The sequence below is a fragment of the Pelodiscus sinensis genome, chromosome 18 (assembly GCF_052426305.1).
Source record: "Pelodiscus sinensis isolate ZL-2025 chromosome 18, ASM5242630v1, whole genome shotgun sequence".
Taxonomy (NCBI): domain Eukaryota; kingdom Metazoa; phylum Chordata; order Testudines; family Trionychidae; genus Pelodiscus; species Pelodiscus sinensis.
The window spans coordinates 9,716,758-9,821,796 of NC_143069.1; the positions used below are offsets into that span (position 1 = coordinate 9,716,758).

At 44.5% G+C, this 105,039-nt stretch overlaps 1 protein-coding gene and 2 long non-coding RNA genes across 10 annotated transcripts; all 3 read left to right on the top strand.

Moving 5' to 3' along the window:
• Window positions 1-6,213: 6,213 nt before the first annotated feature.
• Window positions 6,214-57,170, top strand: LOC149523219 (butyrophilin subfamily 1 member A1-like). 4 transcript variants are annotated; one of them, XM_089769991.1, is made up of 13 exons: window positions 6,214-6,351; window positions 20,075-20,178; window positions 22,167-22,514; window positions 24,585-24,686; window positions 34,535-34,555; window positions 47,072-47,092; window positions 48,441-48,461; window positions 48,801-48,821; window positions 49,609-49,635; window positions 50,563-50,583; window positions 53,973-53,999; window positions 54,567-54,587; window positions 54,927-57,170. In XM_089769991.1, the coding sequence occupies exons 2-13, from the start codon at window positions 20,112-20,114 to the stop codon at window positions 54,995-54,997; spliced, it is 768 nt and encodes a 255-aa protein (XP_089626117.1). In that variant the 5' UTR covers window positions 6,214-6,351; window positions 20,075-20,111; the 3' UTR covers window positions 54,998-57,170. The 4 variants fall into 4 exon arrangements, with proteins under 4 accessions (XP_089626117.1, XP_089626118.1, XP_089626119.1 ...); XM_089769992.1 differs by lacking the exon at window positions 54,567-54,587; XM_089769993.1 differs by lacking the exons at window positions 50,563-50,583; window positions 53,973-53,999; window positions 54,567-54,587 and adding an exon at window positions 52,813-52,833.
• A 2,946-nt stretch (window positions 57,171-60,116) lies between these two features.
• Window positions 60,117-69,831, top strand: LOC149523220 (uncharacterized). Of its 4 annotated transcripts, XR_016347120.1 has the most exons (7): window positions 60,117-60,705; window positions 61,037-61,057; window positions 63,601-63,627; window positions 64,195-64,567; window positions 67,111-67,137; window positions 67,705-67,725; window positions 68,065-69,454. It is a non-coding gene; the product is annotated as an uncharacterized LOC149523220 (long non-coding RNA). The 4 variants fall into 4 exon arrangements; XR_016347121.1 differs by lacking the exons at window positions 67,705-67,725; window positions 68,065-69,454 and adding an exon at window positions 69,469-69,831; XR_016347123.1 differs by lacking the exon at window positions 67,705-67,725.
• A 20-nt stretch (window positions 69,832-69,851) lies between these two features.
• LOC149523221 (uncharacterized) lies at window positions 69,852-83,592 on the top strand. Of its 2 annotated transcripts, XR_016347124.1 has the most exons (9): window positions 69,852-70,655; window positions 72,987-73,359; window positions 74,147-74,173; window positions 76,505-76,877; window positions 77,665-77,691; window positions 80,023-80,395; window positions 81,183-81,209; window positions 81,777-81,797; window positions 82,137-83,592. It is a non-coding gene; the product is annotated as an uncharacterized LOC149523221 (long non-coding RNA). The 2 variants fall into 2 exon arrangements; XR_016347125.1 differs by lacking the exon at window positions 81,777-81,797 and having other exon boundaries at window positions 83,541-83,560.
• Window positions 83,593-105,039: the final 21,447 nt, after the last annotated feature.

Below are 105,039 nucleotides of genomic sequence, written 5' to 3' on the forward strand. Positions count from 1 at the left end.
AAAACAAAGACACATTTTTCAAGTTCAATTCAAGCTTTTTGTCCACCATTCTCCTTGAAAATTGTTTTAAGAATTTCACTCATCACTCCAGTCAGTTTATATCTATGGTATGTCTACACTACAGGGCTTTTGCACAAAAACCCTTGGAGCATCCACACCTCAAGCCCATTTTTGCACGAGAATATCTACAGTCAATCGACAAAACAGAGAGTTTTTTGCAGTGTAGGTATACCTCCTTCTATGAGACATAACTCAGGGTATGTCTACACTACAGAGTTAGTTCGAACTAACTTAGTTCGAATTAGTTAATTCGAACTAAGCTAATTCGAACTAACGCGTCTAGAACTAAAAACTAGTTCGAATTAGCGTTTTGCTAATTCGAACTAGCATGTCCACATTAAGTGGACCCTGAACAGGGCTTAAGGATGGCCGGAAGCAGTGCCGGCAGGGCATCAGAGGAGGACTTAGAGCGTGGAGATGCTGTCTCAGGCTAGCCGAGGGCTGCACTTAACGGGACCCAACCCCCACCCTGGACAGACAGTTCTCAGGGGTGCCCCGCTTACAAAGCAGTCCTGGCTTGGAGTGCCCTGAGTGCCCACACTGGGCACATCACACCACTCGGCCATCAGCCCGGCTGCACTTGCCGCAGGCTGCCATCTGGGGAGAGGGGGCAATCGGGGGGCTGCAGGAGAGCTTCCACCCCCAGAAGCCCGCAGAGCCAGCCCAGTCCTCCCCATCGGGGGCTCGTGCCCCATTCCTCCCTCACCTCCTTCCACTTACCCTTCCCTAGCCCCTTTTCTTATTGATGTACAAAATAAAGATAACGTTTCTTCCAACATTGACTCTGTCTTTATTGAACAAAACTGGGGGAGACTGGGAAAAGGAGGTGGGATAGGGGAAGAGAAAGGCTGGGAGAGGGGAGGGCAACTAACATGATCAGGGGTTGGGAACAGGTCCCAGATGAAGAGAGGCTACAGAGACTGGGACTGTTCAGCTTAGAAAAGAGGAGATGGAGCGGGGACAGGATAGAGGTCTCTAAAAGCAGGGGTTGGGTGGAGAGGGTGCATACAGAAAAGTTCTTCCTGAGTTCCCATAAGAAGGACTAGAGGACACCAAAGGAAAGGAATGGGTAGCAGGCTTCAAACTAGTAACAGAAAGTTGTTGTTCCCAAAGCAAATAGTTAACCTGTGGAACTCCTTGCTGCAGGAGGCTGTGAAGGCTACAGCTAGAACAGAGTTTAAAGGGAAGTGAGATCAAGTCATTAAGGTTGGGTCCATGGAGTAGTCTTAGCCAGGGGGTAGGAGTGGTGTCCCTGCCCAAAGTTTGTGGAAGGCTGGAGAGGGATGGCACGAGACAAATGGCTTGGTCACTGTCTTCGGTCCATCCCCTCCACGGTCCCTAGGGTTGGCCGCTGTCGGCAGACAGGCTACTGGGCTAGATGGACCTTTGCTCTGACCCAGGACGGTCATTGTAAGCTCAGGGCTCAGGATTGGGGGTCTCAGTGGACCCCCTTGATTTTCATGCACACCTGCTCCTGGGTGGCCAGGCTGGCAGCTCTCCTGCCCTAGACGGCCACTTTCCTGTGCCTAGTGCGGAGATCGTGGACGAGGTCCACGATGTCCTCACTAGCCCAGGAAGGTGCCCGCCTCTTGCGGTCCAGGGCAAGCTCCCGGGAGCCGCCAGCCTGGTCCCAGGAAGAGGGGGTGGGCTGGGGGACATCGGGTGGGTGGCTCTGTGCCGTGCCAGGTGCAGGGTCTGCTGGCTGGGTGCTGGCAGGCTTGCACCTGGCACGGGCACCGTAGCCAGCCTGTGCCCCTTTAAGGGGTCCAGGGCCGGGAGGGAGGGCAATAGAGTTTCCCTGGCGTTGGCCAGAGTGGCCACCAGGGAATGCTGGGGAAGACTAGCCTCCCACTAGTTCGAATTAAGGGGCTACACATCCCTTAATTCGAACTAGTAAGTTCGAACTAGGCTTAGTCCTCGTACAATGAGGTTTACCTAGTTTGAACTAAGCGCTCCGCTAGTTTGAATTAAGTTCGAACTAGCAGAGCGCTAGTGTAGCGCCTATCAAAGTTAATTCGAACTAACATCTGTTAGTTCGAATTAACTTTGTAGTGTAGACATACCCAAAGTTCTCAGTTGTGGAAGGATTCGGGTGGCTGCAGGCGTGCTCAGCTGCCAAAGTTTTAGGAATCCAAGCACTTTAATATTAAAAAGTTAGATGCCTAGTGAATTTATGTGCCTGCTGAGTAGACATCAACTTAGCAAGGGCTTTGTGGATTCCAGTCTCATCTACATGTTGGGCTTATCAGACATTCTCCTGGTGAATGCCACCCAAATAATCCAGAACCACTTCCAGTTTTGTGTGAATTTCAGACAAGCATGGAGGGAGCTGAGTGGAGAGGAAAGGAACCTTGGACCAAGAAGGGAGAAGCAAGTGTAGTGCAGCAAATAACTCTCATGTTTCTGAAATATTTCAATACAACAACAACATGCCAAAGTAGGAGCTCCAATGCCCCTCTAAGAATTGAATGCTCATTCTGTAAACATCATCTTAGACCAGGCTGGCCAGACATGATATCAGTGCTTTTGAACATCCAATCTCTTTTTGCATATGACATCGTTTTTGAAGAAAACACAGCCCATCCCAGCCTCTCCATATCTTGGGATTGGAAGAGTTTGAAACATGAAGCCCAACCTTAAAGATTTTCATCAAATCCAGAGAGGTTCGATTCGATTGTCTGTGCTGGGCTCTGAAAGATTCTCCTCTGGAAAGCTGTACTGGTAGGTGGACATTGGGAGAAGCACTAACTGGGACCTGGAAGTGACCAGAATATCCATAAAAAGAAAAATAAAACTTTCTTTCTCCCCTAGAGAGGGATTCTGGGTTATGGGAGCAATTACTCTGAAAAAACAGATCCACAAACCCCAGTACTGGTGCGGGAAAAGCCCAAGAAAATTGGAGTTTATCTTAGTTTCCTAGAGGAGCAGGTGACTTTATTCAGCGTAGCCAATGTTCACATTTAACGACTGTTTGTTCTCAGGAGAGGTTTATCCCTTCTTCAGAAACTCCCACAAAAGAACAACAATGAGAATTAGTTCAGAAATGTAAAATTAAAGTATTTGTTGACCAAACTCAGATGAAGTACCATGATGCGTCATGGCACCAGATACTCAACTTTATTAATACAATATTTTGCTGCTAAAAGAAAGGTAATCTGGAAAAAATAGCATAGTTTGGGAAATTATAATTACATGTATTGGTGATTCTGCAGGCATAGCTCCCGATATGAAGAATGAATTGTACTGGGCTCTGTAACACTGAGCACTCCAAAATGTTAATGAGGACATGATTTTGTTTTTCACTGCTAACCAATAGCTTTATCTGGATAGCAGCTCAGGGTAAGCAAATAACAGCCTGTCTCTTAGTAGTATATCTGTGTGAACTTGCATAACCAGTCTTTGACTCTGGTATAAATACATGATGAGGATGAACAAAATCTTGAGATAATTCGACCAATTGCACGGCTGACTTCAGTCTGAGCTGATAATGAATTGACTTCTCCTTTCTGTATTATGCTGTGTTAATCTTCAGTTACTATTTTTGATTAATGAAAGTTGCTTGAGCCTAGTTATTTGAATAACAATTTATATTAAACCTCTAGCAATTGCTAGTCATGTATTTTTCTATGGGCAGTGTGTATAATAGGCAAGGGAGGGCAATTCTGCACACAGGTGTCACAGACATGCTGTCAAGTGAGGGGGCTGTGGTGGCCCCACCTCTTCTGCTCCCTGCCTTCCATGCTATCAGATGTTTTTTCTTTATTATGGTTCACACAGGTTCCGGGACAGCTGAGAAGGCTTTCCTGGCCCCCCTGCATTTGCCATAGACATGCCAATGAACCCAGGAAGCTGACTAGCACACAGCCTCCCCAGCCACCCCAGAACCTGCATGGAACATAATTTCAGTCACCTGTGCTTTCCCAGCCGCTGCAGTTTTCTTCAGCACTCAGCAGTGTCTTCAAGATGCTACCAGCTCTCGATCCCAGCCTACTGTTCTTTTGCTGTGCTAAGTTTTCCAGTTCTGTATCCTTCTCAAGTTTCCCTCCTCCCTTCTTGGTTCCCTCCCTCAGTTCTGGGCCACACACCCCATCCAGTCCTCTCTACCTACTCTTTGGCCGCTGGACTTCCTCCTGGCCTTCCCGCTGCTCTGTTGTCCCCAGCCCAGCCAGAGAGTCCCCTTTCTTTGCTTAGCGTCACTTCCTCTCCACTTGCTCTCTGGTTTCTTCCTCTCTCCACCCTTGTCCACCTAACCCAAATGCTGCTCGCTGGTCCTTTTCTTCTTGCCCTCTGACTGCACTCTTGCTGCAGCTGCATATCCTTTTCTATCTCCCTACTCAGCCTCCCATTCCCAGCTTGCTGAGTGGGTTTCCTCCTCACCCTCATCCTCCTCTCCACACACCTGCTCCCCAGGTTCCCTCTCCTGCCTTGTTCCTGCTCATATTTGGCTTCCCATTACTCTGCCACTCACTCATTTTAGCCTACCTCTCCCCATTTATTCCTCCCTCCCCACTCATGAGATGAGTTTTCCCACACTCCACAGCTATGTCTCGACTACATCCCTCTGTCGACAGAGAGATGCAAATCAAGCACACTGAAATTTCTAATGAATCAGGGATTTAAATATCCTGCACTTCATTAGCATAAACATGGCCACCGCTTTTTTTCGAAATGCAGTTTTTTTGAAGAAAAAAAAAAGGCAGTCTAGATGTGGATCCATCAAAAATAAACCCTTTTTTGGCAAATCCTGTATTCCTCCAAAATGAGGTTTACAGGATCTGTCAAAAAAGGGTTTATTTTCATAAGATCCGCATCTAGACTGCTGGGGTTTTTTTCAAAAAAACTCTGTTTAAAAAAAAAAAGTGGCGGCCATGTTTATGCTAATGAAGCATGGGATATTTAAATCACAGCTTCATTAGCAATTTCGATGTGCCTAATCTACATCTCTCTGTCGACAATCAGGCACCCTGGGATATTGCCCGGTCAGTCCGTAGCTTGGGCTGGCTCTGATCAGAGGCAACAGCACGGGGTGGCAGATAGCCAATCTGTACAGGGAGCGGGTTTTCAAACTGGATCCCCTAGCAGACTGGCTTCCACCTGCCACCCCACACTGCTGTTTCTGTATCTGAAGCAGCAGTGCAGGATGGCAAGGGTCTCCTGAGGAATGGGGGCGGGAATGCACTGGCTGCCAGCCCCACCCTCGGGGACAATCAAATAGTCATGTAACTGCTAAGATCTCATGTAGTTACATAACTATTCAATTGCATGCTATTTAACATCCCTATCAGATTATGGAATTTTCCAGACCATGGGTGTTCATGTATGTGTAACCCCCACACCTAGTGTGGTTCACCGTACCATATAGTGGCACTTAGACCACTTACAGTGAGAGATAAAAGCAAGGGAGCTGAGAACAAGTGGGCTTTATAGCTCAAGCTGTAGCAGCCCATACATTAAGCTCTAGAGGTCCTCGTTCAAATCTGCCTTGTGGTGGTTCTGTATGCTTTTTGTTTTGAAGGTGAAATTAAAAACATTTTACAAAATACTGATTTTTTATTTCCCATGTAACATAGACCACAATACCTACTGGGTCTGGGAGGGAAGGGAGGGTGCAGGAGTGCTCTGGAGGCAGGGGGCAAGGTCTGGGAGGGAAAGGGTGTGTGTGAAAGGGATGGAGGTGCAAGGTCTAGGCATGAGGAGGATGGGGGAGGGGCACTTACTGGGCCTGCACTGTGGGGAGCACAAGTGGCTCCGTGGTGTCCGCCACTTCCAAGCACCACCTCCCGCCCCTGCAGTAGTGGCAGGGAAAAAGCCTCCAGACAAGTGCTTTGCTGAACTCCTGTTCCCTAAGCTAGGGGGGTGGGAGAGTGCTCAGCACTGCTTCCTCCTAGTGATCACAGACACCTGGATTAGGGAGCTTCAAGTGTATTTCTGTGCCTCTGTATAGCCTCCCGTATCAGGGTTGTTTCACCATGGTTGGTGAAATGCGTATCTGTTACAGACACAAAATACATTCTCCTATTTGAGCATAGTCCTGCCTTTAGAGTCATGGGTGATCTTTCCTGGAAAAGACACATAAATGTCAATAGGACAACAGTGAGGTTTAATATTTAACATGTGGCTTCTGCTTTCACTTTCCCTGGTCAGAGTTCAGCCCTTTTATTCAGTAATATTCAAAGTGTGTGATTCAGGCACATTGGCATATCCCATTCTAATCCCTTGCTTTTTATGTACCCTGGGACTGAGGAACAGAGAACCTTCTGGAATCTGGTGCAGTTTGATTCATTGAAAAAGGTAGGGGCCTCTGCTTTATTTCTATTCCCTCTCCTTGTGCTAGTGGGTGCGGCTCCATTAGCTTCAGGGGAGTGCTATCTATTTACACCTGCAGGAACAATGTCCTATCATGTATTTATCTATTGCAAATTTTAAATTCAAAAGTAGTGTTTGGGAAGCACATTAAGAAGAACGGTGACTGGAACCTATATCTGAGTTCATAGTAGGAAGAATGAAAGATCAATTATAATTCTTGGGACAAATGTGTTACCTCCTTATTGAAAAATTCCATTTGTATTTGGTTTATTGAACAGGCTGAGGTTTGACTGACAGGTAGAGCAGGAGGATACAGTATAGGTTGCAGGGGGTTCTACAGTCCACCACTGCTGAGTATCTATTTGATTTTGGGCAAGTCACGTGTTAACGGCTTTGGATTTTAGTGTCACCAGAAACAAAATAATGAAAAAATGTATATATTGTACAAGGTGCTGGAAATACTTATTTTGGATTGTGCTCTACTAAATTAATTGTTGTGGATATTTATTTTGTTTGCTTGTTTGATTATTTGTTTGTTTGTTTATATGTTGGTCTTTGATTGTCTCTAAAAGAATAAATTGTAATAACAGCTAGAAGTCAAATTTTGAAAGAAACCCTCCTTTCTAACAATCTCTTGACTAGCTAAAGATGAAAGAAGGTATTTCAGGATACTGCTTTCATATAAGAAACATGATATAGAGGCCCATTATAATGTGAATGCCAGAGTCTGCCTTTATTTAAAACCATGCACACTGACTTTGCGCAATTATCAGGGGAACATGGCCTTGTGCTTTTTATTTCTTCATGATCAGATTTCCTCTTCAAATTTAGCAGAGGAAACACCGTCATACTAATGTTGTTAGGTTGTTATGAGACAGTAGGAGAGGAAAATGAAATCATTAGTAAGTATTTTGCCTTTTTTTAAAATAATAGACCTTATGAAATACATTGGAGAAAATTAACACCCATAGATCAGATGTTACCGAAACTAAACTATCTGACACAAACTCAAATGTTCTGTCTGCTCTTCCATTCTAAATGTTTGAGTTGCAGAGCAGAAGGAATGTCATGGCAGTATTCAGAAATTAATAAGATCAGACTTGGGGATAAAATACAGCCTATATTGCTATGGAGAAAGATGCAAATGGTTAGTGCATTATAGTCATTCATGGATAACCAGAAGCACAAAACATCCCTTAGGCCACATCTCCGTTTGCTGGAAGATGGTTGTTGCAGTGGTCCGTCTTCTGGCATTCAATGTAAAGACCTGCTAAATTGAATGCTGAGGGCACCCCTGTTGGCATAGTATTCCTATTCCGCATGAGGCATAAGGGAAGTCAATGGGAGCCTTTCTCCCATCGACTGCCCACTGTGAGGATGGTGCCAAAGGTTGACTTAAGGTATGTAGATAGGTCTGGGTATAAGGTATGGGGTTGAGGTGTGAGTTTTACATAACTGGATTGTGTATCTTAAGCCGACCATCCCCCATAATGTGGACCTGACCTTAGAAGATATGGTGCAATAACCTTCTCAGGGAAATTATTCTGCATTAACTAAAGGGATGAATTTAAAGTGAATTAGTTAAACTGTGTTAAACTCCTGTGTGTGGATGCACTCATTCAGAATTAAAGTAACGTTAATTAAACCACAATCACATAAAAGCCATTTGAATTCTGAACAACAGCACTCACATCTGGATTTAGGCAAAATACAGGACTATGTAGCACTTTAAAGACTAACAAGATGGCTTATTAGATGATGAGCTTTCATGGGCCAGACCCACTTCCTCATCTCGTTAGTCTTTAAAGTGCTACATAGTCCTGTATTTTGCTTCAACTACACCAGACTAACACGGCTACATTTCTATTACTATTCTACATCTGGATTTAATGTGAGTAGACTAATCCACTTTAAAAATGCAATCAGAGTATTTTTCCCTGGATGTCCCCACATCGACAAAGCTTTATGTCTCAGACTTGATCTACTACTCATAAAATGAAGGTTAATAAAGTAACTGTACTTAGGGGCTGTGTCTAGGCTGCACCTCTCTGTCCACAGAGGGATGCAAATCAAGCACGTCAAAATTGCTAATGAAGCAAGGATTTAAAAAGTCAGTCTAGATGCGGATCTGTCGAAAATACAGATCCTGTATTCCTCAAAAAATGAGGTTTACAGGATCTGTCAAAAAAGGCTTTATTTTCAACAGATCCACGTCTAGACTGCTGGTTTTTTTTTTTCAAAAAAGCTCCGTTTCGAAAAAAAGTGGTGGCCATGTTTATGCCAATGAAGTGGGGGATATTTAAATCCCTGCTTCATTAGCAATTTTGACGTGCTTCATTTGCATCCCTCTGTCGACAGAGGGATGTAGTCTAGATGTAGCCAGGGATATAAACGAGAGAGAGAGAGAGAGAGAAGCTTTTGAAATTACACAGAGCTTTTCTTTATGTTTGCAAAGTTTATACAGTGTTAGATATCCTTGCAGTTACATCAGTGGAAGAATGCTTCTTTTTATCCTAGTTACCATGGCTCAGAGAGATGGAGCTGCTACAGTAACAGAAACACTCCCTCTGTCAGTGTAGGCCGCATCTCAGAGATCATCTTCTGTTAGGCTAGGTCTATATTGCAATGTTAAATTGGAAAAAGAAACACAATTTTACTTTCAAAAGAAGCTCTTTCAAAATTTGGTGCAACTACATGGTGCGAAATGTCAAAAGAAAATGTTCTTTCAACACATCCCTTATTCCTCGTAGAACAAGGTTTACAGGTATGGAGAAAGAGCGCCTCTGCTTTTTCGATTTTTTTTTTCAAAAAAGCAGATGTGTTCCTTGGACATGGAATTGCGTTTCTGGGATACCTTCAGTATGCAAAAAAACCAATGCCATCTAGACATAGCCTTAGTGAGAGACAAGTTTTCAAGCTTACAAGGAACTCTTCTTCAGCTCTGGAAAACCTACTCAGTCTGGCTGTGTCTACATTGGCACCCCTTTCCGGAAAAGGGATGCTAATGAGACACTTCGGAATAGCAAAATCTGTGGGGGATTTAAATATCCCCCGCGGCATTTGCATTTATATGGCTGCCGCTTTTTTCCGGCTTGGGGATAAGCCGGAGAAAAGCGCCTGTCTAGACGAGATTCTCCTGAAAATAAGCCCTTTTCCGGAGGATCTCTTATTCCTACTTTCAATAAATCCTCCGGAAAAGGGCTTATTTTCCAGAGAATCGCATCTAGACTGGCGCTTTTCTCCGGCTTATCCCCAAGCCGGAAAAAAGCGGCAGCCATGTAAATGCAAATGCCGCGGGGGATATTTAAATCCCCCGCGGATTTTGCTATTCCGAAGTGTCTCATTAGCATCCCTTTTCCGGAAAGGGGTGCCAATGTAGATACAGTCTCTATATGTAGACTTCAGGATGTTTTTGGAAGAATTTTTTCTGGAAGAGATCTTCTGAAGAAAACTTCTTCCAAAAGAGAGTGTTCACACTGCGAAAGTGCATCGAAAAAGCGATCTGCTTTTTTGACAGATAGCGTTCACACTGAATGTACTCTATCTCACATGTATGCTGTGATTACTATGGGCAGAATGGCCACCAAAGCACCTGTGCTTTTTCCTCTTTCCTCTTCTTGTAAAAGAACTCCCTTTTCCCCATCCATACACGCCTTTTTCCGAAAGAGCTCTTTGGCAAAAAGGTTTCTTCCTCATAGAAAGAGGTTTACCAATGTTGGAAGAAACCCTCTGTTCTTCCTTTTTTTTCCCCAAAAAAGAATGCAGTTTCATTATGGACATAATTGAAGTTTTTTGGAAAAAGCTCTGTAGTGTAGACATACCCTCAGAGGGTATGTCTACACTACAATGTTAGTTCGAACTAACGGACGTTAGTTCGAACTAACATTCATAGGCGCTACACTAGCGCTCCGCTAGTTCGAATTTAAATCGAACTAGCAGAGTGCTTAGTTCGAACTAGGAAAACCTCATTTTACGAGGATTAAGCCTAGTTCGAACTTACTAGTTCGAATTAAGGGGTGTGTAGCCCCTTAATTCGAACTAGTGGGAGGCTAGCCCTCCCCAGGCTTCCCTGGTGGCCACTCTGGCCAACACCAGGGAAACTCTATGCCCCCCTCCCGGCCCCGGACCCCTTAAAGGGGCACGGGCTGGCTACGATGCCCGTGCCAGGTGCAAGCCTGCCAGCACCCAGCCAGCAGACCCTGCACCTGGCACGGCACAGAGCAACCCACCCGATGTCCCCCAGCCCACCCCCTCTTCCCGGGACCAGGCTAGCGGCTCCCGGGAGCTTGCCCGGGACCGCAAGAGGCGGGCACCTTCCTGGGCTAGTGCGGACATCGTGGACCTCGTCCACGATCTCCGCACTAGGCACAGGAAAGTGGCCGTCTAGGGCAGGAGAGCTGCCAGCCTGGCCACCCAGGAGCAGGTGTGTGCATGAAAATCAAAGGGGTCCACTGAGACCCCCGACCCTGAGCCCTGAGCTTACAATGGCCGTCCTGGGTCAGACCAAAGGTCCATCTAGCCCAGTAGCCTGTCTGCCGACAGCGGCCAACCCTAGGGACCGTGGAGGGGATGGACCGAAGACAGTGACCAAGCCATTTGTCTCGTACCATCCCTCTCCAGCCTTCCACACCACTCCTACCCCCTGGCTAAGACTACTCCATGGACCCAACTTCCATGACTTGATCTCACTTCCCTTTAAGCTCTGTTCTAGTTGTAGCCTTCACAGCCTCCTGCAGCAAGGAGTTCCACAGGTTGACTCTTTGCTTTGTGAAGAACAACTTTCTGTTACTAGTTTGAAGCCTGCTACCCATTCCATTCCTTTGGTGTCCTAGTCCTTCTTTATGGGAACTCATGAAGAACTTTTCTGAATGCACCCTCTCCACCCAACCCCTGCTTTTAGAGACCTCTATCCTGTCCCCGCTCCATCTCCTCTTTTCTAAGCTGAACAGTCCCAGTCTCTGTAACCTCTCTTCATCTGGGACCTGTTCCCAACCCCTGATCATGTTAGTTGCCCTCCCCTCTCCCAGCCATTCTCTTCCCCTCTCCCACCTCCTTTTCCCAGTCTCCCCCAGTTTTGTTCAATAAAGACAGAATCAATGTTGGAAGAAACGTTATCTTTATTTTGTACATCAGGAAGGGGGGCTAGGGAAGAGTAAGTGGAAGGAGGTGAGGGAAGAATGGGGTACGAGCCCCCGATGGGGAGGAGTGGGCTGGCTCTGCGGACTTCTGGGGGTGGAAGCTCTCCTGCAGCCCCCCAATTGCCCCCTCTCCCCAGATGGCAGCCTGCGGCAAGTGCAGCCGGGCTGATGGCCGAGTGGTGTGATGTGCCCAGTGTGGGCACTCCGGGCACTCCAAGCCAGGACTGGTTTTCAAGCGGGGCACCCCTGAGAACTGTCTGTCCGGGGTGGGGGTCAGGTCCCTTTATGCGCAGCCCTCAGCTAGCCTGAGACAGCATCTCCACGCTCTAAGTCCTCCTCTGATGCCCTGCCGGCACTGCTTCCAGCCATCCTTAAGCCCTGTTCAGGGTCCACTCAATGTGGACATGCTAGTTTGAATTAGCAAAACGCTAATTCGAACTAGTTTTTAGTTCTAGACGCGTTAGTTCGAATTAGCTTAGTTCGAATTAACTAATTCGAACTAAGTTAGTTCGAACTGACATTGTAGTGTAGACATACCCAGAGTGTCACAACTAAATGCAAGATGGGGTAGATTGTTTACCATAAATAGATAATACAAATAGGGACTCAAATATAATAAACTAGATCAAATAGTGCCTATTAAAAAATATGAGCATCCCTGTCATAAATTACAAATACAGAAAATTACCATGCAGCATATCATAAAACTCCCTTCCAAGAACTCATATTCCCTTCTAAGGCCTCTTTTTGCAGCACTTTGCAGTGAAATGGCCTGAAAGCTTTAACATATTATTTCAAATCTAAACTGCTTCAATTGTAGAAATCTAAGTTTCCATCATATATACAGAGGAGTTAGATAAAAACATAGATTTTTTGGGGAGGTTGAAATATCATATAATTCCTTAGAATTCAGAACAGCAATGTACAAGAACCAAAAACACACAGAAGGAAAGCAGGTTGCTCCCTAAAACAAAGACAATTCACCCCACCTTACCCTGCGCTGGTTGTTTGCACACTGATATGATCCCATGTTTCCTGAGAAAGCCCTTTGAGGCTTGTAAACAAGAGCAGGAACCCCTCTGAGAATTTAAAATCACAAGTGATATTTTTAACACTGTATTCAATAGATCATGAGAACCTCACTGTAGTTTGCTTTCTCTGCTAGGGTTATGTAGCAGAGGCCATTTACCTTAAGCTAAGATTCACTTTTTCAGCAAAGCAGATGCTGATTTTAAAAGATACTTATGTGGGTGCTGAACTGGGCCTGTAACAGTTCTCTCACCTATTCAATATGCCGCTCTGTTGTGTCTGAAAATCAGTCTGCTTATGAGTAAGGCACCAGGCACACTAATATCTCTGCCATGAGCAGTTAACTGTTCTTCTTACCCATTCAGCTTTCTCCATTCAGAATCTCATTGGTGTGTTTCATTCCCATCCTGAGAGAAAAATGAGCATGGACTGAAAAGTATTTGTTGTGAATAATGTCTAGTGCTTTTCCAATTGTTGTTTTCCATATCTGGCAAAGAATTGCATGTTGTTTCCAATGAGATATGAGAGAAAGTTTGCTTTGGTTACGCCTGGCAATCCTGAACACTATCTTTAACACTACTGGATAAGGCTGTGGAATTTCTTGGCTATCTGCACTAGGAGCACATCCACACAGCTCAGAGTCAGTGACAGAGGAATGGTAGAAGGTATGAATATGTGCCACACCTTTTTCACTGTGTGCTTAATGGAACAAAAGTCTATGTTAGAAATGGTAATAAACTAAGCTATACTGAAATTGGAGCTGAGGAGATTGCAGGAAGTGAAGCAATAAACATGCTGGGGATATCAAAGTTCATGAATGGCTGAAAGAGATGATTGATAGGGAGAAGATGGGAGCAATGAGGCAAAATTCTCCCTGGAGTAACTGAACTATCTCTGCCAAACATGGTCAAGTGGGCCTGATATGTGTACTGCATTGGGAAAACAAGGGGTCCAGTGGCACTTGAAAGACTAACAAATGTATTAGAGTATTAGGGCATAAGCTTTTGTAATCTATAACTCACTTAGAATCATGGAATCATTGAATCCTAGGACTGGAAGGGACCTCAGAAGGCCATCAAGTCCAGCTCCCTGCCCAAAGCAGGACCTACCCCAAATCAATCACCCCAGCCAGAGCTTTGTCAAGCCAGGACGTAAAAGCCTCTAGGGACGGAGATTCCACAACCTCCCTGGGGAACCCATCCCAGTGCTTTCCCACCCTCGTAGGCTGTGTCTACATTGGCCCCTATTCCGTAATAGGGATGCAAATGTAGAACTTTGGAATAGGCAAATCCGCGGGGGATTTAAATATCCCCCGCAGCATTTGCATTAACATGGCTGCCGCTTTTTTCCGGCTTGTAGATAAGCCGGAGAAAAGCGCCAGTCTGGACGTGATCCTCCGGAAAATAAGCTCTTTTCCGGAGGATCTCTTATTCCTACTTGCCTATTCCAAAGTGCTACATTAGCATCCCTATTACGGAATAGGGGCCAATGTAGACACAGCCCTAGTGAAATAGTATTTCCTGATATCCAATCTAGACCTCCACCACTGCAACTTGAGACCATTGCTCCTTGTTCTGCCATCTGTCATCACTGAGAACAGCCTCTCTCCATCCTCTTTGGAATCTCCCTTCAGGAAGTTGAAGGCTGCTATCAAATCCCCCCTCACTCATCTCTTCTGAAGACTAAACAAACCCAAATCCCTCGGACTCTCCTCATACGTCATGTGCTCCAGCCCCCTCATCATTTTGGTTGCCCTCCACTGGACCCTCTCCAATGCATCCATATTCTTTCTATAGTGCAGGGCCCAGAACTGGATGCAGTTCTCTAGATGTGGCCTCACCAGTGCTGAATAAAGGGGAATAATAACTTCTCTAGATCTGCTCGAAATGTGCCTGCTAATGTGCCCTAATATGCCATTAGTATTCTTGGCTACAAGAGAACACTGTTGACTCATATCCAGCTTCTCATCCACTGTAATCTCCAGGTCCTTTTCTACCAAATTGCTACTTAACCAGTCTGTCCCAAGCCAGTAACAGTGCTTGAGGTTCTTCTGTCCCAAGTACAGGACTCTGCACTTGTCCTTGTTGAACCTCATCAGATTTCTTTTGGCCCAGTCTTCCTATTTGTCTAGGTCGCTCTGGACCCTATCCATGTCCTCCAACATATCTACTTCTCTCCCAGCTTAGTGTCATCCGCAAACTTGCTGAGGGTGCAATCCATCCCCTCATCCAGGTCATTAATAAAGATGTCGAACCAGCCCTAAAACCGATCCTCGGGGCACTTCGCTTGAAAATAGCCCCAGTCAGACATCAAGCTGTTGATCACTACCTGTTAGGCCTCACAATCTAGCCAGCTTTCTATCCACCTTACAGTCCATTTATCCAATCCATACTTCCTTAACTTGCCAGCAAAAATATTGTGGGAGATGTATCAAAAGCTTTGCTAAAGTCAAGGTATATCACATCCACTGACTTCCCTATGTCCACAGAGCCATTATAGAAGCTGATCAGATTGGTCTGGCATAACTTGCCCTTTGTGAATCCATGTTGACTATTCCTGATCACTTTCCTCTATTCCAAGTGCTTCAAAATGTATCCTTTGAGGATCCCCTCCATGATTTTTTCAGGGACTGAGGCAAGGTGACTGGTCTGTAGTTCCCTGGATTGTCCTTTTTCCCTTTTTTAAAGATGGGAACTGTATTTGCCTTTTTCAGTCATCTGCGACCTCTCCCAATCTCCATGAGTTTTGAAAGATAATGGCCAAAGGCTCTGCAATGACATTTGCCCACTCCCTCATTACTCTCGGGTGCATTAAATCCGGGCCCATGACTTTGTGTATGTTTACCTTGTTTAAAACTGTTCTTTCTCCACCAAGGGCTTCCTACCTCCTTCCCATGCTGCATTGCCTAGTGCAGTAGTCTGGGAGCTGACCTTGTCTGTGAACACAGAGGCAAAAAAAGCATTTAGTACTTCAGATTTCCCACATCTTCTGTCACTAGAATACATCCCTCATCCAGTAAGTGTCCCACACCCTCCCTGATCACCCTCGGATTGTTAACATGCCTGTAGAAACCTTTCTTGTTAACCTTCACATACATAAAAACATAACATAAGAACATAAGAACGGCCGTACTGGATCAGACCAAAGGTCCATCTAGCCCAGTAGCCTGTCTGTCGACAGTGGCCAGCTCCAGGTGCCCCAGAGAGGGTGGACTGAAGACAATGATCAAGCAATTTGTCTCCTGACATCCCTCTCCAGCCTCTGACAAACAGAGGCCAGGGACACCATTTCTATCTCCTGGCTAATAGCCTTTTATGGACCTAACCTCCATGAAATTATCTAGCTTCTCTTTAAACTCTGTTATAGTCCTAACCTTCACAGCCTCCTCTGGCAAGGAGTTCCACAGGTTGACTACACGCTGTGTGAAGAAGAACTTTCTTTTATTAGTTTTAAACCTGCTACCCATTAATTTCATTTCGTGTCCTCTAGTTCTTCTATTATGGGAACTAATAAATAACTTTTCTTTATCTGCCCTCTCCACATCACTCATGATGTTATATACCTCTATCATATCCTCCCTCAGTCTCCTTTTTTCCAAACTGAAAAGTCCCAGTCGCTTTAGCCTTTCTTCATATGGAACCTGTTCCAAACCCCTGATCATTTTAGTTGTCCTTTTCTGAACCCTTTCCAAGTCCAAAATATCTTTTTACCTTGCTATCAGTTGTGCTTTTGCCATCCTGATCACTATCCTGCATGCTCGAGCAATATATTTATACTCCTCCCTGGTCATCTGTCCAAGTTTCCACTTCTTGTAAGCTTCCTTTTTGTGTTTGAGCTCACCAAGGATTTCCCTGGTAAACCAGTCTAGTCACCTACCATATTTGCATTTCTTGCTGCACGCTAGGATGGTTTCTTCCTGTGCCTTCAGTAAGGCTTCCTGAAAATACTGCCAGCTCTCCTGGACTCCTTTCCCCTTCAGATAAGTTTCCCAGGGAATCTTGCCCATCAGTTCTCTGAGGAGTCAAAGTCTACTTTTCTGAAGTCCAGGATGTGTATTTTGCTGCTCTCCTTTCTTCCTTTTGTCAGGATCCTGAAATCTACCATCTCATGATCACTGCTGCCCAGGTTGCCACCCACAACTACTTCTCTCACTAGTTCCTCCCTGTTTGTGAGCTGCAGTTCAAGTTGCACATGGCCCCTGGTTGTTTCCTTAAACATTTGTACCAGGAAGTTATCCCCAACATTCTCCAAAACCTTCCTGGATTGTTTGTGTACTGCTGGATTGTTTTTGTACTGCCTCCCATTAGATGTCAGGGTGATGTAAGGCCCCCATGAGAACCAGGGCCTGCGATCTGGAAGCTTCTCTTAGTTGTCCAAAGAAAGCCTCCTCTACCTCATCCACATGATCCGGTGGCCTATAGCAGACACCAACCACAATATCACCTCTGTTGCTTCTGCCACATCCTTAGGGTATGTCTACGCTGCCACCCTAGTTCAAACTAGGGTGCTAATGTAGGCATTCGAAGTTGCAAATGAAGACCGGGATTTAAATATCCCGGGCTTCATTTGCATCTTGCCGGGTGCCGCCATTTTAAAATCCCTGTTAGTGCGGACTCCGTGCCCGCGGCTACACGTGGCACGGAGTAGGTAGTTCGAATTAGGCTCTCTAATTTGAACTACCGTTACTCCTCGTGGAACGAGGTGCACTGGTAGTTCGAATTAGAGAGCCTAATTTGAACTACCTACTCCATGCCACGTGTAGCCGCGGGCACGGAGTGCGCACTAACAGGGATTTTAAAATGGCGGCACCCGGCAAGATGCAAATGAAGCCCGGGATATTTAAATCCCGGGCTTCATTTGCAACTTCGAATGCCTACATTAGCCAGCCTAGTTCGAACTAGGGTGGCAGTGTAGACATACCCTTAGATACTAAAGAGAAGAAAGAAAAAAATGGATACAGAGATGGGAGTGCGACATCAATGCTAATTAACTCAGAGTGGATGTGGCTCATGTCCAACAGTGATAAAAAGTCTCAGAGGGATTATGTTTTTAGACTGTTACTATAAAAACAATGAAGAATCCTGTGGCACCTTAAGATACCTCTACACAGCAGTGTTATTTCAGAATAACTGAAGTTATTTTGAAATAATGTGGTGTGTGTTTACTCTGCAAGCCATTATTTTGACACTATGTTGATCTGGAAGACTTATTATTTTGACTTCTGCAACCCTCCTTTCATGAGGAGTAAGGGAAGTCAGAGGAAGAGGGCTCTTTCTTCCATTTCCTTCTGTGTAGATAGTGCCAAAAATTGAATAAATCTAATTGAATTCAGCTACGCAATTAATGTAGCGGAAGTTGAGTAGTTTAATTTTACTTTTGCCCGGCAGCGTAGATGTACCAATAGAGACTAATAGATGTATTAGATCATGAAATTTCATGGTTAAAATCTCATCTGATGAAGTGGGATTTATCCACAAAAGCTCAAGACCTAAAAAATATGTTAATCTCTGCGGGTACATCTACACTGTGACACTCTTTCGAAATAAGCTATTCCAGAATAGTTATTTCAAAATAGCTTATTTCAAAATAGCACATCTACATTACAGGGAAGCCTCAAAACTAGTCAGAGGCAGGATTCCCTTATATATATGTGCTATCTCGATTTAGAGCCCCAGGAGACACTGGGGAGGGATAACTTAGAATGGCCCCGGTGAGAGGCTATTTCAAAATAGCAGCAGTGGAGTGTCTACTCATGCCTTTTTTCGAAATAGCTACTTCCGAATAGGAGTCATTCCTCATGGAATAAAGTTTACAGAAGTTGGAATAAGCCATCCATTATTTTGAAATAATGGGATGTCTGTGTAGGCGCTCACATTGTTATTTCGAAATAACACTAATTATCTCAAAATAATGGTGCAGTGTAGACACATCCTATGGGTATGTCTACACTGTGGACTAAAGTCAAATTAAGCTACACAATTTCAGCTACATTAATTTCAGCTACCTGGCGTTAAAATAGCTTAATTTGGCTTTTGATGCTGTCTACAGTGTAGGAAGTCTAAGGGAAAACACTCTTCCTTCAACTTCCCTTGCAGGGTTACTGGCATTGACTGGAGCGCCCCTCTCAGTTTGAAGTAGCTCTCTTAATTCGACCACTACTTTGAAGCCTGGAATTCGACTGCAGCAGCTTCAATCTTCCTCTGTACTATAGGACATAGCTTAAGGTGCCAAAGGACTCCTCAGTGTGCATCTACTCTGCACCATTATTCCCTCCCTCTCCCATGCCTGCCCCTGCTCCTATCCCGCTCCCGCTTATCCCCCTACCCTCCCCAGAACTCCCCACTCCCGAGGTCACTGAGGTCCTCACACATGAGGTGGAGGAAGAATACGAGTCATGCACCACTCCCAGCTCCAGCTCTAAGCCTCTCCTCCCTGCTCCAAGGTTCTCAGCCCCCGTCCAGGGTTTTCAGCCCTCTTCTTCCTCCTCTAGGGTTCTCAGCACCCCTCTCTAGTTCCAGGTTCTCATCCCACCTCCTCCCCAGTTACTTCTACCTCAAATAAATCACAATACAATTCTGTTTTTATAAACCAAACAGGGTTCATGTGTGTGTGTGTGTGTGTCTGCAGGGGAGAGAGGTGGAGGAGGGGGAAGAGAAGGGTTTTTGTAGGAAAGGCAGAGAGGGACAAGGCACGGGTCTTGTTGAATTGGGCTTGTTTAGCATAGAAAAGAGTATTTGAAAGGGTGTCACAGGGAGGAGGGGAAGAATTGTTCTCCTTGGCCTCTGAGGCTAAGACAAGAAGAAATGGGCTTAAACTACAGCAAGGGAGGTTTTGGTTGGACATTAGGAAAAACTTCCTAACTGTCAAGGGAGTTAAACACTGGAATAGATTGCCTTGGGACGTTGTAGAATCTCCATTACTGGAGATATTTAAGAGAAGGTTAGATAGACATCTATCAGGGATGTTCTAGATGGTGCTTGGTCCTGCTGTGAGGGCAGGAGACTGGACTTGATGACCTGTCATGGTCCCTTCCAGTTCTAGTGTTCTATGGAGTAATTACTCTGATTGCTGGGCTTGTTCATGCAGTTTAGATTGAAACTTGTGCTGCTGCAGCTGCACTACTCCAGGAGTCAAGATAGGAGAGCAAAGAGCTCACAGGCAGTAACAACAGCCTGGAAACATTGTGCTTTTCTGGCCCATTGAACCTCAAGGGGAGTCAGTGCTTGGCACAGTCCTGGAGAAGGTCAGGAGTGGTGCCACACTTGGGCAGCAGTGGTGCTGAAATCACCCGGCCTCTCTGGGCACAAAGACTAGGACAGTGAGTGTATCTTTCACCACCATAAAGGTTTGCACATGATTCTAGCCCCCCACTCACCACCACTTGGGTTGGATACAGTGACACCCTCCCACCTTGTTCAGACTTCCCTGCTATGCATTGGAGAAGGAAGGAAAGGAACAGCCTGGTATATTTCAATATGGAACAAGGAGAAATCAGCTGTCTTGTATTTCTGTGTCTGTTCTGATTGCTGTTCTCATTTCAGATCAGCCCTGTGTCTTCCTGCATAAGCTAGCAGAGGCATGGAGCGAAAGTTACTGCTCTACATCTTGCTCTGTGCCATACCAGCAGCAGTGATTCTCTTGTCAGGTAAAAGAATGGTCCATAAAACACTTCCCCGCAGCTCACAACTGGAGAGAGGTGCTAAAACCTTCATGAAACCCCTGCTGTTGTCTGTGTCCAAGTTTTTGTATGTTTGTTTACTAAGATACAAAGAGATGATTCAGGAGACATTGGAGATATGTTCATGCAAGCATCTGAGGGCTCTCAGCTCTTAGGGTATGTCTACACTAGCCCCCTAGTTTGAACTAGGGAGGCTAATGTAGGCATTCGAAGTTGCAAAGGAAGCCCGGGATTTAAATATCCCGGGCTTTATTTGCATCTTCCCATCTGGGCACAATTTTTAAATCCCCTTAGTCCGAATGAACTGCCCGCGGCTACATGCGGCAGTCAAACGTTAACTTGAACTAAATCCTTTAATGTCCTTTTCCAAACAATGAATACTTTCTGCAAAACTATAGGTAGTTTAATTCTATATTTTTTTTTCAACAGACCTCCCCCTTCTTTCAAAAAATTAGTTCAGGATTTTTTTTCTTTCTCTTTTTATTTATTTATTTCCTTTCTCCATTCTGTCTCCTCTTTTCCAGTGAAAAAGGAGAAAATGGAAAGGGGAAACGCAGACATGTCTCCATTCCAAAGCCAAATAAAAATCTTTTATTTTATTTTACCAAAATATTCAGAAAATTTGAATGGTTTTATAAAAAAAAATCTTCATTGCTTGAAACACATCTTACCCATTTTTATATAAGCTTTCATATATAAGCTTTTTTTTAAGATCTCTCAGGCAGGCTCTGCTTAATTATTTAACATGTTTTCTCAGTTACAAAAAGTCTTGTACACTATGGTGTAATATCAAAACTGATCTTCATTCTTCTTTTTTGATTCCTGTCAGCTCAGTGACATTTTTCCACCAATCTCTGTCTTGAATCAGCATCAGGGAGTTCTTAGTATTTAAATTGTTTTGTTCTGTGTCACTGTATCTACTCAATACATTCTAAGTCCTTTTCAGTTTCTAGCTCCGTCCTGTCTGCTTTTCATTACTGTGTATGTTATCCTTTTCAGGTCACTTCCAGACACATAGACACATTATGCCACTTGAATCTTCTGTAATTGGGTTGTTTCTTACCCTACCCATTTTTGTATCACTTTATTTTTCTATTTTATGTGGTTTTGAAACTCTCAGTCTTACCTTCAGCTAGTTCATTCCTGCAATCAATGTTTTTTCCTCCTTTTCTATCATTCCAGCCTGTACAGTGGGATTGGCATGAAAATTGTCTCATATATTTTGTGTTTCTTTGTTACCAAGATATTTCTTCATTACCTTCCAGATGTTGCAGTTTTCCAAATGCAGTAACATCTGGTCTGAGTTGTCTCTTTATGTCTTCGTCACAATTCCCATTTTTGTTTCTACAGCTCCTTCCCCACCTCCCACTTGTTCTAGTTCTTTGTCTCCCATTTTGATCTCTTTCCTTTCTTGTCTTCCCATTGGCATGATTTTTGTCTGCTCTGTGCTGACATTCAGTCTGAATTATCTCCTTTCTTGGTCTCTTATCAATAATTGTAAATCTTCCTTGGTGAAAGCTCGGAGTCAGTATCATCTATAAAAACAAGATTTTTAATAAGAACAAAATAATCTTACATCCTTGTTCTAATGGAACATAAAGATGGCAACGAATGACATATTTACAGGGTATTTCCACTCTTTAATTAATGATGAATAGATTCCTGCTTGGAATTCACCACAGACACCATTGGTTTTATTCTGGACTCATGCTCAGGCAGTCAGAGGACGGATTGTGTCTCAAGTAGCAGTAACTGTGCTAGCTTACATATAGCTAACTAGGTCAAAAAAAGTATTGAAAATACAGCAGCATGAACCCCCTGTGTGAGCTAGGAGTTTGAGTATCCATTCTGTCTTGTGTTCATTTCTCTTTTTAGACAGGCTAGTTAGATTAGAGCTAGCAGCAGTCATTCCTGCAGCTGGAGTGTGGACACTCATGTAGGTTTGCTTCTTTCAGAGAATTTTGAGGTCAGCTCAACCCCAACTGTCACTGCAGTGGTTGGACAGGATGTGATCCTGCCTTGCCAGATCTCCACCAGGAGACAGCCAGAAAATATGGAAGTGCAGTGGAAAAAAATAATCCAGGCAGCTATAGAGACTGTCCATGAATACAGAGCCCAGACAGGCCAGGATGCGCCAGGGCAGAAATACCAAGGCCGAACTGTGCTACTGAAGAATGGATTCGCCTCTGGGAATGTATCATTAAAGCTGAAGAACGTTCAGCCAGCTGATGTAGGAATATACAGCTGCATTGTGAAGTCCAATGAGTGGAGCGCGGATGATACAACTGAGCTTAAACTTGCAGGTTGGTGATTTCATTGGGTGGAGTCAGATTTTGCATGTCTGTGATGCATCTGTGCAATGAGGGGAGGGCACAAGAAGCCTTGTCCCTTTGTGTAGTTGAGGCTGAACTCCTGTCCTCTCCCTCACAGTGCTCTGAGGGTGCTGAGCCAGAGACAGACCCATAGCACTGCCCCACAAACCAACCAGTGGAGTTGTCCAGCTGTGGAAGGGCCTGCAAGCTGTATTAGCACCCTGTGTATGCGCCCCACCTACCCTCACTCAATACTGTGCTGCTGTGCCTAGACTGCATCCCTTTTCCGTAAAAGGGATGCAAATTAGACACATCGCAATTGCAAATGAAGTGGGGATTTAAATCCCCCCACTTCATTTGCATAAACATGGCTGCCACTTTTTTCCAACTCGGAGCTTTGCCGGAAAAAAGCACCAGTCTAGATGGGAATCTTTCGGAAAATAAAGCATTTTCCGAAAGATCCCTTATTCCTTATTTTATCCCCGCTTCATTTGCAATTGCGATGTGTCTAATTTGCATCCCTTTTATGGAAAAGGGATGCAGTCTAGACACAGCCTGCCTGTATGAGGCAATTGAGCTCCAAATACACAATCTATGAAACACTGGGCCTGATTCTTAGGCACACCATGACCTCCTGATGCTCTCTGGTAAAATAAAGTGTGCACTACCCAGAAATGGAGACTGGACAGCTTCTGACCCCAATCTGCTGTGAAGCTGCTGTCAGTTAAATATGTCAGAAATCACTCTATGGAGGTGCAATCCCCAAAGTGCATAAACTTTATGAACCAAGTCAGTCCTATATAAGTCTGATACAGCCTGAGCTGGCCACCTACCCTGGGATGAAAGTTGCCTTTGATGACTGTGCAGTGATTACTCCAAACAGTGGTAGAAACTCGTTTTCCTGATCTTGGCAAGTAAAATCAATTAACAGTGAGTCAAATCTCCTGGTGGTATAAATGGGAGTAATTGTGAATTCAGTAAAGCTGTGCTCATTACACTAATTGAGGGTCTGTCCTGTTTACTCCAAAAGAGCAGGACCAATTTACAATACTGGGAATCTAGTCCACAGGTTTTGTCATTGCCCAAAGTTGTGAATGACCCAAGAATAGATTATGTTGCTGTTACTGAATAGTACTTGAATCTGAAGTGAACCCTGTTGGTTTAAAAAATTAAGATTCAATTCACTGTGAGCAAGGGCACCCGGATCACATCTACAGAAAACATTCAGTATAAGAGCACGAGTGAATGTGGCCGCTCTCCTTCTCAAGGGATAGATTAGGAGCTGCTACAAATCACTGTCAGTGCATACCAAATGCAAGTCTAGTTGGTATTCTGTACTTGTGCACCAGAAGGGGGTGGGGATGGGACACAGGGAGCCATGGCCTGCCCATTTGCAAAGTTGAAGGGTCAGTCCCATTCAGTTTTTGATGAGGGCATATTTTTGGAGTCACAGGACTCTGTCCCTCCTGCCCCCAGACTGCAAGCTTTGGGCAGGAGACTAGTGGCAGAGGCAGGGGCTGCTCTTGTAGCAAGAGATCAGCTCAGCTCCCTCCAACAAAGTGTAGCTCCTGCCGTGGTGCCAAACTCTTCCTGCTTCTGCACCCTGTCATTGGCTTCATCACTGCTCCTTTGCTTCCCCTCAAGACTGTGCCCTCTGGCCAGGCCAGAAGTCAGAAATGAGCCACCACTCAGGAAGTCCAGGTTGCTGTAGGCAAGTGGAGCACAAGGAGCTCCCCACAGTGGCCTGGGTACCTTGGGAAGCTCTTACTGGGACTGGTAAGGGGATGGGGCCTCAGGGTGAAGAATCAGAGTATTCGATGGGGCCATATAGGCGATGGGGCCTAAGGGAAAAAGGTACAAAGGGTTTCCAAAGAGAAGTGGAAACAAAGGAGAAACAGTGTTCTACCCAACATACCTCTACCAAGGTTCCTCTTCTGTGCTGTAAAATTATTCAGGTCATGTGTTTACACATCCCTGGAAACTGAAACCTGACTTGTTGCTAAATATGGGGAAGAAAAGGCCTGGTTCCAGGTTGATGTTTTCCATCTATTCTCTTCAAAGGTGATGTCTGCACTCATGGTTCTCCCTGGCTTGCAGCATTCTGGGTATTATTTGTTTTCGACATTCTTGTGATTGCTACCTATGCATTTTGGCGATATAAAGGTATGTGCATTTCCTCCATAATTAAAGTCTCTCCACAATGTGTGGTGGGCAATAATAACCCTAAATTAAAATGAACTATAACACATTTTCTGGTGTTCAAAAAGACTTTACAGGATTTTAAATGATTGATTTTAATGTTTGTTCATCTCTGATTAACATCTAGTACCAGAAGAAGAAATTTTTTAAAATTGTCTGTTCTAGTATTTTGAATGATCTCTGTGTATTTGGCACGAATGAGACTGCTACTGGAATCCTGTGTCCTCTCCTGGTGAGAATCAGAGACAGTGCAAAGAAGAATCAAAAGAATTCTTAAATTCTTATTTAAACATTGTATTATTAAATTATTAAATATTAATTTGTATTTCTATTGATATATTCATATAAAATTATATTTGTTCATATATATATATATATATATATATATATATATATATAAAAAGATACTAGACAGACAGACAGATATTGTTAGTCTCTTATTTTCCCCTTATTTTGAAATAACAAGTGGAGTATTTCAAAATAACAGGCTGGTTAGTTCAAAATAATAACTTCTGTTTTCTATGAGAAATAACGCTGATTTCAAAGTAGTTATTTCAAAACAGTGATAGACATGCCCTAATGTGCCACATCAGTACTCATTTTTTAGTTACAGACTAACACAGCTACCCTTCTGAGACTATGTCTATGCTAGAGTTTTTCCAGGGAAGTATCCTAGAAAAATTCTGCCATGTCTAAGTAACACATCTGAAAAAATTGTTATGTTCTTCTGAAAAAATTTTCATGAGAGTAGATGCATTTTTTCAGCATCCCTGTAAACCTTTTTTCATTAGAATCATAGAACTACAGAGCTGGAAGAGACCTCAGAAGGTCATCAAGACCAGCTCCCTGCTCTAGGCAGGACAAATCCCGACTAAATCAACCCGGCCAGGGCTTTGTCAAGCCAAGACTTAAACACCTCCAGGGATGGAAACTCCACTACTTCCCTAGGGAACCCATTCCAGTGCTTCACTACCCTCCTAGTGAAATAGTTTTTCCTAATATCCAACCTGGACCTCTCCAACCACAACATGAGTCCATTGCTCCTTGTTCTGCCATCTGTCACTACTGAGAACAGCCTTTCTCCAGCCTCTTTGGAACCTCCCTTCAGGAAGTTGAAGGCTGCTATCAAATCCCCCCTCCCTCTTCACTTCTGCAGACTAAACAGACCCAAATCCCCCACCCTCTCCTCATAGACCATATGCTCCAGCCCCCAAATCATGTTGGTTGCCCATCCTTTTTGTAGTGGGGGGCCCAGAACTGGACACAATACTCCAGATGCGGCCTCACCAAAGCCAAATAAAGGGGAATAATGACATCTCTGGATCTGCTGGCAATGCTCCTCTTAATGCAACCTAATATGCCATTAGCCTTCCTGGCTACAAGGGCACACTGTTGACTCATATCCAGCTTCTCATCCACTGTAACCCCAGGTCCATTTCTGCAGAACTACTACTTAGCTGGTTGGTTCCCAGCCTGTGACAATGCTTGGGATTCTTCCGTCCCAAGTGCAGGACTCTGCACTTGTCCTTGTTGAACCTCATCAGATTTCTTGTGGCCCAATCCTCCAATTTGTCTAAGTCACTCTGGACCCTATCTCTGCCCTCAAGCGTATCTACCTCTCTCCCTAGCTTAGTGTCATCCGCAAACTTGCTGAGGGTGCAATCCATCCCCTCATCCAGGTCATTAATAAAGATATTGAATAAAACCGGTCCTAGAACTGAATCTTGGGGCACTCCGCTAGAAACCGACCGCCATCCTGACATCGAGCCATTGATCACTACCTGCTGGGCCTGGCCTTCTAGCCGTCTTTCTAGCCATCTTACTGTCCATTCATCCAATCCACATTCCCTTAACTTGCTGGCAAGAATGTTGTTGGAGACTATATCAAAAGCCTTGCTAAAGTCAAGGTATATTACATCCACTGATTGTTCCACGTCCACAGAGCCAGTTACCTCATCATAGAAGCTAATATGATTGGTCAGGCACGACTTGCCCTTTGTGAATCCATGCTGACTATTCCTAATCACTTTCCTCTCTTCCAAGTGCCTCAAAATGGATTCCTTAAGGATCCCTTCCCTGTATTTGCCTTTTCCCAATCATCCGGGATTTCTCCCAACCTCCACAGCTTTTCAAAGATAATGGATAAAGGCTCCTCAATGACATTTGCCAAGTCCCTCAGTATCCTCGGATGCATTAAGTCCCGACCCATGGATTTGTGTATGTTTAGCTTTTCTAAATAGTTCCTAACCTGTTCTTTTCCCACGAAGGGCTGTCCATCTTCATCCCAACTTGCGTCACTTAGCGCATTAGTTCGGGAGCCCACCTTGTCCGTGAATGCAGAGGCAAAGAAAGCATTGAATACTTCAGCTTTCCCCACATCATCTATCACTAGGTTACCCCCTTCATCCAGTAGGGGCCACACACCCTCTTTGATCACCTTCTTCTTGTTAACATGCCTGTAGAAACCTTTCGGCTACGTCTGCACTGGCCCCTTTTCCGAAAGGGGCATGCTAATTTTCAACTTCAGAATAGGGAAATCCGCGGGGGATTTAAATATCCCCCACGGGATTTAAATAAAGATGTCCGCCACTTTTTTCCGGCTTGGGGAAAAGCCGTAAAAAAGCGTCTAGACTGGCCCGATCCTCCGGAATAAAGCCCTATTCCGGAGGACCTCTTATTACTACTTCAATAAGAAGGAATAAGAGGTCCTCCGGAATAGGGCTTTATTCCGGAGGATCGGGCCAGTCTAGACGCTTTTTTCCGGCTTTTCCCCAAGCCGGAAAAAAGCAGTGGACATCTTTATTTAAATCCCGCGGGGGATATTTAAATCCCCCGCGGATTTCCCTATTCTGAAGTTGAAAATTAGCATGCCCCTTTCGGAAAAGGGGCCAGTGTAGATGTAGCCTTCTTGTTATCCTTCACATCCTTAGCCAGTTGCAATTCCATTTGTGCTTTCGCCTTCCTGATAACCCCCCAGCATTCTTGAGCTATGCATTTAAACCCCTCCCTGGTCATTTGTCCAAGTTCCCACTTTTTGTAAACTTCCTTTTTGTGCTTAAGTTCACCAAGAATTTCCCCTGTAAGCCAATCCGGTCTCCTACCATGTTTGCCTCTCTTGCTATGCATCGGGATGGTTTCTTTCTGTGCCTTCAATAAGGTTTCTTTAAAATACTGACAGCTGTCCTGGACTCCTTTCCCCTTCATGTTAACATCCCAGGGGATTCTGCCCATCAGATCTCTGAGGGAGTAAAAATCTGTTTTTTTGAAGTCCAAGGTGTGTATTTACTACTCTCTTTTCTTCCTTTGGTCAGGATCCTGAAATCTACCATCTCATGATCACTGCTTCCCAGATTGTCACCCACCTCTACTTCCCCTATTAGTTCCTCCCTGTTTGTGAGCAGAAGGTCAAGCTGCGCACAGCCCCTGGTCGCATCCTTCCGCACTTGAACCAAGAAGTTATCCACAACATTCTCCAAAAATTTCCTGGATTGCCTGTGTACTGCCGTATTGGTTTCCCAACAGATGTCAGGTTGATTAAAGTCCCCTACGAGAAACAGGGCCTGAGATTTGGAAGATTTGGAAGTTTCTCTCAGTTGTCCGAAAAAAGCCTCATCTATCTCATCCACCTGATTCAGTGGCCTGTAGCAGACACCAACCACAACATCACTGCTGTTGTTTGCTCCTTTAAACTTATCCCATAGACTCTCAACAGGTTTTTTCCCCCTCTTTATACTGGAGTTCAGAGCAATCATAGTGCTCTCTTACATATAGTGCAACTCCTCCTCCTTTTCTCCCCTGCCTGTTCTTCCTGAACAGTTTATACCTTTTCATGACAGCGCTCTAAGTCTCTTATCCCAATCAAATCATAAATTAAGTTTATGGAGATTGCCTATCTCCTAGAACTGGAAGGGACTTTGCAAGGCCATTGAGTCCAGTCCCCTGCCTTCACAGTAGGACCAAGTACCATCCCTGATGAATTTTTGCCTCATGGCCTCCACAAGGATTGAACTCACAATCCTGGGTTTAGTAAGCCAATGCGCAAACCACTGAGCTATCCCTCCCCAAGAAATCATATTTCTTGGTCTGGGCCAGGGCCTTCAGTTCTGCCTGTTTGTTGCCCAGGCTTCTCGCATTAGTGTACAAACACCTCAGATAACCAGTTGATCACCCTATCTTCTCCATTCAAATCAGGGGTCCTCCTTTGTTGCTTGTTCCTGTTCCAGTTCAAATAGATCTGCTCCAGTTCAAATAGATTTTTTTTTTCAAGGAAGCGCTAAGGCCTTTGTTATATAGGAGGCAAGACTCAATAATCACAGTAGCCCTTTCTGTCTTTATAATCTATTAATTTCATACAGAATAAAAAGAAGCAAGTAACATCACAGTCTTGAAGCCAAAGGCTGTTGTGCACAGTGTTTCCTGACATCGAGAGTCCAACTGACTTCACTGGAATTTAATGAGATTACTAAGAGTGGTAGGTTCTATCCTGGGGAATGCAGGTTTTTATTTAATTATTTTCACCAAAATAGCTTAATAACAATTATTTAGTTCAGAAAAAAGAAGACTGAAAGGAGATGTGATAGCAGCTTCCAAATATCTAGAAAGGTGTTATGCGGGGGAGGAAGTAAAAGTGTTCTTCTTCACCTCTGCGGATAGGACAAGTAGCAATGAGCTTAAGTTGCAGCAAGAGAGGTTTAGGTTGGACATTAAGAAAATTGTCCTGCCTGTCAGGGTGGTTAAACACTAAACTTTTTTTCCTTGCCGGGGTGTGTGGGATCTCTGGAGCTATTTAAGATAAATTTAGACACAAACCTGTAAGGGATGGTCTAGATGGTGCTTCATCCTGCTGCAAGTGCAAAGGACTGGACCTGATGCCCTCCCAAAGTTTCTTCCAGTTCTATGATTCTATGATAATGTCCTTTTTAAAAAGAATTATTTTTAGAAAAGCCCACATTTATTTTGATTTTTCTAATTTTCAGCATAACCTTAAATCATGAAATATTTGTACATGAGGTCCATATCTGTAATTTCACTACTCCCGATTTCTGTTTTGCTCTCCATTTTCACAGCACTGTGAAACATTATAAAATGCCGATGCCTTTGTTTTTCAAACTACACATGCAAGACTTAAGCAGCTTCAATTCTCTTCCCTTGGTTAGAATTACTGATTTGGTTTGATTACTGGTTTGATGACTGACCTAAAGCATATCTTACCACCTCTCTATGCCTCAGTTACCCCACTTTAAAATGGAGATAATGACACTTCCTTTTTTTGTAAAGCACATTGCTATTGAAGCATGAATAGCACTAAATAAAATTATTACGAATATTGGAAAGTTATTGAACTGAGAAGGCATACTTTATGCAGGAGCAATATAAAATGCATTGGTATGTATAGCCATATACATGAAGGTGGATTTGAACTTGGGACTTCTGCAGCTTAATACAGCAGCCTCTACCTGGCTGTAGAGATTTCTTGCTTTTATTGCTCACCATAAGTGGTCTAAGTGCCACTACATGGAACAGTGATCCACACTAAGGCTATGTCTGGACCACACTATTAAATTGGAAATAGTGTTTGTGGTATGCAAATTGCATATCTTTTTTCAATTTACTTTCAAAAGAGGCTCTTTTGAAATTTGGCGCATCTACGTGGCACCAAATTATGAAAGAAAGTGCTCTTTTGAGCTTTCCCTTATTCCTCATAGAATGAAGTTTACAGGGATGGCGAAAGAGCATGTCAGTTCTAGCGACATTTTTTTTTAAAAAGTGAACATGTGCATAGGATGTGGTGTTGCTATATTGAGATACCTCTGGTATCCCGGAAAAGCAATGCAGTCTACACGTAGCCTCTGTGTGCGGGTTACACATTTATATAAAGCAGAACATTAACTATTTTGACCACCAGGTGGCAAAAAAGTCTGTATATCTGTAATCCAGTGGTCTCTAACCTTTTTAAGCACTAGATCAGTTTTTGAATTTACGTGCAATCCAAGATCTACCTCAAATATAAATACCCTTGCACCCTTTTTCGTAAAAGGGATGCAAATTAGACATATCACAATTGCTAATGAAGTGAGGATTTAAATCTCCCCCGCTTCATTAGCATAAAAATGGCTGCCGCTTTTTTTCGGCACGGAGCTTTGCCGGAAAAAAGTGTCAGTCTAGACGCGGATCTTTCGGAAAATAAAGCCTTTTCCAAAAGATCCCTTATCCCTTATTTTAAGAGGGACAAGGGATCTTCTTTATTTTCCGAAAGATCCGCGTCTAGACTGGCGCTTTTTTCCGGCAAAGCTCCGTGCCGAAAAAAAGCGGCAGCCATTTTTATGCTAATGAAGCAGGGGAAGATTTAAGTCCCCGCTTCATTAGCAATTGCGATTCGTCTAATTTGCATCCCTTTTACAAAAAAGGGGATGCAATCTAGACGTAGCCCTGGTGGCTCCTGGTTGGTGATGCAGTGGGGCTCAGGCAGGCTCACCCCTGCCCTGACCCTGGCCCATTCCCTAAAACAGCCAGCAAACCCCCTCCCAAGTCTTCTTGTGCCCCCTGTCTGCTCTGTGAAGAAAGGATGCAGAGTGGGTGAGGGGATACCTTGACATCTGCACCCCTCTTCTCCTTCCCCTGCTCTGCACAGGAAGCAGGAGGTTCCCAGGGGTGGGGTGGGGGGGGGGGCAGCTGAAGTGCTGGCACTTGATATCCTCTTGGCATACCAATCAGGATTCCCTCTCAGAGGCCCAAGATCGCCCAGTAGATCCTGATCTACTGGTTGGTGACCACTGCTGTAATCCAGGGCAGTGGTCCCTAACTTTTTATACTGCAGACCGACATACCTGTTCATAAAATGTTAGTGGAAAGGTAGCATTTTCTGTATTTTATTTGTATTTTATTTGTATATTCATTCAGATGTATATTTGTATATTTGCATATTCATTTGCAAATCAAAGTCCTAGCACCCAGAGCCATTTCGAACAGCTTTCTTTAGCTGCAGTAACTGCCACATAGCGGGCAGGTGCTGTAGCTGAATCCAGCTGTTCGCAGTGACTTTGGAGACCAGGGCTGAGGTACCCCAACTGGGGTACATTCCCACTCTGCCACATTGCCTAGCTACCCCCTGAGTAGTCCCACTCCGTTACGTGGCCCAGCCAGCCCTGGAATATCCCCAGCCCTCTGGAAGAGCCTGGGTCCTCCATGTGGCCCACCTTCCCCAGAGCAGCCCCCACTCCATCATGTGGGCTGGCTGCCCCTGCAGTAGCCCCAGCCTCCAGAGCAACCACTCTCCATGTGTCTCTGTGAGCCAGACCACATAGCTGCTGCAAAGCAGGAACAGGGGCCATGGTGAGGCTGCCTCAGTACGGACAATCTCACTGCAGCACTGACTCCAGCCTCAGCACAGCCAGCTGCCCGCTGCACCAATCACCATGCTGCTGCATGGGAAAGAGGACAGGTGGAAATGTTTTGTGTGCGTGCAGGTGCGTATCTTATGGGGAACTGTGCTCCCCAGTGGGTAGAGTTCATTGGCAGCTGGGGGCATGCCCAGACAGTCTGCTGCAGACCGGAAGGCAGGGGATTAGGCCCCTCACTAGTCCGCAGGATTGGGAACTGCTAATCCATGGGATTAAGGAATTGTCTACTAAAAAAGTACACCATTTACAGTATGCATGACATTGCTAATCTGTACAAAGAAATACATGTAAAAATGATAGAACACTAGAACTGCAAGAGACCTTGAGAGGTCACCATGTCCAGTCCCCTGCCCTAATGGCAGGATCAAGCACCATATAGACCATTCCTGATAGATATATATCTAACCTGCTCTTACATATCTCCAGTGATTGAGATTCCACAACCACCTGAGACAATTTATTCCAGTGTTTAACCACATAGATAGGAAGTTTTTCCTAATGTCCAACCTAACCTTCCCTTGCTGCAGTTTAAGCCCATTGCTTCTTGTCCTACCCTGAGGCCACAGAGAACAATTTTTATCCCTCCTCTTTGTAACATAAGAACATAAAAATGGCCGTACTGGGTCAGACCAATGGTCCATCTAGTCCAGTGTACTGTCTGCTGACAGTGGCCAATACCAGGTACCCCAGAGGGAGGAATCACAACAGGTAATCCTCACATGATCCCTCCCCTGTCAGACACCTCCAGAGAAACAGAGGCTAGGGACACCATTCCTACCCATCCTGTTCTACTATCATGTTCTCTTTGTCTTCTCTTTTCCAAACTAAACAAGCCCTATTATTTCAGCCTTCCTTTTATAGGTCATGTTTTCTAGACCTTTAGTCCTTTTTTTGTTGCTCTTAACCAAGTAATTCCATCAAAGAACATAAAGGCAAGAGCAAAAAAACCCAAATTAGTAAAAAAAAAGTTAAATTTTGTTGCATCTAAACAAACTTGCAGTTTTTTGGAGGTGAAGCAATTATATTTTAGGGGGCACAAAATAACCAGTGAATGTATATGTAAAAATAGCCCACGTATAATCACTAAAAAACCTGTGGCAGCCATACTGGGTGGCAAAATTTTTTTGGTTACCCTATAAGATTCTACAAGTATTAGAAAATTAAACCTTAACCTTTAGTACTGTAATGATGCAGTAGAAGACAGTAATTATTAGTAATATGTAATCCATTGCACAGATTTTAGAATACATTTTTATATCTATAAATATATTAATTCATTTCCTATTACTACCAGTTACATTCTGGGGTTACTGACACTGACTCCTAACTAAGGTATATGTTATTCAAAGCAACCTTATCCAGTGTCCAAAGAGCTGTACACACCCATCCTGTTGACATGGCAACTCCATTTTGTGGGGAAAAATAATTCAAGCCAATCCAATGAAATGAAACAGCCCAGAGGAGCTTTCCAAATGGTTTCAATCAACAGTAAGGGCAACTTCTAACATGGATAGCCAGTAACATGCAGTAACAAATTGGAAAATCTTTGTAGTGAAGGACTTATTTGTAATTTCAATTCTCCAAATTTCTGTTTTACTTCTCATTTAAATAGTACTGTGGAAAATGTTATACTAGTTACTTGGCTCTTCAAAGTAAATGTAAAGCTGCATTCCTCAATCAAAGTCACAGACCTGACATTTCCAGACCTGTGATATGTAACCAAATTAATTGCCTGAAGGAAACAGTCTTATGAAGGAATCTACAATCAATTGACCACATGGAGTGTAAATCTATGAATGGATAAGGCAAAATGGTCATTACACATTCTGTAGCACACTGATGCATTTTCAGTGCAGGCATTATGTATTTCTGGGATGACAGGTACCATCCTCACCATAAAAAGACAAAAAGCCAGGAAATGGAGCAGAGAGAGAGCCTGAACCACAGGGCCTTGCAAAATCTGAGACATGAACCAGGGTCTGTGAACCAAAGTAAAATCTGCAAATATTAAAAACTCTTTAAGATGGTGAAGTCCCAAGCAGACTGAGTGTCTGGATAACAAAATGGCAGATGACATTCAATGTTGAATCATTCATAGCAGTTCACTTTGGAAATTGAAATCCCAGCTGATGGATGTGGATCTCTTTCCGGACTTAGGCTGGCAGTCGTGACAGCTAGGGTTGTACATACAAGGAACATGACACTCTTCCAATTCATATCTAACCTTGGTGGGGAGGGGATTACCCCTTGTAACTAGATTGGGATGATGGATATGAATATTTTATAGAAAGGGTATGAATGAAACATCTGGCAGGTGTGATGGGGAGGTCTTCAGGGAGGTCTCCTGGAAAGGAGAAGGGAAGACAAGATGTGTTGCTACAATTGCTAATTAAAATCAAACTTGTTTTGCAGGCAACTGCTGGAAGAAACAAGGTAAAGTCTCTCTCATTTCTCAACTGTTCTTTTCTTTTAGATGAACACTCTTAACTTCATTTACTTTTCTTTCCTCAATCCAAGGAGAAATTGCCACCTATCATGTTACCGTTAAATCTTACAGCAACAGCTCATTCACTAAAGGTCATTTTCCTAGTCTACAGTATTTTCCCCTATGTTCTCCCTTATTTTACAATACTTTATGTAGTACTAATTTGAGAAATCATTTCCAGAAGAAGCAGGGGGAGGGGCTGGTTGGATAGGGCTGGAGGTCCAGGGGTGGGGAACACATTAGATTTGGATAGGAGCCAGGGTATTCAGGTGGTGGGGCAAAGAGAGAGATTGGATAGAGGTAGGAGTCTGGGGGCAGTCAGAGACCAGGGAGAGGGTGGGATGCATAGTGGATGGAGGTTCCTGGGAGACAGTCAGAGGTGGGGAACAGGAATGGTTTTATCAGAGGTGGTATTTTCAGGGGTGGTGGTCGGGGGCAAAATGATGGGAGGGTGTAGCCACAAAGGTTCTGTATCAGGCATCCATACACCAGAAAGATGCACCTGGCTGCCACTGTGTTCTGTTTCCCAGAAGGTAGCAAGTTCCAAGATGAATGGAGTGGGTTATACAGAAGTGCCAGAGGTAAAATGCCTCCTGGGGGAATTGGTTTGCCCAACCCATCCCTCCATACTACCTCCCCTATCTGGCCCTCTGTGCGATTTCTGACCTCTATCTGGCCCTCAGGCAAAAACTTTGCCCTCCTCTGGAATTCATTCTTCATCAGATTCTGGGGGATTTGAAGGGAGGGGATGAATGGATTCCATATCCTGCAGTTTTCTGCCATCATAAATAATGGCCTTTGGAGTGAGCAAAGCACTACTTACCAAATTAGTCAGTCAGCAGTGAAAGCACTCAACCATATTCAATGTCAAAACACCATGGTCAACAATAGAAATACAGGAGTTTCAGGGGGTAGCCGAGTTAGTCTGTTAAAGAAAAAAACAACAGATAGTCTGGTAGCACTTTATAGACTAACAAAACATGTTGATGGTATCATGAGCTTTGGTGGGCACAGGATACACTAACACATCTATGCCCATAAAAAGGTCAATCAGTGCACTATGATGCCATCCCCTTAAGAAGTGAAAAGATGTCTCACTGTGACTTCTCATTTTATACACAGAGGCTACGTCTACACTGGCAGCTTCTTGCACAAGAACAGCCTTTCTTGTGCAAAAAGTTGCCTGCTGTCTACACTGCATAAGCGTTCTTCTGCAAGTAAATTTACAGTATAGCATTGTAAAACAGGGCTTCTTCCAAAAGAGTTATTCCTCTGCCCACAAGGAATAAGCCTCTTGCACAAGAGCTCTTCCACAAAAGGGCAGTGTAGACAGGCAACATGAATTTCTTCCACAAGAAGCCCCTATGGTTAAAATGGCCATCAGAGCTTTCTTGTGCAAGAGAGCATAGATGCTCTTGTGCAAAAGCACATTTCTTGCGCAAAAGGACATGGCAGTGTAGACGCTCTCTTGTGGAAGATTTTTCACACAAGAACTCTTCCGCAAAAGAGTTCTTGAGCAAGAAGTCGCCAGTGTAGACGTAGCAATAAGAGGGTGATCAGAAAGGGTGTGGAGCCCTTACTGGATGAGGGAGTTAACCCAGTGACAGATGATATGGGAAAAGCTGAAATAATCAGGCTATGTCTACACTGGCAGCTTCTTGAACAAGAAAATATCCACACTGCCATGTGCCAGCTGTGCTTTTGCGCAAGAGCACCCATGGCAGTGTGGATGCTCTCTTGCGCAAGAAAACTCTGATGGCCATTTTAGCCATAGGGCTTTCTCGAGCAAGAAATCCCTGCCGACCGTCTACACTGTCCTCTTGCGCAAGAGCTCCTGAGCAAGAGGGCTTACACCTGTTAAAAAACTAGTGTAGCTCTTGTGCAAGAAGCCCTCTCTTACCATGCCGTACTGTAAAACTTCTTGCGCAAGAGCAGTTGGGCAGTGTGGATGCTTTCCATGAGAATGACCGTTCTTGTGCATAGCCTCAATGGTTTTTTGCCTCTGTCCTCACAGACAAAGTCAGCTCCCAGACTAATGCACTAGACAATGCAGTAGGGGAAGGAGGTGGACAGCCCTTGGTGGGGTAAGAATAAGTTAGGAACTATTTAGAAAAGCTAGACATACACAGATCCATGGTTCCAGATTTAATGCATCCGAGGATACTGAGGGAGTTGGCAAATGTCATTGCATAGCCTTTGGTCATTATCTTTGAAAACTCATGGAGATCGGGAGAGATTTTGGATGATTGGAAAAAGGCAAATGTAGTTCCCATCTTTAAAAAAGGAAAGAAGAACAATCCAGGGAACTACAGACCAGTCAACCTTGCCTCAGTCCCTGGAAAAATCATGGAAGGGATCCTCAAGGAATCAATTTTCAGACACTTGGAAGAGGGGAAAGTGATCCAGAATAATCAACATGGATTCACAAAGGGCAAGTCATGCCTGACCAATCTGATTAGCTTCGATGATGAGGTATCTGACTCTGTGGATGTGGGAAAGTCAGTGGTTGTGATATACCTTGACTTTAGCAAAGCTTTTGATACGGTTAAGGGAGTATGGTTTGGATAAATGGACAGTAAGATGAGTAGAAAGCTAGCCCGATGGGTAGTGATCAACGGCTTGATGTCAGGCTGGCGGTTGGTTTCTAGCAGAGTACCCCAAGGATCTGTTCTAGGACCAGTTAGGACCCTGTAACAATACTTGGGATTCTTCCATTCCCAGTGCAGGACCCTTCACTTGTCCTTGTTGAACCTCATCAGATTTCTTTTGGCCCAATCCTGTAATCTGTCTAGGTCACTCTGGACACTATCCTTGCCCTCCAGCATATCTGCCTCTCCCCCTATTTTAGGGTACGTCTAAACTACATGGCTCCATCGACGGAGCCATGTAGATTAGACAGATAGGCAAAGGCAAATGAAGCCGCAATTTAAATGATCGCGGCTTCATTTACATTTACATGGCTGCCGCGCTGAGCCGACAAACAGCTGATCAGCTGTTTATCCGCTCAGCGCGCTAGTCTGGACGCTCCCCTGCCGACATCAAAGCCCTTTGTCGGCAGCCCCATTATTCCTCGTGGGATGAGGTTTACCGGGACTGCTGACAAAGGGCTTTGATGTCGGCAGGGGAACGTTCAGACTAGCACGCTGAGCGGACAAACAGCTGATCAGCTGTTTGTCGGCTCAGCGCGGCAGCCATGTAAATTTAAATGAAGCCGCGATCATTTAAATCGCGGCTTCATTTGCCTTTGCCAAAAAATCAAATCTACATGGCTCCGTCGATGGAGCCATGTAGTTTAGACGTACCCTAAAATAGGGGGAGAGGCAGATATGCTGGAGGGCAAGGATAGTGTCCAGAGTGACCTAGACAGATTACGGGATTGGGCCAAAAGAAATCTGATGAGGTTCAACAAGGACAAGTGAAGGGTCCTGCACTGGGAATGGAAGAATCCCAAGTATTGTTACAGGGTGGAGAATCAGTAGCAGTTCTGCAGAAAAGGACCTGGGGATTACAGTAGATGAGAAACTGAATATGAGTCAACCGTGTGTCCTTGTAGCCAAGAAGGCTAATGGCATACTAGGTTGCATTAGGAGGAGCATTGCCAGCAGATCTAGGGAAATGATTATGCCCCTTTATTTGGCTCTGGTGAGACCACACCTGGAGTTTTGTGTCCAGTTCTGGGCCTCCCACTAGAGAAAGAATGTGGATGCATTGGAGAGGGTCCAGCAGAGGGCAACCAAAATGATTAGGGGGAGGAGTGCATGACCCACGAGGAGGGATTTGGGTTTGTTTAGTCTGAAGAAGAGAAGAGTGAGGGGGGACTTGATAGCAGCTTTCGGTTTCCTGAAAAGAGATTCTAAAGAGGATGGAGAGAGGCTGTTCTCAGTAGTGACACATGGCAGAACAAGGAGCAATGGTCTCAAGTTACAGTGGGAGAGGTCTAGGTTGGACATTAGGAAAAACTATTTCACTAGGAGAGTGGTGAAGCACTGGAATTGGTTATAGAATCATAGAATACTAGGACTGGAAGGGACTTCGAGAGGTCATTGAGTCCAGTCCCCTGCCCTCATGGATCCAGTACTGTCTAGAGCATCCCTGATAGATATTTCTCTAACCTACTCTTAAATATCTCCAGAGATGGGGATTCCACAACTTCCCTAGGCAATTTATTCCAGTGTTTAACCACCCTGACAGTTAGGAACTTTTTCCTAATGTCCAATCTAAACCTCCCTTGCTGCAGTTTAAGCCCATTGCTTCTTGTCCTATCCTCAGAGGTCAGGAAGAACAAGCTCTATTTTGTCCTTCAGGACTTGATTAATGATGTCCAAATGAGGGCAAGTTAGAGATGGCCATTGTTTAATAAATGATTGCCAGGCTTCAGGGGTTACCTTTGTCTGGGCCTTAAGTGGTAAACCCCAGTGAGAATCAGCAGGTCCCACTTCAACGGGTACCTTGTCAGTGTAATTGGTACATGACCTGATATTAGTATTTGACTTCTTTCCAGCAATATCCCATACAAACTCTCATACGGAAGATTGTGTGTTCTTTGTCCTTGTAGTGTCTGTTGTTACAGTAAACAAAATAGTTATGTGTGAAGGAGTGACCCACCTCCTTGTATTCTCCATTGCTATTAGTGCGTATCTGTCTTTCCGAGTATGTGACTTAAAGGCTGGTTACATTAACTGGAGTCATGGTTCCTTTTATGGGGCCTTACCTCTGGCCAACCTTCTGTGGGAGTTAGTGCTTGTGTTCTACAAAATCTAAGTGTTTGGTTAGTATAGCAGTTAAAACAGAGCACTCCCAGCAGGGTAGGGTTGATAATCTAGTTCTAGTCCTCTCTTTCACTTGGTATGCCTTTCACACCTCCTGGTGGGTGCAGCAGCGGTAGTAGAAGTCCCAGCAAAACCAGCTTCATCTTTGCCTGCAGATGTACCTGGGGAAACTAGAGAGATATTGTTCGCATTTTCAGTTGCAGATTTAAACAATTTTAGCTGATTTTGGTGTCTCCAGAAAGTTCCCAATGTTTCCCCAACCTTAGCACAGGTACTGGTGGTGAGCAGGACCTGCATGGGACCTTGCCACCTTGGTTTTAAAATTCCCTTTACCTCAGGATAGACACGACACATTACTAAATCCCCAACTTGGAATGAAGGTTGCTAGTATCATCTAACTGAGTCTGATTTTTTCTTACTTGGTGGTATAAATCCTTGAGTTGTGTATCCAATGCTTTAATGTATGTCTGTAGTCGGTTGGCAAAAGGTCCTGACCTGCTGGCCAGCAGGACAGCATCTGGGCATTCTCATTGCTCTTCTTGTCATCAGTTCAGAAGGCATCAGTTGGGTCAGCCTGTTTGGGCTACCTCGAATTCGGTAGAGCACAGGAGGTAATATACATGCCCACCCTTCCCTGGTATCCAGAACTGCCTTTGTTAAAGCTGCCTTCATGATTCTGTTCATTCTTTCAGCCATCCCTGAACTTTCTGGATGGTAAGGAATGTGGAAGTGTTGCTTTATTCCCAGTGCCTTGCAGACTTCCTTCATTGCACATTCGGTAAAATGAGTTCCCTGATCATAGTCAATTGATCGAGGCAATCCCCATCTTCTGCTAGGATACAAGCCACTGTTGTATCAGTTCAGTTTTTAGTAGGGAATGCCTCTACCCATCGGGTGAACGTCTCAACAATCACAAGAATGTATTTATATCCCTGGATTGGTGGCAGTGGCCAAGTAAAATCAATTTGTAAATTCTGCCAAGGTCCCTCTGGTCACTGTTGGTATTTTCTTTCTCTTCCCTCCATTTACTTGAGCACAAATTACACATGGCTTAAGAAATTGTGCTACATCCTTTGCTTTAGATGGCCACCACCAGTATTCTAAAGCGGCTTTCATTTGTCTCCATCCAAAATGAGTGAGAGAGTGGATGGCATGAAGCAGCAAATCACATATACATTGAGGGGCTACTAGTTGTTTACCTCCTGGGGCATACTGGGGACGGTGTGTTATACTCAGGGTTTCTAATTTGTGCTCCTCCTTCGGGCTCAGGGAAAAGTACAGGGCCTTTAAGTATATCTCCTCCTCTGTCACTACTGCTGCACTAATGCTGAGTTGTGTTATTTGAGCAGCTTCTTTAGCTTGTATATCAGCCCAATAGTTCCCCTTTTGTTTTTCTCTAGAGATTTTATGATGTGCCTTTATCTTAACCACTGCTACCTCTGCTGGTAATTTGGCAGCTTCCACTAATTTCTTGATGGATTCCAGGTGGTTAATGGGCTTGCTAGTGGTAGTGACAAAACCTTTACATGACCACATGTCCATATAATCATGTACTACTCCAAACACTTATCTGCTGTCAGTGTACACAGTAAGTCTTTCCTTGCTCCAGCATGAAGGGCTTCTGTAAGAGTGGTCAGTTCCACTTCTTGGGCAGATTTTGACCTTTCCAGTTGTTCCGCTATGACCATAGCCCCTGCCCAGCTGGTGGAGGGTACTCCATTGTTATATTTCCTTGATCCGTCCATATACAAGATTAAGTCCAGATTCTCCAGGCGATTTTCTTTAACTTCATCCCAGTACTTCATCCTCTTTATCCATTAAACACTTATGCACCTCCCCCTCAATATTCAGATATTCAGCCACGTTAATTTCTTTGTCCCTCACTATAGAGAAATTGGGGTTTTGCAAGCATAATACTGATTCCCATTGACTCTTGTAGGCATCTGTCACAGATTTGAGCCAATAGGTATTAAGAAGGTTGATGCTTCCATATGTGGGATATGCAGTACCAGAGCACCCGTGAGAGTGTACGGCTCACAGGCTTTTATAGCCCAAATTACACAGTCTAAAGCTGCCACACGTTCTGGCCTCTGCGTAGAGATGTAAGCTACTGGATGTGGTTGATCCCCATTAAGTTGCTGTAGCATTGCAGAGTACGGGTCTTACTATGATTACCGAAAAGGTGATATGGTTTTTTCTTTCTCTGGCAAGACGAGACAGGGGGCAGAGGCTAGAGCCTGCTTTATTTTCTTAAATGCTTCCTCCTGGAGGTTCTTCCCACAGTACCAGTTTGTTGGCAGGTTTCCCTCCTCTAGTGAGGGTCTGGATTGGTTCCACTATATCTAACTATTCGGGAATGTATGCTCTGCAGTAGTTTAGGAGCTTAGGGATAATGGTAGCATAACAAATGGAACTAAGGATGTGGAGGTAGATATTACCATATCCAAGGTAAAAGCCAAACTTGAAAAGCTTAATGGGAGTAAATCGGGGGGCCCAGATAATCTTCATCCAAGAATATTAAAGGAACTGGCACATGAAATTGCAAGTCCATTAGCAAAATTTTTTAATAATTCTCTAAACTCAGGGGTTGTACCATTTGACTGGAGAATTGCTAATATAGTTCCTATTTTTAAGAAAGGGAAAAAAAGTGACCCGGGTAACTATAGGCTTGTTAGTTTGACATCTGTAATATGCAAGATCTTGGAAAAAATTTTGAAGGAGAAAGTAGTTAGAGACATTGAGGCTAGTGGCAATTGGGACAAATTACAACATGGTTTTACAAAAGGTAGATCGTGCCAAACCAACTTGATCTCCTTTTTTTAGAAAGTAACAGATTTTTTAGATAAAGGAAATGCAGTGGATCTAATCTATCTCGACCTTACTAAGGCATTTGATACAGTACCATATGGGGAATTATTGGTTAAATTGGAAAATATAGGTATTAATATGAAAGTTGAGAGGTGGATAAGCAACTGGTTAAAGGGGAGACTACAGCAGGTCATGCTGAAAGGTGAACTGTCGGGTTGGAGGAAGGTTACTAGCGGAGTTCCTCAGGGATTAGTTTTGGGGCCAATTTTATTTAATTTTTTTATTGCTGACCTTGGCACCAAAAGTGGAAGTGTCCTGATAAAATTTGCAGATGACACAAAGTTGGGAGCTATTGCCAATTCAGAAAAGGATCAGGATATCATACAGGAAGATCTGGATGACTTTATAAATTGGAGTGATAGCAATAGGATGAAATTTAATAGTGAGAAGTGTAAGGTTATGCATTTAGGGATTAATAACAACAATTTTAGTTATAAGCTGGGGACACATCAGTTGGAAGTAACGGAGGAGGAGAAGGACCTCAGAGTCCTAGTTGATTATAGGATGACTATGAGCCATCATTGTGACATGGACGGAGGAAAAATTATTTGATAGGTCTAGCAGCAAGACGAAATGAGCACATAAGCCAATAGAACTACTAAAGATTACATAATATCTCTTCCCATTGCAAAGTAACAACTCATTAATTAATATACAGGTGGTTATTGTTCAAATGCCAAAACATGTCAGCAAAACAGTAATAACATTTTAGTCTGCATAGATGATGATGTTTCTATAGCAGGCGGGTATGGCCTTGAGTTGGTGCAGTGCTTGGTTCTCAGGCTTATTATCTAGGAGTGAAGCAAGACAGTTTAAGAAAATGTTATGAATGTTATCTTAAGCAAAATGTGTTATGTTACCAACTGGGACCCTGTCCGAGTGTTTTAGAACGTGGTTGCTATGGTACCCAGGGTCTTTTACTGCCTGCAGCTCTTATCCTGACTGTGGTGTTCCCAGGCTTGATCCCAGGATGGAGTCATGCTGTTTAGAGGCCTACTAGCACATTTAGGGCTGCCTCAGTTTACCCTACAGCTATGAAAAAGGCTAATACGGTCTTGGGATGTATTAGGCGAGGTATTTCTAGTAGGGATAAGGAAGTGTTAGTGCCATTATACAAGGCACTAGTGAGACCCCATTTCGAATACTGTGTGCAGTTCTGGTCTCCCATGTTTAAGATGGATGAATTCAAACTGGAACAGGTACAAAGAAGGGCCACTAGGATGATCCGAGGAATGGAAAAGCTGTATTATGAAAGGAGACTCAAGGAACTTGGCTTGTTTACCTCAACCAAAAGAAGGCTGAAGGGGGACATGATTGCTCTCTTTAAATATATTAGAGGGATAAATACCAGGGAGGTAGAGGAATTATTTAAGCTTAATACCAATGCGGACACAAGAACAAATGGATATAAGCTGGCTAGGAGGAAGTTTAGACTTGAGATTAGACGAAGGTTTCTAACCATTAGAGGAGTGAGGTTCTGGAATGGCCTTCCAAGGGAAGTAGTGGGGGCAAAAGATCTGTCTGGCTTCAAGATTAAACTAGATGGGTTTATGAAGGGGATGGTTTGATGAGATAACATGATCTTGGTAACTACTTTCATTATCAGTGGTAAATTCATTATCAGTGGTAAATAGGTCAATGGAGGGATGATAGGAGTTACTATAGAGAACTTTCTGGGTGTCTGGCTGGTGAGTCTTGCCCACATGCTCAGGGTTTAGCTGATCACCATATTTGGGGTCGGGAAGGAATTTTCCTCCAGGGTAGATTGGCAGAGGCCCTGGAGGTTTTTCACCTTCCTCTGTAGCATGGGGTACAGATCACAGCTGGAGGATTCTCTGCATCTTGGGGTCTTCAAAATATTTGAAGGCTTCAATATCTGAGATATAGGTGAGAGGATTATTGGGGGGGGATGAGATTCTGTGCCATGCATTGTGCAGGGGGTCAGACTAGACGATCATAATGGTCCCTTCTGACCTTAGAGTCTATGAGTCTATGAGGAGACCCAGGATTTTCATAGAATCATAGAATATTAGGACTGGAAGGAACCTCGAGAGGTCATCGAGTCCTGTCCCCTGCCCTCATGGCAGGACCAAATACTGTCTAGACTGTCCCTGATAGACATTTATCTAACCTACTCTTAAATATCTCCAGAGACGGGGATTCCACAACCTCCCTGGGCAATTTATTCCAGTGTTTGACTATTCTGACAGTTAGGAACTTTTTCCAACTGTCCAACCTAAACCTCCCTTGCCGCAGTTTAAGCCCATTGCTTTTTGTTCTATACTCAGAGGCCAAGATAAACAAATTTTCTCCCTCCTCCTTGAGACACCCTTTTAGATATCTGAAAACTGCTATCATGTCCCCCCTCAATCTTCTCTTTTCTAAACTAAACAAACCCAATTCTTTCAGCCTTCCCTCATAGGTCATGTTCTCTAGACCTTTAATCATTCTTGTTGCTCTTCTCTGGACCCTCTCCAATTTCTCCACATCTTTCTTGAAATGTAGTGCCCAGAACTGGACACATTACTCCAACTGAGGACTAACCAGCACAGAGTAGAGAGGAAGAATGACTTCTCGTGTCTTGCTCACAACATACCTGTTAATGCATCCCAGAATCATGTTTGCTTTTTTTGCAACAGCATCACACTGCTGACTCATATTCAGCTTGTGGTCCACTATAACCCCTAGATCCCTTTCTGCCATACACCTTCCTCGACAGCCGCTTCCCATTCTGTATGTGTGAAACTGATTGTTCCTTCCTAAGAGGAGCACTTTACATTTGTTTTTATTAAACTTCACTCAGGATTTTTTCTATCATAAATATTTATTCTAAATCAGCAAAAAACAACTATACATAGAGACAGGAAGTGAAAGAAGCATGTGGAAATGAACTACAAAACATTTTAGGTCAGGGATCATTATGTGTAATTTCACTACTGTACATTTCTGTTTTATTCTCCATTTACATAGCACCGTGACATACAAAATAACAGTGCCTATATCTCTATTTTTCAAACTAAATGTGGAGCTGCACCCCTCAAATAATAATTCCACACTTAATGTTCCCAGGATAATGATATGGAGATAAGTTCAATTGATCATGCGTAGGAAACTGTCCACAACTGGTCGGCAGGACTGTTCAAAGTCCTGAGCACATGGGGCATAATTATTTCAGTGGGTAAAGCAAAATGAGGAAAAAAAAGAGACTGTAGCTCCCGGGTTTGTTTTCAGTGCATGAATGATGCTTTTTCCGGTCAACAGATAAACATCAACTCATAAAAAAGACAAAAAGTGGAAAATGTAGTAGAGAGGGAGCCCAGAGCACTGGGCATAGTGCAGGATCTGAGACCTTAACCAGGGATTGTGAACCAACGTCAGGCCCCATGTTGGAGCAGAAGCGTAGAGACTCGATGCCCAGTATATGGCACAGTAGAGCTCTTGCTAATGTAGTTGGCACTAGGTATTTTTGTACATGCATTGCAGCCAGAGCTGGATACATCCCAATGTAACAGAAGACAAGGAGGCTTGACAGAATCACATATACATAGAGAAGGCCAGGAGAGACTTCAGCTCTTGACATGAGCTGCCACACATGGATTCTCAGGGTTCTAGAGTAGGCATGCAGAGTCTGCTGAGAGCTGAAGTGTCTTCTGGGGACTTCCACTCTTGGTAAATGGAGTTTGGCCTGGTGCAGCAGAGGGACTCTCCATCCCCCAGGCCCATTCCCGCTCCTGGGGTTAGGAGGCTGGGTGAGGACCTAGTGATCTTTGGAAATTTCAGGCTGCTAGGGTGGAAGTCACAGTCACAATCCTCCAATAGAGGCCTAATCAGAAAAGAGTAGAGTGGAAGAATGTCTTGCCATGTTTGCTCACAACACTACTGTTAATACATCCCAAAATCATGTTGTTGTTTTTCACCAGTGTCACACTGTTAGCTTACATTTAGCTTGTAGTCCATTCTGAGCCCTAGAGCCCTTTCTTCTTGCTCTTTCATGCACAGTCGCTTCCATTTCTGTATCTCTGAAACGGATTATTCCTTCCTAAGTGAAGTGCTTTGTACTTGTCCTTATTAAACTTCATTCTGTTTACCTCAGACCATTTCTCCAGTTTGTCCAGATTATTTTGAATTATGACCCCATCTTCCAAAGCAGTTGTAGCCCCTCCCAGCTTTACATCATCTGCAGACTTAGTAAGTGTACTCTCTATGACAATATCTAAATAATCGATGAGGATACTGAAAAGAACCAGTCCCAAAATTGACCCCAATGGAAGTCTACTTCTTATGCCTTTCCAGCAGGACTGTGAACTGTTAACTCTCAGAGAAGGGTTATCCAGCCAGTTATGCACCCACCTCACAGTAGACACATCTAAGATGCTGGAATCACTGTAGATCTTTTAAAATATGTCCCGTGGCCGGTCAGGAATTCCAAAGGGACTCCCAATCTGGAGATCTTTACCATCTCAGCTGCGATGGTTAGAGAGTGAATATTTTGTAGGGAAATAGCTTAAGGAAACAGGGATCCATAGTCCAATAAAACTAAAATATACTTGTAATCGGCCATGCTATTTGGCGGGTGAACCACTAGGTCAAAGACAACTCTCCCTCGCGGCTTTTGTGATATAACCGGTGGCACATGAGCTGCAATAGTCCCAATTCAATATGCTCAGAAAGGAGTTAAAAAGATAGCTGGCAAAAGTTGCAGAACATGCAAAACTATGCAAGATAGTGAAAATGCCTCTTAGAGAAGAAGAGGCAATTACACTATTTAGAATATCTACATTATTCAGATTACACTTTTTAGAATATATACATTTTCTGTCATTTCAGGAACAACTGATGCAGATTTGGGTATGTTTCTCTTGGTTTTTACACATACAACAGGAGAAGGCTTGCAAAAATCAGGGAGTGCATTTCAAACAATGAATCTGCGGCGGAGGGTGAGGGCGGAGGGAGGGGGAAGGTTAAAATGGAAAGCTGCACTCCTTAATCATAGTTAAGTGTTAAAATGTGTTTCCTCAATGGGTGGTTGGACCATGGATATTCTGAACGACGAATCAGGGGTTTGTGGCCTGAACCACCCGTTTTCAGCGAGAGCCGGTGCTTGCAGTTGTGGGGGAGGGGAGAGGTACATCTACACAATTGTTCTTTCATCTGTGTAGCTGTGGCCTGGCCCCGTCAATTCAGGTACCTAAACCTGCTGGTTCTATCAGTAGAGAAGCCTGTATCTCACTCTCTCTGTTGCCTTTACGTTGGAGCCAAGCATAATTTCCCGAGACTGTGGCCAATTTTCCCCTAAGCCTCCAGTCTCTCCATCTTGCCGTCTAACTGCTGCATGGCTGATGACATTTGCAATTTTCTGCTCACTGCAAGTCAGGAATTAGGGCCCTGTGCCCTTCTCCTCCTATTTTAAGGGAGCTTAAGTTCATGTATTTGTGAATTACAAGATTCTTGGATGAGTGTAGATCTGTGTGATGGGTGAGGATGTTGTGTGGGAAATGTGATGACTGTGACAACTGGGCAGGTATGACTGGAGAGATCTGCAATGAGCTCTTCTGGAGTGAGGGAAGGTCAGATGTGTTCATGGAAATTCTAACTCAACTCACGCTTTTCATTTGCATAGCACAAAATTATAAGTTCTCTTAAACTTCTCAACTCTTTTTATTTCCTAGAAGAGAACATTCTTAAGTAAACGGTTAAATTTCTTCATTGTTTGACATCCCTTCAATCCACAAGGGAATCACGGCCCACTACTTTACATTTCACGCTCGTGACAGCACCACGGATGACGCACAATTGTCTTATCTAAAATGAACAGACAAGAATAGTGTTATCTGGGCTTTAGTTTTATTAAACGAAACTGAACGTGAATGTATTGTATGCTACTTGAATCACAATTGTTAGAGAAAGAGCAAGTGCAGAAAATATGGTCACGCCTGGGATGGAGATTTTAAACCGGGAATCGAGGGAGGTTGGACATGATCTCCCATTGTGAGGGAGCCCCCAAACTTAACTAGGTCGAGTTATGAAAAGTAAGTTTCTGAACTCTTAATAGCTAGATGAGGATGTAGTTTAGGAAAAGTGCATGAATTAGACAATAACTGGTGAGACTTGGGAGATTTGCATCGAGATCCTCTGGAGTGAAGGAAGGTAAGGTGTATTCATCCCATTTCTAATTGATCCAACTGTTCATTTCCAGAGAAAGACAAGCAGGAGAAAGGTAAGTTCTCTTCCATTTTTCAGCTCTTCAAATGAACATTCTACAATCTAGAGTGTTATTTCAGTATTTCCTTCTCTTTCCTCAATCCACAGAGTATTCACTACTCGTCTTCTTGCTTTTCAAACCCATACCAAAATCTTTGATCTTGGGTAGGTTTCTATTGATTCCTGGGTATTCAATAGCAGTAGGTTTGTTCTCCTTATTGCCTCGAAACTTCTGTTTCAATGTTTAAAACAGTAACAGCATAGGACAGGGACTCTCTGCCTTACTTTCAATATGATTAATTGTTTGGTATAGAACTAAATGTATTTTAATAACTTTTCTTTTTATCTTTTTCAGAGGCACTTCTGAGTGAGAACGGTATGTTGAAATTTTCATCTGTTTGGGTGTTTTTGGTTTTTTGTTCGCAGTTAGTCAAACTGAGCACAGTTAATTACATTCCTCTTGAAAGCAAATTCATCGGTCATAGCAGAGTCTGGACCACAGAGTAGATCTACCGTCTTCTTTGAGGGTGCGCCAGCTCTCGGTGCACCAGTGCCGTTGTGCCTCTGAGCGGAGATGGTTTTTTGAACGAGGAATCAGGGGTTTGTGGCCAGAACTACCCGTTTTGAGCGAGAGCCGGAGCTTGCAGGTTTGGGGGAGGAGTGAGGTACATCTACAAAATTGTTCTTTCATCTGTGTAGAAGTGGCCTGACCCCGTCAATTCAGGTACCTAAACCTGCTGGTTCTATCAGTATCTCACTCCCTCTGTTGCCTGTATCTCACTCTCTCTGTTTCCTTTATGTTGGAGCCAAGCATAATTTCCCGAGACTGTGGCCAATTTTCCTCTGAGCCTCCAGTCTCTCCATCTCGCCATGTAAATGCTGCATAGCTGATGACATTTGCAATTTTCTGCTCACTGGAAGTCAGGAATTAGGGGCCTGTGCCCTGCTCCTCCTATTTTAAGGGAGCTTAAGTTCACGTATTTGTGAATTACAAGAGTCCGGGATGACTGCAGATGTGTGTGACGGGTTATGATGTTGTGTAGGAAATGTGATGAATGTGACAACTGGGCAGGTGTGACTGGGGAGATCTGCGATGAGCTCTTCTGGAGTGAGGGAAGGTCAGATATGTTCATCCAAATTCTAACTCAACTCACGCTTTTCAGTTGCAGAGCAACTCCAGGCACAAAATCGTAAGTTCTCTTAAATTTCTCAACTCTTTTTATTTCCTTGAAGAGAACATTCTTAAATACAAAGTTAAATTTCTTCATTTTCTGACATCCCTTCAATCCACAAGGGAATCACGGCCCACTACCTTACATTTCATGCTCATGACAGCACCACGGATGACGCTCAATAGTCTTATCTAAAATGAACAGAAAAGAGTAGTGTTATCTGGGCTTTAGTTTTATTAAACGAAACTGAACGTGAATGTATTGTATGCTACTTGAATCACAATTGTTAGAGAAAGAGCAAGTGCAGAAAATATGGTCACGCCTGGGATGGAGATTTTAAACCGGGAATCGAGGGAGGTTGGACATGATCTCCCATTGTGAGGGAGCCCCCAAACTTAACTAGGTCGAGTTATGAAAAGTAAGTTTCTGAACTCTTAATAGCCAGATGAGGATGTAGTTTAGGAAAGGTGGATGAATTAGACAATAACTGGTGAGACTTGGGAGATTTGCATCGAGATCTTCTGGAGTGAAGGAAGGTAAGATGTATTCATCCAATTTCTAATTGATCCAACTGTTCATTTCCAGAGAAAGTCCAGCAGGAGAACGGTAAGTTCTCTTCCATTTTTCAGCTCTTCAAATGAACATTCTACAATCTAGAGTGTTATTTCTGTATTTCCTTCTCTTTCCTCAATCCACAGAGTATTCACTACTCGTCTTCTTGCTTTTCAAACCCATACCAAAATCTTTGATCTTGGGTAGGTTTCTATTGATTCCTGGGTATTCAATAGCAGTAGGTTTCTTCTCCTTATTGCCTCAAAACTTCTGTTTCAATGTTTAAAAAAATAACAACGTAGGACAGGGACTCTCTGCCTTATTTTCAATATAATTAATTGTTTGTTATAGAACTAAATGTATTTTAATAACTTTGCTTTTTATCTTTTTCAGAGGCACTTCTGAGTGAGAACGGTATGTTGAAATTTTCATCTGTTTGGGTGTTTTTGGTTTTTTATTCGTAGTTAGTCAAACTGAGCACAATTAATTACATTCCTCTTGAAAGCAAATTCATCGGTCATAGCAGAGTCTGTGCCACAGAGTAGATCTACCGTCTTCTTTGAGGGTGCGCCAGCTCTCGATGCACCTGCACCGTTGTGCCTCTGAGCGCAGATTAGGGGCAGCCGTGCCTGTGCACGGAGACCCAGCATGCGTTCTGAAGAGGCTACTGTGCGTGTACAGCAGGCCGCCTCCTCAGTTCCTAATCAAATGCTGATGGCTTCGGATGCAGCTCGGCAGTAGTCCTTTACGCGATGGACAAGTTTTGTAGTCACCCATTTTTTTCCCCATGAGCGTGTTCTTATCTTAGAAAATCTTTCTTAATATGGACCTGTTAATCTTTCCCTTAGATTTTAGCAACGATTAAAAAACAAACAAACAACCAAAAAAAAAAAAAAGAAGCTTCTGCATACAAACTTTTCAGGGGACTGTAGGCTGGTCCCATTCATGTCACTCTCATGGGGAAAATCATTTCAACATCTCCTTAAATGTTCTTGTCAAGCGATCTACAAGACAGTCCTTTTGGGGGTGGTATACAGAGGTCTGGAGTTTCTTTAGGACTAACAAGGCACGTACTTAACGCAGGAGCTGAGAGGTAAAATTTGTCCCGTGGTCGGTCAGGAGTTCCCAACGCACTCCCACCGGGCCAAGATCTTTACCATCCCGGCTGGGATGGTCCGAGCGTGAATATTTCGTAGGGGAACAGCTTTAGGAAACAGGATTGCATAGTCCAATAAAACAAAAATATACTTGTAACCGGCCCTGCTCTTTGGGAGGCGATCCACTAGGTCAAAGGCTACTCGCCCTTGCAGCTGTCGCGATTGTCATTTCAAACAAGGAATCTGCGGCGGAGGGTGAGGGCGGAGGGAGGGGGGAGGTTAAAATGGAAAGCTGCACTCCTCAATCATAGTTAAGTGTTAAAATGTCTTTCCTCAATGGGTGGCTGGACCATGAATATTTGAACGAGGAATCAGGGGTTTGTGGCCAGAACTACCCGTTTTGAGCGAGAGCCGGAGCTTGCAGGTTTGGGGGAGGAGTGAGGTACATCTACACAATTGTTCTTTCATCTGTGTAGAAGTGGCCTGACCCCATCAATTCAGGTACCTAAACCTGCTGGTTCTATCAGTATCTCACTTCCTCTGTTGCCTTTATCTCACTCTCTCTGTTTCCTTTATGTTGGAGCCAAGCATAATTTCCCGAGACTGTGGCCAATTTTCCTCTGAGCCTCCAGTCTCTCCATCTCGCCATGTAAATGCTGCATGGCTGATGATATTTGCAATTTTCTGCTCACTGCAAGTCAGGAATTAGGGCCCTGTGCCCTTCTCCTCCTATTTTAAGGGAGCTTAAGTTCATGTATTTGTAAATTACAAGATTCTTGGATGAGTGTAGATCTGTGTGATGGGTGAGGATGTTGTGTGGGAAATGTGATGAATGTGACAACTGGGCAGGTATGACTGGGGAGATCTGCAATGAGCTCTTCTGGAGTGAGGGAAGGTCAGATGTGTTCATCCAAATTCTAACTCAACTCACGCTTTTCATTTGCAGAGCAACTCCAGGCAAAAAATCGTAAGTTCTCTTAAACTTCTCAACTGTTTTTATTTCCTTGAAGAGAACATTCTTAAATAAATGGTTAAATTTCTTCATTGTTTGACATCCCTTCAATCCACAAGGGAATCACGGCCCACTACTTTACATTTCACGCTCGTGACAGCAGCACGGATGACGCACAATTGTCTTATCTAAAATGAACAGACAAGAGTAGTGTTATCTGGGCTTTAGTTTTTTTAAAGTATACATTTAACAAAACTGAACGCGAATGTATTGTATGCTACTTGAATCAAAATGGTCAGAGAAAGAGCAAGTATAGAAAATAAGGTCACACCTGGGATGGAGATTTTAAACCGGGAATCGAGGGAGGTTGGACACGATCTCCCATTGTGAGGAAGCCCCGAAACTTAACTAGGTCAAGTTATGAAAAGAAAGTTTCTGAACTCTTAATAGCTAGATGAGGATGTAGCTTAGGAAAGGTGGATGAATTAGACAATAACTGGTGAGATTTGGGAGATTTGCATCGAGATCTTCTGGAGTGAAGGAAGGTATGATGTATTCATCCAATTTCTAATTGATCCAACTGTTCATTTCCAGAGAAAGTCAAGCAGGAGAACAGTAAGTTCTCTGAACTTTTTCAGCTCTTCAAATGAACATTCTACAATCTAGAGTGTTATTTCTGTATTTCCTTCTCTTTCCTCAATCCACAGAGTATTCACTACTCGTCTTCTTGCTTTTCAAACCCATACCAAAATCTTTGATCTTGGGTAGGTTACTATTGATTCCTGGGTATTCGATAGCAGTAGGTTTGATCTCCTCGAAACTTCTGTTTCAATGTTTAAAACAGTAACAGCATAGGACAGGGACTCTCTGCCTTACTTTCAATATGATTAATTGTTTGTTATAGAACTAAATGTATTTTAATAACTTTTCTTTTTATCTTTTTCAGAGGCAGTTCTGAGTGAGTATGGTATGTTGAAATTTTCATCTGTTTGGGTGTTTTTGGTTTTTTATTCGCAGTTAGTCAAACTGAGCACAATTTCTTGCATTCCTTTTGGAAGCAAATTCATCGGTCATAGCAGAGTCTGGGCCACAGAGTAGATCTACCGTCTTCTTTGAGGGTGCGCCAGCTCTCGGTGCACCAGTGCCGTTGTGCCTCTGAGCGGAGATGGTTTTTTGAACGAGGAATCAGGGGTTTGTGGCCAGAACTACCCGTTTTGAGCGAGAGCCGGAGCTTGCAGGTTTGGGGGAGGAGTGAGGTACATCTACAAAATTGTTCTTTCATCTGTGTAGAAGTGGCCTGACCCCGTCAATTCAGGTACCTAAACCTGCTGGTTCTATCAGTATCTCACTCCCTCTGTTGCCTGTATCTCACTCTCTCTGTTTCCTTTATGTTGGAGCCAAGCATAATTTCCCGAGACTGTGGCCAATTTTCCTCTGAGCCTCCAGTCTCTCCATCTCGCCATGTAAATGCTGCATAGCTGATGACATTTGCAATTTTCTGCTCACTGGAAGTCAGGAATTAGGGGCCTGTGCCCTGCTCCTCCTATTTTAAGGGAGCTTAAGTTCACGTATTTGTGAATTACAAGAGTCCGGGATGACTGCAGATGTGTGTGACGGGTTATGATGTTGTGTAGGAAATGTGATGAATGTGACAACTGGGCAGGTGTGACTGGGGAGATCTGCGATGAGCTCTTCTGGAGTGAGGGAAGGTCAGATATGTTCATCCAAATTCTAACTCAACTCACGCTTTTCAGTTGCAGAGCAACTCCAGGCACAAAATCGTAAGTTCTCTTAAATTTCTCAACTCTTTTTATTTCCTTGAAGAGAACATTCTTAAATACAAAGTTAAATTTCTTCATTTTCTGACATCCCTTCAATCCACAAGGGAATCACGGCCCACTACCTTACATTTCATGCTCATGACAGCACCACGGATGACGCTCAATAGTCTTATCTAAAATGAACAGAAAAGAGTAGTGTTATCTGGGCTTTAGTTTTATTAAACGAAACTGAACGTGAATGTATTGTATGCTACTTGAATCACAATTGTTAGAGAAAGAGCAAGTGCAGAAAATATGGTCACGCCTGGGATGGAGATTTTAAACCGGGAATCGAGGGAGGTTGGACATGATCTCCCATTGTGAGGGAGCCCCCAAACTTAACTAGGTCGAGTTATGAAAAGTAAGTTTCTGAACTCTTAATAGCCAGATGAGGATGTAGTTTAGGAAAGGTGGATGAATTAGACAATAACTGGTGAGACTTGGGAGATTTGCATCGAGATCTTCTGGAGTGAAGGAAGGTAAGATGTATTCATCCAATTTCTAATTGATCCAACTGTTCATTTCCAGAGAAAGTCCAGCAGGAGAACGGTAAGTTCTCTTCCATTTTTCAGCTCTTCAAATGAACATTCTACAATCTAGAGTGTTATTTCTGTATTTCCTTCTCTTTCCTCAATCCACAGAGTATTCACTACTCGTCTTCTTGCTTTTCAAACCCATACCAAAATCTTTGATCTTGGGTAGGTTTCTATTGATTCCTGGGTATTCAATAGCAGTAGGTTTCTTCTCCTTATTGCCTCAAAACTTCTGTTTCAATGTTTAAAAAAATAACAACGTAGGACAGGGACTCTCTGCCTTATTTTCAATATAATTAATTGTTTGTTATAGAACTAAATGTATTTTAATAACTTTGCTTTTTATCTTTTTCAGAGGCACTTCTGAGTGAGAACGGTATGTTGAAATTTTCATCTGTTTGGGTGTTTTTGGTTTTTTATTCGTAGTTAGTCAAACTGAGCACAATTAATTACATTCCTCTTGAAAGCAAATTCATCGGTCATAGCAGAGTCTGTGCCACAGAGTAGATCTACCGTCTTCTTTGAGGGTGCGCCAGCTCTCGATGCACCTGCACCGTTGTGCCTCTGAGCGCAGATTAGGGGCAGCCGTGCCTGTGCACGGAGACCCAGCATGCGTTCTGAAGAGGCTACTGTGCGTGTACAGCAGGCCGCCTCCTCAGTTCCTAATCAAATGCTGATGGCTTCGGATGCAGCTCGGCAGTAGTCCTTTACGCGATGGACAAGTTTTGTAGTCACCCATTTTTTTCCCCATGAGCGTGTTCTTATCTTAGAAAATCTTTCTTAATATGGACCTGTTAATCTTTCCCTTAGATTTTAGCAACGATTAAAAAACAAACAAACAACCAAAAAAAAAAAAAAGAAGCTTCTGCATACAAACTTTTCAGGGGACTGTAGGCTGGTCCCATTCATGTCACTCTCATGGGGAAAATCATTTCAACATCTCCTTAAATGTTCTTGTCAAGCGATCTACAAGACAGTCCTTTTGGGGGTGGTATACAGAGGTCTGGAGTTTCTTTAGGACTAACAAGGCACGTACTTAACGCAGGAGCTGAGAGGTAAAATTTGTCCCGTGGTCGGTCAGGAGTTCCCAACGCACTCCCACCGGGCCAAGATCTTTACCATCCCGGCTGGGATGGTCCGAGCGTGAATATTTCGTAGGGGAACAGCTTTAGGAAACAGGATTGCATAGTCCAATAAAACAAAAATATACTTGTAACCGGCCCTGCTCTTTGGGAGGCGATCCACTAGGTCAAAGGCTACTCGCCCTTGCAGCTGTCGCGATTGTCATTTCAAACAAGGAATCTGCGGCGGAGGGTGAGGGCGGAGGGAGGGGGGAGGTTAAAATGGAAAGCTGCACTCCTCAATCATAGTTAAGTGTTAAAATGTCTTTCCTCAATGGGTGGCTGGACCATGAATATTTGAACGAGGAATCAGGGGTTTGTGGCCAGAACTACCCGTTTTGAGCGAGAGCCGGAGCTTGCAGGTTTGGGGGAGGAGTGAGGTACATCTACACAATTGTTCTTTCATCTGTGTAGAAGTGGCCTGACCCCATCAATTCAGGTACCTAAACCTGCTGGTTCTATCAGTATCTCACTTCCTCTGTTGCCTTTATCTCACTCTCTCTGTTTCCTTTATGTTGGAGCCAAGCATAATTTCCCGAGACTGTGGCCAATTTTCCTCTGAGCCTCCAGTCTCTCCATCTCGCCATGTAAATGCTGCATGGCTGATGATATTTGCAATTTTCTGCTCACTGCAAGTCAGGAATTAGGGCCCTGTGCCCTTCTCCTCCTATTTTAAGGGAGCTTAAGTTCATGTATTTGTAAATTACAAGATTCTTGGATGAGTGTAGATCTGTGTGATGGGTGAGGATGTTGTGTGGGAAATGTGATGAATGTGACAACTGGGCAGGTATGACTGGGGAGATCTGCAATGAGCTCTTCTGGAGTGAGGGAAGGTCAGATGTGTTCATCCAAATTCTAACTCAACTCACGCTTTTCATTTGCAGAGCAACTCCAGGCAAAAAATCGTAAGTTCTCTTAAACTTCTCAACTGTTTTTATTTCCTTGAAGAGAACATTCTTAAATAAATGGTTAAATTTCTTCATTGTTTGACATCCCTTCAATCCACAAGGGAATCACGGCCCACTACTTTACATTTCACGCTCGTGACAGCACCACGGATGACGCACAATTGTCTCATCTAAAATGAACAGACAAGAGTAGTGTTATCTGGGCTTTAGTTTTTTTAAAGTATACATTTAACAAAACAGAACGCGAATGTATTGTATGCTACTTGAATCACAATGGTCAGAGAAAGAGTAAGTATAGAAAATATGGTCACACCTGGGATGGAGATTTTAAACTGGGAATCGAGGGAGGTTGGACACGATCTCCCATTGTGAGGAAGCCCCGAAACTTAACTAGGTCAAGTTATGAAAAGAAAGTTTCTGAACTCTTAATAGATAGATGAGGATGTATCCTAGGAAAGGTGGATGAATTAGACAATAACTGGTGGGATTTGGGAGATTTGCATCGAGATCTTCTGGAGTGAAGGAAGGTAAGATGTATTCATCCAATTTCTAATTGATCCAACTGTTCATTTCCAGAGAAAGTCAAGCAGGAGAACAGTAAGTTCTCTGAGCTTTTTCAGCTCGTCAAATGAACATTCTACAATCTAGAGTGTTATTTCAGTATTTCCTTCTCTTTCCTCAATCCACAGAGTATTCACTACTCGTCTTCTTGCTTTTCAAACCCATACCAAAATCTTTGATCTTGGGTAGGTTACTATTGATTCCTGGGTATTCGATAGCAGTAGGTTTGATCTCCTCGAAACTTCTGTTTCAATGTTTAAAACAGTAACAGCATAGGACAGGGACTCTCTGCCTTACTTTCAATATGATTAATTGTTTGTTATAGAACTAAATGTATTTTAATAACTTTTCTTTTTATCTTTTTCAGAGGCAGTTCTGAGTGAGAACGGTATGTTGAAATTTTCATCTGTTTGGGTGTTTTTGGTTTTTTATTCGCAGTTAGTCAAACTGAGCATAATTTCTTGCATTCCTTTTGGAAGCAAATTCATCGGTCATAGCAGAGTCTGGGCCACAGAGTAGATCTACCGTCTTCTTTGAGGGTGCGCCAGCTCTCGGTGCACCAGTGCCATTGTGCCTCTGAGCGGAGATGGTTTTTTGAACGAGGAATCAGGGGTTTGTGGCCAGAACTACCCGTTTTGAGCGAGAGCCGGAGCTTGCAGGTTTGGGGGAGGAGTGAGGTACATCTACACAATTGTTCTTTCATCTGTGTAGAAGTGGCCTGACCCCGTCAATTCAGGTACCTAAACCTGCTGGTTCTATCAGTATCTCACTCCCTCTGTTGCCTGTATCTCACTCTCTCTGTTTCCTTTATGTTGGAGCCAAGCATAATTTCCCGAGACTGTGGCCAATTTTCCTCTGAGCCTCCAGTCTCTCCATCTCGCCATGTAAATGCTGCATGGCTGATGATATTTGCAATTTTCTGCTCACTGCAAGTCAGGAATTAGGGCCCTGTGCCCTTCTCCTCCTATTTTAAGGGAGCTTAAGTTCATGTATTTGTAAATTACAAGATTCTTGGATGACTGTAGATCTGTGTGATGGGTGAGGATGTTGTGTGGGAAATGTGATGAATGTGACAACTGGGCAGGTGTGACTGGGGAGATCTGCAATGAGCTCTTCTGGAGTGAGGGAAGGTCAGATATGTTCATCCAAATTCTAACTCAACTCACGCTTTTCAGTTACAGAGCAACTCCAGGCACAAAATCGTAAGTTCTCTTAAATTTTTCAACTCTTTTTATTTCCTTGAAGAGAACATTCTTAAATACAAAGTTAAATTTCTTCATTTTCTGACATCCCTTCAATCCACAAGGGAATCACGGCCCACTACCTTACATTTCATGCTCATGACAGCACCACGGATGACGCTCAATAGTCTTATCTAAAATGAACAGAAAAGAGTAGTGTTATCTGGGCTTTAGTTTTATTAAACGAAACTGAACGCGAATGTATTGTATGCTACTTGAATCACAATGGTCAGAGAAAGAGCAAGTATAGAAAATATGGTCACACCTGGGATGGAGATTTTAAACCGGGAATCGAGGGAGGTTGGACACGATCTCCCATTGTGAGGAAGCCCCGAAACTTAACTAGGTCAAGTTATGAAAAGAAAGTTTCTGAACTCTTAATAGCTAGATGAGGATGTAGCTTAGGAAAGGTGGATGAATTAGACAATAACTGGTGAGATTTGGGAGATTTGCATCGAGATCTTCTGGAGTGAAGGAAGGTATGATGTATTCATCCAATTTCTAATTGATCCAACTGTTCATTTCCAGAGAAAGTCAAGCAGGAGAACAGTAAGTTCTCTGAACTTTTTCAGCTCTTCAAATGAACATTCTACAATCTAGAGTGTTATTTCAGTATTTCCTTCTCTTTCCTCAATCCACAGAGTATTCACTACTCGTCTTCTTGCTTTTCAAACCCATACCAAAATCTTTGATCTTGGGTAGGTTACTATTGATTCCTGGGTATTCGATAGCAGTAGGTTTGATCTCCTCGAAACTTCTGTTTCAATGTTTAAAACAGTAACAGCATAGGACAGGGACTCTCTGCCTTACTTTCAATATGATTAATTGTTTGTTATAGAACTAAATGTATTTTAATAACTTTTCTTTTTATCTTTTTCAGAGGCAGTTCTGAGTGAGAACGGTATGTTGAAATTTTCATCTGTTTGGGTGTTTTTGGTTTTTTATTCGCAGTTATTCAAACTGAGCACAATTTCTTGCATTCCTTTTGGAAGCAAATTCATCGGTCATAGCAGAGTCTGGGCCACAGAGTAGATCTACCGTCTTCTTTGAGGGTGCGCCAGCTCTCGGTGCACCAGTGCCATTGTGCCTCTGAGCGGAGATGGTTTTTTGAACGAGGAATCAGGGGTTTGTGGCCAGAACTACCCGTTTTGAGCGAGAGCCGGAGCTTGCAGGTTTGGGGGAGGAGTGAGGTACATCTACACAATTGTTCTTTCATCTGTGTAGAAGTGGCCTGACCCCGTCAATTCAGGTACCTAAACCTGCTGGTTCTATCAGTATCTCACTCCCTCTGTTGCCTGTATCTCACTCTCTCTGTTTCCTTTATGTTGGAGCCAAGCATAATTTCCCGAGACTGTGGCCAATTTTCCTCTGAGCCTCCAGTCTCTCCATCTCGCCATGTAAATGCTGCATGGCTGATGATATTTGCAATTTTCTGCTCACTGCAAGTCAGGAATTAGGGCCCTGTGCCCTTCTCCTCCTATTTTAAGGGAGCTTAAGTTCATGTATTTGTAAATTACAAGATTCTTGGATGACTGTAGATCTGTGTGATGGGTGAGGATGTTGTGTGGGAAATGTGATGAATGTGACAACTGGGCAGGTGTGACTGGGGAGATCTGCAATGAGCTCTTCTGGAGTGAGGGAAGGTCAGATATGTTCATCCAAATTCTAACTCAACTCACGCTTTTCAGTTACAGAGCAACTCCAGGCACAAAATCGTAAGTTCTCTTAAATTTTTCAACTCTTTTTATTTCCTTGAAGAGAACATTCTTAAATACAAAGTTAAATTTCTTCATTTTCTGACATCCCTTCAATCCACAAGGGAATCACGGCCCACTACCTTACATTTCATGCTCATGACAGCACCACGGATGACGCTCAATAGTCTTATCTAAAATGAACAGAAAAGAGTAGTGTTATCTGGGCTTTAGTTTTATTAAACGAAACTGAACGCGAATGTATTGTATGCTACTTGAATCACAATGGTCAGAGAAAGAGCAAGTATAGAAAATATGGTCACACCTGGGATGGAGATTTTAAACCGGGAATCGAGGGAGGTTGGACACGATCTCCCATTGTGAGGAAGCCCCGAAACTTAACTAGGTCAAGTTATGAAAAGAAAGTTTCTGAACTCTTAATAGATAGATGAGGATGTAGCTTAGGAAAGGTGGATGAATTAGACAATAACTGGTGAGATTTGGGAGATTTGCATCGAGATCTTCTGGAGTGAAGGAAGGTATGATGTATTCATCCAATTTCTAATTGATCCAACTGTTCATTTCCAGAGAAAGTCAAGCAGGAGAACAGTAAGTTCTCTGAACTTTTTCAGCTCTTCAAATGAACATTCTACAATCTAGAGTGTTATTTCAGTATTTCCTTCTCTTTCCTCAATCCACAGAGTAGTCACTACTCGTCTTCTTGCTTTTCAAACCCATACCAAAATCTTTGATCTTGGGTAGGTTACTATTGATTCCTGGGTATTCGATAGCAGTAGGTTTGATCTCCTCGAAACTTCTGTTTCAATGTTTAAAACAGTAACAGCATAGGACAGGGACTCTCTGCCTTACTTTCAATATGATTAATTGTTTGTTATAGAACTAAATGTATTTTAATAACTTTTCTTTTTATCTTTTTCAGAGGCAGTTCTGAGTGAGAACGGTATGTTGAAATTTTCATCTGTTTGGGTGTTTTTGGTTTTTTATTCGCAGTTAGTCAAACTGAGCACAATTTCTTGCATTCCTTTTGGAAGCAAATTCATCGGTCATAGCAGAGTCTGGGCCACAGAGTAGATCTACCGTCTTCTTTGAGGGTGCGCCAGCTCTCGGTGCACCAGTGCCGTTGTGCCTCTGAGCGGAGATGGTTTTTTGAACGAGGAATCAGGGGTTTGTGGCCAGAACTACCCGTTTTGAGCGAGAGCCGGAGCTTGCAGGTTTGGGGGAGGAGTGAGGTACATCTACAAAATTGTTCTTTCATCTGTGTAGAAGTGGCCTGACCCCGTCAATTCAGGTACCTAAACCTGCTGGTTCTATCAGTATCTCACTCCCTCTGTTGCCTGTATCTCACTCTCTCTGTTTCCTTTATGTTGGAGCCAAGCATAATTTCCCGAGACTGTGGCCAATTTTCCTCTGAGCCTCCAGTCTCTCCATCTCGCCATGTAAATGCTGCATGGCTGATGATATTTGCAATTTTCTGCTCACTGCAAGTCAGGAATTAGGGCCCTGTGCCCTTCTCCTCCTATTTTAAGGGAGCTTAAGTTCATGTATTTGTAAATTACAAGATTCTTGGATGAGTGTAGATCTGTGTGATGGGTGAGGATGTTGTGTGGGAAATGTGATGAATGTGACAACTGGGCAGGTATGACTGGGGAGATCTGCAATGAGCTCTTCTGGAGTGAGGGAAGGTCAGATGTGTTCATCCAAATTCTAACTCAACTCACGCTTTTCATTTGCATAGCACAAAATCGTAAGTTCTCTTAAACTTCTCAACTCTTTTTATTTCCTAGAAGAGAACATTCTGAAATAAATGGTTAAATTTCTTCATTGTTTGACATCCCTTCCATCCACAAGGGAATCACGGCCCACTACTTTACATTTCACGCTCGTGACAGCAGCACGGATGACGCACAATTGTCTTATCTAAAATGAACAGACAAGAGTAGTGTTATCTGGGCTTTAGTTTTTTTAAAGTATACATTTAACAAAACTGAACGCGAATGTATTGTATGCTACTTGAATCAAAATGGTCAGAGAAAGAGCAAGTATAGAAAATAAGGTCACACCTGGGATGGAGATTTTAAACCGGGAATCGAGGGAGGTTGGACACGATCTCCCATTGTGAGGAAGCCCCGAAACTTAACTAGGTCAAGTTATGAAAAGAAAGTTTCTGAACTCTTAATAGCTAGATGAGGATGTATCTTAGGAAAGGTGGATGAATTAGACAATAACTGGTGAGATTTGGGAGATTTGCATCGAGATCTTCTGGAGTGAAGGAAGGTAAGATGTATTCATCCAATTTCTAATTGATCCAACTGTTCATTTCCAGAGAAAGTCAAGCAGGAGAACAGTAAGTTCTCTGAACTTTTTCAGCTCTTCAAATGAACATTCTACAATCTAGAGTGTTATTTCTGTATTTCCTTCTCTTTCCTCAATCCACAGAGTATTCACTACTCGTCTTCTTGCTTTTCAAACCCATACCAAAATCTTTGATCTTGGGTAGGTTACTATTGATTCCTGGGTATTCGATAGCAGTAGGTTTGTTCTCCTCGAAACTTCTGTTTCAATGTTTAAAACAGTAACAGCATAGGACAGGGACTCTCTGCCTTACTTTCAATATGATTAATTGTTTGTTATAGAACTAAATGTATTTTAATAACTTTTCTTTTTATCTTTTTCAGAGGCAGTTCTGAGTGAGAATGGTATGTTGAAATTTTCATCTGTTTGGGTGTTTTTGGTTTTTTATTCGCAGTTAGTCAAACTGAGCACAATTTCTTGCATTCCTTTTGGAAGCAAATTCATCGGTCATAGCAGAGTCTGGGCCACAGAGTAGATCTACCGTCTTCTTTGAGGGTGCGCCAGCTCTCGGTGCACCAGTGCCGTTGTGCCTCTGAGCGGAGATGGTTTTTTGAACGAGGAATCAGGGGTTTGTGGCCAGAACTACCCGTTTTGAGCGAGAGCCGGAGCTTGCAAGTTTGGGGGAGGAGTGAGGTACATCTACAAAATTGTTCTTTCATCTGTGTAGAAGTGGCCTGACCCCGTCAATTCAGGTACCTAAACCTGCTGGTTCTATCAGTATCTCACTCCCTCTGTTGCCTGTATCTCACTCTCTCTGTTTCCTTTATGTTGGAGCCAAGCATAATTTCCCGAGACTGTGGCCAATTTTCCTCTGAGCCTCCAGTCTCTCCATCTCGCCATGTAAATGCTGCATAGCTGATGACATTTGCAATTTTCTGCTCACTGGAAGTCAGGAATTAGGGGCCTGTGCCCTGCTCCTCCTATTTTAAGGGAGCTTAAGTTCACGTATTTGTGAATTACAAGAGTCCGGGATGACTGCAGATGTGTGTGACGGGTTATGATGTTGTGTAGGAAATGTGATGAATGTGACAACTGGGCAGGTGTGACTGGGGAGATCTGCGATGAGCTCTTCTGGAGTGAGGGAAGGTCAGATATGTTCATCCAAATTCTAACTCAACTCACGCTTTTCAGTTGCAGAGCAACTCCAGGCACAAAATCGTAAGTTCTCTTAAATTTCTCAACTCTTTTTATTTCCTTGAAGAGAACATTCTTAAATACAAAGTTAAATTTCTTCATTTTCTGACATCCCTTCAATCCACAAGGGAATCACGGCCCACTACCTTACATTTCATGCTCATGACAGCACCACGGATGACGCTCAATAGTCTTATCTAAAATGAACAGAAAAGAGTAGTGTTATCTGGGCTTTAGTTTTATTAAACGAAACTGAACGTGAATGTATTGTATGCTACTTGAATCACAATTGTTAGAGAAAGAGCAAGTGCAGAAAATATGGTCACGCCTGGGATGGAGATTTTAAACCGGGAATCGAGGGAGGTTGGACATGATCTCCCATTGTGAGGGAGCCCCCAAACTTAACTAGGTCGAGTTATGAAAAGTAAGTTTCTGAACTCTTAATAGCCAGATGAGGATGTAGTTTAGGAAAGGTGGATGAATTAGACAATAACTGGTGAGACTTGGGAGATTTGCATCGAGATCTTCTGGAGTGAAGGAAGGTAAGATGTATTCATCCAATTTCTAATTGATCCAACTGTTCATTTCCAGAGAAAGTCCAGCAGGAGAACGGTAAGTTCTCTTCCATTTTTCAGCTCTTCAAATGAACATTCTACAATCTAGAGTGTTATTTCTGTATTTCCTTCTCTTTCCTCAATCCACAGAGTATTCACTACTCGTCTTCTTGCTTTTCAAACCCATACCAAAATCTTTGATCTTGGGTAGGTTACTATTGATTCCTGGGTATTCGATAGCAGTAGGTTTGATCTCCTCGAAACTTCTGTTTCAATGTTTAAAACAGTAACAGCATAGGACAGGGACTCTCTGCCTTACTTTCAATATGATTAATTGTTTGTTATAGAACTAAATGTATTTTAATAACTTTTCTTTTTATCTTTTTCAGAGGCAGTTCTGAGTGAGAACGGTATGTTGAAATTTTCATCTGTTTGGGTGTTTTTGGTTTTTTATTCGCAGTTAGTCAAACTGAGCACAATTTCTTGCATTCCTTTTGGAAGCAAATTCATCGGTCATAGCAGAGTCTGGGCCACAGAGTAGATCTACCGTCTTCTTTGAGGGTGCGCCAGCTCTCGGTGCACCAGTGCCGTTGTGCCTCTGAGCGGAGATGGTTTTTTGAACGAGGAATCAGGGGTTTGTGGCCAGTACTACCCGTTTTGAGCGAGAGCCGGAGCTTGCAGGTTTGGGGGAGGAGTGAGGTACATCTACACAATTGTTCTTTCATCTGTGTAGAAGTGGCCTGACCCCGTCAATTCAGGTACCTAAACCTGCTGGTTCTATCAGTATCTCACTCCCTCTGTTGCCTGTATCTCACTCTCTCTGTTTCCTTTATGTTGGAGCCAAGCATAATTTCCCGAGACTGTGGCCAATTTTCCTCTGAGCCTCCAGTCTCTCCATCTCGCCATGTAAATGCTGCATGGCTGATGATATTTGCAATTTTCTTCTCACTGCAAGTCAGGAATTAGGGCCCTGTGCCCTTCTCCTCCTATTTTAAGGGAGCTTAAGTTCATGTATTTGTAAATTACAAGATTCTTGGATGACTGAAGATCTGTGTGATGGGTGAGGATGTTGTGTGGGAAATGTGATGAATGTGACAACTGGGCAGGTATGACTGGGGAGATCTGCAATGAGCTCTTCTGGAGTGAGGGAAGGTCAGATGTGTTCATCCAAATTCTAACTCAACTCACGCTTTTCATTTGCATAGCACAAAATCGTAAGTTCTCTTAAACTTCTCAACTCTTTTTATTTCCTAGAAGAGAACATTCTGAAATAAATGGTTAAATTTCTTCATTGTTTGACATCCCTTCAATCCACAAGGGAATCACGGCCCACTACTTTACATTTCACGCTCGTGACAGCACCACGGATGACGCACAATTGTCTTATCTAAAATGAACAGACAAGAGTAGTGTTATCTGGGCTTTAGTTTTTTTAAAGTATACATTTAACAAAACTGAACGCGAATGTATTGTATGCTACTTGAATCAAAATGGTCAGAGAAAGAGCAAGTATAGAAAATAAGGTCACACCTGGGATGGAGATTTTAAACCGGGAATCGAGGGAGGTTGGACACGATCTCCCATTGTGAGGAAGCCCCGAAACTTAACTAGGTCAAGTTATGAAAAGAAAGTTTCTGAACTCTTAATAGCTAGATGAGGATGTAGCTTAGGAAAGGTGGATGAATTAGACAATAACTGGTGAGATTTGGGAGATTTGCATCGAGATCTTCTGGAGTGAAGGAAGGTAAGATGTATTCATCCAATTTCTAATTGATCCAACTGTTCATTTCCAGAGAAAGTCAAGCAGGAGAACAGTAAGTTCTCTGAACTTTTTCAGCTCTTCAAATGAACATTCTACAATCTAGAGTGTTATTTCTGTATTTCCTTCTCTTTCCTCAATCCACAGAGTATTCACTACTCGTCTTCTTGCTTTTCAAACCCATACCAAAATCTTTGATCTTGGGTAGGTTACTATTGATTCCTGGGTATTCGATAGCAGTAGGTTTGATCTCCTCGAAACTTCTGTTTCAATGTTTAAAACAGTAACAGCATAGGACAGGGACTCTCTGCCTTACTTTCAATATGATTAATTGTTTGTTATAGAACTAAATGTATTTTAATAACTTTTCTTTTTATCTTTTTCAGAGGCAGTTCTGAGTGAGAATGGTATGTTGAAATTTTCATCTGTTTGGGTGTTTTTGGTTTTTTATTCGCAGTTAGTCAAACTGAGCACAATTTCTTGCATTCCTTTTGGAAGCAAATTCATCGGTCATAGCAGAGTCTGGGCCACAGAGTAGATCTACCGTCTTCTTTGAGGGTGCGCCAGCTCTCGGTGCACCAGTGCCGTTGTGCCTCTGAGCGGAGATGGTTTTTTGAACGAGGAATCAGGGGTTTGTGGCCAGAACTACCCGTTTTGAGCGAGAGCCGGAGCTTGCAGGTTTGGGGGAGGAGTGAGGTACATCTACAAAATTGTTCTTTCATCTGTGTAGAAGTGGCCTGACCCCGTCAATTCAGGTACCTAAACCTGCTGGTTCTATCAGTATCTCACTCCCTCTGTTGCCTGTATCTCACTCTCTCTGTTTCCTTTATGTTGGAGCCAAGCATAATTTCCCGAGACTGTGGCCAATTTTCCTCTGAGCCTCCAGTCTCTCCATCTCGCCATGTAAATGCTGCATAGCTGATGACATTTGCAATTTTCTGCTCACTGGAAGTCAGGAATTAGGGGCCTGTGCCCTGCTCCTCCTATTTTAAGGGAGCTTAAGTTCACGTATTTGTGAATTACAAGAGTCCGGGATGACTGCAGATGTGTGTGACGGGTTATGATGTTGTGTAGGAAATGTGATGAATGTGACAACTGGGCAGGTGTGACTGGGGAGATCTGCGATGAGCTCTTCTGGAGTGAGGGAAGGTCAGATATGTTCATCCAAATTCTAACTCAACTCACGCTTTTCAGTTGCAGAGCAACTCCAGGCACAAAATCGTAAGTTCTCTTAAATTTCTCAACTCTTTTTATTTCCTTGAAGAGAACATTCTTAAATACAAAGTTAAATTTCTTCATTTTCTGACATCCCTTCAATCCACAAGGGAATCACGGCCCACTACCTTACATTTCATGCTCATGACAGCACCACGGATGACGCTCAATAGTCTTATCTAAAATGAACAGAAAAGAGTAGTGTTATCTGGGCTTTAGTTTTATTAAACGAAACTGAACGTGAATGTATTGTATGCTACTTGAATCACAATTGTTAGAGAAAGAGCAAGTGCAGAAAATATGGTCACGCCTGGGATGGAGATTTTAAACCGGGAATCGAGGGAGGTTGGACATGATCTCCCATTGTGAGGGAGCCCCCAAACTTAACTAGGTCGAGTTATGAAAAGTAAGTTTCTGAACTCTTAATAGCCAGATGAGGATGTAGTTTAGGAAAGGTGGATGAATTAGACAATAACTGGTGAGACTTGGGAGATTTGCATCGAGATCTTCTGGAGTGAAGGAAGGTAAGATGTATTCATCCAATTTCTAATTGATCCAACTGTTCATTTCCAGAGAAAGTCCAGCAGGAGAACGGTAAGTTCTCTTCCATTTTTCAGCTCTTCAAATGAACATTCTACAATCTAGAGTGTTATTTCTGTATTTCCTTCTCTTTCCTCAATCCACAGAGTATTCACTACTCGTCTTCTTGCTTTTCAAACCCATACCAAAATCTTTGATCTTGGGTAGGTTTCTATTGATTCCTGGGTATTCAATAGCAGTAGGTTTCTTCTCCTTATTGCCTCAAAACTTCTGTTTCAATGTTTAAAAAAATAACAACGTAGGACAGGGACTCTCTGCCTTATTTTCAATATAATTAATTGTTTGTTATAGAACTAAATGTATTTTAATAACTTTGCCTTTTATCTTTTTCAGAGGCACTTCTGAGTGAGAACGGTATGTTGAAATTTTCATCTGTTTGGGTGTTTTTGGTTTTTTATTCGTAGTTAGTCAAACTGAGCACAATTAATTACATTCCTCTTGAAAGCAAATTCATCGGTCATAGCAGAGTCTGGGCCACAGAGTAGATCTACCGTCTTCTTTGAGGGTGCGCTAGCTCTCGGTGCACCAGTGCCGTTGTGCCTCTGAGCGGAGATGGTTTTTTGAACGAGGAATCAGGGGTTTGTGGCCAGAACTACCCGTTTTGAGCGAGAGCCGGAGCTTGCAGGTTTGGGGGAGGAGTGAGGTACATCTACACAATTGTTCTTTCATCTGTGTAGAAGTGGCCTGACCCCGTCAATTCAGGTACCTAAACCTGCTGGTTCTATCAGTATCTCGCTCCCTCTGTTGCCTGTATCTCACTCTCTCTGTTGCCTTTATGTTGGAGCCAAGCATAATTTCCCGAGACTGTGGCCAATTTTCCTCTGAGCCTCCAGTCTCTCCATCTCGCCATGTAAATGCTGCATGGCTGATGATATTTGCAATTTTCTGCTCACTGCAAGTCAGGAATTAGGGCCCTGTGCCCTTCTCCTCCTATTTTAAGGGAGCTTAAGTTCATGTATTTGTAAATTACAAGATTCTTGGATGACTGAAGATCTGTGTGATGGGTGAGGATGTTGTGTGGGAAATGTGATGAATGTGACAACTGGGCAGGTATGACTGGGGAGATCTGCAATGAGCTCTTCTGGAGTGAGGGAAGGTCAGATGTGTTCATCCAAATTCTAACTCAACTCACGCTTTTCATTTGCATAGCACAAAATCGTAAGTTCTCTTAAACTTCTCAACTCTTTTTATTTCCTAGAAGAGAACATTCTTAAATAAATGGTTAAATTTCTTCATTGTTTGACATCCCTTCAATCCACAAGGGAATCACGGCCCACTACTTTACATTTCACGCTCGTGACAGCACCACGGATGACGCACAATTGTCTTATCTAAAATGAACAGACAAGAGTAGTGTTATCTGGGCTTTAGTTTTTTTAAAGTATACATTTAACAAAACTGAACGCGAATGTATTGTATGCTACTTGAATCAAAATGGTCAGAGAAAGAGCAAGTATAGAAAATAAGGTCACACCTGGGATGGAGATTTTAAACCGGGAATCGAGGGAGGTTGGACACGATCTCCCATTGTGAGGAAGCCCCGAAACTTAACTAGGTCAAGTTATGAAAAGAAAGTTTCTGAACTCTTAATAGCTAGATGAGGATGTAGCTTAGGAAAGGTGGATGAATTAGACAATAACTGGTGAGATTTGGGAGATTTGCATCGAGATCTTCTGGAGTGAAGGAAGGTATGATGTATTCATCCAATTTCTAATTGATCCAACTGTTCATTTCCAGAGAAAGTCAAGCAGGAGAACAGTAAGTTCTCTGAACTTTTTCAGCTCTTCAAATGAACATTCTACAATCTAGAGTGTTATTTCTGTATTTCCTTCTCTTTCCTCAATCCACAGAGTATTCACTACTCGTCTTCTTGCTTTTCAAACCCATACCAAAATCTTTGATCTTGGGTAGGTTACTATTGATTCCTGGGTATTCGATAGCAGTAGGTTTGATCTCCTCGAAACTTCTGTTTCAATGTTTAAAACAGTAACAGCATAGGACAGGGACTCTCTGCCTTACTTTCAATATGATTAATTGTTTGTTATAGAACTAAATGTATTTTAATAACTTTTCTTTTTATCTTTTTCAGAGGCAGTTCTGAGTGAGTATGGTATGTTGAAATTTTCATCTGTTTGGGTGTTTTTGGTTTTTTATTCGCAGTTAGTCAAACTGAGCACAATTTCTTGCATTCCTTTTGGAAGCAAATTCATCGGTCATAGCAGAGTCTGGGCCACAGAGTAGATCTACCGTCTTCTTTGAGGGTGCGCCAGCTCTCGGTGCACCAGTGCCGTTGTGCCTCTGAGCGGAGATGGTTTTTTGAACGAGGAATCAGGGGTTTGTGGCCAGAACTACCCGTTTTGAGCGAGAGCCGGAGCTTGCAGGTTTGGGGGAGGAGTGAGGTACATCTACAAAATTGTTCTTTCATCTGTGTAGAAGTGGCCTGACCCCGTCAATTCAGGTACCTAAACCTGCTGGTTCTATCAGTATCTCACTCCCTCTGTTGCCTGTATCTCACTCTCTCTGTTTCCTTTATGTTGGAGCCAAGCATAATTTCCCGAGACTGTGGCCAATTTTCCTCTGAGCCTCCAGTCTCTCCATCTCGCCATGTAAATGCTGCATAGCTGATGACATTTGCAATTTTCTGCTCACTGGAAGTCAGGAATTAGGGGCCTGTGCCCTGCTCCTCCTATTTTAAGGGAGCTTAAGTTCACGTATTTGTGAATTACAAGAGTCCGGGATGACTGCAGATGTGTGTGACGGGTTATGATGTTGTGTAGGAAATGTGATGAATGTGACAACTGGGCAGGTGTGACTGGGGAGATCTGCGATGAGCTCTTCTGGAGTGAGGGAAGGTCAGATATGTTCATCCAAATTCTAACTCAACTCACGCTTTTCAGTTGCAGAGCAACTCCAGGCACAAAATCGTAAGTTCTCTTAAATTTCTCAACTCTTTTTATTTCCTTGAAGAGAACATTCTTAAATACAAAGTTAAATTTCTTCATTTTCTGACATCCCTTCAATCCACAAGGGAATCACGGCCCACTACCTTACATTTCATGCTCATGACAGCACCACGGATGACGCTCAATAGTCTTATCTAAAATGAACAGAAAAGAGTAGTGTTATCTGGGCTTTAGTTTTATTAAACGAAACTGAACGTGAATGTATTGTATGCTACTTGAATCACAATTGTTAGAGAAAGAGCAAGTGCAGAAAATATGGTCACGCCTGGGATGGAGATTTTAAACCGGGAATCGAGGGAGGTTGGACATGATCTCCCATTGTGAGGGAGCCCCCAAACTTAACTAGGTCGAGTTATGAAAAGTAAGTTTCTGAACTCTTAATAGCCAGATGAGGATGTAGTTTAGGAAAGGTGGATGAATTAGACAATAACTGGTGAGACTTGGGAGATTTGCATCGAGATCTTCTGGAGTGAAGGAAGGTAAGATGTATTCATCCAATTTCTAATTGATCCAACTGTTCATTTCCAGAGAAAGTCCAGCAGGAGAACGGTAAGTTCTCTTCCATTTTTCAGCTCTTCAAATGAACATTCTACAATCTAGAGTGTTATTTCTGTATTTCCTTCTCTTTCCTCAATCCACAGAGTATTCACTACTCGTCTTCTTGCTTTTCAAACCCATACCAAAATCTTTGATCTTGGGTAGGTTTCTATTGATTCCTGGGTATTCAATAGCAGTAGGTTTCTTCTCCTTATTGCCTCAAAACTTCTGTTTCAATGTTTAAAAAAATAACAACGTAGGACAGGGACTCTCTGCCTTATTTTCAATATAATTAATTGTTTGTTATAGAACTAAATGTATTTTAATAACTTTGCCTTTTATCTTTTTCAGAGGCACTTCTGAGTGAGAACGGTATGTTGAAATTTTCATCTGTTTGGGTGTTTTTGGTTTTTTATTCGTAGTTAGTCAAACTGAGCACAATTAATTACATTCCTCTTGAAAGCAAATTCATCGGTCATAGCAGAGTCTGGGCCACAGAGTAGATCTACCGTCTTCTTTGAGGGTGCGCTAGCTCTCGGTGCACCAGTGCCGTTGTGCCTCTGAGCGGAGATGGTTTTTTGAACGAGGAATCAGGGGTTTGTGGCCAGAACTACCCGTTTTGAGCGAGAGCCGGAGCTTGCAGGTTTGGGGGAGGAGTGAGGTACATCTACACAATTGTTCTTTCATCTGTGTAGAAGTGGCCTGACCCCGTCAATTCAGGTACCTAAACCTGCTGGTTCTATCAGTATCTCGCTCCCTCTGTTGCCTGTATCTCACTCTCTCTGTTGCCTTTATGTTGGAGCCAAGCATAATTTCCCGAGACTGTGGCCAATTTTCCTCTGAGCCTCCAGTCTCTCCATCTCGCCATGTAAATGCTGCATGGCTGATGATATTTGCAATTTTCTGCTCACTGCAAGTCAGGAATTAGGGCCCTGTGCCCTTCTCCTCCTATTTTAAGGGAGCTTAAGTTCATGTATTTGTAAATTACAAGATTCTTGGATGACTGAAGATCTGTGTGATGGGTGAGGATGTTGTGTGGGAAATGTGATGAATGTGACAACTGGGCAGGTATGACTGGGGAGATCTGCAATGAGCTCTTCTGGAGTGAGGGAAGGTCAGATGTGTTCATCCAAATTCTAACTCAACTCACGCTTTTCATTTGCATAGCACAAAATCGTAAGTTCTCTTAAACTTCTCAACTCTTTTTATTTCCTAGAAGAGAACATTCTTAAATAAATGGTTAAATTTCTTCATTGTTTGACATCCCTTCAATCCACAAGGGAATCACGGCCCACTACTTTACATTTCACGCTCGTGACAGCACCACGGATGACGCACAATTGTCTTATCTAAAATGAACAGACAAGAGTAGTGTTATCTGGGCTTTAGTTTTTTTAAAGTATACATTTAACAAAACTGAACGCGAATGTATTGTATGCTACTTGAATCAAAATGGTCAGAGAAAGAGCAAGTATAGAAAATAAGGTCACACCTGGGATGGAGATTTTAAACCGGGAATCGAGGGAGGTTGGACACGATCTCCCATTGTGAGGAAGCCCCGAAACTTAACTAGGTCAAGTTATGAAAAGAAAGTTTCTGAACTCTTAATAGCTAGATGAGGATGTAGCTTAGGAAAGGTGGATGAATTAGACAATAACTGGTGAGATTTGGGAGATTTGCATCGAGATCTTCTGGAGTGAAGGAAGGTATGATGTATTCATCCAATTTCTAATTGATCCAACTGTTCATTTCCAGAGAAAGTCAAGCAGGAGAACAGTAAGTTCTCTGAACTTTTTCAGCTCTTCAAATGAACATTCTACAATCTAGAGTGTTATTTCTGTATTTCCTTCTCTTTCCTCAATCCACAGAGTATTCACTACTCGTCTTCTTGCTTTTCAAACCCATACCAAAATCTTTGATCTTGGGTAGGTTACTATTGATTCCTGGGTATTCGATAGCAGTAGGTTTGATCTCCTCGAAACTTCTGTTTCAATGTTTAAAACAGTAACAGCATAGGACAGGGACTCTCTGCCTTACTTTCAATATGATTAATTGTTTGTTATAGAACTAAATGTATTTTAATAACTTTTCTTTTTATCTTTTTCAGAGGCAGTTCTGAGTGAGAATGGTATGTTGAAATTTTCATCTGTTTGGGTGTTTTTGGTTTTTTATTCGCAGTTAGTCAAACTGAGCACAATTTCTTGCATTCCTTTTGGAAGCAAATTCATCGGTCATAGCAGAGTCTGGGCCACAGAGTAGATCTACCGTCTTCTTTGAGGGTGCGCCAGCTCTCGGTGCACCAGTGCCGTTGTGCCTCTGAGCGGAGATGGTTTTTTGAACGAGGAATCAGGGGTTTGTGGCCAGAACTACCCGTTTTGAGCGAGAGCCGGAGCTTGCAGGTTTGGGGGAGGAGTGAGGTACATCTACAAAATTGTTCTTTCATCTGTGTAGAAGTGGCCTGACCCCGTCAATTCAGGTACCTAAACCTGCTGGTTCTATCAGTATCTCACTCCCTCTGTTGCCTGTATCTCACTCTCTCTGTTTCCTTTATGTTGGAGCCAAGCATAATTTCCCGAGACTGTGGCCAATTTTCCTCTGAGCCTCCAGTCTCTCCATCTCGCCATGTAAATGCTGCATAGCTGATGACATTTGCAATTTTCTGCTCACTGGAAGTCAGGAATTAGGGGCCTGTGCCCTGCTCCTCCTATTTTAAGGGAGCTTAAGTTCACGTATTTGTGAATTACAAGAGTCCGGGATGACTGCAGATGTGTGTGACGGGTTATGATGTTGTGTAGGAAATGTGATGAATGTGACAACTGGGCAGGTGTGACTGGGGAGATCTGCGATGAGCTCTTCTGGAGTGAGGGAAGGTCAGATATGTTCATCCAAATTCTAACTCAACTCACGCTTTTCAGTTGCAGAGCAACTCCAGGCACAAAATCGTAAGTTCTCTTAAATTTCTCAACTCTTTTTATTTCCTTGAAGAGAACATTCTTAAATACAAAGTTAAATTTCTTCATTTTCTGACATCCCTTCAATCCACAAGGGAATCACGGCCCACTACCTTACATTTCATGCTCATGACAGCACCACGGATGACGCTCAATAGTCTTATCTAAAATGAACAGAAAAGAGTAGTGTTATCTGGGCTTTAGTTTTATTAAACGAAACTGAACGTGAATGTATTGTATGCTACTTGAATCACAATTGTTAGAGAAAGAGCAAGTGCAGAAAATATGGTCACGCCTGGGATGGAGATTTTAAACCGGGAATCGAGGGAGGTTGGACATGATCTCCCATTGTGAGGGAGCCCCCAAACTTAACTAGGTCGAGTTATGAAAAGTAAGTTTCTGAACTCTTAATAGCCAGATGAGGATGTAGTTTAGGAAAGGTGGATGAATTAGACAATAACTGGTGAGACTTGGGAGATTTGCATCGAGATCTTCTGGAGTGAAGGAAGGTAAGATGTATTCATCCAATTTCTAATTGATCCAACTGTTCATTTCCAGAGAAAGTCCAGCAGGAGAACGGTAAGTTCTCTTCCATTTTTCAGCTCTTCAAATGAACATTCTACAATCTAGAGTGTTATTTCTGTATTTCCTTCTCTTTCCTCAATCCACAGAGTATTCACTACTCGTCTTCTTGCTTTTCAAACCCATACCAAAATCTTTGATCTTGGGTAGGTTTCTATTGATTCCTGGGTATTCAATAGCAGTAGGTTTCTTCTCCTTATTGCCTCAAAACTTCTGTTTCAATGTTTAAAAAAATAACAACGTAGGACAGGGACTCTCTGCCTTATTTTCAATATAATTAATTGTTTGTTATAGAACTAAATGTATTTTAATAACTTTGCCTTTTATCTTTTTCAGAGGCACTTCTGAGTGAGAACGGTATGTTGAAATTTTCATCTGTTTGGGTGTTTTTGGTTTTTTATTCGTAGTTAGTCAAACTGAGCACAATTAATTACATTCCTCTTGAAAGCAAATTCATCGGTCATAGCAGAGTCTGGGCCACAGAGTAGATCTACCGTCTTCTTTGAGGGTGCGCTAGCTCTCGGTGCACCAGTGCCGTTGTGCCTCTGAGCGGAGATGGTTTTTTGAACGAGGAATCAGGGGTTTGTGGCCAGAACTACCCGTTTTGAGCGAGAGCCGGAGCTTGCAGGTTTGGGGGAGGAGTGAGGTACATCTACACAATTGTTCTTTCATCTGTGTAGAAGTGGCCTGACCCCGTCAATTCAGGTACCTAAACCTGCTGGTTCTATCAGTATCTCGCTCCCTCTGTTGCCTGTATCTCACTCTCTCTGTTGCCTTTATGTTGGAGCCAAGCATAATTTCCCGAGACTGTGGCCAATTTTCCTCTGAGCCTCCAGTCTCTCCATCTCGCCATGTAAATGCTGCATGGCTGATGATATTTGCAATTTTCTGCTCACTGCAAGTCAGGAATTAGGGCCCTGTGCCCTTCTCCTCCTATTTTAAGGGAGCTTAAGTTCATGTATTTGTAAATTACAAGATTCTTGGATGACTGAAGATCTGTGTGATGGGTGAGGATGTTGTGTGGGAAATGTGATGAATGTGACAACTGGGCAGGTATGACTGGGGAGATCTGCAATGAGCTCTTCTGGAGTGAGGGAAGGTCAGATGTGTTCATCCAAATTCTAACTCAACTCACGCTTTTCATTTGCATAGCACAAAATCGTAAGTTCTCTTAAACTTCTCAACTCTTTTTATTTCCTAGAAGAGAACATTCTTAAATAAATGGTTAAATTTCTTCATTGTTTGACATCCCTTCAATCCACAAGGGAATCACGGCCCACTACTTTACATTTCACGCTCGTGACAGCACCACGGATGACGCACAATTGTCTTATCTAAAATGAACAGACAAGAGTAGTGTTATCTGGGCTTTAGTTTTTTTAAAGTATACATTTAACAAAACTGAACGCGAATGTATTGTATGCTACTTGAATCAAAATGGTCAGAGAAAGAGCAAGTATAGAAAATAAGGTCACACCTGGGATGGAGATTTTAAACCGGGAATCGAGGGAGGTTGGACACGATCTCCCATTGTGAGGAAGCCCCGAAACTTAACTAGGTCAAGTTATGAAAAGAAAGTTTCTGAACTCTTAATAGCTAGATGAGGATGTAGCTTAGGAAAGGTGGATGAATTAGACAATAACTGGTGAGATTTGGGAGATTTGCATCGAGATCTTCTGGAGTGAAGGAAGGTATGATGTATTCATCCAATTTCTAATTGATCCAACTGTTCATTTCCAGAGAAAGTCAAGCAGGAGAACAGTAAGTTCTCTTCCATTTTTCAGCTCTTCAAATGAACATTCTACAATCTAGAGTGTTATTTCTGTATTTCCTTCTCTTTCCTCAATCCACAGAGTATTCACTACTCGTCTTCTTGCTTTTCAAACCCATACCAAAATCTTTGATCTTGGGTAGGTTACTATTGATTCCTGGGTATTCGATAGCAGTAGGTTTGATCTCCTCGAAACTTCTGTTTCAATGTTTAAAACAGTAACAGCATAGGACAGGGACTCTCTGCCTTACTTTCAATATGATTAATTGTTTGTTATAGAACTAAATGTATTTTAATAACTTTTCTTTTTATCTTTTTCAGAGGCAGTTCTGAGTGAGAATGGTATGTTGAAATTTTCATCTGTTTGGGTGTTTTTGGTTTTTTATTCGCAGTTAGTCAAACTGAGCACAATTTCTTGCATTCCTTTTGGAAGCAAATTCATCGGTCATAGCAGAGTCTGGGCCACAGAGTAGATCTACCGTCTTCTTTGAGGGTGCGCCAGCTCTCGGTGCACCAGTGCCGTTGTGCCTCTGAGCGGAGATGGTTTTTTGAACGAGGAATCAGGGGTTTGTGGCCAGAACTACCCGTTTTGAGCGAGAGCCGGAGCTTGCAGGTTTGGGGGAGGAGTGAGGTACATCTACAAAATTGTTCTTTCATCTGTGTAGAAGTGGCCTGACCCCGTCAATTCAGGTACCTAAACCTGCTGGTTCTATCAGTATCTCACTCCCTCTGTTGCCTGTATCTCACTCTCTCTGTTTCCTTTATGTTGGAGCCAAGCATAATTTCCCGAGACTGTGGCCAATTTTCCTCTGAGCCTCCAGTCTCTCCATCTCGCCATGTAAATGCTGCATAGCTGATGACATTTGCAATTTTCTGCTCACTGGAAGTCAGGAATTAGGGGCCTGTGCCCTGCTCCTCCTATTTTAAGGGAGCTTAAGTTCACGTATTTGTGAATTACAAGAGTCCGGGATGACTGCAGATGTGTGTGACGGGTTATGATGTTGTGTAGGAAATGTGATGAATGTGACAACTGGGCAGGTGTGACTGGGGAGATCTGCGATGAGCTCTTCTGGAGTGAGGGAAGGTCAGATATGTTCATCCAAATTCTAACTCAACTCACGCTTTTCAGTTGCAGAGCAACTCCAGGCACAAAATCGTAAGTTCTCTTAAATTTCTCAACTCTTTTTATTTCCTTGAAGAGAACATTCTTAAATACAAAGTTAAATTTCTTCATTTTCTGACATCCCTTCAATCCACAAGGGAATCACGGCCCACTACCTTACATTTCATGCTCATGACAGCACCACGGATGACGCTCAATAGTCTTATCTAAAATGAACAGAAAAGAGTAGTGTTATCTGGGCTTTAGTTTTATTAAACGAAACTGAACGTGAATGTATTGTATGCTACTTGAATCACAATTGTTAGAGAAAGAGCAAGTGCAGAAAATATGGTCACGCCTGGGATGGAGATTTTAAACCGGGAATCGAGGGAGGTTGGACATGATCTCCCATTGTGAGGGAGCCCCCAAACTTAACTAGGTCGAGTTATGAAAAGTAAGTTTCTGAACTCTTAATAGCCAGATGAGGATGTAGTTTAGGAAAGGTGGATGAATTAGACAATAACTGGTGAGACTTGGGAGATTTGCATCGAGATCTTCTGGAGTGAAGGAAGGTAAGATGTATTCATCCAATTTCTAATTGATCCAACTGTTCATTTCCAGAGAAAGTCCAGCAGGAGAACGGTAAGTTCTCTTCCATTTTTCAGCTCTTCAAATGAACATTCTACAATCTAGAGTGTTATTTCTGTATTTCCTTCTCTTTCCTCAATCCACAGAGTATTCACTACTCGTCTTCTTGCTTTTCAAACCCATACCAAAATCTTTGATCTTGGGTAGGTTTCTATTGATTCCTGGGTATTCAATAGCAGTAGGTTTCTTCTCCTTATTGCCTCAAAACTTCTGTTTCAATGTTTAAAAAAATAACAACGTAGGACAGGGACTCTCTGCCTTATTTTCAATATAATTAATTGTTTGTTATAGAACTAAATGTATTTTAATAACTTTGCCTTTTATCTTTTTCAGAGGCACTTCTGAGTGAGAACGGTATGTTGAAATTTTCATCTGTTTGGGTGTTTTTGGTTTTTTATTCGTAGTTAGTCAAACTGAGCACAATTAATTACATTCCTCTTGAAAGCAAATTCATCGGTCATAGCAGAGTCTGGGCCACAGAGTAGATCTACCGTCTTCTTTGAGGGTGCGCTAGCTCTCGGTGCACCAGTGCCGTTGTGCCTCTGAGCGGAGATGGTTTTTTGAACGAGGAATCAGGGGTTTGTGGCCAGAACTACCCGTTTTGAGCGAGAGCCGGAGCTTGCAGGTTTGGGGGAGGAGTGAGGTACATCTACACAATTGTTCTTTCATCTGTGTAGAAGTGGCCTGACCCCGTCAATTCAGGTACCTAAACCTGCTGGTTCTATCAGTATCTCGCTCCCTCTGTTGCCTGTATCTCACTCTCTCTGTTGCCTTTATGTTGGAGCCAAGCATAATTTCCCGAGACTGTGGCCAATTTTCCTCTGAGCCTCCAGTCTCTCCATCTCGCCATGTAAATGCTGCATGGCTGATGATATTTGCAATTTTCTGCTCACTGCAAGTCAGGAATTAGGGCCCTGTGCCCTTCTCCTCCTATTTTAAGGGAGCTTAAGTTCATGTATTTGTAAATTACAAGATTCTTGGATGACTGAAGATCTGTGTGATGGGTGAGGATGTTGTGTGGGAAATGTGATGAATGTGACAACTGGGCAGGTATGACTGGGGAGATCTGCAATGAGCTCTTCTGGAGTGAGGGAAGGTCAGATGTGTTCATCCAAATTCTAACTCAACTCACGCTTTTCATTTGCATAGCACAAAATCGTAAGTTCTCTTAAACTTCTCAACTCTTTTTATTTCCTAGAAGAGAACATTCTTAAATAAATGGTTAAATTTCTTCATTGTTTGACATCCCTTCAATCCACAAGGGAATCACGGCCCACTACTTTACATTTCACGCTCGTGACAGCACCACGGATGACGCACAATTGTCTTATCTAAAATGAACAGACAAGAGTAGTGTTATCTGGGCTTTAGTTTTTTTAAAGTATACATTTAACAAAACTGAACGCGAATGTATTGTATGCTACTTGAATCAAAATGGTCAGAGAAAGAGCAAGTATAGAAAATAAGGTCACACCTGGGATGGAGATTTTAAACCGGGAATCGAGGGAGGTTGGACACGATCTCCCATTGTGAGGAAGCCCCGAAACTTAACTAGGTCAAGTTATGAAAAGAAAGTTTCTGAACTCTTAATAGCTAGATGAGGATGTAGCTTAGGAAAGGTGGATGAATTAGACAATAACTGGTGAGATTTGGGAGATTTGCATCGAGATCTTCTGGAGTGAAGGAAGGTATGATGTATTCATCCAATTTCTAATTGATCCAACTGTTCATTTCCAGAGAAAGTCAAGCAGGAGAACAGTAAGTTCTCTGAACTTTTTCAGCTCTTCAAATGAACATTCTACAATCTAGAGTGTTATTTCTGTATTTCCTTCTCTTTCCTCAATCCACAGAGTATTCACTACTCGTCTTCTTGCTTTTCAAACCCATACCAAAATCTTTGATCTTGGGTAGGTTACTATTGATTCCTGGGTATTCGATAGCAGTAGGTTTGATCTCCTCGAAACTTCTGTTTCAATGTTTAAAACAGTAACAGCATAGGACAGGGACTCTCTGCCTTACTTTCAATATGATTAATTGTTTGTTATAGAACTAAATGTATTTTAATAACTTTTCTTTTTATCTTTTTCAGAGGCAGTTCTGAGTGAGAATGGTATGTTGAAATTTTCATCTGTTTGGGTGTTTTTGGTTTTTTATTCGCAGTTAGTCAAACTGAGCACAATTTCTTGCATTCCTTTTGGAAGCAAATTCATCGGTCATAGCAGAGTCTGGGCCACAGAGTAGATCTACCGTCTTCTTTGAGGGTGCGCCAGCTCTCGGTGCACCAGTGCCGTTGTGCCTCTGAGCGGAGATGGTTTTTTGAACGAGGAATCAGGGGTTTGTGGCCAGAACTACCCGTTTTGAGCGAGAGCCGGAGCTTGCAGGTTTGGGGGAGGAGTGAGGTACATCTACAAAATTGTTCTTTCATCTGTGTAGAAGTGGCCTGACCCCGTCAATTCAGGTACCTAAACCTGCTGGTTCTATCAGTATCTCACTCCCTCTGTTGCCTGTATCTCACTCTCTCTGTTTCCTTTATGTTGGAGCCAAGCATAATTTCCCGAGACTGTGGCCAATTTTCCTCTGAGCCTCCAGTCTCTCCATCTCGCCATGTAAATGCTGCATAGCTGATGACATTTGCAATTTTCTGCTCACTGGAAGTCAGGAATTAGGGGCCTGTGCCCTGCTCCTCCTATTTTAAGGGAGCTTAAGTTCACGTATTTGTGAATTACAAGAGTCCGGGATGACTGCAGATGTGTGTGACGGGTTATGATGTTGTGTAGGAAATGTGATGAATGTGACAACTGGGCAGGTGTGACTGGGGAGATCTGCGATGAGCTCTTCTGGAGTGAGGGAAGGTCAGATATGTTCATCCAAATTCTAACTCAACTCACGCTTTTCAGTTGCAGAGCAACTCCAGGCACAAAATCGTAAGTTCTCTTAAATTTCTCAACTCTTTTTATTTCCTTGAAGAGAACATTCTTAAATACAAAGTTAAATTTCTTCATTTTCTGACATCCCTTCAATCCACAAGGGAATCACGGCCCACTACCTTACATTTCATGCTCATGACAGCACCACGGATGACGCTCAATAGTCTTATCTAAAATGAACAGAAAAGAGTAGTGTTATCTGGGCTTTAGTTTTATTAAACGAAACTGAACGTGAATGTATTGTATGCTACTTGAATCACAATTGTTAGAGAAAGAGCAAGTGCAGAAAATATGGTCACGCCTGGGATGGAGATTTTAAACCGGGAATCGAGGGAGGTTGGACATGATCTCCCATTGTGAGGGAGCCCCCAAACTTAACTAGGTCGAGTTATGAAAAGTAAGTTTCTGAACTCTTAATAGCCAGATGAGGATGTAGTTTAGGAAAGGTGGATGAATTAGACAATAACTGGTGAGACTTGGGAGATTTGCATCGAGATCTTCTGGAGTGAAGGAAGGTAAGATGTATTCATCCAATTTCTAATTGATCCAACTGTTCATTTCCAGAGAAAGTCCAGCAGGAGAACGGTAAGTTCTCTTCCATTTTTCAGCTCTTCAAATGAACATTCTACAATCTAGAGTGTTATTTCTGTATTTCCTTCTCTTTCCTCAATCCACAGAGTATTCACTACTCGTCTTCTTGCTTTTCAAACCCATACCAAAATCTTTGATCTTGGGTAGGTTTCTATTGATTCCTGGGTATTCAATAGCAGTAGGTTTCTTCTCCTTATTGCCTCAAAACTTCTGTTTCAATGTTTAAAAAAATAACAACGTAGGACAGGGACTCTCTGCCTTATTTTCAATATAATTAATTGTTTGTTATAGAACTAAATGTATTTTAATAACTTTGCCTTTTATCTTTTTCAGAGGCACTTCTGAGTGAGAACGGTATGTTGAAATTTTCATCTGTTTGGGTGTTTTTGGTTTTTTATTCGTAGTTAGTCAAACTGAGCACAATTAATTACATTCCTCTTGAAAGCAAATTCATCGGTCATAGCAGAGTCTGGGCCACAGAGTAGATCTACCGTCTTCTTTGAGGGTGCGCTAGCTCTCGGTGCACCAGTGCCGTTGTGCCTCTGAGCGGAGATGGTTTTTTGAACGAGGAATCAGGGGTTTGTGGCCAGAACTACCCGTTTTGAGCGAGAGCCGGAGCTTGCAGGTTTGGGGGAGGAGTGAGGTACATCTACACAATTGTTCTTTCATCTGTGTAGAAGTGGCCTGACCCCGTCAATTCAGGTACCTAAACCTGCTGGTTCTATCAGTATCTCGCTCCCTCTGTTGCCTGTATCTCACTCTCTCTGTTGCCTTTATGTTGGAGCCAAGCATAATTTCCCGAGACTGTGGCCAATTTTCCTCTGAGCCTCCAGTCTCTCCATCTCGCCATGTAAATGCTGCATGGCTGATGATATTTGCAATTTTCTGCTCACTGCAAGTCAGGAATTAGGGCCCTGTGCCCTTCTCCTCCTATTTTAAGGGAGCTTAAGTTCATGTATTTGTAAATTACAAGATTCTTGGATGACTGAAGATCTGTGTGATGGGTGAGGATGTTGTGTGGGAAATGTGATGAATGTGACAACTGGGCAGGTATGACTGGGGAGATCTGCAATGAGCTCTTCTGGAGTGAGGGAAGGTCAGATGTGTTCATCCAAATTCTAACTCAACTCACGCTTTTCATTTGCATAGCACAAAATCGTAAGTTCTCTTAAACTTCTCAACTCTTTTTATTTCCTAGAAGAGAACATTCTTAAATAAATGGTTAAATTTCTTCATTGTTTGACATCCCTTCAATCCACAAGGGAATCACGGCCCACTACTTTACATTTCACGCTCGTGACAGCACCACGGATGACGCACAATTGTCTTATCTAAAATGAACAGACAAGAGTAGTGTTATCTGGGCTTTAGTTTTTTTAAAGTATACATTTAACAAAACTGAACGCGAATGTATTGTATGCTACTTGAATCAAAATGGTCAGAGAAAGAGCAAGTATAGAAAATAAGGTCACACCTGGGATGGAGATTTTAAACCGGGAATCGAGGGAGGTTGGACACGATCTCCCATTGTGAGGAAGCCCCGAAACTTAACTAGGTCAAGTTATGAAAAGAAAGTTTCTGAACTCTTAATAGCTAGATGAGGATGTAGCTTAGGAAAGGTGGATGAATTAGACAATAACTGGTGAGATTTGGGAGATTTGCATCGAGATCTTCTGGAGTGAAGGAAGGTATGATGTATTCATCCAATTTCTAATTGATCCAACTGTTCATTTCCAGAGAAAGTCAAGCAGGAGAACAGTAAGTTCTCTGAACTTTTTCAGCTCTTCAAATGAACAAAAAGAGGAAATACACCAGCTCTTGACACCCTGAAAACCATCTCGCCCACAGTCACCTGTTTGGAGCACACCTGGGAGTAGAAAAGACCCAGGCCTGGATCCTACACTGTTTCTATTGGCCAGGAGTACATGAGGATGTCTGCCGATACTGCACTTCCTGCCCAGAGTGTCAGCTACATGCCCTCACCCTCATCTGACGGCCCCTCTAGTGCCACTGCCAATCATTGAAGTCCCATTTGAACAGGTTGTGATGGACCTGGTGGGTCCACTGGAAAAGACAACCCAGGGAAATTAGTATATACTGGTGGTCCTTGACTATGCCACGCCTTCTGAATACAACCTCCAAGAGCATAGCTAAGGCGTTGGTGGAAATATTTGCTCTAGTGGGCCTCCCAAAGGAGATTTTAACTGGCCAAGATACCCCATTCATGGCCCAATTGATGAAGGACCTCTGTACACTACTCCAGATAAAGACCTTGCAGACCTCAGTCTATTGCCCCCAGATTGATGGCCTTGTTGAAAGGTTCAACCGTACCTTTAAGGCTATGATCAAGAAGGATGAGAACAGAGATGGAAAGGACTAGGACATGCTACTGCCTTATCTCATGTTCGCCATCAGGGAGCTGGCCAGTCATCCCCCTTTGAGTTGCTGTATGGGTGTCACCCCCAAGGCATCCTGAATATATCCAAAGATGGCTGACAGAAAGAGACGAAGGTAGGGAGAAATATTGTGGAGTATGTGACACAGATGAGGGACTGGATAGCCCAGGTCACCCCCATACTGAGGAGACACAAGGAAGAGGCCCAAAAGGCCCAGAGGGCCTGTTATAATCACAAGTCTAAGGGTATGTCTACACTACAGTGCTAGTTCGAACTAACTTAGTTCGAATTAGTTAATTCGAACTAAGCTAATTCGAACTAACGCATCTAGAACTAAAAACTAGTTCGAATTAGCGTTTTGCTAATTCGAACTAGCAAGTCCACATTGAGTGGACTCTGAACAGGGCTTAAGGATGGCCGGAAGCAGTGCCGGCAGGGCATCAGAGGAGGACTTACAGCGTGGAGATGCTGTCTCAGGCTAGCCGAGGGCTGCACTTAAAGGGACCCGACCCCCACCCCGGACAGACAGTTCTCAGGGGTGCCCCACTTGAAAACCAGTCCTGGCTTGGAGTGCCCGGAGTACCCACACTGGGCACATCACACCACTCGGCCATCAGCCCGGCTGCACTTGCCGCAGGCTGCCATCTGGGGAGAGGGGGCAATCGGGGGGCTGCAGGAGAGCTTCCACCCCCAGAAGCCCGCAGAGCCAGCCCAGTCCTCCCCATCGGGGGCTCGTACCCCATTCCTCCCTCACCTCCTTCCACTTACCGTTCCCTAGCCCCCCTTCTTATTGACGTACAAAATAAAGATAACGTTTCTTCCAACATTGACTCTGTCTTTATTGAACAAAACTGGGGGAGACTGGGAAAAGGAGGTGGGAGAGGGGAAGAGAAAGGCTGGGAGAGGGGAGGGCAACTAACATGATCAGGGGTTGGGAACAGGTCCCAGATGAAGAAAGGCTACAGAGACTGGGACTGTTCAGCTTAGAAAAGAGGAGACGGAGGGGGGACAGGATAGAGGTCTCTAAAAGCAGGGATTGGGTGGAGAGGGTGCATTCAGAAAAGTTCTTCCTGAGTTCCCATAAAGAAGGACTAGAGGAAACCAAAGGAAAGGAAAGGAATGGGTAGCAGGCTTCAAACTAGTAAGAGAAAGTTGTTGTTCACAAAGCAAACAGTTAACCTGCGGAACTCCTTGCTGCAGGAGGCTGTGAAGGCTACAACTAGAACAGAGTTTAAAGGGAAGTGAGATCAAGTCATGGAGGTTGGGTCCATGGAGTAGTCTTAGCCAGGGGGTAGGAGTGGTGTCCCTGCCCAAAGTTTGTGGAAGGCTGGAGAGGGATGGCACGAGACAAATGGCTTGGTCACTGTCTTCGGTCCATCCCCTCCAGGGTCCCTAGGGTTGGCCGCTGTCGGCAGACAGGCTACTGGGCTAGATGGACCTTTGGTCAGACCCAGGACGGCCATTGTAAGCTCAGGGCTCAGGGTCGGGGGTCTCAGTGGACCCCCTTGATTTTCATGCACACCTGCTCCTGGGTGGCCAGGCTGGCAGCTCTCCTGCCCTAGCCGGCCACTTTCCTGTGCCTAGTGCGGAGATCGTGGACGAGGTCCACGATGTCCGCACTAGCCCAGGAAGGTGCCCGCCTCTTGCGGTCCCGGGCAAGCACCCGGGAGCTGCCAGCCTGGTCCCGGGAAGAGAGGGTGGGCTGGGGGACATCGGGTGGGTGGCTCTGTGCCGTGCCAGGTGCAGGGTCTGCTGGCTGGGTGCTGGCAGGCTTGCACCTGGCACGGGCACCGTAGCCAGCCTGTGCCCCTTTAAGGGGTCCAGGGCCGGGAGGGGGGCATAGAGTTTCCCTGGTGTTGGCCAGAGTGGCCACCAGGGAAACCTGGGGAGGGCTAGCCTCCCACTAGTTCGAATTAAGGGGCTACACACCCCTTAATTCGAACTAGCTAGTTCGAACTAGGCTTAATCCTCGTAAAATGAGGTTTACCTAGTTCGAACTAAGTGCTCCGCTAGTTCGATTCAAATTCGAACTAGCGGAGCACTAGCGTAGCCGCTATGAATGTTAGTTCGAACTAACATCCGTTAGTTTGAACTAACATTGTAGTGTAGACATACCCTAATATAGCCCCTTATTTAGGTGTGTAGCCCCTTAATTCGAACTAGTGGGAGGCTAGCCCTCCCCTGGTTTCCCTGGTCATTTGTCTCGTGCCATCCCTCTCCAGCCTTCCACAATCCTTGGGCAGGGACACCACTCCTACCCCCTGGCTAATACCACTCATGGACCCAACCTCCATGACTTGATCTCACTTCCCTTTAAACTCTGTTCTAGTTGTAGCCTTCACATCCTCCTGCAGTAAGGAGTTCCGCAGGTTAACTATTTGCTTTGTGAACAACAACTTTCTCTTACTAGTTTGAAGCCTGCTACCCATTCCTTTCCTTTGGTGTCCTCTAGTCCTTCTTTATGGGAACTAATGAAGAACTTTTCTGTATGCACCCTCTCCACCCAACCCATGCTTTTAGAGACCTCTATCCTGTCCCCCCTCCGTCTCCTCTTTTCTAAGCTGAGAAGTCCCAATCTCTGTAGCCTCTCTTCATCTGGGACCTGTTCCCAACCCCTGATCATTTTAATTTCCCTCCCCTCTCCCAGCCTTTCTCTTCCCCTCTCCCACCTCCTTTTCCCAGTCTCCCCCAGTTTTGTTCAATAAAGACAGATTCCATTTTTGAACACAATTGTGCTTTATTTTGTACATCAAGAAAAGGGGCTAGGGAAAGGTAAGTGGAAGGAGGTGAGGGGGGAATGGGGTACGAGCCCCCGATGGGGAGGACTGGGCTGGCTCTGCGGACTTCTGGGGGTGGAAGCTCTCCTGCAGCCCCCCAATTGCCCCTTCTCCCCAGATGGCAGCCTGCGGCAAGTGCAGCCGGGCTGATGGCCGAGTGGTGTGATGTGCCCAGTGTGGGCACTCCGGGCACTCCAAGTCAGGACTGGTTTTCAAGCGGGGCACCCCTGAGAACTGTCTGTCCAGGTGGGGGTCGGGTCCCTTTAAGCGCAGCCCTCGGCTAGCCTGAGACAGCATCTCCACGCTCTAAGTCTTCCTCTGATGCCCTGCCGGCACTGCTTCCGGCCATCCTTAAGCCCTGTTCAGGATCCACTCAATGTGGATATGCTAGTTCGAATTAGCAAAACGCTAATTCGAACTAGTTTTTAGTTCTAGACGCGTTAGTTCGAATTAGCGCTGTAGTGTAGACATACCCATATGGATTCTAGCCTGGGGACCACATCATGGTACTCGTACGCACCAGTGAAAGTATAAATATATTGCTCAAGAATGCAGGGAAGTAATCAGGAAGGCAAAAGCGCAACTGGAATTGCAGCTAGCAAGGGATGTGAATGGTATCAAGAAAGATTTCTACAGGCATGTTAGCAATAAGAGGGTGATCAGAGAGAGTGTTTGGCCCTTACAAAATGAGAGAGGTAACCTACTGACAGATGATGTGGGAAAAGCTGCAGTTCTCTATGCTTTTTTTGCCTATGTCTTCACAGACAAACTCAGTTTCCAGACTACTGCATTAGGCAACACAGTATGGGAAGGAGGTGGGCAGTCCTTGGTGGGGAAAGAACAGGTTAAGAACTATTTAGAAAAGCTAGACACACACAAATCCATGGGTTCATATTTAATGCATCCAAGGATGCTGAGGGAGTTGGCTGATGTGATTGCAGACTTTTGGCCATTATGTCTGAAAACTCATGAAGATTGGGAGAGATCCTGGCTGATTAGAAAAAGGCAAATGCAGTGCCCATCTTTAAAAAAGGGAAGAAGGACAATCCAGGGAATTACAGACCTTACCTCAGTCCTTGGAAAAATCATGCAGGGGATCCTCAAGTAATCCATTTTGAAGCACTTGTGGGGGGGAAGTGATCAGGAATAGTCAACATGAATTCACCAAATGCAAGTCATGCCTGACCAATCTGATCAGCTTCTATGATGAGGTAACCGGCTCTGTGGGTATGGGGAAGTCGGTGACTTTAGCAAAGCTTTTGATAGGTCTCCCACAATATTCTTGTCAGCAAGTTAAGGAAGTATGGATTGGATAAATGGACTGTACAGTGGATAGAAAGCTAGCTAGAACAGTGGTCTCCAACCTTTTTACACCCAAGATCACTTTTTAAATCTCAGAACAGGTGAAGATCTACCGCCCCGCTCCTTCCTTGAAGCCCCTCCCCTTCCTTGAAGCCCCGCCCCTTCACTGAAGCCCTGCCCTCTCTATTCTCCTCCTGTCCATCACTTGCTATCCCAAGCCCTTACTTACACACTCTGATAAACAGTTTATTTTTAAATTATGCGATACATACAATTAAAATCACATACAATTAAAATCACGTGTTTATAGTTATGAAATAAATGGTCTGTTTTTTATTCATGCTATTTAAATCTAAAATGAAGCATTTATAATTATACATTTTGTGGGGAGAGAATACTGTGGCTGGGGGCAGGGGAGAGGGAACAGGGTGCTGGGAGGGCAGAGGACAGGATTCTGCAGCAGGGGACAGAGTGCCAGTGGGGACAGAGTTCGGGGAGTGGGGAAGGGAGTGGGGACAGAATTTGGGGAGTGGGGACAGGGGAGTGAGGACAGTTCTGTAGCTGGGGACAGAGTTCAGGGAGTGGGGACAGGAATGGGGACAGCATTCTGTAGTTGAGGACAGGAGAGTGAGGACAGGGGAGTGGGATGCCAGTGGAGGCAGAGAGTTCCCTGCATCTCCCTCCTCCCAGCATTCCCCCCCCCAGAAACCAGCGCATGCCTGCCCCGGGGCTGACCCCCCCCAGGGAAGCCCTGCACGCACACCTGCCCAGGGGGCCGATCCCCCCACCCGCGCAGGGAAGCCCTGCGCGCGCGCGCCTGCCCCAGGGCCAACTCCCCCCCCCCCCCGTGCAGGAAAGCCTCGCGTGCACGCCTGCCCAGGGAGCTGACCCCCCCACCCGCGCAGGGAAGCCCCGCAGGCGCTTGTCCCGGCACCAACCCCTTCCCGTGCCGGGAAGCCCCGGGGCCAAACCCCAGCGCGCCGGAAGCCGACACTACCTCCGTCTTCTCTGGAGGTAAGTAGTGGGACTTCTGGGGGGGTGGAAGGGAAATGGGGGCGGAGCTTACAGGACGCCTCGCGAGCGACTGGTCGAGGCCTCGAGATCGACCAGTAGCTCGCGAGCGACCGGTTGGTGACTACGGGGCTAGAATGTCGGGCCCAATGGTTAGTGATAAATGGCTTGATGTCAGTTTTGCAGTCTGTTTCAAGTGGAGTCCCCTAAGGATCAGTTCTAAGACCGTTTTTTTTTTTTCAATAGCTTTATTAATGACCTGGATGAGGGGATGGATTACACCCTCAGCAGGTTTGCAGAGGACATTAAGCTAGAGGGAGAGGGAGATATGCTGGAGGGCAGGGAGAGTGTCCAGAGTGTCCTAGACAAATTGGAGGATTGGGCCAAAAGAAATCTGATGAGATTAAACAAGGACAAGTGCAGAGTCCTGTACTTGGGATGGAAGACTCCTATACACTGCTACAGGCTGAGGACTAACTGGCTAAGTAGCAGTTTAGCAGAAAAGGATCTGGGTATTACAGTGGATGAGAAGCAGGATATGAGTCAACAGTGTGCCCTTGTAGCCAAGAAGGCTAATGGCGTTTTAGGTTGCATTAGAAGGAGCATTACCAGCAGATCCAGAGAAGTGATTATTCCCATATTTTTGGCTCTGGTGAGACGACATCTGGAGGATTGAGTCCATTTTGCCCCCCCCCCCCTTCCCCCACTACAGAAAGGATGTGGATGCATTGGAGAAGGTCCAGTGGAGGGCAACCAAAATGATTAGGGGGCTCTAGCACATGACTTACAAGGAGGGATTTGGGATTGTTTAGTCTGCAGAATAGAAGAGTGAGGGGGGATTTAATAGCAGCCTTCAACTTCCTGCAGGGAGGTTCCAAAGAGGATGGAGAGAGGCTGTTCTCAGTAGTGACGGTTGGCAGAACAAGGAGCAATGGGCTCCAGTTGCAGTGGGGGAGATCTAGATTGGATATTAGGAAAAACTATTTCACTAGGAGGGTGGTGAAGCACTGGGATGGGTTCCCTAGGGAAGTGGTGGAATCTCCATCCCTAGAGGTTTTTAAGCCTTGATTTGACAAAGTCCTAGATGGGGTAATTTATTTGGGATTGGTCCTGCTTTGGGCAGAGGGCTGGATTCAATGACTCCTGAGGTCTCTTCCAGCCCTAGGATTCTATGATTCTATGCCTACCAATGACACCAAACTCTTAAACCTCTTTTCTTATATCTCATCTTTGTGAATGCCAACTAAATAATTTAGAGTCACTTTTAGTTTTGTTTGAACCTCACACAACTGTCATATGTCTGAAATATTTAAGTTAAAAAACCTGTCAAGCAGACTTTGATCAGTCAAAACTGCTATTGATAAAGGAGTGTAAAATGTCACCCCTTTCCCTTTAAATTTCCCCTTATGCCAGCTGAAACTAATTCTAGATCAGTGCTTTTGAAAAAGAAATCTCTCTTTCCAGGTAATCACCCTGAATGCACACACGGCTCAACCCAATCTCTCGATGAATCTGAAGAGTAGAAACATGAGTGCCAGCCTTAAAAAGTACCACCAAATGCAGAAGTTTCATTCTACGGTCTGATGTCTGTAGGATTCTCTGAAGGAAAGCACTATTGGGAGTTGATGATTGAGAACAGCACTGACTAAGACCTGCAAGTGGCCATAAATTTAATACAGAAAAAAGGAAAACTTCCATTGTCATCTAAAGAGGGATTCTGGATCTGAATGGGAGAGACTGTCCTGAGTCATGGTGCAGAAAAGACCCCCCAAAACTGGAAATGTACCTTAGTTGCCAAGACAGGCAGGTGACCTTTTTCAATGAAACTGGCATGTCTGTGCTGTTCACATTTAATGATTGTTCATTTATAGAGGAGGTTTATTCATTCTTTAAAAATCCAAACAAAGAAGCAACACCGATAATGTGTACAACTGAAGAAGAAAAATAGTTTAAAATGGCAGTGATGCATTGTTTTTCCCCAGAACTCAGTACAGCATGGCACTGTTGAGCGTATTGAACCAAAGTAACAGAACGCTTTGCTGCCTGATGACAGGGAAAGTGGAAAGTTTTGCTGGTAACATTATAACTATATATATTGCAGGTGTGGCCCCCCCCATATACAGATATAATATTGATGGGAAATGAACATTAATTTCAGAGAAACTTACCGTCTGCTCTGCTATCTTCAGGATGGGAGGGAAAGAAGCTGACTTTTCATTCCTGTGTAATTCTGTATTAATTTCTTATTGTTTTTGATTAATAAAATAAAATAAAATTTGATTCAGACCAGCTGTTTGATAACTCATAAAGTTAACTTATGTTGAACCTATACAAATGTATGTTGACGTATCTTTGCGGGGGAGGGGAAAAGAGGAGCTGTTTTACTGTCTGTGGTGCCATCTTACCTGTATGTTTTCTGATAATAAATGTTCAGCCTCTTGTCAAGTATCTGTGTAGCCTTTGAAGAATATGAAGTTTCTGATACAGAGTTTAAAATTTCTACTGAGGAAAATCCAGTAGTACCATAGGGTATGTCTACATTACAGCACTAATTCGAACTAACTTAGACCTAAAACTGCATCTAGACCTAAAAACTAGTTTGAATTAGCATTTTGCTAATTCGAACTAGCATGTCCACATTGAGTGGACCCTGAACCGAAGCTAAGGCTGGCCGGAAGCAGGTTAGGACTTAGAGTGTGGAGCTGCTGTCTCAGGCTAGCCGAGGGCTGTGCTTAAAGGGACCCGAACCCCACCCCAGACAAACAGTTTTCAGGGGTTCCCGCTCGCTTGTCTAATTCGATGAGGGACAGCAAAGCAGTCCTGGCTTGAAGTGCCCACACTCAGCACATCACAGCACTCGGCCATCAGACCGGCTGCACTTGCCACAGGCTGCCATCCGGGAGGTGGGGGGGGTCAATCGAGGGGCTTCAGGAGAGCTTCCACCCCGAGGAGCCCACAGAGCCAGCCCAGTCCTCCCTATTGGGGGCTCGTACCCCATTCCTCCCTCACCTCCTTCCACTTACGCCTCCCTAGCCCCCCTTCCTGATGTACAAAATAAAGGACACGTGTGTTCAAAAATAGAAACACTCTTTATTGAACTAAACTGGGGGAGACTGGGAAAAGGAGGTGGGAGAGGGGAAGTGAGAGGGTGGGAGAGGGGAGGGCAACTAAAATGATCAGGGGTTTGGAACAGGTCCCATATGAAGAGAGGCTAAAGAGACTGGGACTTTTCAGCTTAGAAAAGAGGAGAAGGAGGGGGGACAGGATAGAGGTCTCTAAAAGCAGGGGTTGGGTGGAGAGGGTGCATACAGAAAAGTTCTTCATTAGTTCCCATAATAGAAGGACTAAAGGACACCAAATGAAATGAATGGGTAGCAGGCTTCAAACTAACAACAGAAAGTTCGTCTTCACAAAGCAAATAGTCAACCTGTGGAACTCCTTGCTGCAGGAGGCTGTGAAGGCTAGAACTAGAACAGTTTAAAGAGAAGTGAGATAAAGTCATGGAGGTTGGGTCCATGGAGTGCTATTAGCCAGGGGGTAGAAATGGTGTCCCTGACCTCTGTTGGTGGAAGGCTGGAGATGGATGGCACGAGACAAATGGCTATCAAAGTTTATTTTGAAGTAGGAATAAGATCCTCCGGAAAAGGGCTTTTTTTCCGGAGGATCGGGGCCAGTGTAGACGCTCTTTTCCGGCTTTTAGAAAAGCCAGAAAAAAGCTGCGGACATTTTTATTTAAATGCTGCGGGGGATATTTAAATCCCCCGCGCATTTCCCTATTGCGATTTCAAAAATTATCATGCCCCTTCCAGAAAAGGGGCCAATGTAGACGTAACCTTTGTGTTTGACATAATATTTCATTTAAAAATTAAGCCTGACCAACAAGCCCCCAATTGGGGCCAAGCCCCCATCTGGCCGCAGCATCATAACACTCCTTCCTCCACCCCCCAGACACCAAACCTGAGCATATCCCCTTCCTGAGCCTCTCACATCCTCAAACTCCTGCACACCCACATTCCCAATCTTCTGCCACAGCACTCCTGTACCATACACACACTGCAAATCTGTGTCCTGAGCTCATCATACTCCCAACCCTGAGCCCCTCACACACTCCAACTCAAACTCCTGCACCCCCACATCCACAAGCCTGTGGCTGGCTCAGCACCCCAATCTTTCACCTGACACCAACAGTCTCCAGCTTGGAGCCTCTTCCCTGAGCCAATATCCCCTTTTCCACCTCCTCCTGCATTCATATTCCCTCTCAGAGCTTGCACCTCTCACCCCTTACCAGACCCAAATCCTTCATTCCCACCCCAGAGCCCGCACCTCCTGTTTCAACCTAGTGAGAATGAGTAAGGGCTGGGGGACAGCAAATGATGGAGAGGAAGGGAACAGAAAGGGGAACACATTTTGTTGGTGAGACGTTTAGCAATGTCCAATCTTTTCTATTTAATTTGCAGCATATGGTAGTCCTCTTTAAATATGGAAAGAAAATGTAAAATAAGCACAATTATGAAGAACACAGAACATTCTTAATGGAGTGGGAAAGTTCATATTTTTTCACTGAACACAATGGCAAACCACTTTGTCTGATATGCCAGACTTCGTTAGCACATTTCAAGTGTTCAAATCTTCAGTATCATTTCATAACACACCATGCTAACATCGAAGTGTTGGAGCATAAGCTTTCATGGGCAAAGACCCACTTTGTCAGATGCAAATCTTGCATCTGATGAAGTGGGTCTTTGCCCACGAAAGCTTATGCTCCAACACTTCTGTTAGTCTATAAGGTGCCACAGGACTCCTCGCCGCTTTTGCAGATTCAGACTAACACGGCTATCCCTCTGATACTTGACACCATGCTAACATTGATTGGGAATTTCCAACAGGTACTGAACTACACATTCACAAACTAAAAACTCTGAAAAGTCAAATAGAAAAACAGGCTGAAGTTTTCCGTAAATTTTCCAAACACTCTCAGACAGTTACATTGCCTCATGTCAAGTCACTTTGAATAATGCCTGCTCTAAAAAACCTTACAATGAAGGTGAGTTTGTTAAAAAATGCCTTGTAGAAGTTGTTTCCATCTTGTCCCCAGAAAATGACAATCTGAAAAGAATGGTTTCAGATCTTCAGCTCTCATGCCACACAATCAACCACAGATTATCTGACGTGAATGATGCACTTGAATCACATTTGTATTCAGATCTTCAGAAATGCAAGTACCTCAGTATCATGCTAGATGAGTCTTGTGATGTACAAGACAAACCGCAATTGGCAATATTTGTACGGACTGTGTCAGAGGATTGTGTAATCAATGAAGAACTCCTGGATATCGTACCATTAAAAAACAGAACCCATGGCATTGATATTAAAGAAACACTGATGGAAGTGTTTGCAAAAACAAATTTGCCTTTAACTGAAACATGCAGCAATAGCAACGGATGGGGCACTGTCTTTGACTGGATTTGAGAATGGACTTGTGAGGCTATGTACAGCTGATGACAGGTTCCCTGAGTTCAGGATGTTTCACTGCATCATCCATAGGGAGCAACTAGTGTCTAAAAACTTCAATTTAGACCATGTAATGAAACCCGTGCTAGAAATTGTCAATTATATTCACACACATGCTCTTAACCACAGACAATTTAAGAATCTCATTGTTGAACGTGATCAAGATCTTCCAGGAGACCTGCCACTGCACTATACTATCAGGTGGCTTTCAAAAGGCAAAGTGCTATTTTGTTTTTTTGAACTTTTGGATGCTGTGAAATTGTTCATGGAAGAGATGCATAAGGAATATCCTGAGCTCTCAGATCCACATTGGATTTTTAGATTTGGCCTTTCTGGTGGACATGCTGTGTCATCTGGACAGACCCAACCTGGACTTACAAGGAAAATTGAAGATGCTGCCTGACCTGGTGCAAAGTGTAGTTGCATTTGTCAACAAACTCAAGCTGTTCAAGGCACAACTTTAAAGATGGGAAATAACATAGTTTCCCTCATTGTTAAATGCAGGTGAACTGAAGCCTTGAAAAAAAGCACTGCACGGTATGCAACATTGGTCAAAAAACTTCAGGATAGTTTTGTGGAAAGATTCTATGATCTACAATTGAAAAGGCCAAAGGTCCATCTAGCCAAGGAGCCTTGTACGGGGAGATTTCGGCAAATCCAGTAATGTGCCTGAACCACTATTGCTTACTGCTTGAACTTTAGCAACCAAGCTAAAAGGCCCAAAATAGGCCAAGTCAGGGAGGGGGAAGAAGGGACATTTGGGTGCCACAGAGAGGGCAGCTTGACCCCGCGTCCTTCCTGAGGCCCAAATCTCTAGTGAAATCGCTGAGCTATACATTTAGAAAAACAGGAAGCTTGGTTAAATGCCCTAAGACACAGATCTGTCAGGGCCCCCTGAGCATGGAGTCTCCGAAAAAGAAAAAACGCATCTGGTGAAAGTGATGATCAGAAGAAAATCTCTTGCCTAACCTTTAAAAAGTGCTTGCCTAACAAGTTTTTGAGTGACATGTTATTGTAATACTAATGGATAAATAGGGAAAGAAAGTTTGAGTTGGGGGGACAATTTTGGGAACACTTGGGGTATGTCTAGACTACAGAGTTTTGTCGACATAAGTTTTGTTGACAGAATCTGTCGACAAAACTTATGTCGACATAGAGCGTCCAGACTACATCGCTTTGTCGACAAAGCAATTAGCTTTATCGACATAAGAGCGTCCAGACTGCAGGACGCTCTGTCGACAGAAGAAGGCACCCGGAAATGCTTCTGAAAGGTCACAGGGGCAGCCATAAAGCCCTGGCACTGCTGCATGCTCTCTGTAGAGATGCGTGCTTAAAGGGATACTCCTGGATAGCCGTTCCTCTGCTCCTGCTTCCAGCTTGCCAACCTTTACAGGGAAAGCAAAGCTGCTGCAGTTTTCCTGGCTCTGGTTGCCTTGCTTTGTTGGACACCACAGCTGTGTATTATCTGGTTTATCTGTTTGTCTGTTTGTTTGTGTGTTTGCTTCTGTGTGTGTTTGCTTGGGTTTTGACTTTTTTGGCTTTTTGTTTGTTGGTTTGTTTGTATTTTTGTTCTTGTGTTTATTTGTTTTGTTCTTTTGTTTGTGTGTTATTTTGGCTTCTTTGGGAATGGAACCTGAGCTGCCCCTGGGCAGGCGATGGCCCCACACCATGCTGCTGGAAGCTCTGCTTCATGCTCAGGAGAGCATGATGACCTTGGCAGCAGAGCTGGATCCTGAGGCCAGCTTTGAGCCCCTCACTCAGGCTGCAGCCCTGCTGCCCTTGCCCCCCAACTTTTTCCTGGAGAGGCGGGTTTGAAGGCTGGACACCAGTTCGGACTGGTGGGACCGGCTAGTGCTGCAGCAGTGGGACGACGATCAGTGGCTCAGAAACTTCCGGATGAAGAAGGCCACCTTCCGGGAGCTCTGTACTTGGCTCGCCCCTGCCCTGCAACACCAGGACACCCACTTGCAGCCTGCCATCCCCCTGGAGAAGCGCGTTGCAATTGCGCTCTGGAAGCTGGCCACTCCTGACAGCTACTGCTCTGTGGGGCATCAGTTTGGTGTGGGGAAGTCTACCGTTGGGGCCGTCTTGATGGAGGTAAGTCACTCTCGGGGGCCAGTCCAGGGGGCAGTCAGGACCAGGCACAGGGAATTGGGGATAGGGTGGCACAGGCCGAAGCCCTCTCAGCCTCACCGTGCCATGGTGCAGGGCCAGGGAAGGGATTGTCTGGGGGACAAAGAGGGGAGCACTTCTCATCAGGTGAGCCAATCCCTCTAAAGTCCTGTGCTGTGTGTTTCTATTTGTCCCATTCTGCAGGTGGTGACGGCCATCAATGCAGAGCTGCTCCACAGGACCATTCGCCTCGGAGACCTGCAGACCATCCTGGCCGGATTTGCAGGGCTTGGGTTCCTAAACTGCGGTGGAGCACTGGACGGGACCCACATCCCCATCCCTGCCCCACCCCATCGAGCGGCACAGTATATCAATAGGAAGGGCTACTTCTCTATGGTGCTGCAGGCTCTGGTCGACCACAGGGGACAGTTCACGGATGTTTGTGTCGGGTGGTCAGGCCGGGCACATGATGCCCGTGTGTTCAGGAACTCATACCTGTACCGCAGGCTGCAGACTGGGGCATTCTTCCCAGAGAGGAACCTGGCAGTCAGGGATGTGCAGATGCCTACATGCATTGTGGCCGATGCGGCCTATCCCCTTATGCCCTGGCTCATGAAGCCCTACACCGGCCACCTGGACGCGAGCAGGGAACTGTTCAACTCCCCCCTGAATAGGGCTCGCTTCCAGGTGGAGTGCGCCTTCGGCTGTTTGAAGGGCAGGTTTAGGTGCCTGCTGACGCGGCTGGACATGGAGGAATACAACATCCCTGATGTGGTTGCAGCATGCTGTGTGCTGCACAACCTCATAGAGAGGAAAGGGGAGGCCTTCCTCCCTGCGTGGAGGACACAGGTGGAGATGGAGGGGAGGCAGTTTGGGCAGCCCCGGACAGCTGCCACCCGGCAAGCCCACAAGCTGGGCCTACGCATTCGGGAAGCCCTGAGGGAGCAATTCTCACAGGGAGGCCCCTGATTGTCCCCAGGGCCTTCCACATGTGGGATTGCCCCATACCCCTGGTGCCTTCCTCCCTGCAACCCCTCCCCGCCCCACATTCACCCATTCTACTCAGTCCCCACTCACTGAGAATGGAGACAAGCGATGGTGAAAAATACAGTACACTTTATGTAACTGTTTTTTTTTAACAAATGAAAATGAATAACTCTTCGATTCAGAGAAAAAATAAAAATAAACATGTTTGTTTTAGAAAATAAAGTGCTTAAAAAAAATGCTTCCCTCAGTTTGTGTCACTGGTGGGAAGGGGGAATGTGAACATGGAAGGGGGGAGAGAGGCTCAGGGCTGAGGGGGCTGCCTGGAGGCCGAGCTCCTGCTGCTTTGGCTGTGGCGGCCTTGTCGCGCCTGGCTGCGTGTGCGGGATGCCACAGAAGGGGGCTGAGCAGGAGGTGGGGCTGGGGCTGGGGCTGGGATGACAGGGGCAGAGGAGGGGGCAGGCTGAGGAGGAGGGGCAGGAGCAGGCAAAGGACCAGGGAAGGCCATGGCCTCCCGGATCGCTGCGCAGATGTCCCTGTGCTGCTGGCTAAATTCGCACAGCAACTGGCGGCGCCACTTGGCCTCTGCCTCCAGCCTTCTTTCCATGGAGTCCTTCATCTCTTGAAGGACTCCAACGTGCTGGCGCACCAGCTCTAAGTAGCTGCGCCAGTGCCTACGGGTGCCCTGCAGCTGTCTGGGTGTTCGGGCAGGTGGGGTGTCCCCCTCCTGGTCAGCTGGTCCGGCTGTGGAGGACAAGAGGGAAAAGTCGTCAGTCGTGCATGCTCACCCTTTCCCTGAGAGGCCATGCCCTCCTTCTTCTCAGCAGGCAGTGCCTGTGCTAGGGTCAGAGGCTGCTCATGTGTGTCTCAGTAAAGCATGGTGCGGCCTGGCCCAGGCGGTGTGCACACCACCATCGTACCCCCCCACCTCCATGCATCCCCCATGGCTGAGCAGCACGGATGAGTGTCGGGCCACGGTCAGGGTTCCCACTGAATGCTGAGAGGCCTGCAGCTGTGAGGCTGTCCCAGCATCTCCAGCCCATGCCTGCATGTGGCATCCCTGCCTGCAGGAACAAGCGGTGCCTAGCAGCCGTGTGGGTGCAGAGGGGTAGCACGGTCCTCCCTGAGGGCAGCCATGGGTATGCCCCTTCCCTCCCCCCGGGCCTTGCTCAGCATGACATGTCACAGCACTGCACCATCCCCTTTGCTCCCGCCTGCCCTGCCCTGCCCTGCCCTGCCCTGCCCTGTGTGTGTTGGACCCTCACAGCACTCACCTGATGTTCCCTCCCCGGGGTCCGAGGTGGTCTGGGAGGCCTCCTGTGTCTGGGTGCCTGGCTCCTGGGTGCCGTCCTCCTCCTCTTCTTCCTCCTCCTGATGCTCCTGGTCCTCCAGCAGGTGTTCCGGCCGCTGTAGAACCGGGGTCTCCAGGCCAGACTCCACGAGCCTCTCAGGAGGCAGAGGATCTCTTGCCCCCAGGATTCTGTCCAGGTCCTCGTAGTGCTCGTGGAATGAGGAGTAACGGTAGTTCGAACTAGGAAGCCTAGTTCGAACTACCTAGTTCGTGCCGCGTGTAGCCGCGCGGCACGGGGTTCGAACCAGCAGGGATTTAAAAATGGCGGCACCCAGTTTATGCAAATGAAGCCCGGGAAATTCAAATCCCGGGCTTCATTAGCAAGTGCGGTATGCCTACATTACCCCGCTAGTTCGAACTAGCGGGGTAGTGTAGACATACCTTTGCGGACATGTGTAAGTGCTTGAGACTAAGTAAAATTTAGCTTTAAGTGAAAGCACTCTTGTGTTGTCCTGTTTGTACCATCCATCTATCAGTTGGCCGTGTCTCCCCTGAATTATTTCCTGACACCACCGTGCAGAGAGTAAAAGTTACTGAGAGGTTTGGGTTGAAAGAACCTCGGGTAACAGATTTCAGAGACCCCAGCGAGATGGTCAAGAAGAAGGAGACAGGTGGTACAAACAGTTGGTAGTTTGTCCACTGCAATAGGAGGTTAAAGACGGCGGGGTGGGGTCGCTCCCTACAAGTGCCCATGTCGCAGTTCGTGAGTTAATTTACGGATACATTCTGTTACTGGGACTCAGAACTCAGGCTGATTGCCTGCTCGAGTGAAGAATTATGTCCAGAGACAGGGAAACATCTGGAAAGAAAGAACAGTTGCAAATTATGTTGGGAAACAGCTTGGCAGATTTTGTTCAGGAGCAAGGGGGTAATGGACCCTGGAAGGCTGGTGCCTTTACTGGCCCGGGGGCCTACCTGCAGCTCCACAAGTGTTGGGATACCCGGGTTGGTGCAGGAAAGTGGGGAGATCCAAATGTTAGGGAAAAGAAGAGAGCTGCTTTGCAAGGATTGTGGATGGTTGCTACAGCACTGGATCAGGAGATAGATCAGCTAAAAGAGAGAGTGCAGGAATGAGAGAGAATCAGAGCAGAAAAGGAAACTGAAGTGATTAATCTGACGGCAGAATCTGACGCTCTCAGAGCCACAAGTCTGACTCAAGCTGCTCAGATTGTTGGAATTCAGAGGGAGGTGTGCGATTGGGAGAGGGTCTGAAGCAAATTGCAGAAGGAAGTGTCAGTGTTAAAACAGCAGGCAACCAAGAGTGAAATGGCAGTAAGTGCCCTTTTAAAAGACTCCCAAGGCAGAACTCAAGCAGACCATGGGGAATGCTGGAGAGACAAATTGTACCCTTCAAGCTCAGCTAGGAGAACAAAGGAGGATCATGGCAGTGATCAGAGGGAATTGCAGCTGGGAGGAAGATACAGAAGCAGAGGAGGATCCCGATCCATATCCCTCTTATTGCAATTATGAGGGGAAGGACTCTGATGAGTTCTCCCTGGATCCTATCGTGCAGTCTCCATATAGTCCCTTATGGAAGTCACTGGAAGAGTTGCAAAGACCACCTCCAGTAGCCCCTATAATCAATAGCTTTGTCACAAGGAAGGGACCCAGGGGAGGTGATGTAGGAACAGAGGAATGGGTAGAAACCAGACCCTTCACCCCAGACCTGATTAGGGCAGTAGGGAAATCCATCGGCCCGCTGAATAAAAACACAGCCCTGGGGTGGTTGGTAAAAGTATCTGACAGGGCTGGATTCACTCCAGCTGATGTGGCAGCTATGTGCAGGGAGTGTATGACCTCTGAGAATTTTGCAGGACTCCCTTATGATATCAAAATAGGAGCCCCCCTGGAGCAGATGATGCAGAGAAGCACACAAATGTGCTGAGGGAAGTATTCCATACTCTCTTCCCGGGAGAGAGCCTTACCATTATATTCCATCAGGAGAAACAACAAGCCGGGGAGAGAGCAGAAAGTTATATAGCCAGAAAGAAAATAGCATGGAAACATTCTGGGCAAACAGATGTTGTCAATCCAGATTTTTCAGCCCTTCCTTTCAAACAAGCTTTAACCCAAGGATTTCTCCCCTTGATTCATATGGCCTTTGTGGGTACAGATCTGGCAGCCACCACGTAATAGATATTGCAGAGATAGCAAAGCAGGCTTATGAGGTTCAAAAAGACCTTCACGCTCTTAAAAAGAAACCAGATAAGGTGGCTGCCATAACCACCCCAAATAGCACTCAGGGAAAGGAGAGGGGAGACAGTCCCCTTAAGGGTCAAGGCGGAACCCCTGATCAATGGTGTGGGGAAATTTGGAAGCGGCTCTTGAAATATGAGTCAAAGGAAGCAATAGACAGACTGCCTACCCCCGAACTCCTAGCAAAGCTGGCAGATCATGAGCTGCCTGAGCATAGGGGGAAAAACCCTAGTGCTCCACCAATTTCATCCCTATAGGGATTCCGGGCACCCCAGAAACTCCCAATTGTGGCACAATTAAATACTGATGAGTGGGGGAGATTATATAACATAACATAAGAACATAAGAACGGCCTTACTGGGTCAGACCAAAGGTCCATCTAGCCCAGTAGCCTGTCTGCCGACAGTGGCCAGCACCAGATTCACTGTTTATTTGAAGTTTGCAGGAGGGGCATTCGGACAGAATTTAAGGGTAGACACAGGTGCCACATATTCCTTGATTAGTACCCAAAACAAAAATCTCTTTGGACCTCCAGCTGAAGTCAAAACCCTACAGGGATTCAATGAGGCACAAAGCATTGTTCCCTTTTGCAAAACAATCCCGTATAGTGTAGGAACAAAGAAAAGCCAAGGGCAATTTGGGAACAGAAGGTATTCTAGGAATAGATGCTTTGAGGAACTTAAGAGTACTCGTTGACTTTGCTAACAGGGTTTTGTGGGAAATACCCCCTGGAACCCTCTGGGAGCCTGTGGAAAGTTCAGCTAGCTATCGCATCTCAGCCCTTGAGGCATCTGAGGAATTGGAGTGGCCTGCCTGGCCCCCAGAAGTCTTAGAAATTGCAGAAAAATACCAGGACGTGTGGGCCAAAAATAAAATAGAATGTGGTAGAACTGATGCAGAAATTTTAGTTACAAGCCCTGATCCTCCACCCCAGAAACAGTATCACTATCCAAAGGAGGCAGAAACTAGTCTGAAGGAAACAATTTATGGACTGTTAGGGAGCTTTAGTGAAACAGCCCAGCCCTAACAATGCTGCACTCTGGCCCATCCTTAAGAGTCATGGCAAAACTTGGAGGCTTGTGGTGGATTTTCAGCCCCTTAATCTGGTGACTCCACCTATGGCCCCCATAGTGGCCAAGTACCAGGAGGTGATGGCTTCCATTGTAGGATGGGCCCAGTGGTTTTCAGTATTAGATCTGGCTAATGTGTTCTTTGTTATCCCTTTACACTGGGACAGTGTGACGGGGCGGCCCCGCCCCGCACTCAAGCCCAGGGAAACCACGTGGTGCCGGGGGCGGAGAGAGCCCCCCCACATAGCCCTACTGGGCATGCTCCGAGGGGAGCAGAGATATAAAAGGCCGCTGGCCTGCTCAGAAGGGGCAGACCGTGGCCTGAGCTGGAGTTAGCGCCCAACCGCCAGGGAGGGAGTCACCAGGACAGCTGCACGTGCTGCTGCCAGGCCCCAACCGGGCTCGGCCCCAACGCCGGAGCCGCCAACCGACCCCCCGTGACCCAGGCACCGGACTGGACTCTGCCGACCCCGATCTTGCCCAACAGCCACCCAACCAATACCAACAGGTGGGACCGTGACGGGCCGGGAGCAGGGGGTAGGAAGCAACCCAGGGCAGGGAGCTGGAAAAGCCCCTGAGGGCTCGGTGCATTGCGGGGAGGAGCCCCCGCCAAGCCAGTGGTGGGAGCCGCCTGCCACTGATAGGGCCCTGGGTTGGGGCCCGGTGGAGAGGGAGGGCCCGGGCCCCCCTACACCTGCTGCCCGAAACCCTGGCGAGTGGGGGCTGGGATAAAGAACTTTGGGTATGTCTACTCTACAACATTAATTCAAACTAAGCTAATTCGAACTAACGGATCTAGACTAAAAAACTAGTTCAAATTAGCATTTGTGGACCCTGCACCAGGGTTAAGGATGGCCGGAAGCAGTGCCAGCAGGGCATCAGAGGAGGACTTAGAGCGTGGAGATGCTGTGTCAGGCTAGCCAAGGGCTGCACTTAAAGGGTCCCGACCCCCACCCCGGACAGACAGTTCTCAGGGGTGCCCCGCTTGCAAAGCAGTCCTGGCTTGGAATGCCCGGAGTACCCACACTGGGCACATCACAGCACTCGGCCGTCAGACCGGCTGCACTTGCCGCAGGCTGCCATCTGGGGAGAAGGGGCAATCGGGGGGCTGCAGGAGAGCTTCCACCCCAAAAGCCTGCAGAGCCAGCCCAGTCCTCCCCATCGGGGGCTCGTGCCCCATTCCTCCCTCACCTCTTTCCACTTACCCTTCCCTAGCCCCTTTTCTTGATGTACAAAATAAAGGACAATTGTGTTCAAAAATGGAATCTGTCTTTATTGAACAAAACTGGGGGAGACTGGGAAAAGGAGGTGGGAGAGGGGAAGAGAGAGGCTGGGAGAGGGGAGGGCAACTAAAATGATCAGGGGTTGGGAACAGGTCCCATATGAAGAGAGGCTAAAGAGACTGGGACTTTTCAGCTTAGACAAGAGGAGACAGAGAGGGGACAGGATAGAGGTCTCTAAAAGCAGGAGTTGGGTGGAGAGGGTGCATACAGAAAAGTTCTTCATTAGTTCCCATAAGTTCCCATAAAGAAGGACTAGAGGACACCAAAGGAAAGGAATGGGTAGCAGGCTTCAAACTAGTAACAGAAAGTTGTTCTTCACAAAGCAAAGAGTCAACCTGTGGAACTCCTTGCTGCAGGAGGCTGTGAAGGCTACAACTAGAACAGAGTTTAAAGGGAAGTGAGATCAAGTCATGGAGGCTGGGTCCATGGAGTGGTATTAGCCAGGGGGTAGGAGTGGTGTCCCTGCCCAAGGTTTGTGGAAGGCTGGAGAGGGATGGCACGTGACAAATGGCTTGGTCACTGTCTTTGGTCCATCCCCTCCAGGGTCTCTAGGGTTGGCCGCTGTCGGCAGACAGGCTACTGGGCTAGATGGACCTTTGGTCTGACCCAGGACGGCCATTGTAAGCTCAGGGCTCAGGGTCGGGGGTCTCAGTGGACCCCCTTGATTTTCATGTAAACCTGTTCCTGGGTGGCCAGGCTGGCAGCTCTCCTGCCCAAGCCGGCCACTTTCCTGTGCCTAGTATGGAGGTCGTGGACGAGGTCCACGATGTCCACACTAGCCCAGGCGGGTGCCCACCTCTCGCAGTCCCGGGCAAGCTCCCGGGAGCCACCAGCCTGGTCCCGGGAAGAGGCGGAGGGCTGGGTGGCAGCAGGTGGCTGGCTCAAGCCGTGCCAGGTGCAGGGTCTGCTGGCTGGGTACAAATTGCACAGATTGCCTGAATGGGAGCAGAATAGTACTTCTGTAAGAAGCACTGATTTCTTATAGTAGGGATGTGTCTACACTGGCAAGTTATTCCGGAAAATCAGATGCTTTTCCGGAAAAGCTTGCCAGCTGTCTACACTGGCCGCTTGAATTTCCGGAAAAGCACTGACGATCTAATGTAAAATCATCAGTGCTTTTCGGGAAAAACTATGCTGCTCCCGTTCGGGCAAAAGTCTTTTTCCGGAAAACAGTTCCGGAAAAGGGCCAGTGTAGACAGCACAGTACTGTTTTCCACAAAAAAGCCCCGATCGCGAAAATGAC

Coding starts and splice junctions, on each gene's coding strand:
- LOC149523219 (XM_089769991.1), top strand. CDS start 20,112: ATGGAGCGAAAGTTACTGCTCTACATCTTGCTCTGTGCCATACCAGCA. Junction 22,515..24,584: donor AACTGAGCTTAAACTTGCAG/GTTGGTGATTTC, acceptor TTCTCTTCAAAG/GTGATGTCTGCACTCATGGT. Junction 34,556..47,071: donor CAACTGCTGGAAGAAACAAG/GTAAAGTCTCTC, acceptor CTGTCATTTCAG/GAACAACTGATGCAGATTTG.